Raw genomic sequence first — 144,179 nt, forward strand, 5'->3', positions numbered from 1 at the left:
ACGGTGTGAGAGTGTCAGAGTGACGGTGTGAGAGTGAGAGTGTGACAGTGTGAGAGTGAGAGTTTGACGGTGTGAGAGTGAGAGTGTGACAGTGTGCGAGTGAGAGTTTGACGGTGTGAGAGTGAGAGAGTGACGGTGTGAGAGTGAGAGTGTGACGGTATGAATGAAAATGAAATGAAATGAAATGAAAATCGCTTATTGTCACGAGTAGACATCAATGAAGTTACTGTGAAAAGTCCCTAGTCGCCACATTACGGCGCCTGTCCGGGGAGGCTGGTACGGGAATCGAACCGTGCTGCTGGCCTGCCTTGGTCTGCTTTAAAAGCCAGCGATTTAGCTGATTGAGCTAAACCAGCCCCTATGAGAGTAAGAGAGTGATGGTGTGAGAGTGAGAGAGTGACGGTGTGAGAGTGACGGTGTGAGAGTGAGAGTGTGACAGTGTGAGAGTGAGAGAGTGATGGTGTGAGAGTGACGGTGTGAGAGTGATGGTGTGAGAGTGAGAGAGTGGTGGTGTGAGAGTGAGAGAATGACGGTGTGAGAGTGAGAGAGTGACGGTGTGAGAGTGAGAGTTTGACGGTGTGAGAGTGTGAGAGTGACGGTGTGTGAGAGTGTGACAGTGTGAGAGTTTGATGGTGTGAGAGTGAGAGAGTGACAGTGTGAGAGTGAGAGTGACGGTGTGAGAGTGAGAGAGTGACGGTGCGAGAGTGAGAGAGTGACGGTGTGAGAGTGAGAGAGTGACGGTGTGAGAGTGAGAGATTGACGGTATGAGAGTGAGAGTGACAGTGTGAGAGTGAATGTGACGGTGTGAGAGTGAGAAACGGTGTGAGAGTGAGAGAGTGACGGTGTGAGAGTGAGAGAGTGATGGTGTGAGAGTGAGCGAGTGATGGTGTGAGAGTGAAAGAGTAACGGTGTGAGAGTGAGAGTGACGGTGTGAGAGTGAGAGAGTGACGGTGTGAGAGTGAGAGTTTGACGGTGTGAGAGTGAGAGATTGATGGTATGAGAGTGAGAGTGACAGTGTGAGAGTGAGTGTGACGGTGTGAGAGTGAGAAACGGTGTGAGAGTGAGAGAGTGACGGTGCGAGAGTGAGAGAGTGATGGTGTGAGAGTGAGAGAGTGGCAGTGTGAGAGAGTGATGGTGTGAGAGTGAGAGTGTGACGGTGTGAGAGTGAGAGAGTGACGGTGTGAGAGTGAGAGTGACGGTGTGAGAGTGAGAGAGTGTCAGTGTGAGAGTGAGAGTGACAGTGTGAGAGTGTGAGAGTGAGAGTGTGACAATGTGAGAGTGAGAGAGTGACGGTGTGAGAGTGAGAGAGTGACGGTGTGAGAGTGAGAGTGACAGTGTGAGAGTGAGAGTGTGACAGTGTGAGAGTGAGAGTGTGATGGTGTGAGAGAGTGACGGTGTGAGAGTGAGAGAGTAACGGTGTGAGAGAGTGACGGTGTGAGAGTGAGAGAGTGAAGGTGTGAGAGTGAGAGAGAGACGGTGTGAGAGTGAGAGTTTGACGGTGTGAGAGTATAAGAGTGACGGTGTGAGAGTGAGAGTGTGACTGTGTGAGAGTGAGAGTTTGACGGTGTGAGAGTGAGAGTGTGACAGTGTGAGAGTGAGAGTTTGACGGTGTGAGAGTGAGAGAGTGACGGTGTGAGAGTGAGAGTGTGACGGTATGAATGAAAATGAAATGAAATGAAATGAAAATCGCTTATTGTCACGAGTAGACTTCAATGAAGTTACTGTGAAAAGTCCCTAGTCGCCACATTACGGCGCCTGTCCGGGGAGGCTGGTACGGGAATCGAACCGTGCTGCTGGCCTGCCTTGGTCTGCTTTAAAAGCCAGCGATTTAGCTGATTGAGCTAAACCAGCCCCTATGAGAGTAAGAGAGTGATGGTGTGAGAGTGAGAGAGTGACGGTGTGAGAGTGAGAGAATGATGGTGTGAGAGAGTGACGGTGTGAGAGTGAGAGAGTGACGGTGTGAGAGAGTGACAGTGTGAGAGTGGGAGAGTGACGGTGTGAGAGTGATGGAGTGACGGTGTGAGAGTGACAGTGTGAGAGTGAGAGAGTGACGGTGTGAGAGTGAGAAAGTGACGGTGTGAGAGTGACAGAGTGACAGTGTGAGAGTGAGAGTGACAGTGTGAGAGTGAGAGAGTGACGGTGTGAGAGTGAGAGAGTGATGGTGTGAGAGTGAGAGAGTGACGGTGTGAGAGTGAGAGAGTGACGGTGTGAGAGAGTGACGGTGTGAGAGTGAGAGAGTGACGGTGTGAGAATGAGAGTGATGGTGTGAGAGTGAGAGAGTGACAGTGTGAGAGTGAGAGAGTGACGGTGTGAGAGTGAGAGAGTGACGGTGTGAGAGTGAGAGTGTGACAGTGTGAGAGTGAGAGTGACGGTGTGAGAGTGAGAGAGTGACGGTGTGAGAGAGTGACGGTGTGAGAGTGAGAGAGTGACGGTGTGAGAGTGAGAGAGTGATGGTGTGAGAGAGTGACGGTGTGAGAGAGTGACAGAGTGAGAGTGAGAGAGTGACGGTGTGAGAATGAGAGTGATGGTGTGAGAGTGAGAGAGTGACAGTGTGAGGGTGAGAGAGTGACGGTGTGAGAGTGAGAGATTGACGGTGTGAGAGTTGGAGAGTGACAATGTGAGAGTGAGAGAGTGACGGTGTGAGAGTGATGGAGTGACGGTGTGAGAGAGTGACAGTGTGAGAGTGAGAGAGTGTCTGTGTGAGAGTGATGGAGTGACGGTGTGAGAGAGTGACAGTGTGAGAGAGTGACGGTGTGAGAGTGAGAGAGTGACGGTGTGAGAGTGAGAGTGACGGTGTGAGAGTGAGAGAGTGACGGTGTGAGTGTGAGAGAGTGACGGTGTGAGAGTGAGAGAGTGACGGTGTGAGAGTGAGAGTGTGACGGTGTGAGAGAGTGTCAGTGTGAGAGTGTGACGGTGTGAGAGTGAGAGAGTGACGGTGTGAGAGAGTGACAGTGTGAGAGTGAGAGTGTGACGGTGTGAGAGAGTGAGAGAGTGACGGTGTGAGAGAGTGACAGTGTGAGAGTGAGAGTGTGACGGTGTGAGAGAGTGAGAGAGTGACGGTGTGAGAGAGTGACAGTGTGAGAGTGAGAGAGTGACGGTGTGAGAGTGAGAGAGTGACGGTGTGAGAGAGTGACGGTGTGAGAGTGAGAGAGTGACGGTGTGAGAGTAAGTGTGTGACGGTATGAGAGTAAGAGAGTGATGGTGTGAGAGTGAGAGAGTGACGGTGTGAGAGTGAGAGAGTGACAGTGTGAGAGTGAGAGAGTGTCAGTGTGAGAGTGGGAGAGTGACGGTGTGAGAGTGTGATGGAGTGACAGTGTGAGAGAGTGACAGTGTGAGAGTGAGAGTGTGACGGTGTGAGAGTGTGATGGAGTGACAGTGTGAGAGAGTGACAGTGTGAGAGTGAGAGTGTGACGGTGTGAGAGTGTGAGAGAGTGATGGTGTGAGAGTGAGAGAGTGACGGTGTGAGAGAGTGACAGTGTGAGAGTGGGAGAGTGACGGTGTGAGAGTGTGATGGAGTGACAGTGTGAGAGAGTGACAGTGTGAGAGAGTGACAGTGTGAGAGTGAGAGTGTGATGGTGTGAGAGTGAGAGAGTGATGGTGTGAGAGAGTGACAGTGTGAGAGTGAGAGAGTGACGGTGTGAGAATGAGAGTGACGGTGTGAGAGTGAGAGAGTGACAGTGTGAGAGTGAGAGAGTGACTGTGTGAGAGTGAGAGAGTGAGAGAGTGCGAGTGTGAGAGTGATGGAATGACGGTGTGAGAGAGTGACAGTGTGAGAGTGAGAGTGTGACGGTGTGAGAGTGATGGAGTGACAGTGTGAGAGAGTGACAGTGTGAGAGTGAGAGTGTGACCGAGTGAGAGTGTGAGAGAGTGACGGTGTGAGAGAGTGACGGTGTGAGAGTGAGAGAGTGACAGTGTGAGAGTGAGAGAGTGACGGTGTGAGAGTGAGAGAGTGATGGTGTGAGAGTGAGAGAGAGACGGTGTGAGAGTGAGAGTTTGATGGTGTGAGAGTGAGAGTGTGACAGTGTGAGAGTGAGAGTTTGACGGTGTGAGAGTGAGAGTGTGACACTGTGAGAGTGAGAGTTTGACGGTGTGAGAGTGAGAAAGTGACAGTGTGAGAGTGAGAGTGATGGTGTGAGAGTGAGAGAGTGACGGTGTGAGAGTGTGATGGAGTGACAGTGTGAGAGAGTGACAGTGTGAGAGTGAGAGTGTGACGGTGTGAGAGTGTGAGAGAGTGATGGTGTGAGAGTGAGAGAGTGACGGTGTGAGAGAGTGACAGTGTGAGAGTGGGAGAGTGACGGTGTGAGAGTGTGATGGAGTGACAGTGTGAGAGAGTGACAGTGTGAGAGAATGACAGTGTGAGAGTGAGAGTGTGATGGTGTGAGAGTGAGAGAGTGATGGTGTGAGAGAGTGACAGTGTGAGAGTGAGAGAGTGACGGTGTGAGAGTGAGAGAGTGACAGTGTGAGAGTGAGAGAGTGACTGTGTGAGAGTGAGAGAGTGAGAGTGCGAGTGTGAGAGTGATGGAGTGACGGTGTGAGAGAGTGACAGTGTGAGAGTGAGAGTGTGACGGTGTGAGAGTGATGGAGTGACAGTGTGAGAGAGTGACAGTGTGAGAGTGAGAGTGTGACCGTGTGAGAGTGTGAGAGAGTGACGGTGTGAGAGAGTGACGGTGTGAGAGTGAGAGAGTGACAGTGTGAGAGTGAGAGAGTGACAGTGTGAGAGTGAGAGAGTGATGGTGTGAGAGTGAGACAGAGACGGTGTGAGAGTGAGAGTTTGATGGTGTGAGAGTGTCAGAGTGACGGTGTGAGAGTGAGAGTGTGACAGTGTGAGAGTGAGAGTTTGACGGTGTGAGAGTGAGAGTGTGACACTGTGAGAGTGAGAGTTTGACGGTGTGAGAGTGAGAAAGTGACAGTGTGAGAGTGAGAGTGATGGTGTGAGAGTGAGAGAGTGATGGTGTGAGAGTGAGAGAGTGACGGTGTGAGAGCGAAAGTGTGACGGTATGAGAGAGTGACAGTTTGAGAGTGAGAGAGTGACGGTGTGAGAATGGGAGTGACGGTGTGAGAGTGAGAGAGTGACAGTGTGAGAGTGAGAGAGTGACGGGGTGAGAATAAGAGAGTGACGGTGTGAGAGTGAGAGAGTGACGGTGTGAGAGTGATGGAGTGACGGTGTGAGAGTGACAGTGTGAGAGTGGGAGAGTGATGGTGTGAGAGTGATGGAGTGACAGTGTGAGAGAGTGACAGTGTGAGAGTGAGAGTGTGACCGTGTGAGAGTGTGAGAGAGTGACGGTGTGAGAGAGTGACGGTGTGAGAGTGAGAGAGTGACAGTGTGAGAGTGAGAGTGTGACGGTGTGAGACTGTGAGAGAGTGACGGTGTGAGAGTGAGAGTGTGATGGTGTGAGAGTGAGAGAGTGACCGTGTGAGAAGAGTGACAGTGTGAGAGTGAGAGTGTGACGGTGTGAGAGTGTGAGAGAGTGATGGTGTGAGAGAGTGACGGAGTGAGAGTGAGAGTGTGACGGTGTGAGAGTGTGAGAGAGTGACGGTGTGAGAGAGTGACAGTGTGAGAGTGACAGTGTGACGGTGTGAGAGTGAGAGAGTGACGGTGTGAGAGTGAGAGTGTGACGGTGTGAGAGAGTGTCAGTGTGAGAGTGAGAGAGTGATGGTGTGAGTGTGAGAGAGTGACGTTGTGAGAGTGAGAGAGTGACGGTGTGAGAGTGAGAGTGTGACGGTGTGAGAGAGTGTCAGTGTGAGAGTGAGAGTGTGACGGTGTGAGAGAGTGAGAGAGTGACGGTGTGAGAGTGAGAGATTGACGGTATGAGAGTGAGAGTGACAGTGTGAGAGTGAATGTGACGGTGTGAGAGTGAGAAGCGGTGTGAGAGTGAGAGAGTGACGGTGTGAGAGTGAGAGAGTGATGGTGTGAGAGTGAGCGAGTGATGGTGTGAGAGTGAGAGAGTAACGGTGTGAGAGTGAGAGTGACGGTGTGAGAGTGAGAGAGTGACAGTGTGAGAGTGAGAGAGTGACAGTGTGAGAGTGAGAGAGTGACGGTGTGAGAGTGAGAGTTTGACGGTGTGAGAGTGAGAGATTGATGGTATGAGAGTGAGAGTGACAGTGTGAGAGTGAGTGTGACGGTGTGAGAGTGAGAAACGGTGTGAGAGTGAGAGAGTGACGGTGCGAGAGTGAGAGAGTGATGGCGTGAGAGTGAGAGAGTGGCAGTGTGAGAGAGTGATGGTGTGAGAGTGAGAGTGTGACGGTGTGAGAGTGAGAGAGTGACGGTGTGAGAGTGAGAGTGACGGTGTGAGAGTGAGAGAGTGTCGGTGTGAGAGTGACAGTGTGAGAGTGTGAGAGTGAGAGTGTGACAATGTGAGAGTGAGAGAGTGACGGTGTGAGAGTGAGAGAGTGACGGTGTGAGAGTGAGAGTGACAGTGTGAGAGTGAGAGTGTGACAGTGTGAGAGTGAGAGTGTGATGGTGTGAGAGAGTGACGGTGTGAGAGTGAGAGAGTAACGGTGTGAGAGAGTGACGGTGTGAGAGTGAGAGAGTGAAGGTGTGAGAGTGAGAGAGAGACGGTGTGAGAGTGAGAGTTTGACGGTGTGAGAGTGTCAGAGTGACGGTGTGAGAGTGAGAGTGTGACAGTGTGAGAGTGAGAGTTTGACGGTGTGAGAGTGAGAGTGTGACAGTGTGCGAGTGAGAGTTTGACGGTGTGAGAGTGAGAGAGTGACGGTGTGAGAGTGAGAGTGTGACGGTATGAATGAAAATGAAATGAAATGAAATGAAAATCGCTTATTGTCACGAGTAGACATCAATGAAGTTACTGTGAAAAGTCCCTAGTCGCCACATTACGGCGCCTGTCCGGGGAGGCTGGTACGGGAATCGAACCGTGCTGCTGGCCTGCCTTGGTCTGCTTTAAAAGCCAGCGATTTAGCTGATTGAGCTAAACCAGCCCCTATGAGAGTAAGAGAGTGATGGTGTGAGAGTGAGAGAGTGACGGTGTGAGAGTGACGGTGTGAGAGTGAGAGTGTGACAGTGTGAGAGTGAGAGAGTGATGGTGTGAGAGTGACGGTGTGAGAGTGATGGTGTGAGAGTGAGAGAGTGGTGGTGTGAGAGTGAGAGAATGACGGTGTGAGAGTGAGAGAGTGACGGTGTGAGAGTGAGAGTTTGACGGTGTGAGAGTGTGAGAGTGACGGTGTGTGAGAGTGTGACAGTGTGAGAGTTTGATGGTGTGAGAGTGAGAGAGTGACAGTGTGAGAGTGAGAGTGACGGTGTGAGAGTGAGAGAGTGACGGTGTGAGAGTGAGAGAGTGACGGTGTGAGAGTGAGAGAGTGACGGTGTGAGAGTGAGAGATTGACGGTATGAGAGTGAGAGTGACAGTGTGAGAGTGAATGTGACGGTGTGAGAGTGAGAAACGGTGTGAGAGTGAGAGAGTGACGGTGTGAGAGTGAGAGAGTGATGGTGTGAGAGTGAGCGAGTGATGGTGTGAGAGTGAAAGAGTAACGGTGTGAGAGTGAGAGTGACGGTGTGAGAGTGAGAGAGTGACGGTGTGAGAGTGAGAGTTTGACGGTGTGAGAGTGAGAGATTGATGGTATGAGAGTGAGAGTGACAGTGTGAGAGTGAGTGTGACGGTGTGAGAGTGAGAAACGGTGTGAGAGTGAGAGAGTGACGGTGCGAGAGTGAGAGAGTGATGGTGTGAGAGTGAGAGAGTGGCAGTGTGAGAGAGTGATGGTGTGAGAGTGAGAGTGTGACGGTGTGAGAGTGAGAGAGTGACGGTGTGAGAGTGAGAGTGACGGTGTGAGAGTGAGAGAGTGTCAGTGTGAGAGTGAGAGTGACAGTGTGAGAGTGTGAGAGTGAGAGTGTGACAATGTGAGAGTGAGAGAGTGACGGTGTGAGAGTGAGAGAGTGACGGTGTGAGAGTGAGAGTGACAGTGTGAGAGTGAGAGTGTGACAGTGTGAGAGTGAGAGTGTGATGGTGTGAGAGAGTGACGGTGTGAGAGTGAGAGAGTAACGGTGTGAGAGAGTGACGGTGTGAGAGTGAGAGAGTGAAGGTGTGAGAGTGAGAGAGAGACGGTGTGAGAGTGAGAGTTTGACGGTGTGAGAGTATAAGAGTGACGGTGTGAGAGTGAGAGTGTGACTGTGTGAGAGTGAGAGTTTGACGGTGTGAGAGTGAGAGTGTGACAGTGTGAGAGTGAGAGTTTGACGGTGTGAGAGTGAGAGAGTGACGGTGTGAGAGTGAGAGTGTGACGGTATGAATGAAAATGAAATGAAATGAAATGAAAATCGCTTATTGTCACGAGTAGACTTCAATGAAGTTACTGTGAAAAGTCCCTAGTCGCCACATTACGGCGCCTGTCCGGGGAGGCTGGTACGGGAATCGAACCGTGCTGCTGGCCTGCCTTGGTCTGCTTTAAAAGCCAGCGATTTAGCTGATTGAGCTAAACCAGCCCCTATGAGAGTAAGAGAGTGATGGTGTGAGAGTGAGAGAGTGACGGTGTGAGAGTGAGAGAATGATGGTGTGAGAGAGTGACGGTGTGAGAGTGAGAGAGTGACGGTGTGAGAGAGTGACAGTGTGAGAGTGGGAGAGTGACGGTGTGAGAGTGATGGAGTGACGGTGTGAGAGTGACAGTGTGAGAGTGAGAGAGTGACGGTGTGAGAGTGAGAAAGTGACGGTGTGAGAGTGACAGAGTGACAGTGTGAGAGTGAGAGTGACAGTGTGAGAGTGAGAGAGTGACGGTGTGAGAGTGAGAGAGTGATGGTGTGAGAGTGAGAGAGTGACGGTGTGAGAGTGAGAGAGTGACGGTGTGAGAGAGTGACGGTGTGAGAGTGAGAGAGTGACGGTGTGAGAATGAGAGTGATGGTGTGAGAGTGAGAGAGTGACAGTGTGAGAGTGAGAGAGTGACGGTGTGAGAGTGAGAGAGTGACGGTGTGAGAGTGAGAGTGTGACAGTGTGAGAGTGAGAGTGACGGTGTGAGAGTGAGAGAGTGACGGTGTGAGAGAGTGACGGTGTGAGAGTGAGAGAGTGACGGTGTGAGAGTGAGAGAGTGATGGTGTGAGAGAGTGACGGTGTGAGAGAGTGACAGAGTGAGAGTGAGAGAGTGACGGTGTGAGAATGAGAGTGATGGTGTGAGAGTGAGAGAGTGACAGTGTGAGGGTGAGAGAGTGACGGTGTGAGAGTGAGAGATTGACGGTGTGAGAGTTGGAGAGTGACAATGTGAGAGTGAGAGAGTGACGGTGTGAGAGTGATGGAGTGACGGTGTGAGAGAGTGACAGTGTGAGAGTGAGAGAGTGTCTGTGTGAGAGTGATGGAGTGACGGTGTGAGAGAGTGACAGTGTGAGAGAGTGACGGTGTGAGAGTGAGAGAGTGACGGTGTGAGAGTGAGAGTGACGGTGTGAGAGTGAGAGAGTGACGGTGTGAGTGTGAGAGAGTGACGGTGTGAGAGTGAGAGAGTGACGGTGTGAGAGTGAGAGTGTGACGGTGTGAGAGAGTGTCAGTGTGAGAGTGTGACGGTGTGAGAGTGAGAGAGTGACGGTGTGAGAGAGTGACAGTGTGAGAGTGAGAGTGTGACGGTGTGAGAGAGTGAGAGAGTGACGGTGTGAGAGAGTGACAGTGTAAGAGTGAGAGTGTGACGGTGTGAGAGAGTGAGAGAGTGACGGTGTGAGAGAGTGACAGTGTGAGAGTGAGAGAGTGACGGTGTGAGAGTGAGAGAGTGACGGTGTGAGAGAGTGACGGTGTGAGAGTGAGAGAGTGACGGTGTGAGAGTAAGTGTGTGACGGTATGAGAGTAAGAGAGTGATGGTGTGAGAGTGAGAGAGTGACGGTGTGAGAGTGAGAGAGTGACAGTGTGAGAGTGAGAGAGTGTCAGTGTGAGAGTGGGAGAGTGACGGTGTGAGAGTGTGATGGAGTGACAGTGTGAGAGAGTGACAGTGTGAGAGTGAGAGTGTGACGGTGTGAGAGTGTGATGGAGTGACAGTGTGAGAGAGTGACAGTGTGAGAGTGAGAGTGTGACGGTGTGAGAGTGTGAGAGAGTGATGGTGTGAGAGTGAGAGAGTGACGGTGTGAGAGAGTGACAGTGTGAGAGTGGGAGAGTGACGGTGTGAGAGTGTGATGGAGTGACAGTGTGAGAGAGTGACAGTGTGAGAGAGTGACAGTGTGAGAGTGAGAGTGTGATGGTGTGAGAGTGAGAGAGTGATGGTGTGAGAGAGTGACAGTGTGAGAGTGAGAGAGTGACGGTGTGAGAATGAGAGTGACGGTGTGAGAGTGAGAGAGTGACAGTGTGAGAGTGAGAGAGTGACTGTGTGAGAGTGAGAGAGTGAGAGAGTGCGAGTGTGAGAGTGATGGAATGACGGTGTGAGAGAGTGACAGTGTGAGAGTGAGAGTGTGACGGTGTGAGAGTGATGGAGTGACAGTGTGAGAGAGTGACAGTGTGAGAGTGAGAGTGTGACCGAGTGAGAGTGTGAGAGAGTGACGGTGTGAGAGAGTGACGGTGTGAGAGTGAGAGAGTGACAGTGTGAGAGTGAGAGAGTGACGGTGTGAGAGTGAGAGAGTGATGGTGTGAGAGTGAGAGAGAGACGGTGTGAGAGTGAGAGTTTGATGGTGTGAGAGTGAGAGTGTGACAGTGTGAGAGTGAGAGTTTGACGGTGTGAGAGTGAGAGTGTGACACTGTGAGAGTGAGAGTTTGACGGTGTGAGAGTGAGAAAGTGACAGTGTGAGAGTGAGAGTGATGGTGTGAGAGTGAGAGAGTGACGGTGTGAGAGTGTGATGGAGTGACAGTGTGAGAGAGTGACAGTGTGAGAGTGAGAGTGTGACGGTGTGAGAGTGTGAGAGAGTGATGGTGTGAGAGTGAGAGAGTGACGGTGTGAGAGAGTGACAGTGTGAGAGTGGGAGAGTGACGGTGTGAGAGTGTGATGGAGTGACAGTGTGAGAGAGTGACAGTGTGAGAGAATGACAGTGTGAGAGTGAGAGTGTGATGGTGTGAGAGTGAGAGAGTGATGGTGTGAGAGAGTGACAGTGTGAGAGTGAGAGAGTGACGGTGTGAGAGTGAGAGAGTGACAGTGTGAGAGTGAGAGAGTGACTGTGTGAGAGTGAGAGAGTGAGAGTGCGAGTGTGAGAGTGATGGAGTGACGGTGTGAGAGAGTGACAGTGTGAGAGTGAGAGTGTGACGGTGTGAGAGTGATGGAGTGACAGTGTGAGAGAGTGACAGTGTGAGAGTGAGAGTGTGACCGTGTGAGAGTGTGAGAGAGTGACGGTGTGAGAGAGTGACGGTGTGAGAGTGAGAGAGTGACAGTGTGAGAGTGAGAGAGTGACAGTGTGAGAGTGAGAGAGTGATGGTGTGAGAGTGAGACAGAGACGGTGTGAGAGTGAGAGTTTGATGGTGTGAGAGTGTCAGAGTGACGGTGTGAGAGTGAGAGTGTGACAGTGTGAGAGTGAGAGTTTGACGGTGTGAGAGTGAGAGTGTGACACTGTGAGAGTGAGAGTTTGACGGTGTGAGAGTGAGAAAGTGACAGTGTGAGAGTGAGAGTGATGGTGTGAGAGTGAGAGAGTGATGGTGTGAGAGTGAGAGAGTGACGGTGTGAGAGCGAAAGTGTGACGGTATGAGAGAGTGACAGTTTGAGAGTGAGAGAGTGACGGTGTGAGAATGGGAGTGACGGTGTGAGAGTGAGAGAGTGACAGTGTGAGAGTGAGAGAGTGACGGGGTGAGAATAAGAGAGTGACGGTGTGAGAGTGAGAGAGTGACGGTGTGAGAGTGATGGAGTGACGGTGTGAGAGTGACAGTGTGAGAGTGGGAGAGTGATGGTGTGAGAGTGATGGAGTGACAGTGTGAGAGAGTGACAGTGTGAGAGTGAGAGTGTGACCGTGTGAGAGTGTGAGAGAGTGACGGTGTGAGAGAGTGACGGTGTGAGAGTGAGAGAGTGACAGTGTGAGAGTGAGAGTGTGACGGTGTGAGACTGTGAGAGAGTGACGGTGTGAGAGTGAGAGTGTGATGGTGTGAGAGTGAGAGAGTGACCGTGTGAGAAGAGTGACAGTGTGAGAGTGAGAGTGTGACGGTGTGAGAGTGTGAGAGAGTGATGGTGTGAGAGAGTGACGGAGTGAGAGTGAGAGTGTGACGGTGTGAGAGTGTGAGAGAGTGACGGTGTGAGAGAGTGACAGTGTGAGAGTGACAGTGTGACGGTGTGAGAGTGAGAGAGTGACGGTGTGAGAGTGAGAGTGTGACGGTGTGAGAGAGTGTCAGTGTGAGAGTGAGAGAGTGATGGTGTGAGTGTGAGAGAGTGACGTTGTGAGAGTGAGAGAGTGACGGTGTGAGAGTGAGAGTGTGACGGTGTGAGAGAGTGTCAGTGTGAGAGTGAGAGTGTGACGGTGTGAGAGAGTGAGAGAGTGACGGTGTGAAAGAGTGTCAGTGTGAGAGTGAGAGTGACGGTGTGAGAGAGTGGCGTTGTGAGAGTGAGAGAGTGACGGTGTGAGAGTGAGAGTGTGACGGTGTGAGAGAGTGTCAGTGTGAGAGTGAGAGTGTGACGGTGTGAGAGTGTGAGAGAGTGATGGTGTGAGAGAGTGACAGTGTGAGAGTGAGAGTGTGACAGTGTGAGAGTGTGATGGAGTGACAGTGTGAGAGAGTGAAAGTGTGAGAGTGAGAGTGTGACGGTGTGAGAGTGAGAGTGTGAGAGTGAGAGTGTGAGAGTGTGAGAGAGTGACGGTGTGAGAGAGTCTATGCAGACTGAAACATATTGTGCTGAACATTTGCAGCATTGCTTTCTGCTGTGTGCCGACTGATGTGAGGTCGCTGGAGAGGTTATTACAGCGGGAACAAGCTGAAACTGAGCTGAGGAGGTGGGAAGAGGTCAGGAAATAGGCTAAGGATTCCTGCAGGGAATGGCTGCAGGAGAAAGAGTTCTCACTCTCAGCAGTAAAGGGGATGCATACCCCAGTGTGTTGCTATTTCTTGCTCAGGAAATAGAACTCATTTGGCAGAAATTGCCATGACTTGCTTTTTGTTACCTTAAAAGCTAATGAAATGAATCACCTGAATGTAAATGGGCTGGCTGGGTTCAAAACGTGGAGATACAGATATTGAACAAACGCCACTTAAAATGACACAAAGTTGGTTTAATATCAGTGGGATTGCTTTAGTGTTTATTTAGAAATCCTGTTCTTGTGTTGATAAGTCTGTGCCCGCTTCACTGTTATTGAACAGGAAATAGACTGGAATTGTTGCCTTGACACAGTTTGGTGGACCCGGGGTGGGGGAGTGAGGCTGCAGAACAGTCATTACTCCCTTATCCTGATCACCCCCCCCACCCCCCAAAAAAATCAATGCACACTAAATCCAAAATATGGCACAATCTGGGGATGCCTTAAAAAAACCCCACACACATCTCACGTTAAAAAGCTTTCCCAGCCCAGCTCCGCAATTCACTTCATTTGATAAACCGGACAATTATTCAGCACCTCAAGCCGGATAATCTGGCCGCGCGCGGGAAGCGCTTCCGGTTGCTTGCGGTGTGTTCGCTGGGTGCAAGCTGCCTGTGCCTGGTTGCTGCCTTTGTTACGGCGAGGTTGTCACAGGCATTTACTTGCGCAGGTAAGTAACAGCCTCCCCGAACAGGCGCCGGAATGTGGCGACTAGGGGCTTTTCGCAGTAACTTCACTGAAGCCTACTCGTGACAATAAGCCATTTTCATTTCATTTCATTCAAGTGCAACGCAGCTGGAAATGCGTCGCTGACGACTTCCTAATGTTCACAGCTCTCAACGCCCACTCGAGGTCAGCGAGACTCAATGACTGAAGGAACGGCCGATATATTTCCCAGTCAGGGTGGTGAGTGACTTGGAGGGGAACCTCCAGGTGGCGGGGTTCCCAGGTATCTGCTGACCTTGTCCTTCTAGATGGTAGGGGTCGTGGGTTTGGAAGGTGCTGCCTAAGGAACCTTGGTGAGTTCCTGAAGGGCATCTTGTAGATGGTACACACGGCTGCCACTGTGTGTTGATGGTGGAGGGTTTGAATGTTTGTGGAAGGGGGAGCAATCAAGCGGGGCTGCTTTGTCCTGGATGCTTTGTTCTTCTTGAGTGTTGTTGGAGCTGCACTCATCCAGGCAATTGAAAAGTTGTGGCGCTAACAATTATACTCAAAGCCGAGAGACTAGTACAATAGAGGCTTTATTGCTGTACGATGTTGTCCCTCCATCCGCAACTGTAGACTGAGGGTCTGAGCAGCTCTCATACATATTTATACACAAGCTCCCTGTGGGCGGAGCTAGCCGGCAGGGGCTGACCGGAGGAACCTGTATTACAGGTACAGGCATACATCCCCCTACTGCAGTACACATAACTACAGTGGTTATCTCACCACAAAAGTATTCCATCACACTCCTGACTTGTGCCTTGCAGATGGTGGACAGGCTTTGGGGGGGAGTCAGGAGGTAAGTTACTCGCTGCAGGATTCTTAGCCTCCGACCTGTTCTGTAGCCACAGTATTAATGTGGATAGTCCAGTTCAGTTTCTGATCAATGGTAACCCCCAAGATGTTGATTGTGGGGGATTCAGTGATGGCAATGTCATTGAATGTCAAGGGGCAATGGTTAGATCCTCTCTTGTCGGGGATGATGCACCAACGACGAACAGTGGCAGCCGTGTGTACCATATAGAAGATGCACTGCAGTAACTCACCAAGGGTACTTAGATAGCACCTTCCAAACAGATGACCACTGCCATCTAGAAGGACAAGAGCAGCAGATACCTGGGAACTCCACCACCTGGAGGCTCCCCTCCAAGTCACTCACCACCCCGACTTGGAAATATATTGGCCATTCGTTCATTGTTGCTGGGCCAACATCCTAGATCTCACTAACAGAACTGTGGATGTACCTGCCATACTCGATCAAATGCTACCTTGATGTGAAGGGCAGTCACTTTCACCTCACTTTTGGATCTCAGTTCGTTTGTCCTGGTTTGAACCAAGGCTGTAATGAGGTCAGAAGCTGAGTGACCCTGGCGGAATGGTGAAGGGGTTAGAATACAAAAAAAGGGGGTTTTGCTTCAGTCGTACTGGACACTGGTGGGGCCACACCTGGAGTATCGTGAACAGTATTGGTCTCCTAACTCAAGGAAAGATGTAAATGGTTTAGAAACAGTTGGAGATCAGGGTGGCATGGTGACACAGTGGTTAGCACTGCTGCCTATGGCGCTGAGGTCCCAGGTTCGATCCTGGCTCTGGGTCACTGTCCGTGTGGAGTTGGTACATTCTCCCCGTGTCTGCGTGGGTTTCGCCCCCACAACCCAAAGATGTGCCGGGTAGGTGGATTAGCCGTGCTAAATTACCCCTTAATTGGAAAAAATAATAATTGGTTACTCTAAATTTATTAAAGAGAAGAAACAGTTGGAGATCAAGGGGAAATTGGTGCACACGCCTTGACGCCGATTAACTTTATGGGTCAAGTTTTTTTTTTCTATTTCTGCTAAACTGCATGCATTTTTATTTTATTTTGGAAAGACACTTTATCTTATTGGTTTTGAGTCTCTGATCTCTGTCGCTCGCAATAACCTCACGGGATAAAAGGGTACAGCTGCACATGCAAAGTGTTGGCAGCAATCGCAGACTTGTGATCGAGCCCATGTAACTGGTCTCACTCCCTTTGCTCTTTGCCCACGGCCCTGCAAACTTTACCCCTTCGAATATTTGTCCAATTGCCTTTGGAAAGTTACTACTGAAATTACCACTTCCTTTCAGACGGCGTATTCCACGTCGTGACAACTGCATGAGAAACATTTTCCTCAAACTCCCCCTCTGGTTCTTTTACCTATTCCATTAAATGCACACCTAACTAATCAGTCAGTAGCTTCATAGAACGTAGAACATAGAACATAGAACAGTACAGAACAGGCCCTTCGGCCCTCGATGTTGTGCCGAGCTTTGTCCGAAACCAAGATCAAGCTATCCCACTCCCTGTCATTCTGGTGTGCTCCATGTGCCTACTTTCCAACTTTTTCCAACTTCTTCCATCGGGCAGGAGATACAGAAGTCTGAGAACACGCACGAACAGACTCAAAAACAGCTTCTTCCCCACTGTCACCAGACTCCTAAATGACCCTCTTATTGGCTGACCTCATTAACACTACACCCCTGTATGCTTCACCCGAGGCCGGTGCTTATGTAGTTACATTGTATATCTTGTGTTGCCCTATTATATATTTTCTTGTATTTTCTTGAATTTTGTTTAATTCCCTTTTCTTCCATGTACTGAATGATCTGTTGAGCTGCTTGCAGAAAAATACTTTTCACTGTACCTCGGTACACGTGACAATAAACAAATCCAATCCAATCCAATTCTATCTAATAACCGCTTGAAAGTTCCTAAAGTGTCCGACTCCACTATCACAGCAGGCAGTCCATTCCACACCCTAACCACTCTCTGAGTAAAGAACCTACCTTGGATATCCCTCCTATATCTCCCACCCCGAATCTTATAGTTATGCCCCCTTGTAACAGCTACATCCACCCGAGGAAATAGTCTCTGAACAGCCACTCTATCTATCCCCCTCATCATCTTATAAACCTCTATTAAGTCACCTCTCATCCTCCTTGGCTCTAATGAGAAAAGCCCTAGCTCCCTCAACCTTTCCTCATGAGACCTATCCTGCAAACCAGGCAGCATCCTGGTAAATCTCCTTTGCACCCTTCCCAATGCTTCCACATCCTTCCGATAATGAGGTGACTAGAACTGCACACAATGTTGAGATCGATGCCAAGAAGATGCTTCCATTTGCGAGAGGGATCGGAACTCGGGGCCATAAATGTCAAATAGTCCCTGAGAACAGGAAATTCAGGAGAATCGTTGAATCTTAGAATCACCACAGTGCAGAAGGAGGCCATTCGGCCCATTCAGAGAAGCTACTTTATCCAGAGTGGTGAGAATGTGGAACTCGCCACCACTTGGAACGGTTGAGACAATTAGCCTAACTCACAGATTGGGCAACTCGATAGGTGGAAGTGTGAGGAAGCAGTAGAAAGACATGTTGGTGGGCTTGGATGAATCATTTGGGCCGAATTGCCTGTTACTCTACACTAAATTATATGAGAAAACCTTTGGCACCTATGAAAATGATACTCAACAACATCTAGCAATTTTAACATCGAAAAACGTCCCAAACTGTTTCACAGGTTCATTTATCAAACATTATTTGATACTCAGCCATATTAGGACATACTGGGACATGGGCCCAAACATTTGGTCAAGAGATCCCGTCAAAGGTGGTGGGACAGGCAGAAAGGTTGAGAAAGATCATTTCACAGCTCCTGTCCTAGAGAGCCAGCATGACATGTATCAAAGAATTTGAGTTGGATAATTTCCTAATTGTTTAATGGAGCGTCAAGGAATCAGTTCTCTGATTTTATGCTCACAGCAGAGGATTTGGCTCAATAGTACTCCTTATTTATTTAAATTCATTCACGGGATGTGGGGTATGGGTGATAAAGTCAGCACTTATTGCCTGTCTAACTGGGGCTGGTTTAGCTCACTGGGCTAAATCGCTGGCTTTTAAAGCAGACCAAGGCAGGCCAGCAGCACGTTTCGATTCCTGTACCAGCCTCCCCGAACAGGCGCTGGAATGTGGCGACTAGGGGCTTTTCACAGTAACTTCATTGAAGCCTACTCGTGACAATAAGTGATTTTCATTTCATTTCCTATTGTGCTTGAGAAGATAGTGCCTGAAACCGCTGCAGCGTGTGAGGTGTAGGTGCACCCACTGCGCTGTTAGAGAGGGAGTTCCAGGGTGTTGCCCCAGCGACAGTGAAGGAACGGCCGATATATTCCCAGGCCAGGATGGTGAGTGACTTGGAGGGGAACCTCCAGTTGGTGAGGTTCCCAGGTATCTGCTGCCCTTGTTCTTCTAGATGGTAGTGGTTGTGGAAGGTACTGTCGAAGGAACCTTGGTGAGATACTGCAGTGCAAATTGTAGACGGTACACACGGCTGCCACTGTTCTTCAGTGGTGGAGGGTTTGAATATTGAAAGTGGTGGATGAATAATTATGAATAATTGCATGTAATTAATAGATCATTTGGTTTTTCTGGAGATTATTATTGGAAGCATTATATTGTGAAAGCCTTGAACTGATCAAGGTGCTCGAAACCCCTGAGAAGTCTAGTTAGAGTAGATAAATAAACCGGTTCCATTGGCAGAAGGGTCACGAACCAGAGACACCGATTAACGGTGGCTGACAGAGAAACCAATGGCGTCATGAGGAAAAACGTTTTCTCGCAGCGAGTGTTTAGGATCTGGAATGTGCTGCCTGAGAGCAGGATGGACAAAGATTCAATCATGTCTTTCAAGAGGGAATGGGATAGGTGATGAGACCATCAATTCACGCGACACGTGGTTAGAAGTGAACAGTGGTTTTAATCGTCTTACAACAGAGCCTGCCTGTGACGAGATGAACTCCAGATGAACTGGCAGGCAGGCTCTCAGCATCAACCTTTATACTTCCGGTTAGGGGGAGGAGCCATGGGCGGAGACATGGGCGGAGCCAAGGGTGGAGCCCAGTACAAGCTCCTCATCTCCCCCTATGGGTAGAGCCGCGCAACTACACGTGATCTAAAACGAGGTACAGGCTCAATACATGTTGTACAATACAGTGTGGATTATTAGTATTTATAATTCACCACAATAGGCACCTGAAGGGTGCCTGACTACAGGGAGAGGGAGGGAGAATGGAACTAGCTGAGTAATGCAAGGAGCTGGTATGGGCTTGATAAGCCAATGGCCCCCTTGTGTGCTTTAACCGTTCTATAATTCAATCATTCTAAGCTTGGTGTTGTAACCTCTGCGCAGTTGTAATGTCTGCTTTGTCATTCCATCATGTTATAATGTCCCCCCCCCCCCCCCCCCCCCCCCCCCCCCCGCGGAATGCAGGCTTCCCAGATAGGGGGCAGAGGCCTCCCGGCTGGAGCTCGTTACTGTGAAGCACTGCGGCTTCACAGCGCCAGGGTCCTGGGTTCGATTCCCGGCTTGGGTCACTGTCTGTGCGGAGTTTGCACGTTCTCCCCGTGGCTGCGTGGGTTTCCTCCGGGTCCTCCGGTTTCCTCCCACAGTCCAAAGACGTGCAGGTTAGGTGGATTGGCCGTGATAAATTGCCCTTAGTGACCAAAAAAGGTTAGGAGGGGTTATTGGGTTACAGGGATTGGGTGGAAGTGAGGGTTTAAGGGGGTCGGTGCAGACTCGATGGGCCGAATGGCCTCCTTCTGCACTGTATGTTCTATGTTCCAGACTCACATAAAAACCAGCCCAAAGCAGGGTCTGGTGTTAGTTCTCCCAGCAGGGAGTGGAGTAGGAGCGGGTTGCTGTCTTGAGCAGAATATTGTGTATCACATGAAGCTATGATGAGCAAACTGATACTTTTGATCATGGTTGGTTGTACATACAAGATGGCTGCAGCAATGTAGACAAGAAACCTGCTCTATGGAGCCACCTAGTGGCAAAGCTCAGAACTAGACTGTGACGTCTGACATTGTGAAATTGAATGGCAAATGTTGACAGAAAAGCTGTGGCGTTTGCAAGGGAGATATGGAACTGTTAAATCATGAGCAGGCCTGTACTGAGTTCTGGAGGCAATCTATTATCGATTCCCTCAGGAAGCTCAGCTCATAACAGCCTCATTTATCGTGAACATCGAGATTATCTGGTCTCTCGGTGCAGCTCGGTCCCTTCATCCCAGGAATTATTCCGATGAGCTGTCGCAGAGAGAACTTCCATCTCTCTCTCGCGCCTGCCCCAATCTTCGGGCACCCCCAAGCGCTTTGCAGCCAATGAAGTTCTATTGATCTGTGAATGGCTGTTGTGTTGCAGCGCAGGCCCCAGCTCATTTGTGCACAGCAAGATCCCACAAACAGCAATGTGATAATGTCCAGGCCATCCGTTTTTGTGACGCTGGGTTGAGGGGTAAAACAAGATTGCCTGCTTTTTATCCGAAATAGCGTTCTTTGTACACTCACCTGGGTGGACAGGTGGAGACTCGGTTTAACTTCTTACCTCTGACGATGCAGCATTCCTTCATGCTCCAGTGTCCGCTTGGCCCTCCGTCCCTCTGCTTTTTTCCCCCCGTGTGGCCCGCAACCTTTTCCTTCTCGGGTATCCCTCCATTCCCCCTTTGAAGCTGAGTCCATCACCCTATCAGGCAGCATGGTCCAGGTCACAAGGCCGCGTCCTTTCAAAAGGAATCAGCTCACTCCTTTCTCTCTCTCAGCTTGAATCGTAGAATCGCTACAGAGCAGAAGGAGGCCATTCGGCCCATCGAGTCGGACCGTACCTCTGAAAGGGCACCCTACCTAGGTCCGCTTCCCTCCCAGTAACCCCACTTAACCTTTGAACACTAAGGGGCAATGGTCATAGTCAATCCACCAAATGTCATGGCCAATCCACCTAATCTGCACATCTTTCGGACCATGGGAGGAAACCAGAGCACCTGACGGAACCCTGGAGAAAGTGCAAACTCCACACAGTGACCCAAGGCCAGAATTGATTCAGAAAGTGATTCAGGGCAAGAGGAAGCAGCTGATTGGGTGTCTAAGGTCGAGTTACACAGATTTGGCAAGTAAGGAATTATCACTATGGACTGTCTCTTAATATTCGTGAATTAGAGAAGTGTAATATTAGTAAAAGTAAAGTCATCATAGTCCCAAATACCATAGGCTGCTTTCCCTTTGAGGGGGGAGAGCTGACTGGGGGTGATTTAACCTGAGGATCACCACATCTCAGGCGAGGGGCGAGGTTGAGAAGAATAACCTCAGCTGGTACGGGAATTGAACCCACGCTGTGGGTCTCATTCTGCATCACAAACCAGCTGTCAACCCCATGAGCTAAACCGGCCCCCGTAATACTGAGGGATTAACTGAGAAGAACCAGGGGTCAGTAAAAGTCAGAACCAGCATAATAAAGTGATCAGTAATCAAAATAAGTAATACAAGCATAAGTAAGTCGAAGTGAATTGGACAAGGAGTCTTAACTAAAAGGAGCATCCTTTAAAACTAAGTAATTAGAAAAGTTAGCAAGTAAGACAAAGCATGTTTAAGTTTAAGACATGACAGGTGAGGTCAGCCAAGTGGAATGTGTGACCTGTCGTATGTGGGAAGTCATGGACCTCACCGCCATCCTTGATTACCATGTGTGCAGGAAGTGCTCCCAACTGCAGAAACTTAGGGCGCGATTCTCCCAAAACGGGAGAAATCGTAAGGCTGGCGTCAAACCCGGGCGGGTTTGACGCCAGCGCGCCCCTTCCCGACCGGGAACCGATTCTGGTCCCCGGTCGGGGCTAGCAGCCCGACGCCGCAAGCTCCGGCATCACAGGCTTAACAAATTTCGTTAAGCCCGCTTGCCGGAGTTAGCGCCGGCTGACGCGTCATATGACGTCAGCCGCGCATGCGCGGATTGGAAGACTCCAACCCGCGCATGCGCGGATGACGTCATCGCGTATTTGCGCGAAACCCGCGCATGCGCGGGCCGGGATGCCCCTCAGCCGCCCCGCGAATGGATACTGCGGGGCGGCGGAAGGACAAGTAGTGCGCGGGCGCCCACCGATCGCGGGCCCATGGCACCCTTGGTCGGTGCCATGGTTATAAAAAGCGAGTTGTTCCCGCCGTTTTTACGAACGGCCAGACCAGGTGTGTTTGCCGTTCGTAAAAACAGCGTAAAGGGCTGGGACTTCGGCCCATCGAACAGCTGTGAATCGCTGCCGGCCGTAAAAAAACGGCGGCAGCGATTCGTGTCGGGAGTTGGGCGAGGGGGGGGGGAGAATAGCGGGAGGGCGGGAAAAATGTCGGGAAGGCCCTCCCGCTATTCTCCGACCCGTAGTGGGGGTCGGAGAATTTCGCCCTTAAACTCCGGGTTTCGGAACTCAAGCTGTGGCTCATCCACGAGGCTGAGAGCTACGGGGGGTGGGGGTAGCACACTTAGAGAGGTGGTCACACTACAGCTCAATTGACCTGTGCAAAGAAAGGTGACTACCAGGTAGTCCAAGAGGCAGGTAGTGCAGGGGTCCACTGGCGTCTCACTCTCAAATCGGTTTTCCACCTTGGAAGCGGATGAAGGTGCTGGTTCATCAGAGCCGAGCTTCTGGCTCCACAAGCGGCCTGGCTATACAGGAGGGGAGGAAGAAGGAAGGAAGAGTGACAATGATGGGGGATTTATTAGTTTGGGGAACATTCAGGCATTTCCATGGCTGCAGACGTGACTCCAGGTGTACTGCCTCCCTGGCGGCTAGGGTCAAGGATGTCATTGAGCAGCTGCAGGGCATACTGAAGGTGGAAGGTGATAGGTCAGAGGTTGTGGTGCATGTTGATAGCAACGATATAGGTAGAATGAGGGATGAGGTCTTGCGTCAAAAATTCAGGGAGCGAGGCAGCAGATTAAAAAGCAGGACCTCAAAGGTTGTTTTTTTTTTATTCGTTCAAGAATATGGGCCAGCATTTATTGCCCAACCCTGAGGTCATTAAAGAGTCAACGTCATGTTGTAATCTCTGGATAACCCTTAGTGCCACATGCTAGTGAGTACAAAAATAGGAAAGTAGAGCAGATTAATGTGTGGCTCAAGAGTTGGTGGCAGAGGGAAGGGTTTGGGCCCCTGGATCACTGGCACCCTTTCTGGGGAAGGTGAGACAAGTGGGACAGTCGACCCCGAACCAGAGTGGGACCAGCATCCTTGCGGCTGGGTTTGCGAGTGCCGTAGGGAGGAGTTTCCAACTACTTCGGCAAGGGGAGGGGACACAGAGCATTAACACAATAGGTACACTATAGAATAGGAACCAAGGCAGAGGGAGTTCAACCATGTTGAGTTCCAAGGGAGTAGGACGATGCTGGATGGCCTCTACTTTAATGCTAGGAGTATTATAGGTGAGACGGATGAGTTAAGGGCGTGGATTGACACATGGAATTAAGACATTGTTGCCATCACAAATATGCGGTTGAGGGAGGGCAGGACTGGCAATTTAACATTACGGTGTATAGGATCTTTTGGCAAGGAGGGTGTGTGTAAAAGTGACATTGTACTAATAATTAAGGAGTCTGTTACTGCAGTAAAGTGGGACAATATCTTGGAAGGTCTTCAAATGAGCCTTTGTGGATAGCGTTTAGTCACATTGTTGGGAGTGTATTATAGGCCCCCAAATAGTCAGCAGGCAATAGAGGAGCAGATGTGCAGAAAATGCACTGAGGTGTGTAAAAATAATAAGTGTAATTATATTAGGGGATTCAACTTCCCCAACATTAAAAGGGATATAACTGAAGAAAGTAATTAGGAGAGCATAGAGGGAGCATGAAAAAAAAACACTGGCAGGTAAAAATAAGGAGAATCCCAAGATATTTCATTAGTATATTAATGGGAAGAGGATAACCAGGAAAAGAGTGGGGCCCATTAGGGACAGAGAGAGCAATCTGTGCCTGGAACCGGAGGAGATTGGCAAGGTGTTAAACAAATACTTCACGTATTGTCTTCACTCGGGAGAAGGAGGATATCAGTACAGAATTCGGAGAGAGGTTCTTGGACAGTTTTCGTAGGGAGTGGGGACGTATTGGAGGTTTGGCAAGCTTTAAAAAGTGGACAAATCTCCAGGTCCAAACATGTTACATCCCTAGCTTCTGCAGGAGGCAAGAGAGGAGATTGCAGGGGCTCGGACCCTAATTCCTCTGGCTGCAGAGAAGGTACCAGAGAACTGGAGGATAGCTATTGTGGTTCCACTATTATATAAAAACAGATAGTCAAAGTTCCTCCAGGTATTTCAAAAGGAAAAGAGGAAATGAAGTGAGCCTGGTCCCTGAAATTCTCCGCTGGCTGGAGTCATACCTGGCACAAAGGAAGGTGGTTGTGGTAATTGGCTGGGTTGGATGTGTCCTGCTTTTTGTGTACAGGACACACCTGGGTATTTTCCACATTGCCGGGTAGTTGTCATTGTTGTAGCTATACTGGAACAGCTTGGCTAGGGGTGCGGCAAGTTCTGGAGCACAAATCTTCAGCACTATTGCCGGGATATTGTTAGGTTTCATAGCCTTTGCCGTATCCAGTGCCTTCAGCCGTTTCTTGGTATCACAGAATCGTAGAATTTACAGTGCAGAAAAATTAATTAAAATTTTTTTTTAAAGGAGGCCATTCGGCCTATCGAGTCTGCACCAGCCCTTGGAATGAGTACCCTAACTAAGCTCATATCTCCGCCCCATCCCCACACCTCCGCCCTATCCCCGTAACCCCACCTAACCTTTTTTTGGATACTAAGGGCAATTTAGCACAGCCAATCCATCTAATCTGCACATCTCGACAACAAGGACTCCTACATCAGACTCCTATTTATTGCCTACAGCTCCGCCTTCAACACCATAATCCCAGCCAAGCTCATATCAAAGCTCCAGAACCTAGGACTTGGTCCTCTCTCTGCAACTGGATCCTCGACTTTCTAACCCACAGACCACAATCAGTAAGAATAAACAACAACACCTCCTCCACGATAGTCCTCAATACTGGGGCCCCACAAGGCTGCGTACTTAGCCCTCTACTCTACTCCCTGTACACACACGACTGCGTGGCAAAATTTGGTTCCAACTCTATCTACAAGTTTGCTGATGATACGATCATAGCGGGTTGGATCTCGAACAACGACGAGTCAGACCATAAGACCATAAGACCATAAGACCATAAGACATAGGAGTGGAAGTAAGGCCATTCGGCCCATCGAGTCCACTCCGCCATTCAATCATGGCTGATGGGCATTTCAACTCCACCTCCCAGCATTCTCCCCATAGCCCTTAATTCCTCGCGACATCAAGAATTTATCTATCTCTGCCTTGAAGCCATTTAGCGTCCCGGCCTCCACTGCACTCTGCGGCAATGAATTCCACAGGCCCACCACTCTCTGGCTGAAGAAATGTCTCCGCATTTCTGTTTTGAATTTACCCCCTCTAATTCTAAGGCTGTGCCCACGGGTCCTCGACTCCTCGCCTAACGGAAACAGTTTCTTTGCGTCCATCCTTTCTAAGCCATGTATTATCTTGTAAGTTTCTATTAGATCTCCCCTTAACCTTCTGAACTCCAATGAATACAATCCCAGGAACGCCAGCCGTTCCTCATATGCTAGACCCGCCATTCCAGGGATCATCCGTGTGAATCTCCGCTGGACACGCTCCAGTGCCAGTATGTCCTTCCTGAGATGTGGGGCCCAAAACTGGACACAGTACTCCAAATGGGGCCTAACCAGAGCCTTATAAAGGCTCAGTAGCACATCGCTGCTTTTATATTCCAACCCTCTTGAGATAAATGACAACATAGCATTCGCTTTCTTAATCACGGATTCAACCTGCATGTTTACCTTTAGGGAATCCTCGACTAGCACTCCCAGATTCCTTTGTACTTTGGCATTATGAATTTTCTCACCGTTTAGAAAGTAGTCTATGCTTGGATTCTTTTTTCCAAAGTGCAAGACCTCACATTTTCTCACGTTGAAATGCATCAGCCATTTCATGCACCACTCTCCCAAACTGTCTAGATCCTTCTGCAGAATACAGGAAGTAGATAGAGAATCTAGTGGAGTGGTGCAGCGACAACAATCTATCCCTCAATGCCAGCAAAACTAAAGAGCTGGTCATTGACCTCAGGAAGCAAAGTACTGTACACACCCCTGTCAGCATCAATGGGGCCGAGGTGGAGATAGAACATAGAACATAGAACATAGAACAGTACAGCACAGAACAGGCCCTTCGGCCCTCGATGTTGTGCCGAGCAATGATCACCCTACTTAAACCCACGTAACCCGTATACCCGTAACCCAACAATCCCCCCATTAACCTTACACTACGGGCAATTTAACATGGCCAATCCACCTAACCCGCACATCTTTGGACTGTGGGAGGAAACCGGAGCACCCGGAGGAAACCCACGCACACACGGGGAGGACGTGCAGACTCCACACAGACAGTGACCCAGCCGGGAATCGAACCTGGGACCCTGGAGCTGTGAAGCATTGATGCTAACCACCATGCTACCGTGAGGCCCCAAAGTGGTTAGCAGTTTCAAATTCCTAGGCACGCACATCACCAAAAATCTGTCCTGGTCCACCCACGTCGACGCTACCACCAAGAAAGCACAACAGCGCCTATACTTCCTCAGGAAACTAAGGAAATTCGGCATGTCCACATTAACTCTTATCAGCTTTTACAGATGCACCATAGAAAGCATCCTATCTGGCTGCATCACAGCCTGGTATGGCAACTGCTCGGCCCAGGACCACGAGAAACTTCAGGGAGTCGTGAACACCGCCCAGTCCATCACACAAACCTGCCTCCCATCCATTGACTCCATCTACACCTCCCGCTGCGTGGGGAAAGTGGGCAGCATAATCAAAGACCCCTCCCACCCGGCTAACTCACTCTTCCAACTTCTTCCATCGGGCAGGAGATACAGAAGTCTGAGAACACGCACGGACAGACTCAAAAACAGCTACTTCCCCACTGTCACCAGACTCCTAAATGACCCTCTTATTGACTGACCTCATTAACACTACACCCTGTATGCTTCACCCAATGCCGGTGCTTATGTAGTTACATTGTATACCCTGTGTTGCCCTAACATGTATTTTCTTTTGTTTCCTTTTCTTTTCATGTACCTAATGATCTGTTGAGCTGATCGCAGAAAAATGCTTTTCACTGTACCTCGGTACACGTGACAATAAACAATTCCAATCCAATCTTTGGACTGTGGGAGGAAACCGGAGCACCTGGAGGAAAGCCACGCAAACGTGGGGACAACGTGCAGGCTCCGCACAGACGGTGACCCAAGCCGGGAATCGAACCTGGGACCCTGGAACTGTGAAGCAACTGTGCTAACCACTGTGCTACCATGCTGCCCACATGCTATCACGTAGAGTGAATCAGTGGGCAGCACAGTAGCATGGTGGTTAGCATAAATGCTTCACAGCTCCAGGGTCCCAGGTTCGATTCCCGGCTGGGTCACTGTCTGTGCGGAGTCTGCACGTCCTCCCCGTGTGTGCGTGGGTTTCCTCCGGGTGCTCCGGTTTCCTCCCACAGTCCAAAGATGTGCGGGTTAGGTGGATTGGCCATGATAAATTGCCCGTAGCTGTGGAATCGCTCAGCTCTGTCTATTACTTGCTGCTTATGCTGTTTGGCACACAAGTAGCCCTGTGTTGTAGCTTCACCATTTTTCGGGAGGCTTGGTGTTGCTCCTGGCATGCTCTGCTGCAGTCCTCATTGACGCTTATTCCTAACACACACAATACAAATAATAAAAGCAAATTACTGCGGATGCTGGAATCTGAAACGAAAGGGAAAATGCTGGAAAATCTCAGCAAGTCTGGCAGCATCGGTAGGGAGAGAAAAGAGCAAACGTTTCGAGTCCGATGACTCTTTGTCAAAGCTTTGGAAAGCCCTGACCGAAGCATTAACTAAGTTCATCACAGTCACACATTGATGATGAGGAGATTGTGGTTGAACAGAGCCTGTGCTCTGTGCACTTTATTACTGTCGGGCCCACTATTGAGCGGGAATTGTCGATGGGATTGTTTCCAGCTTAATAAAGGTGAAGAATAGAGGGAGCAGTTTAATAGATGGTGAAGGTGTGAGAATATATCTTAATGCAGATTAATCAAACTCTCGGGACAGCAACTATAATATTTGCTTATTAGGACCAGAGTGATTGATATGTGAGAAGGAGACTGGCATCAATAGGGTGAAAAACTCTTAATGTTTCACTGGAGGGAATAGTGTAATAAACCACTTGAAGAGTCCTCCGCTGAGTGCCTTGCTTATTATTTTCATTTTATTAATAAAGGGAGCACATTTTGGCTGTAATTCATTCCTTCCCAGGAAGCAACAAGCTATCCGCTGCTTTTGAAAGACAATCACATTTGAGGTAAGAACACAATGTGAAGGTTAATGCAGCTTGGAGGGAGTCAATTGGATAGGCAGGATATCAGAGAGAGAGAGCGGCGTGTGGACCCCCTGTTCTAACCTGGTGCTCTGACCTAACTTAGCAATGTTAAAATAACATAACCTGGTTTATATTCTGTGTCAGTGTCAGCTACCCGGCTGGTAGCACTCTCACCTCCTGTGTCACGGACTAGTGGGTTCATAATCCCACTCCAGAGCTTTGAGCCTACAGAATTATAGTTTGGTATTAGCAGACCATTCAGCCCATCGCACCGGTGTCAACTCCCGGCAAGAGCAATTAAGCCAGTCCCACGCCCCCCCCTGCAAAATGTATCCCTTTGGCGGCTTTCTTTCTGAAAACCCCACCATGGCTTTCCCGGCGAGTGGGGGGGCTTCACTGGGAAATCCCATTGCCGAGTGGCGGGAGCAGGGAACCGCGCCACCAGCCTTCCAACACCCTGATGAGTTGCTGCATTAAAAAAGACCCGAACATCAATGAGACATTTCCCTCTATCTGCTGTATCTCGACCCCTTCAGTACCAGTACTGAGGGAGCGCCGCACTGTCAGAGGGTCAGTACTGAGGGAGTGCCGCACTGTCAGAGGGTCAGTACTGAGGGAGTGCCGCACTGTCAGAGGGTCAGTACTGAGGGAATGCTGCACTGTCAGAGGGTCAGTACTGAGGAAATGCTGCACTGTCAGAGGGTCAGTACTGAGGGAGTGCTGCACTGTCAGAGGGTCAGTACTGAGGGAGTGCTGCACTGTTAAAGGGTCAGTACTGAGGGAGTGCCGCACTGTCAGAGGGTCAGTACTGAGGGAGTGCTGCACTGTCAGAGGGTCAGTACTGAGGGAGTGCTGCACTGTCAGAGGGTCAGTACTGAGGGAGTGCCGCACTGTCAGAGGGTCAGTACTGAGGGAGTGCTGCACTGTCAGAGGGTCAGTACTGAGGGAGTGCTGCACTGTCAGAGGGTCAGTACTGAGGGAGGGCTGCACTGTCAGAGGGTCAGTACTGAGGGAGTGCTGCACTGTCAGAGGGTCAGTACTGAGGGAGTGCTGCACTGTCAGAGGGTCAGTACTGAGGGAGTGCTGCACTGTTAAAGGGTCAGTACTGAGGGAGTGCCGCACTGTCAGAGGGTCAGTACTGAGGGAGTGCCGCACTGTCAGAGGGTCAGTACTGAGGGAGTGCCGCACTGTCAGAGGGTCAGTACTGAGGGAGTGCCGCACTGTCAGAGGGTCAGTACTGAGGGAATGCCGCACTGTCAGAGGGTCAGTACTGAGGGAGTGCTGCACTGTCAGAGGGTCAGTACTGAGGGAGTGCCGCACTGTCAGAGGGTCAGTACTGAGGGAATGCTGCACTGTCAGAGAGTCAGTACTGAGGGAGAGCCGCACTGTCAGAGGGTCAGTACTGAGGGAGTGCCGCACTGTCAGAGGGTCAGTACTGAGGGAGTGCCGCACTGTCAGAGGGTCAGTACTGAGGGAGTGCTGCACTGTCAGAGGGTCAGTACTGAGGGAGTGCCGCACTGTCAGAGGGTCAGTACTGAGGGAGTGCTGCACTGTCAGAGGGTCAGTACTGAGGGAGTGCCGCACTGTCAGAGGGTCAGTACTGAGGGGGTGCAGCACTGTCAGAGAGACAGTACTGAGGGAGTGCCGCACTGTCAGAGGGTCAGTACTGAGGGAGTGCTGCACTGTCAGAGGGTCAGTACTGAGGGAGTGCCGCACTGTCAGAGGGTCAGTACTGAGGGGGTGCAGCACTGTCAGAGAGACAGTACTGAGGGAGTGCCGCACTGTCAGAGTGTCAGTACTGAGGGAATGCTGCACTGTCAGAGGGTCAGTACTGAGGGAGTGCTGCACTGTCAGATGGTCAGTACTGAGGGAGTGCCGCACTGTCAGAGGCTCAGTACTGAGGGAGTGCCGCACTGTCAGAGGGTTAGCACTGAGGGAGTGCCGCACTGTCAGAGGGTCAGTGCTGAGGGAGTGCGGCACTGTCAGAGGGTCAGTACTGAGGGAGTGCGGCACTGTCAGAGGGTCAGTACTGAGGGAGTGCTGCACTGTCAGAGGGTCAGTATTGAGGGAGTGCCACACTGTCAGAGGGTCAGTACTGAGGGAGTGCCGCACTGTCAGAGGGTCAGTACTGAGGGAGTGCTGCACTGTCAGAGGGTCAGTACTGAGGCAGTGCTGCACTGTCAGTGGGTCAGTACTGAGGGAGTGCCGCACTGTCAGAGGGTCAGTACTGAGGGAGTGCTGCACTGTCAGAGGGTCAGTACTGAGGGAGTGCCGCACTGTCAGAGGGTCAGTACTGAGGGAGTGCTGCACTGTCAGAGGGTCAGTACTGAGGGAGTGCTGCACTGTCAGAGGGTCAGTACTGAGGGAGTGCCGCACTGTCAGAGGGTCAGTACTGAGGGAGTGCCGCACTGTCAGAGGGTCAGTACTGAGGGAGTGCTGCACTGTCAGAGGGTCAGTACTGAGGGGGTGCCGCACTGTCAGAGGGTCAGTACTGAGGGGGTGCAGCACTGTCAGAGAGACAGTACTGAGGGAGTGCCGCACTGTCAGAGGGTCAGTACTGAGGGAGTGCTGCACTGTCAGAGGGTCAGTACTGAGGGAGTGCTGCACTGTCAGAGGGTCAATACTGAGGGAGTGCTGCACTGTCAGAGGGTCAGTACTGAGGGAGTGCTGCACTGTCAGAGAGTCTGTACTGAGGGAGTGTTGCACTGTCAGAGGGTCAGTACTGAGGGAGTGCTGCACTGTCAGAGGGTCAGTACTGAAGGAGTGCCGCACTGTCAGAGGGTCAGTACTGAGGGGGTGCAGCACTGTCAGAGAGACACTACTGAGTGAGTGCCGCACTGTAAGAGGGTCAGTACTGAGGGAATGCTGCACTGTCAGAGGGTCAGTACTGAGGGAGTGCTGCACTGTCAGATGGTCAGTACTGAGGGAGTGCCGCACTGTCAGAGGGTCAGTACTGAGGGAGTGCTGCACTGTCAGAGGGTCAGTACTGAGGGAGTGCCGCACTGTCAGTGACTCAGTACTGAGGGAGTGCTGCACTGTCAGAGGGTCAGTACTGAGGGAGTGCCGCACTGTCAGAGGGTCATTACTGAGGGAGTGCTGCACTGTCAGAGGGTCAGTACTGAAGGAGCGCAGGACTGTCAGAGGGTCAGTACTGAGGGAGTGCCGCACTGTCAGAGGGTCAGTACTGAGGGAGCGCCGCACTGTCAGAGGGTCAGTACTGAGGAGAGCCGCACTGTCAGAGGGTCAGTACTGAGGGAGCGCCGCACTGTCAGAGGGTCAGTACTGAGGGAGTGCCGCACTGTCAGAGGGTCAGTACTGAGGGAGTCCCGCACTGTCAGAGAGTCAGTACTGAGGGAGTGCCGCACTGTCAGAGGGTCAGTACTGAGGGAGTGCCACACTGTCAGAGGGTCAGTACTGAGGGAGTGCCGCACTGTCAGAGCCACTGTCATCTGGATGAGATGTTATCTGAGATAATGATAATCACACATTCATGGTGAGATTGTGGTTAAACAGAGCTGTGCACCGTGCACACCTGTATTTTATCAATAAAGGCCCTCTCAGGTGGATGTGAACAACCTTGTAGAATCATAGAATCACGACAGTGTAAAAGGAGGCCATTCAGCCCATCGTGTCTCTGCCAGCTCTCTGAAAGAGCACCCTATTAAGGCCCAAGCCCCTGCCCTATTCCCGCAACCCCACCTAACCGTTTGGACACTAAGGGCAATTTAGCAAGGGCAATCCACCTAACAGCACGTCTTTGGACTGTGGGAGGAAACCGGAGCACCCAGAGGAAACCCACGCAGACACGGGGAGAACGTGCAGACTCCGCACAGACAGTGACAGTAATCGTCTTCAGCTGCACAGCCAGAGGCCTCAGGAGTCGGTGGGGGTTATGAGTAGTTGGTGGGGCTGACGACAGGGACAAGGGTTGCCCCCGGAACGGGTACACACGATCCAGGGGTTGGCATGGTGGAGCGGCGTGGCGTTACCCCCGCCCACCCCCAGCGGGTCCCCCCTCCACTTCCCATGGCGGCTCACACCATCGGAGAGTAGGGTGCCCCTCACTCCCTCCACCAGCCCATGGTTCCCCCACCCCCAGCCATGGGTCCCCCACCCCCCACCGAGCACGAGGTCAGCAAGCCCAGTGCCCCCCGGGCTCATTGCCTGTGAGCAAAGATGGCTATTCACCTCCCCCCGGCTCCACACAGAACCCCTTCCGCCAGGTTCAGGTTTTTCAAAAGGAGTACTGATCAATGCCAGCGTGACCACTTCCTGGGAGGCTGCTGAATGACGGGAGGCCAGTGGATAAGGGGTCGTTTGCGTTAATTGTGTGGAATTGGGGCTTAAGTGGTGATGATGGGTTTATCGGTTCGCAAAGGCGAGGTCCCGATATCACCTACGGGAATGGCCGGTTTCATCACAAACTGTTTGGCGCCTGGCGAGGTTCCCGTTTTTGGCTTGTCCCAATAAACGCCGGCCTCGTTACACCTGAGGCAGAGAGCCAATGAGGCCGGAGAGTCACGGCCTGTCTGATTTGTCAGGGTCAAGTGTGTATTATTGTCTTCTGAACCCAATAATTTCAAACGCATCACACGTTTAGACTCAAAATGCTGGAACTTCGCTGAGGCCAGGAATTTACTTTGCCGTGCTCTTTCAGAGGGTCAGTGCAGATTCGATGGGCTGAATGACCTCCTTCTGCACTGTCGGGATTCTATGACAGGCGCTGCCAGTATACACGAGGCTAATGTGGCGCCTCCTTCCCACCTCCACTACGGCCTGTTGGGCAGCCGGCTCCCCACCCTCAGCTCCGGCTCCCCACCCTCAGCTCCGGCTCCCCACCCTCCCGGCTCCCCACCCTCCCGGCTCTCCACCCTCAGCCCCGGCTCCCCACCCTCAGCTCCGGCTCCCCACCCTCAGCTCCGGCTCCCCACCCTCAGCTCCGGCTCCCCACCCTCAGCTCCGGCTCCCCACCCTCAGCTCCGGCTCCCCACCCTCAGCGCCGGCTCCCCACCCTCCCGGCTCTCCACCCTCAGCTCCGGCTCCCCACCCTCAGCTCCGGCTCCCCACCCTCAGCTCTGGCTCCCCACCCTCAGCTCCGGCTCCCCACCCTCAGCTCCGGCTCCCCACCCTCAGCTCCGGCTCCCCACCCTCAGCTCCGGCTCCCCACCCTCAGCGCCGGCTCCCCACCCTCCCGGCTCTCCACCCTCAGCTCCGGCTCCCCACCCTCAGCTCCGGCTCCCCACCCTCAGCTCCGGCTCCCCACCCTCAGCTCCGGCTCCCCACCCTCAGCTCCGGCTCTCCACCCTCAGCTCCGGCTCCCCACCCTCAGCGCCGGCTCCCCACCCTCCCGGCTCTCCACCCTCAGCTCCGGCTCCCCACCCTCAGCTCCGGCTCCCCACCCTCAGCTCCGGCTCCCCACCCTCAGCTCCGACTCCCCACCCTCAGCTCCGGCTCCCCACCCTCAGCTCCGGCTCCCCACCCTCAGCTCCGACTCCCCACCCTCAGCTCCGGCTCCCCACCCTCAGCTCCGGCTCTCCACCCTCAGCTCCGGCTCCCCACCCTCAGCTCCGGCTCCCCACCCTCCCGGCTCCCCACCCTCAGCTCCGGCTCCCCACCCTCAGCTCCGGCTCCCCACCCTCAGCTCTGGCTCCCCACCCTCAGCTCCGGCTCCCCACCCTCAGCTCCGGCCCCCCACCCTCCCGGCTCCCCACCCTCAGCTCCGGCTCCCCACCCTCAGCTCCGGCTCCCCACCCTCAGCTCCGGCTCTCCACCCTCCCGGCTCCCCACCCTCCCGGCTCCCCACCCTCAGCTCCGGCTCTCCACCCTCCCGGCTCCCCACCCTCCCGGCTCCCCACCCTCCCGGCTCCCCACCCTCAGCTCCGGCTCCCCACCCTCAGCTCCGGCTCCCCACCCTCCCGCCTCCCCACCCTCAGCTCCGGCCCCCCACCCTCCCGGCTCCCCACCCTCAGCTCCGGCTCCCCACCCTCCCGGCTCCCCACCCTCAGCTCCGGCTCCCCACCCTCCCGGCTCCCCACCCTCCCGGCTCTCCACCCTCAGCCCCGGCTCCCCACCCTCCCGGCTCTCCACCCTCAGCTCCGGCTCTCCACCCTCAGCTCCGGCTCCCCACCCTCCCGGCTCCCACCCTCCCGGCTCCCCACCCTCCCGGCTCCCCACCCTCAGCCCCGGCTCCCCACCCTCAGCTCCGGCTCCCCACCCTCCCGGCTCCCCACCCTCCCGGCTCCCCACCCTCCCGGCTCCCCACCCTCAGCTCCGCCTCCCCACCCTGAGCTCCGGCTCCCCACCCTCAGCTCCGGCTCCCCACCCTCAGCAGCTGCTCTCCACCCTCCCGGCTCCCCACCCTCAGCTCCGGCTCCCCACCCTCAGCTCCGACTCCCCACCCTCAGCTCCGGCTCCCCACCCTCCCGGCTCCCCACCCTCAGCCCCGGCTCCCCACCCTCAGCTCCGGCTCTCCACCCTCAGCTCCGGCTCCCCACCCTCAGCAGCTGCTCTCCACCCTCCCGGCTCCCCACCCTCAGCTCCGGCTCCCCACCTCAGCTCCGGCTCCCCACCCTCAGCTCCGCTCCCCACCCTCCCGGCTCCCCACCCTCCCGGCTCCCCACCCTCAGCTCCGGCTCCCCACCCTCAGCTCCGACTCCCCACCCTCAGCTCCGGCTCCCCACCCTCCCGGCTCCCCACCCTCAGCTCCGGCTCCCCACCCTCCCGGCTCTCCACCCTCAGCTCCGGCTCCCCACCCTCCCGGCTCTCCACCCTCAGCTCCGGCTCCCCACCCTCCCGGCTCCCCACCCTCAGCTCCGGCTCCCCACCCTCCCGGCTCCCCACCCTCAGCTCCGGCTCCCCACCCTCCCGGCTCCCCACCCTCAGCTCCGACTCCCCACCCTCAGCTACGGCTCTCCACCCTCCCGGCTCCCCACCCTCAGCTCCGACTCCCCACCCTCAGCTCCGGCTCCCCACCCTCCCGGCTCCCCACCCTCAGCTCCGACTCCCCACCCTCAGCTCCGGCTCCCCACCCTCAGCTCCGGCTCCCCACCCTCAGCTCCGGCTCCCCACCCTCAGCTCCGGCTCCCCACCCTCCCGGCTCCCCACCCTCCCGGCTCCCCACCCTCAGCTCCGGCTCCCCACCCTCAGCTCCGGCTCCCCACCCTCCCGGCTCCCCACCCTCAGCTCCGCCTCCCCACCCTCCCGGCTCCCCACCCTCAGCTCCGGCTCCCCACCCTCAGCTCCGGCTCCCCACCCTCAGCTCCGGCTCCCCACCCTCCCGGCTCCCCACCCTCCCGGCTCCCCACCCTCCCGGCTCTCCGCCCTCAGCTCCGGCTCCCCACCCTCCCGGCTCTCCACCCTCCCGGCTCCCCACCCTCAACTCCGGCTCTCCACCCTCAGCTCCGGCTCTCCACCCTCAGCTCCGGCTCCCCACCCTCAGCTCCGGCTCCCCACCCTCAGCTCCGGCTCCCCACCCTCCCGGCTCCCCACCCTCAGCTCCGGCTCCCCACCCTCCGGCTGCCTCCTGTTCCTCTGCAGCAGACTCCGCTGCTGCAGGTTCCTCCCCTAGAAGCTCCAGCTCGTGCGTCCCCCAGGACGGCGGCGGCTAGCATGAAGGCCATTCCTGATTGGATTCCGATAGCCAATGTCTGCAGGGGGTGAAAGGCAGACATGTTACCATGGTGCGTACCCCCGTGGCCAACCAGGTCCAACGGGCAGCACGGCGGCCCCAGCCTGCAATGCAGCCCCTGCCCCCCCCTCTCACCGCCATGTCCCTCTCCCCTCTCCTCCCTCCTCGCTACACCGTCCCCGGCCCTGGAAGACGCCCCGCCTCCCCCAGCCAGCCATGCCAGCTGCAGGGCCGGCTGCCTAAGTCCTACCTCCTCCCTCTCCCTCAGCAGGCACGGCATCTGGTTCCCCGTTCTGGGAACCACAAGTGAAACTCGCCGTCGGTAATTCCTCCTGGCGGAGACGGATAATCCCGGAGGCCCCGAAGGATACCGGGTCCAGCTCGTTAGTCATATGCAGAGTAGAATGCATTGTCGCCGCTGTTGAGGCACCGGAGCATTGCATTCCGGAGCATTGCATTCCGGAGCATTGCATTCTGGAGCATGGCATTCCGGAACATTGCATTCCGGAGCATTGCATTCCGGAGCATGGCATTCCGGAGCATTTCATTCCGGAGCATGGCATTCCGGAGCATTGCATTCCGGAGCATGGCATTCCGGAGCATTTCATTCCGGAGCATGGCATTCCGGAGCATTGCATTCTGGAGCATGGCATTCCGGAGCATTGCATTCCGGAGCATTGCATTCCGGAGCATTGCATTCCGGAGCATTGCATTCTGGAGCATGGCATTCCGGAACATTGCATTCCGGAGCATTGCATTCCGGAGCATGGCATTCCGGAGCATTTCATTCCGGAGCATGGCATTCCGGAGCATTGCATTCCGGAGCATGGCATTCCGGAGCCCCGATGCCGGCCACGATTCTCGGCTCATGGTGATTCTCCGCCCAATCTCATTCCGCTACCCCAGCGTCGCTGGAAAGTGGATCCCGCCTGAGGGGTTTCTCTTATGAAGAGTGGCCTATACTATCCCCAGTTTAGAAGAATGAGGGGAGATCTAATTGAGGTGTACAAGATGCTAAAAGGGCTGGATAACATAGACGTGGAGTTGATGGTTTCCTCTTGTGGCGTATTCTAGAACAAGAGGTCATGATCTCAGGATAAAGGGGAGCAGATTTAAAACAGAGATGAGGAGACATTACTTCTCTCAAAAGCTCGTGAATCGGTGGAATTCACTACCCAAGAGTGCGGTGGATGCTGGGACATTGAGTAAATTTAAGGAGGAGTTGGACATATTTTTAATTGGTAATGGGTTGAAGGGTTATGGAGAACGGGCAGGAAAGTGGAGTTGAGAGATCAGCTAGGACCATATTGAATGATCCTAGTTCCTATGTTCTTCTGGTGAGTCAGGAGGCAAAGCTGTGTATGCTGCCCCTGGTGTTTTGGGAATCGTGCTTGAAGTCCTGAGTGTTGTGCCACTTGCTGCTGTTGGGTTGGCTTGATGGTGATGTTGGGGATGCCATCTCACTGGTTGATGGTGTTGTGGGGGATGCCATCTCGCCGGTTGATGGTGATGTTGGGGATGCCATCTCATTGGTTGATGGTGATGTTGGGGATGCCATCTCACTGGTTGATGGTGATATTGGGGATGCCATCTCACTGGTTGATGGTGATGTTGGGGATGCCATCTCGCTGGTTGATGGTGATGTTGGGGATGCCATCTCGCTGGTTGATGGTGATGTTGGGGATGCCATCTCGCTGGTTGATGGTGATGTTGGGGATGCCATCTCGCTGGTTGATAGTGATGTGGGGGATACCATCTCACTGGTTGATGGTGATGTTGGGGATGCCATCTCGCTGGTTGATGGTGATGTGGGGGATGCCATCTTGCTGGTTGATGGTGATGTGGGGGATGCCATCTTGCTGGTTGATGGTGATCCCGGGAATACCATCTCGCTGATTGATGGTGATGTTGGGGACGCCATCTCGCTGGTTGATGGTGATGTTGGGGATGCCATCTCGCTGATTGATGGTGATGTTGGGGATACCATCTAGCTGGTTGATGGTGATGTTGGGGATACCATCTTGCTGGTTGATGGTGATGTGGGGGATGCCATCTCGCTGGTTGATGGTGATGTTGGGGATGCCATCTAGCTGGTTGATGGTGATGTTGGGGACGCCATCTCGCTGGTTGATGGTGATGTTGGGGATACCATCTCGCTGGTTGATGGTGATGTTGGGGATGGCATCTCGCCGGTTGATGGTGATGTTGGGGATACTATCTCGCCGGTTGATGGTGATGTTGGGGATGCCATCTCGCTGATTGATGGTGATGTTGAGGATACCATCTCGCTGGTTGATGGTGATGTTGGGGATGCCATCTCGCTGATTGATGGTGATGTTGGGGATGCCATCGCACTGGTTGATGGTGATGTGGGGGATGCCATCTCGCCGGTTGATGGTGATGTTGGGGATGCCATCTCGCTGATTGATGGTGATGTTGGGGACGCCATCTCGCTGGTTGATGGTGATGTTGGGGATGCCATCTCGCTGGTTGATGGTGATGTTGGGGATGCCATCTCGCTGGTTGATAGTGATGTGGGGGATACCATCTCACTGGTTGATGGTGATGTTGGGGATGCCATCTCGCTGATTGATGGTGATGTTGGGGACGCCATCTCGCTGGTTGATGGTGATGTTGGGGATGCCATCTCGCTGGTTGATGGTGATGTTGGGGATGCCATCTCGCTGGTTGATAGTGATGTGGGGGATACCATCTCACTGGTTGATGGTGATGTTGGGGATGCCATCTCGCTGGTTCATGGTGATGTTGGGGATGCCATCTCGCTGGTTGATGGTGATGTTGGGGATGCCATCTCGCTGGTTGATAGTGATGTGGGGGATACCATCTCACTGGTTGATGGTGATGTTGGGGATGCCATCTCGCTGGTTGATGGTGATGTGGGGGATGCCATCTTGCTGGTTGATGGTGATCCCGGGAATACCATCTCGCTGGTTGATGGTGATGTTGGGGATGCCATCTCGCTGATTGATGGTGATGTTGGGGATGCCATCTCGCTGGTTGATGGTGATGTTGGGGATGCCATCTCACTGGTTGATGGTGATATTGGGGATGCCATCTCACTGGTTGATGGTGATGTTGGGGATGCCATCTCGCTGGTTGATGGTGATGTTGGGGATACTATCTCGCTGGTTGATGGTGATGTTGGGGACGCCATCTCGCTGGTTGATGGTGATGTTGGGGATACCATCTCGCTGGTTGATGGTGATGTTGGGGATACTATCTCGCCGGTTGATGGTGATGTTGGGGATACCATCTCGGTGGTTGATGGTGATGTTGGGGATGCCATCTCGCTGGTTGATGGTGATGTTGGGGATACTATCTTGCTGGTTGATGGTGATGTTGGGGACGCCATCTCGCTGGTTGATGGTGATGTTGGGGATACCATCTCGCTGGTTGATGGTGATGTTGGGGATGGCATCTCGCTGGTTCATGGTGATGTTGGGGATACCATCTCACCGGTTGATGGTGATGTTGGGGATGCCATCTCGCTGATTGATGGTGATGTTGGGGATACCATCTCGCTGGTTGATGGTGATGTTGGGGATGCCATCTCACCGGTTGATGGTGATGTGGGGGATGCCATCTCGCTGGTTGATGGTGATGTTGGGGATACCCTCTCACTGGTTGATGGTGATGTGGGGGATGCCATCTCGCTGATTGATGGTGATGTTGGGGATGCCATCTCGCTGGTTAATGGTGATATTGGGGATGCCCGCTCGCTGGTTGATGGTGATGTTGGGGATGCCATCTCACTGGTTGATGGTGATGTGGGGGATACCATCTCACTGGTTGATGGTGATGTTGGGGATGCCATCTCGCTGGTTGATGGTGATGTGGGGGATGCCATCTTGCTGGTTGATGGTGATCCCGGGAATACCATCTCGCTGGTTGATGGTGATGTTGGGGATGCCATCTCGCTGATTGATGGTGATGTTGGGGATGCCATCTCGCTGGTTGATGGTGATGTTGGGGATGCCATCTCACTGGTTGATGGTGATATTGGGGATGCCATCTCACTGGTTGATGGTGATGTTGGGGATGCCATCTCGCTGGTTGATGGTGATGTTGGGGATACTATCTCGCTGGTTGATGGTGATGTTGGGGACGCCATCTCGCTGGTTGATGGTGATGTTGGGGATACCATCTCGCTGGTTGATGGTGATGTTGGGGATACTATCTCGCCGGTTGATGGTGATGTTGGGGATACCATCTCGGTGGTTGATGGTGATGTTGGGGATGCCATCTCGCTGGTTGATGGTGATGTTGGGGATACTATCTTGCTGGTTGATGGTGATGTTGGGGACGCCATCTCGCTGGTTGATGGTGATGTTGGGGATACCATCTCGCTGGTTGATGGTGATGTTGGGGATGGCATCTCGCTGGTTCATGGTGATGTTGGGGATACCATCTCACCGGTTGATGGTGATGTTGGGGATGCCATCTCGCTGATTGATGGTGATGTTGGGGATACCATCTCGCTGGTTGATGGTGATGTTGGGGATGCCATCTCACCGGTTGATGGTGATGTGGGGGATGCCATCTCGCTGGTTGATGGTGATGTTGGGGATACCCTCTCACTGGTTGATGGTGATGTGGGGGATGCCATCTCGCTGATTGATGGTGATGTTGGGGATGCCATCTCGCTGGTTAATGGTGATATTGGGGATGCCCGCTCGCTGGTTGATGGTGATGTTGGGGATGCCATCTCACTGGTTGATGGTGATGTGGGGGATACCATCTCGCTGGTTGATGGTGATGTTGGGGATGCCATCTCACCGGTTGATGGTGATGTTGGGGATACCATCTCGCTGGTTGATGGTGATGTGGGGGATACCATCTCACCGGTTGATGGTGATGTTGGGAATGCCATCTCGCTGGCTGATGGTGATATTGGGGACGCCATCTCACCGGTTGATGGTGATGTTGGGGATACCATCTCACTGGTTGATGGTGATGTGGGGGATGCCATCTTGCTGGTTGATGGTGATGTGGGGGATGCTATCTCGCTGGTTGATGGTGATGTGGGGGATGCCATCTTGCTGGTTGATGGTGATGTGGGGGATGCCATCTCGCTGGTTGATGGTGATGTGGGGGATGCCATCTTGCTGGTTGATGGTGATGTGGGGGATGCCATCTTGCTGGTTGATGGTGATGTGGGGGATACCATCTGAAATGAAATGAAATGAAAATCGCTTATTGTACCATCTCGCTGGTTGATGGTGATGTTGGGGATGCCATCTCACCGGTTGATGGTGATGTTGGGGATACCATCTCGCTGGTTGATGGTGATGTGGGGGATACCATCTCACCGGTTGATGGTGATGTTGGGAATGCCATCTCGCTGGCTGATGGTGATATTGGGGACGCCATCTCACCGGTTGATGGTGATGTTGGGGATACCATCTCACTGGTTGATGGTGATGTGGAGGATGCCATCTTGCTGGTTGATGGTGATGTGGGGGATGCCATCTCGCTGGTTGATGGTGATGTGGGGGATGCCATCTTGCTGGTTGATGGTGATGTGGGGGATGCCATCTTGCTGGTTGATGGTGATGTGGGGGATACCATCTGAAATGAAATGAAATGAAAATCGCTTATTGTCACGAGTAGGCTTCAAATGAAGTTACTGTGAAAGCCCCTAGTCGCCACATTCCGGCACCTGTTCAGGGAGGCTGTTACGGGAATCGAACCGTGCTGCTGGCCTGCTTGGTCTGCTTTCAAAGCCAGCGATTTAGCCCAGTGTGCTAAACAGCCCCTTCGCTGGTTGATAGTGATGTTGGGGATGGCATCTCGCTGGTTCATGGTGATGTTGGGGATACCATCTCGCCGGTTGATAGTGATGTTGGCGATGCCATCTCGCTGGTTGATGGTGATGTTGGGGATACCATCTCGCTGGTTGATAGTGATGTTGGGAATACCATCTCGCTGGTTGATGGTGATGTTGGGGACGCCATCTCACCGGTTGATGGTGATGTGGGGGATGCCATCTCGCTGGTTGATGGTGATGTTGGGGATACCATCTCACTGGTTGATGGTGATGTGGGGGATGCCATCTCGCTGATTGATGGTGATGTTGGGGATGCCATCTCGCTGGTTAATGGTGATGTTGGGGATGCCATCTCACTGGTTGATGGTGATGGGGGGGATACCATCTCGCTGGTTGATGGTGATGTTGGGGATGCCATCTCACCGGTTGATGGTGATGTTGGGGATACCATCTCGCTGGTTGATGGTGATGTGGGGGATACCATCTCACCGGTTGATGGTGATGTTGGGAATGCCATCTCGCTGGCTGATGGTGATATTGGGGACGCCATCTCACCGGTTGATGGTGATGTTGGGGATACCATCTCACTGGTTGATGGTGATGTTGGGGATACCATCTCGCTGGTTGATGGTGATGTGGGGGATACCATCTCACCGGTTGATGGTGATGTTGGGAATGCCATCTCGCTGGCTGATGGTGATATTGGGGACGCCATCTCACCGGTTGATGGTGATGTTGGGGATACCATCTCACTGGTTGATGGTGATGTGGGGGATGCCATCTTGCTGGTTGATGGTGATGTGGGGGATGCCATCTCGCTATTTGATGGTGATGTGGGGGATGCCATCTTGCTGGTTGATGGTGATGTGGGGGATGCCATCTTGCTGGTTGATGGTGATGTGGGGGATACCATCTGAAATGAAATGAAATGAAAATCGCTTATTGTCACGAGTAGGCTTCAAATGAAGTTACTGTGAAAGCCCCTAGTCGCCACATTCCGGCACCTGTTCGGGGAGGCTGTTACGGGAATCGAACCGTGCTGCTGGCCTGCTTGGTCTGCTTTCAAAGCCAGCGATTTAGCCCAGTGTGCTAAACAGCCCCTTCGCTGGTTGATAGTGATGTTGGGGATGGCATCTCGCTGGTTCATGGTGATGTTGGGGATACCATCTCGCCGGTTGATAGTGATGTTGGCGATGCCATCTCGCTGGTTGATGGTGATGTTGGGGATACCATCTCGCTGGTTGATAGTGATGTTGGGGATACCATCTCGCTGGTTGATGGTGATGTTGGGGATACCATCTCACCGGTTGATGGTGATCCCGGGAATACCATCTCGCTGGTTGATGGTGATGTTGGGGACGCCATCTCACCGGTTGATGGTGATGTGGGGGATGCCATCTCGCTGGTTGATGGTGATGTTGGGGATGCCATCTCGCTGGTTGATGGTGATGTGGGGGATACCATCTCGCTGGTTGATGGTGATGTGGGGGATACCATCTCACTGGTTGATGGTGATCCCGGGAATACCATCTCGCTGGTTGATGGTGATGTTGGGGATGCCATCTCGCTGGTTGATGGTGATGTTGGGGATACCATCTCGCTGGTTGATGGTGATGTTGGGGACGCCATCTCACCGGTTGATGGTGATGTGGGGGATGCCATCTCGCTGGTTGATGGTGATGTTGGGGATGCCATCTCACCGGTTGATGGTGATGTGGGGGATGCCATCTCGCTGGTTGATGGTGATGTTGGGGATACCATCTCACTGGTTGATGGTGATGTGGGGGATGCCATCTCGCTGATTGATGGTGATGTTGGGGATACCATCTCACTGGTTGATGGTGATGTGGGGGATGCCATCTCGCTGATTGATGGTGATGTTGGGGATACCATCTCGCTGGTTAATGGTGATATTGGGGATGCCCGCTCGCTGGTTCATGGTGATGTTGGGGATGCCATCTCGCCGGTTGATAGTGATGTTGGCGATGCCATCTCGCTGGTTGATGGTGATGTTGGGGATACCATCTCGCTGGTTGATAGTGATGTTGGGGATGCCATCTCGCTGGTTGATGGTGATGTTGGGGATGCCATCTCGCTGGTTAATGGTGATGTTGGGGATGCCATCTCGCTGGTTGATGGTGATGTTGGGGATGCCATCTCGCTGGTTAATGGTGATATTGGGAATGCCATCTCGCTGGTTAATGGTGATGTTGGGAATGCCATCTCGCTGGTTGATGGTAATGTGGGGGATGCCATCTCGCTGGTTAATGGTGATATTGGGAATGCCATCTCACTGGTTAATGGTGATTGTTTAAATATAAAAGCTAAATAAATAGTATAGGCGACTTTGGATATAATCTGATTCAAAATATCTCTTGAAGGTTTAATTTCAGAAGTTTACTTTAATGGGTTAGGTCATGACAGGACAGCTCCAAGCCGTGGTCTGTTCCTCTTGCTCCATTTGGCAGGCTGGGGACAGTTCCAGTCCCCAGGGTCAGCATGTGTACAGGAAGTGTCTCCAGGTACAGCTCCTGGAAGCTCGAGTTTCAGAGCTGGAGCGGCGGCTGGAGACACTGTGGAGCATCCGCGGGTCGGAGAGCATCGTGGATAGCACATATAGAGAGAGGTGGTCACACCGCAGGCTCAGACTCTGCAGGCGGGAAGGGAATAAGTGACCACCAGACAGAGCAAGAGAGCGAGGCAGGTAGTGCAGGAATCTCTGTGGCCATTCCCCTGCAGAACAGATCTACCGTTTTGGATACTGTTGAGGGGAATGGCCTCTCAGGGGAAAACAGCAACAGCCAAACTTGTGGCACCAAGGTTGGTTCTGCTGCAGAGGGGAGGAGTAATAAGTGTGACAGTGCAATAGTTATAGGGGATTCAATTGTAAGGGGAATAGACAGGCGTTCCTGTGGCCGCAAATGAGATGCCAGGATGGTATGTTGCCTCCCTGGTGCTATGGTCAAGGATGTCTTGGAGTGGGTACAGGACATTCTGGAGGGGGAGGGTTAACAGCCAATGGTTGTGGTACACATCGGTACAAACAACATCGGTAAAAAAAAGAGGTCCTAAAAGCAGAATACAGGGAGCTAGGAAGGAAGTTAAGAAATTATACTTCAACGGTAACGATCTCAGGATTACTACCAGTGGCACGTGCTAGTCAGGGTAGAAATGACAGGATATACAGGATGAATACATGGCTGAAGAGATTGTGTCAGGGTGATGGTTTCCGATTCCTGGGGCATTGGGACCGGTTCTGGGGGAGGTGGGACCTGTACAAACTGGACGTGTTACACCTGGGCAGGACTGGAACTGATGTCCGAGGGGGGCTATTTGCTAGAGCGGTTGGGGAGAGTTTCAACTAAAATGCCAGGGGGGTGGGAACCTACGCAAGGATTCAGAGAAAGAGGGAGCAACGACAAAAACAAAAGTTAGAAAAGTGAACAAGTGAACTGTGCGGAGTCTGCACGTTCTCCCCGTGTCTGTGTGGGTTTCCTCCGGGTGCTCCGGTTTCCTCCCACAGTCCAAAGACGTGCAGGTTAGGTGGATTGGCCATGGTAAACTGCCCTTAGTGACCATAAAGGTTAGGAGGGGTCATTGGGCGATGGGGATAAGGTGGAAGTGAGGGCTTAAGTGGGTCAGTGCGGACTCGATGGGCCAAATGGCCTCCATCTGCACTGTATGTTCTATGAATCTATGAATCTAAAAGTGATAGGTGGAGAAACCAAGGGCAAAATTCAAACAGGGCAGTAGAGAAAAATATTGGGAGCAAGACAAGCATTGTGTAAAAGACAAACTTGTCGGCTCTGTGCCTTAATGCACGGAGCATTTGCAATAAAGTGGATGAACTAATCGCACAGATAGATATAAATGGGTATGATATAATTGGGATTACGGAGACATGGCTGCAGGGTGACCAGGGATGGGAACTGAATGTCCCAGGTTTCTCAGTATTTAGGAAGGACAGGCAGAAAAGAAAAGGTGGTGGTGTGGCACTGCTGGTTAAAGAGGAAATTAACACAATAGTGAGAAGGGATATTGGCTCTGACAATGTGGAATCTGTAGGGTAGGGTTGAGAAATACCAAGGGGCAAAAAACATTAGTGGGTGTCACATATCGACCCCCAAACTGCACTGGTGAGGCTGGGAATGGTATTAAACAAGAAATTGGAGATGCATGTAATAAGGGAATATCGGTGATCATGGGTGATTTTAATCTTCACATAGATTGGGCAAATCAAATTAGCCACAATGCCGTAGAGGAGGAATTCCTGGAGTGTTTACGGGATGGTTTTCTTGACCAATATGTGGAGGAACCAATCAGAGAGCAGGCCATCTTAGACTGCGTACTGTGTAATGAGAAGGGAATTATTGCCAATCTGGCTGTACGGGACCCCTTGGGGATGAGCGACCATAACATTAGAGAATTGTTTATCAAGATGAAGAGTGAAGTAGTTGATTCGGAGACGAGGGTGCTGAATCTTAATAAAGGGAACTATGAAGATATGAGGCGTGAGTTGGCCTTGATAGATTGGGTAGTGTTACTTAAAGGGATGTCAGTAGACAGGCAATGGCAAACATTCAAGGAACGCATGGAGGGAACTACAGCAACTGCTCATTCCTGTTTGGCACAAAGCAAAGGGGGTAAGAGGGCCAATCCATGGCTTACAAAGGAAATTAGAAATAGTAACCGATCCAAGGAAGAAGCAGACAGATTGGCCAAGAAAAATAATAGGTCTGTGGATTGGGAGGTTTAGTGAGAGGGAAGAATTGGGGAAGATCAACATTTGTACAGAAATGGTGCTGGGAAAACTGATGGGATTGAAGGCGGATGAATCTCCAGGGCCTGAGAATCTGCATCCCAGAGTGCTTAAGAAGGCGGCTCTGGAAATAGTGGATGCATTGGTGGTCATCTTCCGGGATTCTATAGACTCTGAACTGTCCCTGCAGATTGGAGGGAAGCTAATGTCAGTCCAATATTAAAAAAGGGAGCCAATTCACCAACCCTGTACATCTTTTTGGGTTGTGGGGGTGAATCCTATGACTCTGGGGTGAGAATGCGGCTGGGACCGAAAATCAAAGTTACCGCGGGGTTTTCAAAGGACAGCCTTACTGAGCGGGAACGTGAGTCGAAACAATTGGTCAGCTCTGTCAGGAGGGGATGTTCTCGACATTGGGAAAAAATGGTGCATCTTCTAAAGCAATAAGCAGCCAGCTATGCGGCAATAGGTCATAGGAAGGACATGACGGTAAGGCGAAACCAAAGTGGTTGACTGGTCACGGGCAAGGACAAATCAACTTAGACGTAAATGCTTTTATAGAATAAAGAAAAATAATTATCAGGAGGATAGGGATAAGTATCAAGTAAAATGGAAGGCAACAAAAGCTCCTATTAGAGCAGTTAAAAGGTCAATGGAGAAGGAGATGTCTGAGGTAGGATTGATAAAAGCTTTTCAAGCTGTCAGAGGCCCATTAAAGATTGCAAAGGGCCATTAAACGATTCCTCGGGACAGAATTATATGGACTCCCGTGGTATATTGCAGAAACCTTGAATGATTACTTTGCATCAATCTTCATTCCTGTGAACGGTGTTCAGTTACCAGTAATCGGATGCACTTTTCCGATGCTCTGCCTCTAACCCTTCCACCTTCACAACCTTGAGCTCATCCAAAACTCCCTGGGTCCTAAACCCCATCAAAGCCCCTTTTCACCCAGCAGCCCCTGGGGCTCGGTGACCGACATCGATTCCAGGTCTGGCGACACCTCGATTTATAAACCCTCACCCTTGTTTTCAGATTTCCCCGTGCTTTGCCCCCTCCTATCTCTGTGGCTTCCTCCAGCCCCACAACCCTCCGAAAAACCTGCACTCCTTCCATTCGGGCCTCCTGAGCATAACTAATTTTAATTCCTCCTCCATTGCAGGCCATGCCTTCAGCTGCCTGGGTCGTGAGTTCTGGAATTCCCCCCCACTCCCCCCACCATAACAACCCCCAGTTCTCTCTCACACTCTCTCCCCCTTTGAGACACTCATGAAAACACTTTTTGACCAATCTTTAGATACTTGTCTGCAATCTGCTGATGCAGCTTGGTATGTCGTTTTCTTCAATTAAAGTCCTGTGGAGCGCCTAATAACATTACAGGGCAGCACGGTAGCACAGTGCTCCATGGTCCCAGGTTCGATTCCCGGCTTGGATCACTGTCTGTGCGGAGTCTGCACGTTCTCCCCGTGGCTGCGTGGACTTCCTCCGGGTGCTCCGGTTTCCTCCCACAGTCCAAAGATGTGCGGGTTGGGTGGATTGGCCATGATAAATTGCCCTTAGTGTCCAAAAAAAAAAGGTTATGCGGGGTTTACGGGAATAGGGTGGAAGTGTAGGGATAGGGTGGAGATGTGGGCTTAGGTAGGGTGCTCTTTCCAAGGGCCGGTGCAGACTCGATGGGCCGAATGGCCTCCTGTATGAAAATGCTGTGATTCTATGATATCGAAGGCATCGTCAATGTAGGTCATTGTATTTTGATGCAAAATTAGTTTTAAAAAATTAAGTCAATGAGGATATCACCATATAAATAATTAAGAATCTTAAAATACTAAACCTGAGGTTGTGACTATGTTTCAAGAACACTGAATCAGCTGTGATGCATGCTGGGGTATCTTGATGTTGTGAAAGGTGCTATGGCAATGTAATTCTTTCGTTCTTTAGCCTCGTCCATGAAGCCACAGAGAGAGAGTTGTGCACAAAGCGATTTCCCATAGCTTACAATGATGGGAGAAAAATCTAATTCATACTGCGACCATGAAAATTCAGTTCCCAATGTGTGAAGACCTGGCTGGTGCTTGAACGCCCATTTGAAATAGGTAAAGATTACCGAGTTGTAGGTTGCCCTTGTTCAGGATTAACAGAGGCTGCTGGAGGCAAGGCTGTTGGTCAACTTTAGCTTTTATTACACAGTCTTCTATCTTTATACGGGACAAGGCTGAGCACGAGGCTTCACATAGAACTGTCCCTCAGTGTTCTCTGTTATCATGTGATCTTACATCACTGATGACGCAGGCTGTCTATTTAGAGGTTTACCATTAACCCTTTATACCACTGTGTTCAATGATGGAAATCTTCGAGCTCCCCTCTCCTGGGCCATTGCCCTTCACTTTTTTTGTGAATTGATAGAGAGATGCCTGCTTTCCTTGTGATAGAAGCTGAATCCCCCAGGTGGAGCTGCTCGCACCGTACGCCCTAATTTAATGCTGCCCCGTTTAAGGTTATTTTGATTTCATGGCAGTAAAGTCAATGGGGTCTGAAATGACGTTGAGCGCTGTGAGATCCATTTCAATGTTGATGACCCGATTGGTGCCATTTTGAAGCACACTCGGTCCACTCCCAAACTTCCAAGTTGTCAACTCAAAACGAGACCGATCAAAATCAGGGAGGTTGATCAAGGCACAGCAGAGTTTAACCCTATGAAGTCAGGGCTTAGAAACTCCAAAGTGTATTCTGAAGCTGACCTGACCTACAACCGTTATGTTGAATTTGGCTAGGGTGAGTGCAAAAGCCTTTGCCGCAGGTGTGATTCATCAGACTTCCTAAGCGCTTTAATCTAAACAAAGTTTATACTAAGAATGTAGTTTTATATATATATAAATACAGCCATAATTTTTATCAATTACAAACATAAAGACACCACAAAGCTACAGTAATCTCTGTATAACACTTAATGAATTCCCCTTAACTGTTCCAATTCAATAACAAAATCCAATAAACCAAAACCCCTTTTCAAGCGTGTGGCCCAGCACACTGTATTCTCACTTGAGTGGGACTGCTCTTTTTCTTGAAATTCTGATCCAGTTCCAAATCGCAGTTTCAAAGTCCTGCCAGAAAGCAACTATATCTTTAAAGTTAACAAGGCCGTTAACCACACCCAATGTGCTTTTAACTGGAACTACGTTTGAAATGAAAACAGAGAGAAACAGGCAAAACACTTCTCTTCTCTTTCTGTAGTCCACAGCAGTCAAACTGAAACTGAAACCCCCCTCTCACCTCACAGCCACAGCCCAGCTCCACCCACAAAATGACATCACTGAAGCCATGTGATAAGACAAAAACCTTTCTTAAAGGGACACTCATGACAAGTCTGAGCTACGTGGGAAGAGGTAGGAGGATGGAAATAGGATAGGGGGCAGATGTAAGGAGAGACCAGGGTTAACATCAGAAGCAGACAAGATGCTGATGAAATAACAATGTCAGTTCACATGACGGAGAAGCGAGAGCGATCTGGAAGGAGGAGGTTCTCCAACCTCGTGTGGAGCTCCAAACATGTAAATAATTGCTGGACATAAATAGTTCTGTTTGAACCGCAGCATACGTTTGGTAGATGAGACAACCCCCAAACTCAGTCTTATCCCCACTACAACAAAACAGTTATAGAGTCATAGTGTCATAGATGCTTACAGCATGGAAACAGGCCCTTTGGCCCAGCTTGTCCATGCCACCCAGTTTCTATCACTAAGCTAGTCCACTTCTGCCCCCAAGACCTGCCAACCAATGAGGAGCCATGCCAACTGTTGGTACAGCAATGAGGCAGCTGAAGAACCAATGAAGGAGGTCACTGGAGTGGGTCACTCTCACCGGGGTCACCCATGCAGGCCGGAAAGGGCAGGGTTAGATTTTTCATGAGGGGTCGGCAATTTGCTGTGTGGGGAGGCCATCAGGTACGCCCTGGCAGACGCCCTGCAGATTCTTAGTTGGGGTGGGTGGCTCCTGATCAGGTGCCTATGGCCCACACAGGGCCTTTCTACCCCAAAATAAAGGGCTGCTCCATTGGACAGGCCTTTCCCACAGCGCTGCTGAGATTGACCCACTTATCATCATTCATTGGAGTGTTAAAAACAATCATTATTTGCGATTTCACTCTGTTCGTTGACAAAAACCTGAGGAATATCATTACAGATTTGTGCTGCATAATTAGTTTTGAAACCTTCCATTATCACAGAGGGGTGTCTTCAATTTCACGGGTCTATTGACAGGTACAAGTGGTTATAGACTCTTGGAAGTGGGATTATTCATTTCAATGCTTGCTTTAATAATGATTGTTTTTATAACTTTTACCATTTTTGTAAGTGCTTGGATAAAATATTTGTTCTTATAAGGGATTATGAAATTGAAGCAATGTAAATATAATAAGTGGGATTATATGAATGAGTGGGATTTTAAAAAATAACGTCTGCAATAGACACTGGAGATGGTCACTTATTGTTACTTCTGAATAAAACGGAATTTGGAAACCCATTGGAAACTGGAAATAACTGTGGAATACAAAGAACAATACAGCACAGGAAGAGGCCCTTTGGCCCTCCAAGCCTGTACCGGTCAGGATATCAACCTTAGCCAAAACCCTCAGCACTTCCTTGTGCCGTATCCCTCTATACCCATCCTATCCATGTGTTTGTCAAGATGCCTTTCGAACGCCGTTAATGTATCTGCTTCCGCAGCCTCTCCTGGCAGCGCGTTCCAGGCACTCACCACCCTCTGCGTAAAAAGCCTGCCTTGCACATCTCCTCTAAACAATGCCCCACAGACCTTAAACCTATGCCCCCTAGTGACTGATCCCTCCACCCTGGGAAAGAGTGCCTGCCCATCCACTCTATCCATATCCCTGATAATCTTGTAGACCTCTATCAGGTCACCCCTCAACCTCCATAGTTGTAATGAAAACAGTTTGAGTCTATTCAGCCTCTCTGCATAGCTAACACCCTCCAGACCTGGTAAACCTCATCTGCACCCTCTCCAAAGCCTCCACATCCTGCTGGTAGTGTGGCGACCAGAATTGTGCGCAGTATTCCTAGTGCGGCCAAGGTTTTTTTAAAAATAATTTTTATTGGAATTTTTTGAAAAATATATAGCAACAGAACAATAATAATAATAACAATAATAAACACCCCCCGGCACCCGTAACAACGCATGTAACAAACCCCCCCCACCCCCCAAACCCAATAAACAACAAAATAAATTAACAATAAGCAAATTAACTTAAACAATACCCCCTGAGACCCCCCCCCCCTTCCCCACCGGGTTGCTGCTGCTGCTGACCTAGTACCTTATCGTTGAGCCAGAAAGTCGAGGAAAGGCTGCCACCTCCCAAAGAACCCTTGTACCGACACCCTCAGGGCGAATTTGACCCTCTCCAGCTTAATGAATCCCGCCATGTCATTGATCCAGGTCTCTACGCTCGGAGGTCTCGCATCTTTCCATTGCAGCAAGATCCTCCGCCGGGCTACTATGTACGCAAAGGCCAGAACACCGGCCCCTGCCAGAATTCCCCCAGTGCCGGGCTTGCCCAAAACATATGGGCATGGTTCTCTGGGCTCCCCGAACACCTAATGCACCTGTCCTCACCCCCAAAAAACCTGCTCATCCTTGTCCCGGACATATGAGCCCTGTGCAGTACCTTGAACTGGATGAGGCTAAGCTTCACACAAGAAGAGGAGGAGTTCACCCTCTCTAGGGCGTCCGCCCATGTCCCCTCCTCACCCAGCTCCACTTCCCACTTAGCCTTCAGCTCCTCTACCGACGCCTCCTCCACCTCCTGCATCACCTGATAGATGTCAGACACCTTCCCATCCCCGACCCACACCCCCGAAAGCACCCTATCCCTTACCCCCCGCGGGGGCAACAAAGGGAACCCCTCCACCTGCCGCCTAGCAAACGCCTTGACCTGAAGGTACCTGAACATATTCCCCGGGGGGAGCTCAAACTTCTCCTCCAGCTCACCCAGGCTCGCAAACCTCCCGTCAATGAACAGGTCTCCCAACTTCCTAATGCCCGCTCTGTGCCACCCCAGGAACCCGCCATCAATGTTCCCTGGGTCAAACCGGTGGTTCCCCCGCAGCGGGGCCTCCACCGATCCCCCCACCTCCCCACTGTGTCGCCTCCACTGCCCCCAGATTTTGAGGGTAGCCGCCACCACCGGGCTCGTAGTGTACCTCATTGGAGGGAGCGGCAACGGCGCCGTTACCAGTGCCTTCAGGCTCGTGCCTCCACAGGACGCCATCTCCATCCGTTTCCATGCTGCCCCCTCCCCATCCATTACCCACTTGCGTACCATCGAGACGTTAGCCGCCCAATAGTACCCAGAGAGGTTGGGCAGCGCCAGCCCCCCTCTATCCCTGCCCCGCTCAAAAAAGACCCTCCTCACCCTCGGAGTCCCGTGCGCCCAAACAAATCCCAGAATGCTGCTGTTCACCCTCCTAAAAAAGGCTCTCGGAACAAAAATGGGGAGGCACTGAAACAAAAACAAAAACCTCGGGAGCACCATCACTTTAACGGACTGTACTCTACCCGCCAACGACAGCGGCAGCATGTCCCACCTTTTAAACTCCTCCTCCATCTGCTCCACCTACCTAGTAAAATTAAGCTTGTGCAGAGTCCCCCAGCTCCTAGCCACCTGAGCCCCCAGGTACCTAAAACTCCTCACTGCCCTCTTTAGCGGGAGCCTACCAATCCCCTCCTCCTGATCTCCCGGGTGTACGACAAACAGCTCGCTCTTGCCCAGGTTCAATTTATATCCCGAGAAACTCCCAAACTCAGCAAGAATCTCCATCACCTCCGGCATTCCCCCCACCGGGTCTGTTACATACAGCAGCAAGTCATCTGCAAAAGCGACACTCGGTGCTCCTCCCCACCTCGCACCAAACCCCTCCACCCCCTCGACTCCCTGAGAGCCATGGCAAGAGGCTCTATTGCCAACGCAAAAAGCAAGGGGGACAGGGGGCACCCCTGCCTCGTCCCACGGTGGAGCCTGAAGTACTCAGACCTCCTCCCATTTGTCGCTACACTCACCATTGGAGCCTCGTACAGCAACCTCACGCATTTAATAAACCCCTCCCCAAACCCGAACCTCTCCAACACCTCCCACAAGTACCCCCACTCAACCCTATCAAAGGCCTTCTCCGCATCCAATGCCACCACAATCTCCGCCTCTCCTTCTGCTGCTGGCATCATTATCACATTTAGCAGCCTTCGCACGTTAGTGTTCAGCTGCCTCCCCTTCACAAAACCCGTCTGATCTTCATGTATCACCCCCGGCACACAGTCCTCTATTCTAGTGGCCAAGATCTTCGCCAGCAACTTGGCGTCCACATTCAGCAGTGAAATTGGCCTATATGAACCGCACTGCAAGGGGTCCTTATCTCGCTTCAGGATCAGGGAAATCAGCGCCCGTGACATCGTCGGGGGCAAAACACCCCCCTCCCATGTCTCGTTAAAGGTCCAAACCAACAGGGGGCCCAACAGGTCCGCGCATTTCTTATAAAATTCACCCGGGAACCCATCCGGTCCCGGCGCCTTCCCCGACTGCATGTGGCCAATCCCACTGACCAGCTCCTCCAACTCGATCCGTGCCCCCAGTCCCTCCACCTGCTCCTGCTGCATCCTTGGAAATCGCAGCCTGTCCAAAAAGCTCTCTATTCCCCCTCCCACCGCCGGAGGCTCCGACCGGTACAGTTCCCTGTAGAAGTCCCTCAAGACCCCATTGACCTCTGCCCCCTGCCGCACCACATTCCCACCCCTATCCTTCACTCCACCAATCTCCCTAGCCGCGTCCCGCTTGCGAAGCTGATGCGACAGCATCCTGCTCGCCTTCTCTCCATACTCATAGACCGCTCCCTGCGCCTTCCTCCACTGTGTCTCCGCCTTTCTGGTGGTCAATAAATCAAACTTGGCCAGCAAGCTACGCCGCTCCCCCAGCAATCCCTCCTCCGGGGCCTCCGCATACCTCCTATCTACACTCAACAGCTCCCCCACCAGTCTCTCCCTCTCCCTCCTCTCCCCCCTTTACCTATGGGCTTGGATGGAGGTCAGCTCCCCCCTAATCACTGCCTTCAGAGCCTCCCACACCATCCCCACCCGGACCTCCCCAGTATCATTGACCTCGAGGTACCTCTCGATACATCCCCGGACCCACCTGCACACCTCCTCATCAGCCAACAACCCCACGTCCAGACGCCAAAGCGGGCGCTGGTCCCGCACCTCCCCCATCTCCAGATCCACCCAATGCGGAGCATGGTCCGAAATCGCTATAGCCGAATATTCGGCCTCCTCCACCCTCGGGACCAGTCCCCTACTCAGGACAAAGAAATAAATACGGGAATAAACCCTGGGCACGTGGGAGAAAAAAGAGTACTCCCGAGCCCTCGGCCTCCCAAACCTCCAGGGATCCACCCCTCCCATCTGGTCCATAAATCCCCTCAACACCTTGGCCGCCGCTGGTCTCCTGCCTGTCCTTGAACTAGAACTGTCCAGTGGAGGATCCAGCACCGTATTGAAGTCCCCCCCCCCCCATGATCAGGCCCCCCCGCCTCCAGGTCAGGAATGCGGCCCAACATACGCCTCATGAAACCAGCATCATCCCAATTTGGGGCGTACACATTAACCAACACCACCCTCTCCCCCTGCAGCTTACCGCTCACCATCATATATCTGCCGCCACTATCAGCCACCACCTCAGCCGCCTCAAACGCCACCTTCTTCCCCACCAGGATCGCCACCCCCCGGTTCTTTGCGTCGAGCCCTGAATGGAAAACCTGTCCCACCCACCCCTTCCTCAGAGGAACCTTGTCCGCCACCTTCAGGTGAGTCTCCTGGAGCATGGCCACGTCCGCCTTCAGCCCCTTCAAATGCGAAAACACCCGGGCCCGCTTAACCGGCCCATTCAACCCCCTCGCGTTCCACGTAATCAGCCGGATCAGCGGGCACCCCGCCCCCCTCCCCCGTCGACTAGCCATAGCCCATCGACTGCTCGCCCCCGGCCAGCACCCATTCGGCCCGTTTCCCACGGCGATAGAACCTCACCCCGACCCCCCCGACCCGCACCAACTCCTCCCTGGCTAATCCAGCAGCAACCCGGTATCCCCCCCCCCCCCCCCCCCCCCCAGGCTAGGACCCCTCCTAGCCGCGACGCTCCCTCCATAGTACTCCCGTGAGCCAGCTGACTTCTGCTGACCCCGGCAGCTCCCGCCCTAACTCCAACCCCTCCCGATATGGGGTAACCCCTCCCCCCCTGCAGCAGCTCCTTGGCACCGCTCCAGAGCGGGAAAACAGATCTGATATCCACGGCCCTTGCCTCCAGCTCCACCCCCCTCGTCCCGCAGCGCGGGAAACCAGAGGAAAGCCCGCGCTTTCCCACTGCCCCACCCAACCCCCTCAACGCAGCTCCCAAATAGCAGTCCATCCACCAACCCCGTACAAACAAAAACAGATCAACCATAAACCCCAACACCTCCCTTAAGACACAAAACCATAACCAACATCATCCGAAAGCGAGAGAAAAGAAAACCAAACAGAATAACCAGCAACAGCATAAACAGTGATACAAAAAACCCCCACAGTCCCCAATCCCTAGTTCGAGTCCAGCTTTTCAGCCTGCACAAAAGCCCACGCCTCCTCCTGGGACTCAAAGTAGTGATGCCGGTCCTTGTAGATGACCCACAGGCGGCAGGCGGCAGCATGCCGAACTTCACCTGCTTGCCGTGGAGCACCGCCTTTGTCCGGTTGAACCCGGCCCTCCGCTTAGCCACCTCCGCACTCCAGTCCTGGTAGATACGCACTACCGAATTCTCCCACTTGCTGCTCCTCACCTTCTTGGCCCATCGCAGCACACACTCCCGGTCACTGAACCGATGGAACCGCACCAGCACCGCCCGCGGGGGTTCATTCGCCTTAGGCCGCCTGGCCAGTACTCTGTGGGCCCCCTCCAGTTCCAGGGGCAGATGGAAGGATCCTGCCCCCACCAGCGAGTTCAGCATCACGGCCACATAGGCCGGCAGGTCCGACCCCTCCAGCCCCTCCTCGAGACCCAGGATCCGCAAGTTCTTCCTCCTTGATTGAAACTCCATCTTCTCGAACCGATCTTGCCACTTTTTGTGGAGCGCCTCGTGCATCTCCACCTTCCCCACGAGGTCCGAGACCTCATCGTCGCGCTCAGAGGCCTGCTGCTGCAACTCAAGTATCGCTGCACCCTGAGTTGTCTGGGTCTCCAGCAGCTTACTTGTCGTTACCTTCAGGGATTCCAGCAACTCCCCTTTCAGCTCCGTGAAATAGCGCAGAAGGGCCGCCTGCTGCTCCTCGGCCCACTGCCTCCACTCCTCAGGGGCTCCACCGGCCGCCATTTTGTCCACCTTCCCCCGCTTTTCCAGGGGAGCTGCTGCTGTTTTTCTCCTCGCCCCGCTCCTGGTCCGCACCATAAATCACGGGGGGTTTTGCTCCCGACCCCTTTATCCACCGGGAATCGTCGAATCAGCGCCGTTTGGGGCCCTTAAAAGAGCCCACAAGTCTTATTAAAGCGGGAGCTGCCGAACGTGCGGCTTAGCTCCGCATAGCCGCAACCGGAAGTCCCCTTACCAAGGTTTTATACTACTGTAGCATGACTTGCCAGTTTTTATACTCGATGCCCCGTCCAATGAAGGCAAGAATTCCGTAAGCTTTCTTTGAGGAATTGAACAAACGAATGTGATATAAAATGGGATAATTAGAATAATGTAGAGGATAGAGCCGGTCTGATGGTAGTGAGTTAGCATGGCAATGAACAAAGGAATTAAGCAAAGCATGGCCAGGAAGGGGGGAGGGGAGCCTCGTGCAGAGGATGGTGAAAAGGATGCTGGGTAACAAGAGGCCCAGGGTTGAGGAATGCGAAGTGAGCCAATCAGGATATATGACCAGGTCAGGAGGTGTATAGGATGACCTATGGGAATCTTGTATGTGAAACTTGATGCCATTTGAATGATATGTATAGAAGATCTCTTTGTCTCCGACCTCAATTGGTTCTGGGAGCTTCAGGAGACTGTATGTGTTCTGAATCTCTATAGAGCGGGTCAGCCTTGCAATTGTTTAAAAATAAATAATACCATACCTACAGATCCCTCTCGAGTTTTATTGAGACCAGACTGACGGGTAAAGAATATAATTAGTCATCTTGACTACCTTGTCCACTTGTGTTGCCACCTTCAAAGATCTGTGGACCTGCACGCCCAGATCTCTCTGACTTTCTATATTCCAAAGAGTTTTACCATTTACGTTATATTTCCCCTCTATGTTAGACCTACCAAAATGCATCACCTCACATTTGTAATGTTTGCTAAAATAGACTGTATTCTGTGGAGAGTGAAAAAAATGTGGGGCAGTGGGGTAGTGGTAAGGTCACTGGATTAGTAATCCAGATGCCCAGACTAATACTCTGCACTATTGGTGGAATTTAAATTCAGTTAATAAAATTTGGAATTGAAAGCTAGTCTCAGAATTGCTGGCCATGAGACTATCATCGATTGTCATAGTTTACTAATCCCCGTTAAGGAAGGAAATCTTCTCTCATTACCTGGTCTGGCTTACATGTGACTACAGACCCACTAACAATGTGGTCAACACTTAACTGCCCTCTGAAATGGCCGAGCAAGTCACTCGGTTCAAGGGCTATTAGGGATGAGCAACCAATGCTGGCTTTGCCAGCGACACACACATCCCAAAATGAATACATTTAAACAAGTAGAAAAGGGGCTATATCGCTTTCTGTGGATTAAAATATCAGTTGCCCACCAAATTAAAACTGTGTTTGGGCGCGGGTGCTTTTAGTCATTTGTTACAGAGCAAGTTTTAAAACGCGAATCCTTGCCCATCACTCATCCAGACAGTAACTGGAAGTTTAAATCTCTTTTTGAAAGTTATCGGTCTCTGTGGAGATTCTCACAGACTGTGTAATCAAAGTATACAATAGCTGCACAAAATGGGCGTCAAGGTGCAGGCCTTTAGAAGTTTAATAAATAAACTGCCAATTTTGGATTAATTAGGACACGTCAAAGAGATAACTCAGTTTGTGGCAGAATTTATGGTGAATATTTGCAATTCTTTAATGAAGTGGGAGCTTCTTCTTTTCAATGCGTTGTTTCCCCTCTTGTGTGATGTTTATTGGAGCAGTTTACTTAAATATATTGATGTATAGACCTATGGGAGTAAATAGTAGCTATCTGGATTACACGGAACACCATGCAATAGAGTAAACCAAAAATAGAACAAAACAAAAGATAATTTCTCAATCTGGTGTCAGGTTTTATTAGATTACACAAAGTGCAGCAGATTGTTGGTTTACTTTGGACTATAAATGAAGACATCCATTTCTTTACCTCTGGTGTTTGATCAAACCCTCATTCAAAGCACATCAATAGAAGCAGAGCTACCATTTGGGGGAATTCTGACTACAAACTAACCCGCATGAAGTATAGGGCAATTACTGTAGCAAACGTGTTGAGGATCTGCTCATCCATTTGTTCTGCATTTATTCACCATATTTCGGGAAAGAAAGAACAGAGGGGCCTTTATTTATTTTTTATTGTTTCTGCCTCGTGCGCGGACGTTCAATTACCTGCCAATGTTTTGCACTCACTTAGTTGCACGTTTTAGTGGCCATTAGATCGTCATGGTAGGTGACCATCAAAACGTGACCTGGGTTGCTGCTCGCCATGCTGAGATCTGTCAGGACGTTACAGTGTGAGAGAAGGTGACTATTCCCCTTTGGCCACACAAAAAAAGCTGGAAAATATAATTGGTTTGATCTTAGTCGGAGTAACGGATCCATTTCTTTGGAGAAGGTGCAGAGGAGACTTTGCCAGAACTGGGATGAGGGATGTCATTTGTGAGGACTAACTGGAGGGGCCGGCATTATTCTCCTTTGACAGAAGGCATGGGTTAAGGGGACATCATCGACTTGAAATATTAACCCTGCTTCTCTCTCCACAGATGCTGCTTGACCTGCAGAGAATTTTCAGAGCTTTCTATCTTTAGTTTAGATTTAGATTTCTTTCTTTCTTTATTTTTAAATTTAAAGAACCCAATTCATTTCTTCCAATTAAGGGGCAATTTAGCGCGGCCAATCAGCCAACCCTGCACATCTTTAGGTTGTGGGGGCGAAACCCACGCAGACACGTGGAGAATGTGCAAACTCCACACGGACAGTGACCCAGAGCCGGGATCGAACCTGGGACCTCGGTTCTGTGAGGCAGCTATGCTAACCACTAGGCCACCGTGCTGCCCCTAGGTTTAGATTTATAATTTACAGAGTATTTTGCTCTTTGCATTCAGGTAAGAGGGAGGGTTGGGGCTTCAGGACTAAAGAACAAAGAAAAGTACAGCACAGGAACAGGCCCTTTGGCCCTCCAAGCCTGCGCCAACCATGATGCCCGTCTAAACTAAAGTCTTCTACACTTCCAGGGTCCATATCCCTCTATTCCCATCCTATTCATGTATTTGTCAAGACGACCCATAAACGTCACTATCGTCCCTGCTTCCACCACCTCCTTCGGCAGCGAGTTCCAGGCACCCACTACCCTCTGTAAAAATCTTGCCTCGTACATCTCCTTGAAACCTTGCCCTTTGCACCTTAAAAGTATGCCCCCTAGTAATTGACCCCTCTACCCTGGGAAAAAGTCTCTGACTAACCACCCTGTCTATGCTCCTCATAATTTTGTAGACCACTATCAGGTCGCCCCTCAACCTCCGTCGTTCCAGTGAGAACAAACCGAGTTTATTCAACCTCTCCTCATAGCTAATGCCCTCCATACCAGACAACATCCTGGTAAATCTCTTCTGCATCCTCTCTAAAGCCTCCATATCCTTCTGGTAGTGTGGCGACCAGAATTGAACACTATACTCCAAGTGTGGCCTAACTATGGTTCTATACCGTTGCAATGTGACTTGTGTTATGGGCCAGGGTTTAGAGAATCCCAAAGTGTATCGGGGAGTTCACCTGACCCACAACTTTTAATAGATTGTGGTATGGGCAGCACACGGCCCATTCTACAGGTGTGGTCCAGCAGAAATGGAAAAGTATTTTTTAAAGCAAAACAATGTTTATTCTATGAACTCAAGTTAATCTTTTGAAAACATACTGTGAACATCTTAGCAACCATCAATCAAATACAACCCTCAAAGAATACAACACTGCAAAATCCCTAAGCTGTCCTTTTAACATCCATAAGACTTTTAAAAAAACTTTAAAACACAAAGATCAGGTTTAAATTCACTATTGAGAGCAGTTATTAGTTTTAAATCACCAAAGGATCGATTTACAGTTTTTAGATGACAGAGAGAGAGCCTTTTGGCTGTGACTGCAGCTACCCAGATCTGAAAACAAAACTAAAACACACCCTGCCGCAAACACCCTAAAATGAAAGTAAAAAGCTGACAGACAGCCCAGCTCCACCCACTCTCTGACATCACTGCAGTAGTAAACACCCATTTCACTATCCTTTAAGAAATGCAGACAGTAAATATACATTTTTATTCAAAAAGCAACACATGCAAACAGGTGTAATAACATAGTCCATTTTTGTTCTTCCTCCAACTGAAATCCTTCTCGATTGACAGTCTCTTTGAACAAGAAGGTCTTTGCACGATCCGTCCATTTCTCTATGCCTCGGTATTTCTCTTCAAAGTCAGATACTTTAGTTCAATCTGATCACAGAGATCCTTGTAATTCTCCAACACAGGAGCATTGGTTATCACAGCTGTCAGACAGTCAAATGCCTGTTGAAACTCCGCTGTCCACTGAAATTTTCAATGTTTCTTCAGCAAAACAATCAGTAGAGCAACCACGCTACAAAACATTTTCACAAATGTTCGATCAAATCCACTCCTGCCAAAAAATCACATTATTTCCTTGCCTTGAGGATATCGGAAACTCCGCAATAACGGTTGCTTCCACATCCCGTGTGACCATTCGACCCTGTCCGATTGTATGGCCAAGGAAAGTGACATGGGCTTTTCCAAATTCATTTTTGGCTAGATTTATCTTCAAACCCGCCTCCTGAAGTTGATCGAATAACTCCATCAGATGTTCCAAATGTTCTTTCCATGTCTGGCTGAAGATTACCAGATCTTCGGTGCATACCGCACAATTGGGTAATCCTGAAACAACTTTGTTAGTTAACCGTTGAAATGTGGCTGGGGCGTTTGTCATGCCAAATGACATAACTTTGAATTGGTATATACCATCTGGAGTCACAAAAGCTGAAATCTCCTTCGCCCTTTCGGATAAAGGTACCTGCCAGTAACCTATAAGTAAATCCAATTTGGAAATAAAAGCTGATTGTCCCATTTTCTCAATGCAATCCTCCAAACGTGGGCTAGGAAAAGAGTCCGTTCTTGTAACTGCATTAACCTTTCTATAGTCCACAAACAACCGTTGGGTACCATCTGGTTTAGGTACCATCACTATGGGTGAGCTCCATTGGCTGCAACCCACTTCAATTATGCCATTTTAAAGCATACTCTCAATCTCTTTGTTAACCTGTGCCAATTTTAAAGGGTTACGTCTATATGGATGTTGTTTGATTGGAACAGTATTTCCCACATCTACATCATGTATAGCCATTTTAGTACTTCCCAATTTATATCTACAAACTTGCCCACGTGATATCAATAACTCTTTCAGGTCAGTTTGTTTTTCCTCTGGAAGGTAACTCAACAATTTATCCCAATTTTTAAGAACATCCTCGTTTTCCAATTTAATTTAAGGTATGTCAAATTCATAGTCAAATGAACTAAATTTGGTTCATCACTTGGAGTTAGAATCATTACAACCTCCTCTTTTTTCTCTCTTTCCCTTTCAAGGTACCTTTTAAGCGTATTCACATGACACACTCGGTGAGTTTTCCTTCTATCTGGCGTTTTAACCACATAATTCACCTCACATAATTTATTTTCAATCTGATAAGGTCCACAAAACCTAGCTTTTAAAGGCTCACCTACCACTGGTAACAACACTAAAACTTTATCTCCACTGGCAAAACTACGAACTTTGGATTTCTTGTCTGCTACCCGTTTCATCACATTTTGTGCACCTTTTAAATGTTGTCCAGCCAATTAATTTGCTCTATTTAACCGTTCCCTAAAATTTGACACGTAATCCAATAATGCAAGTCCTGATTTCTCACTCACCAATTTTTCCTTAATCAATTTAAGTGGTCCTCTTACATCATGACCAAAAATTAGTTGAAAAGGACTAAATTTGGTTGATTCATTAGGTGCATCCCTAATTGCAAACCGTACGAATGGAATTCCTTTATCCCAATCCTCTGGATAATCTTGACAATAAGCCCTCAACAATGTCTTTAATGTCTGATGCCACCTTTATAACGCTCCCTGCAATTCTGGATGGTACGCAGTTGATTTAAATTGTTTTATTTCTGAGCTATCCATAACTTCTTTGAATGGCCTCGAGGTAACATTTGATCCTTGATCCGATTGTATTTCTGTGGGTAGTCCATATCTAGTAAAGAATCTAAGTAATTCCTCCACAATCTTTTTAGCTGTAATATTACATACTGGAATGGCCTCTGGAAACCTAGTAGACACATCCATTATCGTCAAAGGATATTGATTCCCACATTTCATTTTAGGAAGCGGTCCTACGCAATCAGTTACGATCCGTGTAAAAGTTTCCTTAAATGCTGGAATGGGTAATAAGGGCGCTGGTTTTATCATTGCTTGAGGTTTCCCAATCACTTGTCATGTGTGACATGATCGACAAAAGTTTACATCTTTATGTACTCCAGGCCAATAAAAATGTTTTTGTATTTTAGCTTGATTTTTCCTTATTCCCAAATGACCTCCCACTGGACCTCATGTGCAGCTGACAACACCTCCCTTCTATACCCTACCGGCAATACTACTTGATGAACTTCTGCCCACTTTTCATCCGCCTCCATATGTAAAGGTCTCCATTTTCTCATTAAGATATTACTGTTATGGTAATATCACTCTGGTATACACTCAGATTCCTCTTCTGTGTATGCTTTCTGATACATCCGTTTTATTTCTACATCTTTCTGTTGTAACTCCGCCAATTTTCCTGAACTAAAAATATTCGCCTCATCCTCTACCTGTTCTTTTCCAACCATCTGATCAAAAATCGTTTCTGATAATTGCATTTCACCTTTATCTTCACTCTCTGATTTCTCCTCTTGTCCTAACCTGTGACTTTGCAACCTTGTTACTACACAATCCGGAAAAATCCCAGATATTCGTCCTTCAACACTTCAGTTGTCTGATTTTCCACTGGTTTATCAACCACAGTAGGCATCACTCCCACCTGCGATCCAGCTATATTAATACCCAAGATAAACTGTATTCCTGGACAAGATAGTTTCTCTATTACTCCTACTACCACTTCACCACTCTTCACTGGACTTTCCAACCTTACGTTATATAATGGAACTCCTCGCGCCCTGAATTCCACATACCACCACCTTTTCTGGCAACATTCTTGCCAAACTACATAACTCCTCATCTCTTACCATTAAAGGTTGACTAGCTCCCGTATCTCTTAAAATTGTGACTTCTTTACCTGCTCCTCCTGATACACATGAGTAAACTTTACCCACACAAGTAAATTCTTTAAAGAGATCTGGCACCTTCTTATCAATCATCTCTTGATCAGGCTGTACAATCTTTTGCACCTCCTTCGCTTCACTTGGGCTTTCCTTTACCACTCTAACAAACCCCACTGTCTTACCCTGTTTTACCACATCAGCCTTCCCAGTGCTTTTCTTCAACCACCAACACTGTTTACATGGCCTAGTTTATTACAGTGAAAACTTTTTTTGAAACTTTTCATGTCTCTTCCACCCTCCTGGATTTATTTTTTAATTGTAGGTACAATCTCCTTATTATCTCCCATCAGATCACCTTTACCTTTACCACTTGAATATTCCTCATGTCCCCAGTTTCTATCCCTCACCGGCTGAAACTGATGTTGGAAACCAATCTTTGATTTATGAACTAATTCATAATCATCTGCCATTTCTGCTGCTAATCTCACAGTTTTAACCCTCTGTTCTTCCACATTCATTCTCACTACATCAGGAATTGAATTTTTAAACTTCTCTGGAAGTATAATTTCTCTGAGAGCTTCATACGTTTAGTCTATTTTCAAAGCCCTTATCCACCTATCAAAATTACTCTGTTTGATCGTTTCAAACTCCATGTATGTTTGACAAAATTATTTCCTTAAATTTCTAAACCTTTGTCTATAGGCTTCAGGCACTAGTTCATATGCAGCTAAGAAGGATTTTTTTCACCTCCTCCGGTAGTGATGCAAACATTTCACTAACTCTACCTACCAGCTTTGTTTGAATCAGTAATACCCACGTGTCCTGTGGCCATTTCATTTGTTTAGCCACCTTCTCAAATGAAATGAAAAAGGCTTCTACCTCCTTCTCGTCAAACCTTGGCAATGCTTGGACATATTTAAATAGATTGCCACCAAGCCTTCGACTTTGACACTCTTTCTCACTATCCTCGTCACTATCAACCAACTGTACGCTTCCCTTTATGTCTGCCAATTTTAACTGACTGTCATGTTTCATGGTCATTTTCTGAAGTTCAAACTCTCTCTCTTTATCTTTTTCCCTGAACTGTATCTCCCTTTCTATTTCTTTTTGTTCTGCTAGGGCTATTCTTTCTGTTTTCCTTTCTTCTCTCTCTTTTTCCTCTCTCTAGCTTTCTCTTTCTTTTTCCTCTCCCTCTTTCATATTCAAGCTGCTTTAATGCTATCTCATGTTCCATTTGTTTAATTTGTAACTGAAGTTTTGCCATTTGCAATGAGTCAAACTGTATCTCAGGCAACTTTAAATGCTTAGCCACCGCCACAATTACCTCAACTTTTCGCATTTTGTCAGGTAATGTTAACTGCAATGTTTTTGCCAAATCTAACAGTCTGCTTTTAGTCTCTGTCTGTAAGGTACTGCGTGTGACCGTCTCCACCCTCAAAAAGTTCAGAGCCTCTGAAAGAGCCATTGTTCACAATACACTCCCTAATTAAACTAAATTACCACACCTGAAAAGCAACCACAATATGCTCACCCCTCACTGTCTTTAAGTTCACTATGCCAATCCAATAGATAAACTTTTATCCCCCTCAAGCCCCCAATTTGTTACGGGCCAGAGTTTAGAGAACCTCAAAGTGTACCATGGAGTTCACCTGACCCACAACTTTTAATAGATTGTGGTATGGGGAGCACACGGCCCACTCTACAGGTGTGGTACAGCTGAAATGGAAAATGTTTTAAAGCAAAACAATATTTATTCTATGAACTCAAGATAACCTTTTTAAAACAAACAGTGAACATCTTAGCAACCATCAATTCAAATGCAATCCCCAAAGAATACAACACTAAGTAATCCTTAATAACTTCCCAAACAACATCCAGAAAACAAAAGAAACACCTTTTAACAGAAGCACATCAGGTTTACATTCACTACTGTAAAAATTTACAATTCTGAATTCACCAAATGATCAAGAGATAGTCTTTTCATGGCAGAGAGAACAGTAGTACACCTGCTTGGTCTGGCTTCAGCTCCAAACTGAAAACAAAACTAAAACAGACCCTGCAGCAAACAGCCTAAAACGAAAGTAAAAAGCTGACAGACAGCCCAGCTCCATCCACACTCTGACATCACTGATAGACACCCATTTCTTAAAGGCACATTTCTGAAACACCCATTTCTTAAAGGTACATTTCATAAACACCCATTTCTTAAAGGTACTCTCACATGACAACCTGCTGTGACAATTTTAAATACTTTCTAGCCAATTCACCAGCCCCAGTTAATCTCTCCCTAAAGTTCAACAATGTAGTCTCGAACAGTGACTCACCAATTTCTCTTTGATCAACTTAAGTGGGCCTCTTACCACATGACCAAAAATCAATTCAAATGGACTGAATTTAATTGATTCATTAGGTGCATCCCCAGTTGTGAATAGTATAAATGGAATTCCTTTATCCCAAACCTCTGGATAATCCTAACTGTATGCGCACACCATGGTCATTAATGTTTGATGCCATCTTTCCAACACTTTGTTGATGGTACACAGTTGAGTTAAATTGTTTTCTTCCTAAATTATCAATGAACCTCTTTGAATAACTTCAACATAAAATTGGATGCCTGATCTGATTGGACTTCTCCTTTAATCCATTTTTTGTAAAAAAAAAAGTTAACCCCTCTATAATCCTCTTAGCTTTAATATTTTTTAATGGAATGATCTCTGGAAATCTAGTAGACACATCCATTATGATCAACAAATACTGATTTCCACTTTGCATTTTAGACAGGGGCCCCTGTCGTGTGAGAGTACCTTGAAGAAATTGATGTTTAAGCAATGTACCTTTAAGAAATAAAGCAGCTCATATTACTGAAGTGATGTCAGAGGGTGGGGGGGGGGGGGGGGGGGTAACTGAGTTGAGCTCACTTCTGCTTTTTGGGAGTTTTAGTTTCAGTTTTGAGGAAAAGAGCTTTGGGTGTGTCTGTGTTTGCAGTGAGCTGGATCTGCTGTGATCTCTGCCATGAAAGACTATCTGTGAATCATTTGGGTGATTTAAACTCATAATAGTAATGTCTTTAACCTGATGTGTTTCTGTTTAAAGGTGTTAAGTCTTTTGGAGATTTGAAGGAACATTTTGAGGGATTATTTAGTGTTGTATTATTTTCGGGGTTATCTTTGAAGTAAGGGGTGGTAAGAGACCCAATGTTTATTTAAAAAGGTTAAGTTGAATTCATGGAATAAACATTGTTTTGTGTTTAAAACCCCACGTGTCCATAATTGTAATACCACACCTGGAGACCAAGCCGTGTGCTTCAAAAGCAACAACACATTAAAGGGAGAGGTTTGTTGAACTCCATGATACATTTTGGGGTTCTGAAAACACCTCTCCCATAACAACCCCATACAATCAGTTATAACCCTACTAAAAGCTTCCTCAAATGCTGGAATGGTTTTAAGGGGCTAGTTTGATTAACGCTTTAGGTTTTCCTATTCCCTGACGTATGTAACATGTACGGCAAAATTCTGCTAAATCCTTATGCAGTCCAGGCCAATAAAAATATTTTGTATTTTTGCTTGAGTTTTCCTTACTCCTAAATGACCCCCTACTGGAACTTTATGCGCTATCTGCAAAACCTCCTTTCCAAAGCTCACCAGTAGTTCCACTTGATTAACTTTTGCCCATTTCCCATCTGCCTGAATATGTAAAGGTCTCCACTTTCTTATTGATACATTATTTCTAATGTAATAACACTGGTATACACTCAGATTCTATTTCTGTATATACTTTCTGTTATAACTGCCTTACCTCTTTCTGCTGTAATTCTACTCACGTCCTTGAACTAAAGATATCCGCTGCATCCGTCACCTGCTCTTGTTCTTTATCAACAATCTCATCACAGATTGTTTCTCATAACTGAACCTCGGCCTCCCCATCTGTACTCCTTGAGTTCTCTTCCTCTCGCCGCAACCTGTGGCTTTGTGACTTTGTCACCATACAGACAGTCCAAAGATGTACAGGTTAGGTGGATTGGCCAGGCTAAATTTCCCCTAGTGCCCAAAAAGATGAGGTGGGGTCACTGGATTAAGGGGATAGGGTGGAGGTGTAGTCTTAATAGGGTGCTCTTTCCAAGGGCCAGTGCAGACTCGATGGGCCGAATGGCCTCCTTATGCACTGTAAATTCCATGATCTATGACTGAGACACAAAACAACCCAGGATATGCTTCTTGCAACATCTCAGTTGCCTGACTTACCACCGACCAAAATCGCGGCAGGCACTGATTTGATGGCAAATCGCGATTCTCCATCACCTCTTAAATGGCATCAATGCATTTCACTCCGCACGTACAGTGGTCACCGTTTGCATACCATTAGCGCGCCCGACCCGGTACTCTCCAAGGCTTCCACGATTCTCTGCCTCCGATGGGTTGCGTTTAAAAATCATGAAACCGGCTGGCGGTTGGTGAGGGAGAGAGAGGGGATATGGATGGTGACCAACATCGCCATAGTTTGCTGACATTTGTGCCACACTGGCCGGGGGGCGTCTGCCAGAGCTGGGGGCAGTAGGGGGGGGGGGGTTACCAGGAGGTGGGCTGCGGGGTCACCGTGGATGGGCGCGGAACACCATTGCCGCAGCCGGGAAGGCCGCCATGCAGCTGCGCACAATGCTAGCAGCACACTTTGAACCCGGTGCCACGGGTCGCGTAGATGTCCCACAGGGCAACCCCTGGGTGCCCCCTGGCTCCAGCCGAACCATCAGCCGTACGGGCGTGCTCCAGCACAACCACTGCCAGCATGTTGGCTCGGATTAGTGTACGGGGGGAGTGTAATGTGTATATGCGGCTGCAGCTTGTCAGCCTCCTGAGTGTCAAGCACGGACCCGGCGAATCCTGCTACGTTTCTCATTGGAATCGATTGTGTTCCGTGCGGTACCGGTGCTAGACCCTCACCGGTAGCAGAATCGGTCCAGGTGCGGCGCCGGTTTTCCTGTCGTAAAGGTCCACGGATTCTGCGTTACATTGACTTGCTCCTGTATCTCTTTAAGGTCTGAATCCCCTTACCTACTCCACCCCGTACACACGAGTAACCCACACAAATAAAATCTTTCAGAAGATCTGACACCTTTTCCGCTAAGCAGGCAAACTTTACCAGGGGATCAAATCATTTTGATTGGGCCGTGTGGAAGTGGTCACTGTTAATGGGCAATCATCAAATCCAACACAACTGAATTCTGGAGCCCTTCATGAAAGTGCCTCCGATCCCCCCTCATTTGTGGCTTATATTCATTACATTGATGGCCAGATTCAGTATAGTCCAGTTTTGAAATGTACGGAGGATATTAAAATAATCCAGGGCTCTCGAACACAGTTCCCGAGAGTGAACTTGCTACTATGGTGCAGTGGTCATTCATGTGGCCAAGTGTTCTGTTTTTCATTTTGGCCACAATAATCCTAATTCACAGTACCATATCGAAGGCCAGCCTTTAGCACATTGTGGTGAATGTGATTCACACCGGATTATAATCTGTATGTGTCTATATTGTAAGTGCAGTTGCACTACCTGACCAACAGGGGGAGTGGCTCTGGGAATGCTCGAGAATTGTACTGGGCTTCTCCCTTGGTTCCGCCCAGGACTCCTCCCCCTGGAGCTGCTGTATAAAGATCAGTGCCACATGGTCAGCCGGCCAGTTCACCGAAAGTTCAATGGCTAACCGGCTGGCTCTGTTGTGAGTATATTAAAACCGCTATTCTAATCCTACAAGCACGTGTCCGTAGAATTGTTGGTTCCAACACACATCCAACCATGATGTGCTAAACATGGTGTCATTTTGCTGTCAGGGGCTGGTTTAGCTGAGTTGACTGGACGGCTGGTTGATGATGAGGGGCGAGACCAGCAGCATGGGTTCAATCTCCCGTACCAGCTGAGGTTCCACTTGTGGGACATTCTAAAACAAGAGGTCATAATCTTAGAATAAGAGGTAGCAAATTCAAAACAGATTTGAGGTGAAATTACTTCTCCCAAAGGGTGGTGACTGTGTGGAATTCGCTACCCCAGAGTGCGGTGCATGCTGGGACAGTGAGGCGTTGGACAGATTTTGAATTGGTAACGGGTGGAAGGGTTATGGAGAACGGGCTGGACGGTGGAGTTGAGGCTCAGGGAGGCTAAATTGCCGACTCCCGCTCATTGGTCATGAAGGAGATGTTCTGGCTGATTTTGCAATCCAGCTCTTGGCCTGTAACATTGTACAGCAAGAAGTCTTACAACACCAGATTAAAGTCCAACAGGTTTGTTTCGAATCCGGCTCTGAGGATCTGGGGGCAGTGGAGGAGATATTAGAGAGTGGAGGGAGCATTGATTTGGACCCCGATTTATAATAACCACAGGTTTGTACCGGGTAGGCTGGATGGTGGGTCCCGGAGTTGGCAGAGGGCTGGAATTGGAAGGATGGGGAATCTATTTATAGGTGGGAGCTTTCCCAGCTTGAAAGCTTTGGAGGATAAATTTGAATTGCCAGCAGGGAACGGGTTTAGGTATTTGCAGGTGTAAGACTTCCTGAGAAAACAGGTTCCGGCCTTTCCGCTGCTGCCGCCACGGGGGATACAGGATAGAGTCGTCTCTTCTACCTGGGTGGGAGAGGGGAAGGTATCAGATATTTACCAGGAGCTTTCGGAGGCAGAGGAAACTCCAGTGGAGTAGCTCAAGGGCAAGTGGGAGGACGAGGTAGGAGGAGAGATAGAGGCGGGTCTATGGGCAGATGCCCTAAGCAGGGTTAATCCTCCTCATTGATGTGTTGGGTGCTCTGGATCCGTGGAACACATGCAGACCACCAACACTTAAAATAGTACAACACTATTTTATTAAACTATAAACTGTTGAACATACTCTTACTGTGGGTTAACACGATGTTAGATTAACTAAAGACCTGTGCCTGTCCTAACCAGTCTAATCACTCAGCACATGGTGAGGATCTGGGCTGTAAGCTGTAAGCTCTGTACTTCTTAGAGGCTGCATCCGGAATGAGCGGGAAAACTGATGCCCTCTGTCTTTATAGTGAGTGTGCTCTAACTGGTGATTGGCTGCGGTGTTATGCATGTTGATTGTCCTACTGTATGTCCATCAGTGTGTGTGTCTGCACCATGATATACTGGTGTATATTATGACACTCTTCATGAGTCAGGCTTAGCCTGATACAATTTAAGGTAGCCCATCAGGCACATATGACAGCGGCTAGGATGAGTACGTTATTCGGGGTGAGGATAGGTGTGCGAGGTGCGCGGGGAGCCCAGGAACTTATGTCTACATATTCTGGGCATGCCCGAAGCTCAGAGGGTTTTGGCAGGATATTGCTCAGGCAATGTCCACGGTACTAAAAACACGGGTGGTGCGGAGTCCGGAGGTAGCGATCTTTGGAGTGTCGGAAGATCCGGGGGTTCAGGGGGCGAAAGAGGCCGACGTCTTGGCCTTTGCCTCCCTGGTAGCCCGGAGACGGATTTTGTTAATGTGGAGGGACACGAAGCCCCCCTGAGTGTAGTGACCTGGGTCAGTGACATGGCTGGGTTTCTCAGCCTGGATTGAATAAAGTTTGCCTGAAGAGGGTCGACCCTAGGGTGCACCCGGAGGTGGCAGCCGTTCGTCGACTTACTCGGGGGAAATTAAAATGTCAGCAGATGCAGTATTCCAAAGGCAGGCGGGGAGGGAGGGGGCGGATTGTTGTTGTGTGGTTGAGGTGCGTGAAGATTGGGCTGTGGGGGGGGGGGGGGGGGGGGGGGGGGGGGGAGATGTTTATTTTACCATGTTAATGTTATTGTTTATGTTACTGTTATAAAAATGTTCAAATACCTTAATAAAATATTATTTAAAAAATAGGTGTGTTTCGAATCACTAGCTTTCGGAGCACTGCTCCTTCCTCGGGGGAGGACATTGTAACATTGTAACCTCTGTAACATTGTAGGGAGCAGGTGGGGAACATACCAGCCATGATAGAATGGCAGAGCAGATTCAATGGGCCGAATGGCCTAATTCAGCTCCTGTATCTGATGAATTTAAGAACATATAGTGAATGTGAACAACCTGGCCTCAACCTGGCCTCTCGCCTGAGATGTGGTGACCCTCAAGTCAAACCGCCACCTGTCAGGTACCCCCTCAAAGGGGAAATCAGCCTGTGGCGACTTTCACCTTCGCTCATATCTTGTTGATGTTCTTGTTTTTAATACCGTGCCTCTGCGCTTCGCCCTGTACGGCAATAAAGATGAATTTTTAAAAAACAACTGTTGATCAACATTGCAGTCAACACAAATGATAGAGATTCACTGGTGACCTGGAAAGAAATACATCTGGACAGCTGAGGTCTCATTTCACTTAATTTCTCTGCACAAGCTGCACGATTATCCTCACCATTTTTACCTGGATGGATTATTTGTTGCAGATTAATGCCAAAACAAGTAAAGTTAGCAGAATTCCCAATCTTATATTTTAGAAAGTTTATTGACAATTTTGTAAATCCAAGAGCAGTTCGTACAATGGCGGGTGATGGTAAGAAACGGAAGTGAACGCTGTCAGTGGCTCTCGGTGTCTCAAACGAGTGCAGTGGAATTGTTCACATTCACTATTAAAAGCAGACAGAGCCCCAGTTTAGCTCTCATCCAAGAGGGGTCACCTCTTGCACTATACTGTCCATCCAACAGGTCAGTGCTCGATGACCAGCAATACGGAGTGTCTGACAGTGCGGCACTCCCTCAGTACTGACCATCTGACAGTGCAGCACTCCCTCAGTACTGACCCTCTGACAGAGCGGCACTCCCTCAGTACTGACCCTCTGACAGAGCGGCACTCCCTCAGTACTGACCCTCTGACAGAGCGGCACTCCCTCAGTACTGACCCTCTGACAGTGCGGCACTCCCTCAGTACTGACCATCTGACAGTGCAGCTCTCCCTCAGTACTGACCCTCTGACAGTGCAGCACTCCCTCAATACTGACCCTCTGACAGTGCAGAGCTCCCTCAGTACTGACCCTCTGACAGTGCGGCACTCCCTCAGTACTGTCCCTCTGACAGTGCAGTACTCTATCAGTACTGACCCTCTGACAGTGCGGCACTCCCTCAGTACTGACCCTCTGACAGTGCAGCACTCCCTCAGTACTGACCCTCTGACAGTGCAGCACTCCCTCAGTACTGACTCTCTGACAGTGCGGCACTCCCTCAGTACTGACCCTCTGACAGTGCAGCACTCCCTCAGTACTGACCCTCTGACAGTGCAGCACTCCCTCAGTACTGACCCTCTGACAGTGCTGAGCTCCCTCAGTACTGACCCTCTGACAGTGCGGCACTCCCTCAGTACTGACCCTCTGACAGTGCAGTGCTCCCTCAGTACTGACCCTCTGACAGTGCGGCACTCCCTCAGTACTGACCATCTGACAGTGCAGCTCTCCCTCAGTACTGACCCTCTGACAGTGCAGCACTCCCTCAATACTGACCCTCTGACAGTGCAGAGCTCCCTCAGTACTGACCCACTGACAGTGCGGCACTCCCTCAGTACTGACCCTCTGACAGTGCAGTACTCTATCAGTACTGACCCTCTGACAGTGCGGCACTCCCTCAGTACTGACCCTCTGACAGTGCAGCACTCCCTCAGTACTGACCCTCTGACAGTGCAGCACTCCCTCAGTACTGACCCTCTGACAGAGCAGCACTCCCTCAGTACTGACTCTCTGACAGTGCGGCACTCCCTCAGTACTGACCCTCTGACAGTGCAGCACTCCCTCAGTACTGACCCTCTGACAGTGCAGCACTCCCTCAGTACTGACCCTCTGACAGTGCAGAGCTCCCTCAGTACTGACCCTCTGACAGTGCGGCACTCCCTCAGTACTGACCCTCTGACAGTGCAGTGCTCCCTCAGTACTGACCCTCTGACAGTGCAGCTCTCCCTCAGTACTGACCCTCTGACAGTGCGGCACTCCCTCAGTACTGACGCTCTGACAGTGCAGCACTCCCTCAATACTGACCCTCTGACAGTGCAGAGCTCCCTCAGTACTGACCCTCTGACAGTGCGGCACTCCCTCAGTACTGACCCTCTGACAGTGCAGTACTCTATCAGTACTGACCCTCTGACAGTGCGGCACTCCCTCAGTACTGACCCTCTGACAGTGCAGCACTCCCTCAGTACTGACCCTCTGACAGTGCAGCACTCCCTCAGTACTGACTCTCTGACAGTGCGGCACTCCCTCAGTACTGACCCTCTGACAGTGCAGCACTCCCTCAGTACTGACCCTCTGACAGTGCAGCACTCCCTCAGTACTGACCCTCTGACAGTGCAGCACTCCCTCAGTACTGACCCTCTGACAGTGCAGCACTCCCTCAGTACTGACCCTCTGACAGTGCAGCACTCCCTCAGTACTGACCCTCTGACAGTACAGCACTCCCTCAGTACTGACCCTCTGACAGTCCAGTGCTCCCTCAGTACTGACCGGCTGACAGTGCAGCACTCCCTCAGTACTGACCGGCTGACAGTGCAGCACTCCCTCAGTACTGACCCTCTGACAGTGCAGCACTCCCTCAGTACTGACCCTCTGACAGTGCAGCACTCCCTCAGTACTGACCGGCTGACAGTGCAGTACTCTATCAGTACTGACCCTCTGACAGTGCGGCACTCCCTCAGTACTGACCCTCTGACAGTGCAGCACTCCCTCAGTACTGACCCTCTGACAGTGCAGCACTCCCTCAGTACTGACCCTCTGACAGTGCAGCACTCCCTCAGTACTGACTCTCTGACAGTGCGGCACTCCCTCAGTACTGACCCTCTGACAGTGCAGCACTCCCTCAGTACTGACCCTCTGACAGTGCAGCACTCCCTCAGTACTGACCCTCTGGCAGTGCAGCACTCCCTCAGTACTGACCCTCTGACAGTGCAGCACTCCCTCAGTACTGACCCTCTGACAGTGCAGCACTCCCTCAGTACTGACCCTCTGACAGTACAGCACTCCCTCAGTACTGACCCTCTGACAGTCCAGTGCTCCCTCAGTACTGACCGGCTGACAGTGCAGCACTCCCTCAGTACTGACCCTCTGACAGTGCGGCACTCCCTCAGTACTGACCCTCTGACAGTGCAGCACTCCCTCAGTACTGACCCTCTGACAGTACAGCACTTCCTCAGTACTGACCCTCTGACAGTGCAGCACTCCCTCAGTACTGACCCTCTGACAGTGCAGCACTCCCTCAGTACTGACCCTCTGACAGTGCGGCACTCCCTCAGTACTGACCGGCTGACAGTGCAGCACTCCCTCAGTACTGACCCTCTGACAGTGCCGCACTCCCTCAGTACTGATCCTCTGACAGTGCGGCACTCCCTCAGTACTGACCCTCTGACAGTGCGGCACTCCCTCAGTACTGACCCTCTGACAGTGCAATATGTAAAATGGTACAGGCCGGGGCAATTACAAATGGGTTGTAAAGGCTTTATAAATGGTTTCAAAATAGCCCAGGGAGCCCAGACAGGGGGGCCCAGCAGGAATTGGCAGAGACAGGGCAGTACAGCACAGAGGGAGGCCATTCGATCCATCACTTCTGTGCCTTTGAGAGAGTTATCCAATTAGTACCACCTCCTCCTCACAGCCCTGCATTACGGTTCCCTTCTCTGTTATACATTAGATTTCATCTTCCTCTACGACACTTCAAACAACCTCTAAATATAGTGCTGGAATTGTTTCATTATTCATGAAGTTTGCATGAAGTGAGTAAAGGTACACCCGCCCTCACAAATCCCCACATTATGCCGGAAGCTGAATTTCGCTTCCATGACCACTGACTGTAAATGGAGAAATCAATGGAATTCGTTTGCCTCCAGGATATTCCATTCCGTTCTCAGTTTTTCATCCTTTGCAAAGGGCGATTTTGCCTGCGGTTAATTAAATTCCAGGGACTGAATAGCAGCGATCGTGAGGCTCTGAAGTCGGGTCCGGGGAGAATCTCTCTCGCACTCCAGGGCACACACACCAGGAACTCAGTGGGAGATGGAGACATTGGCTGAGAGTTATCAAGGATGGGTTCGCAAAGGGCCAACTTGAAGAGAAGACAGACTTCCATTGGTATAGCAGCTTATTGACCACTGGACAACTTCACAGTGGCACAGTGGTTAGCACCGTTGCTTCACAGCTCCAGGGCCCCAGCTTGGGACCCAAATCGATTCCCGGCTTGGGTCACTGTCTGTGCGGAGTCTGCACGTTCTCCCCGTGTCTGCGTGGGTTCCCTCCGGGCGCTCCGGCTTCCTCCCACAAGTCCCGAAAGACGTGCTGTTAGGTGAATTGGACATTCTGAATTCTCCCTCTGTGTACCCGAACAGGCGCCGGAGTGTGGCGACTAGGGGCTTTTCACAGTAACTTCATTGCAGTGTTAATGTAAGCCTACTTGTGACAACAATAAAATGTTAAATTTGAATTTAAAAAATGCATCACAGCCAAAAAAATACCTTTGAAGTGCAGTCACTGTTGGAATATAATGGGCTGGAATCTCCGATATTGAGACTGTGTCCTGATGCTGGCGTGGGAATGGTGATGGTTTGGCTGGCGGGGGCTGGCAGGATGGCAGCGTAGAGCACCCTGCTCCAGCTGCCAATACGGCCTGGAGAATTGCCGGGTCCGTGACTGCGGCATGCGCACGGTGGTGGCCTGCAGGAGCCGGGCTTTGCAATATGGCATCGGCCGCGTGCAGACCCGGCCTGCAAAATACTGCCCTGCCACCCCCGCTTTGGCCAGCTCGCGCGCCCCGGACCACCCCCACCCCCCTCCCGCACGGTGCCCCCAGCCCCTGCCCGCGGATCACCCCCACCCCCCTCCCGCACGGTGCCCCCAGCCCCTGCCCACGGACCACCCCCACCCCCCTCCCGCACGATGCCCCCAGCCCCTGCCCCGGATCACCCCCACCCCCCTCCCGCACGGTGCCCCCAGCCCCTGCCCAAGGATCACCCCCACCCCCCTCCCGCACGGTGCCCCCAGCCCCTGCCCACGGATCACCCCCACCCCCCTCCCGCACGGTGCCCCCAGCCCCTGCCCGCGGATCACCCCCACCCCCCTCCCGCACGGTACCCCCAGCCTCTGCCCGCGGATCACCCCCACCCCCCTCCCGCACGGTGCCCCCAGCCCCTGCCCGCGGATCACCCCCACCCCCCTCCCGCACGGTACCCCCAGCCTCTGCCCGCGGATCACCCCCACCCCCCTCCCGCACGGTGCTCCCAGCCCCTGCCCGCGGATCACCCCCAGCCCCCTCCCGCACGGTGCCCCCAGCCCCTGCCCGCGGATCAGCCCCACCCCCCTCCCGCACGGTGCCCCCAGCCCCTGCCCGCGGATCACCCCCACCCCCCTCCCGCACGGTGCCCCCAGCCCCTGCCCGCGGATCACCCCCACCCCCCTCCCGCACGGTGCTCCCAGCCCCTGCCCGCGGATCACCCCCACCCCCCTCCCGCACGGTGCCCCCAGCCCCTGCCCGCGGATCACCCCCACCCCCCTCCCGCACGGTGCCCCCAGCCCCTGCCCGCGGATCACCCCCACCCCCCTCCCGCACGGTGCCCCCAGCCCCTGCCCGCGGATCAGCCCCACCCCCCTCCCGCACGGTGCCCCCAGCCCCTGCCCGCGGATCAGCCCCACCCCCCTCCCGCACGGTGCCCCCAGCCCCTGCCCGCGGATCAGCCCTCCCCCGACTGTGGTGGCGCTGGGCTGAGTCCGCAGCTGCCATGCCGAGTCCCCGGCACATGATGCCACACGCGACATGCGCCGCTTTGGATTGGGCGGAGCATTGTGAAAAGGTGCCGCCCCCCCCGCCCCCCCAATTACGCCGCAAATCCCAGAGAATCCCGCCGAATATCTCCTCCTGCGGTCTCTCATAACATTGATGTCAGCTTGTATCTAGAACTCCCAGGGTGAGGTAAGAACGACTGCCTTTTTTTTTTGTCTTTTTAAAAAATTAATTTTAGAGTAGCCATTTCATTTTATCCAATTAAGGGGCAATTTAGCGTGGCCAATCCACCTAGCCTGCACATCTTTGGGTTGTGGGGGTGAAACCCACGCAGACACTGGGAGAATGTGCAAACTCCACACGGACAGTGACCCAGGGTCATTTCGAACATGCAAATTAGGAGCAGGACTGGGGCCCTCGGCTCCTCAAGCCTACCCCAATAACCTTTCACCCTGATCAAGAGTCTATCTACCTTCAAAATATTCAAAGCCTACGCTCCGCCGCCTTTTCGTAGAATCATAGAATCCCTAGAGCGCAGAAGGAGGCCGTTCGGCCATCAAATCTGCACCGACCCTCTGAAAGAGCACCCTAACTAGGCCCAATCCTCCACCCTTTCCCCGTAACCCCACCTAGGGGCAATTAATCATGGCCAATCCACCGAACCTGCACATCTTTGGACTGTGGGAGGAAACCGGAGCACCCGGAGGAAACCCACGCAGACACGGGGAGAACGTGCAGACTCCGCACAGACAGTGACCCGAGGCCGGAATTGAGTGCCTGGCACTGTGAGGCATTAGTGCTAACCAATGTGCCACCTTGCCACCTTGAAGAATGACTGCCTTTGACATCAAGGCTGCCATCTGACCAGGTATGGCATCAAGGAGCCCGAGCTAAACTGGAGTCAATGGGAATCAGGGGGAAAACTCTCCGCCGGTCGTTCTGTCAGTGACGAGGGGTCACAATTTCAAGATGGTCAGCGAGGGAGCTCGGAGTGAGATGAGGAGAAACCTCTTCACTCAGAGAGTTGTTGGGGTTTGGAATGCGCTGCCCGGGAGAGTGCTGGAGCTGGATTCCATTCAAGGTTTCAAAAGAGAGCTAGATATATATTTGAAAGTGATGAAATTAGAGGGCTACAGATATAGGGCTGGGAAGTGGGACGAGCTTGGGGGCTCTTTCGGGAGCCAGTGCAGACACAATGGGCCGAATGGCCTCCTTCTGTGCTGTAAATAACAATAAGGACAGAAATGGGGCTGTTTGTGGATTATTGCACAATTTTATCTTCCCTTGCAGGTTTGAAGATCCTCCGAGTCCGTGGAGACCTTTTGACCCGACCCGGAGAGGCCCTGCCCAGCGACCCGACCCAGAGAGGCTCCTCCCAGCGACCTGACCCATGACAGACTCCGCCCAGTGACCCGACCCCGAGAGGCCCTGCCCAGCTACCCGACCCGGCGAGGCCCCTCCCAGCGACCCGACCCAGACAGACTCCGTCCAGCGACCCGACCCAGAGAGGCCCCGCCCAGCTACCCGACCCGGAGAGACCCCGCCCAGCAACCCGACCCAGAGAGGCCCCGCCCAGCAACCCGACCCAGAGAGGCCCCGCCCAGCTACTCGACCCCGATAGGCCCCGGCCAGTGACCCGGAGAGGCCCCGCCCAGAAACCCGACCCAGAGAGGCCCCGCCCAGCGACTCGACCCCGAGAGGCCCCGCCCAGTGACCCGGAGAGGCCCCGCCCAGAAACCCGACCCAGAGAGGCCCCGCCCAGCTACTCGACCCCGATAGGCCCCGGCCAGTGACCCGGAGAGGCCCCGCCCAGCAACCCGACCCAGAGAGGCCCCGCCCAGCGACTCAACCCCGAGAGGCCCCGCCCAGCGGCCCGACCTGGAGAGGCCCCGCCCAGCGACTCGACCCCGAGAGGCCCCGCCCAGCGGCCCGACCTGGAGAGGCCCCGCCCAGTGACCCGGAGACGCCCCACCCAGAGACCCGTAGAGGCCCCGCCCAGCAACCCGACCCCGAGAGGCCCCGCCGAGCGACCCGACCCAGAGAGGCCCCGCCCAGCGACCCAACCCAGAGAGGCCCCTCCCAGCGACCCTACCCAGAGAGGCCACGCCCAGCGACTCGACCCAGAGAGGCCCCTCCCAGTGACCCGACCCAGAGAGGCCCCGCCCAGTGACCTGACCCAGAGAGGCCCCGCCCAGTGACCTGACCCAGAGAGGCCCCGTCCAGCGACTCGACCCCGAGAGGCCCCGCCCAGCGACCTGACCCAGAGAGGCCCCCCAGTGACCCGACCTGGAGAGGCCCCGCCCAGCGACCCGACCCCGAGAGGCCCCGCCCAGCGACCCGATCCAGAGAGGCCCCGCCCAGCGACTCGACCCCGAGAAGCCCCGCCCAGCGACCTGACCCAGAGAGGCCCCGCCCAGTGACCCGACCCGGAGAGGCCCCGCCCAGTGACTTGACCCGCAGAGGCCCCGCCCAGAAACCCTACCCAGAGAGGCCCCCCCAGTGACCCGACCTGGAGAGGCCCCGCCCAGCGACCCGACCCCGAGAGGCCCCGCCCAGCGACCCGACCCAGAGAGGCCCCGCCCAGCGACCCGACCCAGAGAGGCCCCGCCCAGTGACCCGACCCAGAGAGGCCCCGCCCAGCGACCCGACCCAGAGAGGCCCCGCCCAGCGACCCGGCCCAGAGAGGCCCCTCCCAGTGACCCGACCCGGAGAGGCCCCGCCCAGCAACCTGACCCGGAGAGGCCCCGCCCAGCGACCCGACCCAGAGAGGCCCCGCCCAGCGACCCGGCCCAGAGAGGCCCCGCCCAGCGACCCGGAGACGCCCCACCCAGTGACCCGTAGATGCCCCGCCCAGCAACCCGACCCGGAGAGGCCCCGCCCAGCGACCCGGAGACGCCCCACCCAGAGACCCGTAGAGGCCCCGCCCAGCAGCCCGACCCAGAGAGGCCCCGCCGAGTGACCAGACCCAGAGAGGCTCCTCCCAGCGACCCTACCCAGAGAGGCCACGCCCAGCGACCCGACCCAGAGGGGCCCCGCCCAGCGACCCGGCCCAGAGAGGCCACGCCCAGCGACTCGACCCAGAGAGGTCCCTCCCAGTGACCCAACCCGGAAAGGCCCCGCCCAGTGACCTGACCCAGAGAGACCCCGCCCAGTGACCCGACCCGGAGAGGCCCCGCCCAGCGACTCGACCCACAGAGGCCCCGCCCAGCGACCCTACCCAGAGAGGCCCACCCCAGTGACCCGACCTGGAGAGGCCCCGCCCAGCAAACCGACCCAGAGAGGCACCGCCCAGCGACCCGACCCGGAGAGGCCCCGCCCAGTGACCCGACCCAGAGAGGCCCCGCCCAGCGACCCGACCCCGAGAAGCCCCGCCCAGCGACCCGACCCAGAGAGGCCCCGCCCAGTGACCCGACCCAGAGTGGCCCCGCCCAGCGACCCGACCCAGAGAGGCCCCTCCCAGTGACCCGGAGAGGCCCCGCCCAGTGACCCGGAGAGGCCCCGCCCAGCGACTCGACCCCGAGAGGCCCCTCCCAGTGACCCTACCCAGAGAGGTTTCTTTACAAAAGTAAAACAGGTTTGGATGAACTTAACGCTGGACCTACCTCTCAGAGGGAAGTTAGAGACTGCCGTGTGCTCTGTTTCACAGAGACATGGCTCACCCCCGCCTCACCGGACTGTGCCATACAACCTGAAGGCTTCTCTATTCACCGGGCGGACCGCACGGCATCTTCAGGCAAAGCGAAGGGTGGAGGGGTTTGCCTCCTCATCAACTCCTTTGGTGCTTGGATCTGGCGATCCTGGCGACCTACTGCTCCCCAGACCTGGAATACCTTCTTTTTTGAAAAGTAATTTTTATTGAAATGTTCACATTTTCACAAAAAAGAAAACAATAACAGACAATTCTAAGAACAAAAAAAAACAGAACCCCCCCCCCCCGCCCCGCCGTAAATACAAAAGAGAAACAATAAATTAACGCCCGTCATTGGCAAAAAACAGATATTCAACCCAAAACAAGAACAAAGAGACAACCCCTCCCCCCCCCCACCCCCCCACCCCCATCCCCACCCCCGGGTTGCTGCTGCTGCTGACCTTTTGTTTTTACCGTTCTGCCAGGAGATCTAGTGGTTGCCATCTCCTGAAAAACCCCTGCACTGACCCCCTTAGGGCAAATTTCACCCTCTCCAATTTAATAAACCCCGCCATATCGTTGACCCAGGCCTCCACGCTTGGGGGCCTCGCATCCTTCCACTGAAGAAGAATCCTCCGCCGGGCTACGAGGGACGCAAAGGCCAGAACACCGGCCTCTTTCGCCTCCTGCACTCCCGGCTCCACTGCAACCCCAAATATTGCGAGTCCCCAGCCTGGATTGACCCTGGATCCTACCACTCTCGATACTGTCCTTGCTACACCCTTCCAATATTCCCCCAGCGCTGGGCATGCCCAGAACATGTGGACATGGTTTGCTGGGCTCCCTGAGCAATTAATACACCTGTCTCAGTCCCAAAAAACCGGCTCATCCTTGTCCCAGTCATATGAGCCCTATGCAGTACCTTAAACTGTATGAGGCTAAGCCTCGCACACGAAGAGGAGGAGTTCACCCTTTCTAGGGCATCTGCCCATGTCCCCTCCTCAATCTCCTCACCCAGCTCCTCCTCCCATTTATCTTTCAGCTACTCCACCGAGGCCTCGTCTACCTCCTGCATCACCTGGTACACTTCCGAGATCCTCCCCTCTCCAACCCATACCCCCGAGAGCACCCTGTCCTGGACCCCACGCGGCAGCAGCAGGGGGAACCCCGCCACCTGCCGTCTGACAAACGCCCTTACTTGCATGTACCTAAAGGTGTTCCCCGGGGGGAGCCTGAACTTCCCTTCCAGCTCACCCAGGCTCACAAACTTCCTGTCTATGAACAGGTCCCCCAGCCTCCTGACACCTGCCCTGTGCCAACTCAGGAACCCGCCATCAATTCTCTCCGGAACAAACCGGTGGCTCCCCTGTATCGGGGACCCCATCGAGGTCCCCACCTCCCCACTGTGCCGCCTCCATTGCCCCCAAATCTTGAGGGTAGCTGCCACCACCGGGCTCGTGGTATACCTCGTCGGAGGGAGTGGCAGCGGCGCCGTTGCAAGCGCTTCCAGGCTCGTACCCACACAGGATGCCATCTCCAGCCTCTTCCATGCCGCCCCCTCCCCGTCCATTACCCACTTACGCACCATCGCTGCGTTGGCAGCCCAGTAATACCCACAGAGGTTGGGCAACGCCAGCCCCCCATCCCTGCCCCGCTCCAAGAACACCCGTCTCACCCTTGGAGTCCCGTGTGCCCACACAAACCCCGTAATGCTCCTGTTAACCCGCCTGAAAAAGTCCTTCGGGATAAGGATGGGGAGGCACTGGAACAGGAACAGAAACCTCGTGAGCACCGTCACGGACCTGGAATATCTGACCGTGAAGTGCCGCCCATACTATCTTCCACGTGAGTTCACTTCAGCCATTATCACAGCGTTCTACATCCCACCCCAGGCAGAGGTGAGGAAGGCGCTGGATGAACTGTACACAGTCATAAACAACTACGAACACCCGGAGGCCTTGTTCATCGTGGCCGGAGACTTCAACAAGGCCAACCTAGGGCAGCACGGTGGCCTAGTGGTTAGCACAACCGCCTCACGGCGCTGAGGTCCCAGGTTCGAATCCCGGCTCTGGGTCACTGTCCGTGTGGAGTTTGCACATTCTCACCGTGTCTCGTGGGTTTCGCCCCCACAACCCAAAAATGTGCAGAGTAGGTGGATTGGCCACACTAAATTGCCCCTTAATAATAAAAAAAAAACAAGGCCAACCTCAAGAGTGTACTGCCAAAATTCCACCAGCACATCTCCTGTCCTGCCAGGGGGGACAACACTCTTGACCACTGCTACTCAAAAATCAAGGGAGCCTACCGTTCCATCCCCCGACCGCACTTTGGGAAATCAGACCATAAGATGGTGCTCCTCCCGGCTTACAAGCAGAAACTCAAGCGGGAGAATCCAGCTAAGAAGGTTGTGCAGTGCTGGTCCGAGGAGACAGAAGAGCTCTTACGTGACTGCATGGAGACAGTGGACTGGTCCATATTTAAGAACTCAGTGACCAACTTAAATGAGTATGCCACCACCGTCACAGACTTCATCAGCAAATGTGTGGATGACTGCGTGCCAAAGAAAGCAGTACGTACGTTCCCCAACCCCAATCGCGAGATTGACTCCCTACTGAAGGACAGTTCTGAGGCGTTCAAGTCAGACGACCCTGATCTATACAAGAAATCCAGGTACGATCACCGCAAAGCCATCCGAGATGCCAAGAGAGAATATCAGACCAAGTTCGAGTCGCAGACTAGCGTTACAGACTCTCCGGTTGTAACATAACGGGCTACAAAGCGAAGCCGAGCAGTATCTCTGGCAGCAGCGCACCCCTCCCCGATGAACTCAATGCTTTCTATGCTCGGTTCGAGCAGGTAACCAACAATCCGCTGTCGAGTGCCCCAGCAGCCCATAACTCACCCATACCTACCACCACAGGTGCAAAGTCAGATCGGCCTTCCTGAAAGTGAACCCTTGGAAGGCGATGGGCCCGGACGGGATCCCTGGTTGTGCACCCAGAGCATGCGCGGACGAGCTGGTAAATGTGTTGACGGACATCTTTAACCTGTCCCTACTCCACTCCGAGGTCCCCACCTGCTTCACCAAGACCACCATCATACCGGTGCCAAAGAAGAACCAGGCAATGTGCCTCAATGACTACCGTCCAGTGGCCCTGAGTCCAATCGTAATGAAGTGCTTCGAGGGGTTGGTCATGAAGCGCATCACCTCCATACTCCCAGGATGCCGAGATCCACTGCAGTTCACACTCCGCCGCAACCGGTCCACAGCAGACGGCATCTCCCTGGCCCTACACTCATCCCCAAAGCATCACGACAAGGAATCGTACATCAGACTCCTATTTATTGACTACAGCTCCGTCTTCAGCAGCATAATCTCAGCCAAGCTCATATCAAAGCTCCAAAACCTAGGACTTGGCTCCTCCCTCTGCAACTGGATCCTCGACTTTCTGACCCACAGACCACAATCAGTAAGGATAAATAACAAACCTCCTCCAAGATAGTCCTCAACACCGGGGCCCCGCAAGGCTGCGTACTTAGCCCCCTACTATACTCCCCGTACGCTGTGGTGAATGTATTGCTGTAACAATTCACCATGTGCTTATCTGTATTACGCTGTTGCCCATGTGGGCTCCACCTATGGACCATTGTATGGTATTACCTATAATGTAGCATGTTGGGGCCTGTGTGGGCTCCGCCCCTGACTCCACCCCTTGAGGGGAGGTATAAAGAGCAGTCGCCCTGTAGGCGGCTCCCACTAACAGGTCAGTCGCAGGCAGGCACTGTTCTAGTTGATCGCAGCCACAGTTTACTTCTACTCCTGGTTTTGTGTGAATTGATGGTCACATCAATTTAATCAACTACAATGCCACTCTGGAATCGGCCCTCAAACCTGACTGACTGGAACTCGATCCGCAGGCCGCTGAGTCGAAAGAGATTTTTTCGCACTGGCTCCGCAGTTTCAAGGCGTACCTCGCCGCCTCCTCCTCGCCTTCCACCTCCGACGAACAGAAGCTGAGTCTCCTCCACGCACGGGTGAGCCATCGAATCTCTGTTCAACTTGAGGAAGCCTCACCTATGCAGACGCCCTCGCGATGCTAGACCGCCTCTACGTAAGGCCCGTGAACGAGGTATATGTGCGGCATCTCCTCACCACTCGCCGCCAGCGTCCCGGGGAATTGCTGGAAGAGTACCTACACGACCTCAAAGTCCTTGCACGAAGCTGCAATTACCAGGCCGTTACGGCCACTCAACATATGGGCCTCGCCATCCGGGACACCTACGTGGCTGAAGTCAGGTCCAACTATGTGAATCAGCGCCTACTCAAAAAGGTGCCCTAGACCTGGAAGAGACGGTATAGTTAGCCTCCCCTCTGGAAGCAGCGTTCCAAAGCCTTAACGCACTCCCGTCCGATCATGCAACCCCCTCGTGGACCCCCTACCAAAGAATACCCCAGGCCTGTGCCACGCCCACCTTGGGGGGGGGGCTACCCTGTTATTTCTGCGGCCAGCCTCAACACCCCAGGCGACGCTGCCCGGCCCAGAACGCGAACTGCAGTGACTGCGGGAGAAAAGGACACTTTGCTAAAGTTTGCCTGGCCAGGTCCAAAAAGTCTAAATCGCAGGCCCGACCCTCGGACTCACAGGCCCGCAGATCCCGCAGTGCGGCAGCGTGTCTGCCGGCTCCAACCCTCCCAGATGCGTCATCGGCCTCGTGCTGTCCGTGGGGGCAGCCATCTCCAAGCCCGCACAATATGTGCGACTCACGGGGGCTGCCAGCTTGGCCATCCTAGCCCACGCGGCCCGCCACGGGCGATTCATGGGGGCCGCCATCTTGGACGCCATCTTCCTCACCGCCCGACACGTGCGACCGACGGGGGGCTGCTATCTTGGGACCTTCACCGCACCTTCGATCACGCCGGCTACCCGCAAGTCAGCGCGGTCACCCTTGATCAGTCGTGACGCAAACACCTCCGGAGCTCTGTGATGACCGTCCGGGTGAACGGACATGAGACGCTCTGCCTCTTTGACTTCGGGAGCACAGAGAGCTTCATTCTTCTGGACATGCTAGGACGCTTTTCGTTCCCAACCTTCCCGGCGCATCAAACCATCTCCTTCGCCTCCGAGTCGCACTCGGTACAGGTCCCAGGGTGCACTACCGCAACCCTCACAATACAGGTCTCCGAGTTCGCCAATTTTAAATTATATGTGCTCCCCGACCTCTGCGCTCCTCTTCTATTGGGACTGGATTTCCAATGTAACCTCAGGAGCCTTCGGCGTGCCCTACCCCCATTCACCATATATAGCCTCGCGACCCTAAAGGTCGACCCTCCCCCGCTCTTCACAAACCTCACTGCCGACTGCAAACCAGTCGCCACCAGAAGCAGGCGGTACAGCATCCAGGACAGGACTTTTATCAGGTCCGAGGATCAGGTCTGAGGTCCAGCGACTCTTGCGGGAGGGGGTCATCGAGGCCAGCAATAGCCCCTGGAGAGCCCAGGTGGTGATCGTCAGGACCGGGGAAAAGAACTGGATGGTTGTAGATTACAGCCAAACCATAAACCGGTACATGCAACTCGATGCGTAGCCCCTTCCCCGGATTGCAGACATGGTTAATCAGATTGCACACTACTGGGTGTTCTCCACGGTGTATCTGAAATCTGCATACCACCAGCTCCCAATCCGCCCGGAGGACTGCCACTACACCGCTTTTGAGGCAGACGGCTGCCTCTTCCACTTCCTCCGGGTCCCCTTTGGCGTCACGAACGGGGTCTCGGTGTTCCAACGAACAATGGACCGAATGGTGGACCAGTACGGGCTGCGGGCCACATTTCCGTACTTGGACAACGTTACCATCTGCAGCCATGATCAGCAGGACCACGACGCCAACCTCCAGAGATTTCCCCAAACTGCCCGAACCCTTAACCTCACTTGCAACAAGGAGAAATGCGTTTTCCGCACAACCAGACTAGCCATCCTCGGCTACGTCGTGGAAAACGGGGTTCCAGGAGCCGATCCCGACCGTATGCAACTCCCCCTTCCCCACTGCCCCAAGGCCCTGAAGAGATGCCTGGGGTTCTTTTCATATTACGCCCAGTGACCTTCACTGCATGTCCAACACGGAATGGGCCTCTTCACTGGCTGCTTTTCCATGTGATTGTGTTATGGGGTTGAACATCCGGCACAACTGGGGTTGGAACCTGTAAGTCGTCACACACATGATAATGTTTGAAGTGTAGAAAGTTCTGCCCTTAATAACGGCATCGACTGTCTTTACGTCATCCAATTCATTTATAAATATAGGTGGCTGTGTGGCACCACTGGAGACATCTTACCCAATTAAGTCCATACCCATTAGTCCGACAACCCGTCTCCTGCCTGCTAACTATCCAAACAAATAGGTTGTGTCCAATTCCTTGTGTTACCGTTGTTGTTGGCATCTTCCAGAATGTTACACACTATCTTTGCATAAGCAATGGCTGCTCTCTTGAAAGTGGGTGTGTACAATAATAACACCACCAGCTTGTATTAACACATCGCCCTCTTCACCTAGTTGAACAGCCCATGTGCTTAATGGGAACGATTATAAATAATAATAATCTTTATTGTCGCAAGTAGGCTTCAAATGAAGTTACTGTGAAAAGCCCCTCGTCGCCACGTTCCGGCGCCTGTTTGGGTACACAGAATTCAGAAAGTCCAATTCACCTAACAAGCACGTCTTTCGGGACTTATGGGAGGAAACCGGAGCACCCGGAGGAAACCCACGCATGTCATAATATACACCAATATATCATGGTGCAGACACACACTGATGGACACACACAGGGACCAATCAACATGTAGAAACACCACAGCCAATCACCAGTTAGAATACACACACTATAAAGGCAGAGGGCACCACGGTTCCCGCTCATTCTGGGTGCTGCCTCTCAGTGTAACAAGAACTCATCCAGCCCAGCACAGACTCACACCACGTGCTGAGAGAATCAACTGGTTCGGACAAGGCTTAGGTCTCTAGTTTAAGTTAGCATCACTTAGACCCACAGTCACCGTGTGTTAGTTAGTTAGTTAGAAGCTAGTTAATAAAATTGAGTTGAACCTTCATCAGTGTCTGTTCATCTCTCAAGCCTACACCAGCCAACACATCAACGCAGACACGGGGAGAACATGCAGGCTCCGCACAGACAGTGACCCAAGCCAGGAATTGAACCCGGGCCCTGTGAAGCAACTGTGCCAACCACTGTGCGAGCGTGCCGCCCAAAAGCATAATTTGTCACCAAAGCACATAAGGAGACATTAAGGCAGTGACCACAGGTTTGGTTAAAGGGAAGTGACTTAAAAGGAGGGGAGGGCGGAAGCAGAGAGTTTGGGGAGTGAGTTCCAGAGCTTGGGGGCTCAGTCAGCTGAAGGCACGGCTGTTCGCTCGGGGAGTGATGAGAATTGGGGATGCACAGGAGACCGGGATTTGAGGAGCGCAGAGATCCCGGAGGATCTGCAGGGAATGGGGGAGCGATTTCCAGAGATGGGGAGGGCACGAGGCCAGGGAGGGATGTGAAAACACGGATGAGAATTTTACAAATGGCGGCACAGGCAGACCCAATGTCAGTGAGCACGGCGGCGGCCGGCGGGGGGGGGGGGGGGGGGGGGGGGGGGTGGAGAGAGGATGGTGACGAATACAGCGATTGTCTACAATCCTGCGAATGATGCAAACAAGACTAAGATTCATACGATTAAAAACAAAACCCGCACTAAATCTTATGAAGAACTGGGAAGTACAACCTACCCAACAGGGAGCTGCAAAGAGAACAGTTTTATCTGTCGAGCTTCTCTTAACAATAATTACAAGAAGATACATTTCCCTTTTCTTGACAATTGGAGCAGAGCTGTAATAAACATGTTTCACAGTGACGGCAATTGGCAGCACCATCTGTGGTAAATGTCACAATGTAATCTACTCCAGGGTTTGATTGTAACAGCACAAAATAACTCAATAACTTGCTAAGTCGTGTGTGCAGTGATCTCCTGTAAGAAATATAAAATATATAATAATACAATAATATAAATGAGAAATTTTCGTCAAGGCAAGAGACATGAATCTATCATAACGATAGTCCTTTGTCTCTCTCTCCCTCTCTGGGTACATCAGCATCGCTGATGCTGATACAAGTCCAATAGCAAAGTTCAATAACGATAAAACAGGTCCCAACGGGGCTGCTGAACATCTTCCTCCTGGTTTAACCTATACATGTGGGAGAGTGGAGCCAGCACAGGCAGGATGGATGGGCCGAACAGCCTCCACTGTGCTGTGACCATCCTCTGGTTCTCGATCAACACGAATGAGACACATAGCCTGGATCAGCACGGTAGCATTGTGGATAGCACAAATGCTTCACAGCTCCAGGGTCCCAGGTTCGATTCCCGGCTGGGTCACTGTCTGTGCGGAGTCTGCACATCCTCCCCGTGTGTGTGTGGGTTTCCTCCGGGTGCTCCAGTTTCCTCCCACAGTCCAAAGATGGGCAGGTTAGGTGGATTGGCCATGATAAATTGCCCTTAGTGTCCAAAATTGCCCTTAGTGTTGGGTGGCGTTACTGGGTTATGGGGATAGGGTGGAGGTGTTGACCTTGGGTAGGGTGCTCTTTCCAAGAGCCGGTGCAGACTCGATGGGCCGAATGGCCTCCTTCTGCACTGTAAATTGTGTGTGTGTGACATCAGCTGCTCTCACGCTGACCCTGTGTAAGGCTGAATGTTTCGGCCGTGCATTTCCCACTGGAGTAGTAATGTGCAGGTCCACAGGTCACTGGAAGTGGCGATGCAGGTGGAGCCCGTCGTCGAGAAGGCAAACGGCAGGCTTGCCTTCATCAGCCGGGATGTTGAGTTTCAAAACTGGCGAGTCATGTCGCAGCTGGATAGAACCCTCACTTGGAGTATCGTGTTCAATTCTGGTCGCCGCACTACTGACAAATTAAGTTCTTTACCCGTCAGTCTGGTCTCAATAAAACTCGAGAGGGATCTGTAGGCTGACCCGCTCTATAGAGACTCAGGACACATACAGTCTCCTGAAACTTCCAGAGTGAGACCGAGGACAAAGAGATCTTCTATACATATCATTCAAATGGCATCAAGTTTCACATACAAGATTCCCGTAGGTCATCCGATACGCCTCCTGACTTGGCCATATATCCTGATTGGCTCACTTCGCATTCCTCAACCCTGGGGCTCTTGTTACCCAGCATCCTTTTCACCATCCTCTGCACGAGGCTCCCCTCCCCCCTTCCTGGCCATGCTTTGCTCAATTCCTTTGTTCATTGCCATGCTAACACACTACCATCAGACCGGCTCTATCCTCTACATTATTCTAACTAATTATCCCATTTAATATCACATTCGTTTGTTCAATTCCTCACTACCAGAAGGATGTGGAGGCTTTGGAGAGGTTACAGAAGAGGTTTATCAGGATGTTGCCTGGTATGGAGGGCATTAGCTATGAGGAGAGGTTGAATAAACTCAGTTTGTTCTCACTGGAACGACGGACGTTGAGGGGCCACTTGATAGAGGTCTACAAGATTATGAGGGGCGTGGACAGAGTGGATGGTCAGAAGCTTTCTCCCAGGGTGGAAAAGTCAATTACTAAATACACCGGTATTCAACTCCCCAGTCCAGCCCACACTTACACGCCCCACCTCCCCTACCTTTCAAACCCCCTCCACCCGCTTTCTAGACCCCTCCCCACCTTCGCCCCCCCCCTCCAAACTTCTCGAGCCCCCAGAAAACCCCCGCCTTTGACCACTTCACTGGGCAAGGCCCCCCCTACCTTTGATGTGGCTGATGTTTGTAAACATTGTAGTTCCAGCATTTAGAATGAAACAGATGGATGGAGCAAGGCTCACAGCTGTTTTGTGGAAGCTGTCAATCACAGCCCACTGCCGGAGAGGATTGAATGTCTCGCAGCTAATGTACCTGAGGGGTTGAAACACAAGTCACAGCTGTTCTCCATCCAGGAATGGGCATGTGGAGCTCCCAGGTCAGTGTTACAACTTTCATTGTTTTCACTGCCCTGTTTGGACTGAACAAAAAGAACAAAGAGCAAAAGAAAATTACAGCACAGGAACAGGCCCTTCGGCCCTCCCAGCCTGCGCCGATCCAGATCCTCTATCTAAAATGTCGCCTATTTTCTATGATCTTGCCAAGGTCATCCCCACACCCCCATTACTTGCCTTCAAACAACCGCGCAACCTCAAACAAACCGTTGTTTGCAGCAAACTACCCAGCCTTCAGAACAGCGACCACAACACCACACAACCCTGCCATGGCAATCTCTGCAAGACGTGCCAGATCATCGACATGGATATCACCATTACACGTGAGAACACCACCCACCAGGTACGCGTCACATACTCGTGCGACTCGGCCAACGTTGTCTAGGCATCGTGCGACAATCGCCAGGCAGGAATGTTCCCTTCCAGTCAGGGAATACTTCAGCAGTCAAGGGCATTCAGCCTCTGATCTCCGGGTAAGCGTTCTCCAAGGCGGCCTTCGGGACGCGCGACAGCGCAGAATCGCCGAGCAGAAACTTATAGCCAAGTTCCGCACGCATGAGTACGGCCTCAACCGGGACCTGGGATTCATGTCGCATTACATTCACCCCCCACCATCTGGCCTGGGCTTGCGAAATCCTACCAACTGTCCTGGCTTGAGACAATTCACACCTCTTTAACCTGGGGTTACCCCTATCTCTGGATCTGTAAAGATTCAATTACCTGCAAATGCTCGCATTCTGCGCATTGTCTGGCATCTTTGACTTTGTCTATATATATGTTTCTGGAACAGACCTCTTCATTCACCTGAGGAAGGAGCAGTGCTCCGAAAGCTAGTGTTTGAAACAAACATGTTGGACTTTAACCTGGTGTTGTAAGACTTCTTACTGTGCCTATTTTCTAAGGATCTGTATCCCTCTGCTCCCCGCCCATTCATGTATCTGTCTAGATACATCTTAAATAACGCTATCGTGCCCGCCCCTACCACCTGCGTCGGCAATGCGTTCCAGGCACCCACCACCCTCTGCGTAAAGAACTTTCCACGCATGTCTCCCTTAAACTTTTCCCCTCTCACCTTGAACTTGTGACCCCTAGTAATTGAGTCCCCCACTCTGGGGGAAAAAATCTTCTTGTTATCCACCCTGTCTGTACCTCTCATGATTTTGTAGACCTCAATGAGGTCCCCCCTCAACCTCCGTCTTTCTAATGAAAATAATCCTCATCTACTCAACCTCTCTTCATAGCTAGCACCCTCCATACCAGGCAACATCCTGGTGAACCTCCTCTGCACCCTCTCTAAAGCATCCACATCCTTCTGGTAATGTGGCGACCAGAACTGCACGCAGTATTCCAAATGTGGCCTAACCAAAGTCCTATACAACTGTAACATGACCTGCCAACTCTTGTACTCAATACCCCTTCCGATGAAGGAAAGCATACTGTATGCCTTCTTGACCACTCTATCGACCCGCGCAGGGTACAATGGACCTGAACCCCGAGATCTCTCTGTACATCAGTTTTCCCCAGGGCTTTTCCATTGAGTGTATAGTTCGCTCTTGACCTTTCAGACAGGGGTCTCTTTTCTGGGGGTGGGTGGGAGTGGGGGCTGACGTTCTGAGGGGTCTCTTTTCTGGCGGGGGGGGGTGCAGTGTTGGAGCCTTTAGTTAGGGGGGTTTTTGAAGGGGTCAGATATCTTCATTCCTTATCAGCTATCTTAGCGAGCAGGTGAACCCCCCCCCCCTGAGTACCGTTCATCAAAATCCCCAAATACCAACCAGCCCCCCCCCCCCCCCCACCCAAAACCAAAGGATAGAGAGAGAAAAAAACACAGTAAGAATCAGGAAGAAGAATTAACAGCCCCCCCCCTCTAACTGCCCACAATAACATTCCCCGTGAAGAAACCCCCCCCCCCCCAATAAACACCCCATCAGAAACCAGCAATCACCCGCCCATCTCAATCAATACAAAAAGAAACATTTATCTCCAACCCCAGTCCAGGGGCTGGATTCTCCCATTTGGAGACTAAGTCCCCACGCGGGAGTGAAAATGGTGGCGTTTCACACCAGGAAAACGGGTGGAAAACGGCCACTGATTCCCCGTTGTACTGGGGGCTAACAGGGAGGCAGCGTAGAGCACACGGCTCCCGTTGCCGATACGGCCCTGAGCATTTCTGTGTCCGTGGCTGCGCATGCGCATGGCGGCCTGCAGCGGTCACGCCATGCTTCATGGTGAATGCAGTCCGCGGACCTGGCCCGCGTAATGGTTCCCCCCTCCCCCTGTGCACGGTGGCACAGTGGTTAGCACTGCTGACTCATGGCGCTGACGTGCCAGGTTCGATCGCGGCTCTGGGTCACTGTCCGTGTGGAGTTTGCACATTCTCCCCGTGTCTGCGTGGGTTTCACCCCCACGTCCCAAAGATGTGCAGGGTAGGTGGATTGGCCACACTAAATTGCCCCTTAATTGGAAAAATGAATTGGGTACTCTAAATTTATTTTTTAAAAGTAATAATCTCCCCCCTTCGGCCGGCTCGCTCCGGACCGCCCCACCACTGTGCCCACAACACGGAATAATGCCCCCCCCCACCCCCCCCGCCCGCGGATCGGCCCTCCCCCGACTGTGTCAGCGCTGGACTGAGTCCGCAGCCGCCACCCCGAGTTCCCGACAGGTGAGACCACACGCGACCCACGCCGTCGGGAACTCGGCCGGTCGGGGTCGGAGCATGGCAGGGCCGGGCCTCAGCCAACGTACGGAGGCCGCGGACACGGTGCGCGCCGCCCCCAATTTCGGCTGCGTCGGTTATTCTCCGCCTCGTCGGCGAACGCGATTTGGGCGTCGGGGATTGGGGAACCCAACCCCAGGTCTCCCCACAAACGCTTCCGCCTCCTCTGGAGTCAAAAGGTAATCGGTCCGGATTCTCCGTTTCCGAGATCCTGCACTGGGACTGAATCGGCTGATGGTCCGCCAGCCCGAAAGCGGCGCTGGTCCCAGAGCAATTCCTAAGCCGTAAATGGCACTGGCGCCACGTGGAACCCGATCAATTCCAATGAAAGATAATGCCTGATTCGCCAGCGTCGGGATTGCCTCTCGAGAGGCTGACAAGCTGCAGCCGCATATCAGCACCAAACTCCCCACTGAGTTTGGCAGGTATATTGCTCAGATGAGTGTTAAAATAACCTGCCTCTGTCTGGACTACTCTCTCGCTTCCAGACAGATCTCTCCTCTGGGGGGCTTCCTGACAGGGGTCTTTTCCTTGGGGAGGCGGTGTTGGTTTGTCGGGGTGTCTCTTTATTTAGGGGGTCTCTGTGGGGTCTCTTTATCTAGGGGTCAGCACGGTAGCACAGTGGTTAACACAGTTGCTTCACAGCGCCAGGGTTCCTGGTTCGATTCCCGGCTTGGGTCACTGTCTGTGCGGAGTCTGCACGTTCTCCCCGTGTGTGCGTGGGTTTCCTCTGGGTGCTCCGGTTTCCTCCCACAGTCCAAAGATGTGCAGGTTCGGTGGATTGGCCGTGATAAATTGCCCAAAAAAGGGGTTACGGGGATAGGGTGGAGACCTGGGCTTAAGTGGGGTGCTCTTTCCAAGGGCTGGTGCAGACTCGATGGGCCAAATGGCCTCCTTCTGCACTGTAAATTCTATGAGTCTCCGGGGGGGGGGGGGGGGGGTGGGGTCTCTTTATTTTGGGGGTTTCTGGTCGGGGTGCTGGGGGTCTGTTGGGGGAGTGGTTGGCAAGTTTGACATTATGGACAGGGGACGGTGCCCTCTCCTCCGATGGGCTTTGGGGCAATTCACTTAAAGAATTTTGTTTTTAAATTTAGAGTACCCACTTATTTTTTTTTTCTCCAATTAAGGGGCAATTTAGCGTGACCAATCCACCTACCCTGCACATCTTTGGGTTGTGGGGGCGAAACCCACGCAGACACGGGGAGAATGTGCAAACTCTGCACGGACCGTGACCCGGGGGCGGGATTCAAACCCGGGTCCTCAGCGCCGCAGCCCCAGTGCTAACCAATGTGCCACATGCCTCCCTCCTCCCTTAAAGAGTTACCCTCTTGGCCCACCGCGAGGTGAACCGCGTCAAGGCCGCGCTTGCCAGGTGATTCTCACCCAAGTGATTCACCGTCCGGAGTATATGGCACCCGGCCCGTTAAGTTGATGACCCGTTCGCGCTTTCCTGAGGGCACGGGGTGCAAACCTCGATCCCGACGCCTGCCCCGATCCCCTTTTCGCCCCGTCGCTGGATTCTCCGCTTCATCCGTCCGCCCGCTGCCGGCAACATGAGGCGTAGAATTTAGCTTTGTTTTGAAATCCCTCCTCCCTCCCTATCTCCGTCATCCCCCTCCATCCACAATCCTCCGAGATCTCTACGCTTCTCTGATTCCGACCTTTTGAGTATTCCTGATTCTAATCGGCCCAGCATTAGTGGCCTTCAGCTGCATGGGACCCAAACTCTGGAACTGCCCCTCCGCCCTGCTACCTCTCTAGTTGCCATTTAAGACGCCCCTTGGAATCTGTCACGATCTACACGTCTCCAACACCTCCTGCTGGGGCTCAATGGCAAACTTTGTTTAATGAGTGTGATGTATCGGGTAACTGTGAGAAAGAAAGCTCAAATTGGCCAGCTCACAAACTGCTTATTATGTTATTACATCATCACATAATTATATCGTTAGCAGAATATGCGAATACATTTCACTGCTTCTGCGTTTTAATGTAAAAATATTGTGGGTATGATTATTTTTCAACTTGAATTATATTTACAAATCAGGTTTCCTAATTGGTTCACAGAGAGAGTCTGCCTGATTTCCTGATGGGCTGAGTCGGGGTTTGGAGTGTTTGATTTTGCTCCTGTGTTTCTCAGGCGTTCACACGTTAGGGAATGAAGTCTGGACTGGCTGCCTTGTGAGGTGGGGGGGTGGGGGGTGGGGGTGGGGGGGGGGGGCAGCCGGGTGTGTTGGGGGCTGTCCATTCTCCCGAGGTGTGGTGCTCGAGTGTGGGCTTTCTCAAACAACCATGACCCTTCATTTACAGCGGGTATTTGCACGTTTGGTCCTCTGCACGAGGCCAGAAGGTCACTTCCTCCCACGTCGCCCTCGTTTCTCTCCGCGCGTGACCTGACATCATCTTTACGTCATTGGCCGCTGGCGGGATTCTCAGACCCTGCTGGCAGCGCCCGTGGGTGTCCTGGTAGGGTGGGGTGGCTTCAATTGGAACACGTGCCTGGAAGGCCAGAGAATCCCGCCCGGTAGCATTGTGGATAGCACAATTGCTCCACAGCTCCAGGGTCCCAGGTTCGATTCTGGCTTGGGTCACTGTCTGTGCGGAGTCTGCACTTTCTCCCCGCGTGTGCGTGGGTTTTCTCCGGGTGCTCCGGTTTCCTCCCACCGTCCAAAGATGTGCAGGTTAGGTAGATTGGCCATGCTAAATTGCCCTTAGTGTCCAAAATTGCCCTTAGTGTTGGGTGGGGTTACTGGGTTATTGGGATAGGGGGAGGTGTTGACCTTGGGTAGGGTGCTCTTTCCAGGAGCCGGTGCAGACTCGATGGGCCGAATGGCCTCCTTCTGCATTGTAAATTCTATTCTATGACATCAGCATTGTGGCCGTTTCTGCTGTAACACCTTTGACTCGGCCATTCAAACTCGGCATGAGCTCGGGATCAAGTTGATCACTGCTGTGATTTGGTTCACCCCCTCGCCAGGTTCGCGTGATCTACGTGTACATTTCTCACCTCTCTGTTAATGCCTTTGGGTTCGATAAACTTTTATGCCCCACCCCCACTTGCGTTGCTTAAAACTGCTCACTCGTGTTTGGGTCCGGCTGATGTGTTTTGACAGAACTTGAGCTGTCTGGGCGAGATTCTCCGTCGCCCGACGCTGATATCAGAATTGGTGACCGGGCGGAGAATCCATTCCGACGCCCAAACTGGGGGCAGCGCCAGTTTCTGAGTCTCCGCCCCCTCCAAAATGGCACCATCGCGTCACGCGCCGCATGCCGTTGCAACGGCGTTGGCAGGCCCTCCCGCGATGCTCCGCCCCCGATTGGCCGAGTTCCCAAGCGCACGGTTGACGTGTGGTCTGAGCGATCGGGAACCCGCCGCTGCCGGCCGCGGTCTATGCCCAGCGCCGCGTACCGTGCCACTGGCCTGTGGGGCTTCCGCGAGGCGGTGGCCAGGGGGTGGGCTATGGGTCGGGTTCACGCACGGCCGGCGCCATGTTGTACGGCGCAACCGCTGAAGGTCATCACCGTGCGCATGCACGGCCACGAAGCCGGCCATTCTCTGGAGATTTACCCGATGCTGCTGCTAGCCCCTCAGCCAGCCCCGAAATTGGTGAGTGTTCGCCGCCGATTTTGGCATCGCAAAACGCCCGGGAATTCTCCGTTTCAGCCAGTGCTTAGCTGCTGAAACAGTGAATCCAGCCCAGGGTTTATCGGAACACACTGAAACATGACCTTAATCACCTCTTCATCCAGCGTGAGGTCGTTCTAAACTTCAGCCAGAGGTGATCTCGCTCCTGTTCCATGGCAACATTGGAACACCCACTGTTTCGTTAACTATCCTCACAGATCTGTTAGCTGCTGCCTATCTGGATGGTGAGGAGGAGTCAGGGTATGTTTGATGCCAATTTGCTTCATGAAATTTTGTAATGGAGCAGAACAATATTGAGTCCCATTATCTGAGACCCGCTCCTCTGGTAAACCGTGAAAATAGACCTCGTAAAGAAAAAAAATGTATTGAGTATTAGTGCTTTATTTCAATCACTTTGAATGACTATAGTGGTTAGCATTGCTGCCTCACAGCGCCAGGGTCCCAGGTTCGATTCCCGGCTTGGGTCACTGTCTGTGCGGAGTCTGCACGTTCTCCCCGTGTGTGCGTGGGTTTCCTCCGGGTGCTCCGATTTCCTCCCATGGTCCAAAGATGTGCAGGTTGGGTGGATTGGCCATGATAAATTGCCCCTTAGTGTCCAAAGGTTAGGTGAGATTACGGGGATAAGGTGGGGGAGTGGGCCTAAATTGGTGTGAACTCGATGGGCTGAATGGCCTCCTTGTGCCCTGTAACTAATGGAATTCTCCCAAGAAGTTGTCATTTCTCCCAGAAGCCCAAATTAACTCTTTGAAATGATTGAGTAGTTAATGCAGAATACGGTTCAACTGGAAGTTGTCAAGTGGAACATAAACCATAGAATCCCTACGGAGCCTTTCAGCCCATCGAGTCTGCACTGTCCCTTTCAAAGAGCACCTTACTTAGGGCCACGCCCCCACTCCAACCCAGCAATCCCACCTAATCTGCATATCCCTGGATACTAAATCTATCTACCTTCAAAATATTCGCGGAATTTCATGCCTCAATGACTACCGTTCAGGTGGCCTTGACTTCAGTCATAATGAAGTGCTTCGAGAGGTTGATCATGAAGCACATCACCTCCATACTCCCAGAACAACTTGATCCACTGCAATTCACATACCTCACAACCAGTCCACAGCAGACGCTATCTCCCTAGCCCTACACTCATCCCTCGAGCATCTCGACAATAAGGACTCCTACATCAGACTCCTATTTATTGACGACAGCTCCGCCTTCAACACCATAATCCCAGCCAAACTCTGAGCAAAGCTCCAAAACCTAGGACTTGGCTCCCCACTCTGCAACTGAATCCTTGACTTTCTGACCCACAGACCACAATCAGTAAGAATGAACAACAACACCTCCTCCACAATAGTCCTCAATACCGGGGCCCACAAGGCTGCGTACTTAGCCCCCTACTCTACTCCCTGTACACACATGACTGCGTGGCAAAATTTAGTTCCAACTGATCTACACGTTTTCTGAGGATGTGACCATAGTGGATCTTGAATAACGACGAGTCAGAGTACAGGAGGGAGATAGAGAACCTGGTGGAGTGGTGCAGCGACAACAATCTCTCCCTCAATGCCAGCAAAACTAAAGAGCTGGTCATTGACTTTAGGAAGCAAAGTACTGTACACACCCCTGTCAGCATCAACGGGACCGAGGTGGAGATGGTTAGCAGTTTCAAATTCCGAGGGGTGCACATCTCCAAAAATCTGTCCTGGTCCACCCACGTCGACGCTGCCACCAAGAAAGCACAACAGCGCCTATTCTTCCTCAGGAAACTAAGGAAATTCAGCATGTCCACATTAACCCTTACCAACTTTTACAGATGCATCATAGAAAGCATCCTATCGGGCTGCATCACAGCCTGGTATGGCAACTGCTCGGCCCAGGACCGCAAGAAACTTCAGAGAGTCGTGAACACCGCCCAGTCCATCACACGAACCTGCTTCCCATCCATTGACTCCATCTACACCTCCCGCTGCCGGGGGAAAGTGGGCATCATAATCAAAGACCCCTCCTCATGGGTTACTCATTCTTCCAACTTCTCCCATTGGGCAGGAGATACAGAAGTCTGAGAAGACGCACAAACAGACTCAAAAACAGCTTCTTCCCCACTGTCACCAGACTCCTAAATGACCCTCCAATGGACTGACCTCATTAACACTACACCCTGTATGCTTCATCCGATGCTGATGCTTATGTAGTTACATTGTATATCTGTGTTGCCCTATTATGTATTTTCTTTTATTCCCTTTTCTTCCCAAGTACTTAATGATCTGTTGAGTTACTCACAGAAAAATACTTTTCACTGGATCTCGGTACACGTGACAATAAACAAATCCAATCCAATTATTCAAAGCCTCCGCACCTCCGCCTTTTCATCAAATCATAGAATCCGTACAGTGCAGAAGGAAGCCATTCGGCCCATCGAGTCTGCACCGGCCTTCTGAACGAGCACCCTACCTAGGCCCACACCCCCACCCTATCCCCGTAACCCTACCCAGGGGCAATTTAGCATGGCCAATCCACCTAACCTGCACATCTTTTGGACTGTGGGAGGAAACCGGAGCACCCGGAGGAAACCCACGCAGACACTGGGAGAACGTGCAGACTCCGCACAGACAGTGACCCAAGCCGAGAATTGAACCTGAGACCCTGGCGCTGTGATGCAGCAGTGCCAACCACTGTGCCACCGTGTCATTGCCTTTTGAGGAAGAGAGTTCCAGAGACTGACAATCCGGTGTAGAAAATAATTTCTAACCATCTCTGCCTCAAATAAGCGACACCTTATTTTTAAACAATGACTCTAGATTCTCCCACAAGAGGAAACATCTTCTCCACATCCACCCTGTCAATACCCCTCAGGATCTTATATTGGAACATGGGTGCAGGAATAGGCCATTCAGCCCATCTGGCCTGCTCCTCTTTTCAATGTTATCAGGGCTGATTATCCACTTCAACGTCTTTTTCCGCCACATTATCCCCATATTAATTTACATCACTGTTTAGAAATCTTTCAATCTCTGCCTTAAACAACTTTAAATGATCGAGCCCCCCACAGCCCTCTGGGGTAGCGTTATAACCCTCCTGGAGGTCGCTGCATCTGGACTATCAGATTCCCTGTGACCTCCACTGAATACGAGCTCCCCCCCCCGGTAACGAGGGGGCGGGGCTTCCCCTTAAGGGGTTAGATCACTAGTATAAGAAGCCCGACCTGCAAGTCTGAGAGAGAGACACTTCGGAGGGTGGGGGAGGGGAGAATCCTGGATATCGTAAATAAAACCTAACATTTCTATCTGCTTCGTCATTGCGTGCTACTTTAGCAGGTTCGACACTGGCGATGAGGGTGGGATTGGCTGGGCCGTCCTTGGTCCCGCCCCCATATAGAGTTTGCGGGACCGTTCCTCAGAGCAATGTTCCTCATCATCGTAGACGCAAAAAGAGAAGGGAGGTCCATAAAATGCAAAGTACGACAGCTGGGGCCACCATCGACAGGCCGCGACTATATATCAGCGCACACGGGATACTGGAGGTGCTGGGCTGGGACAATGGGACAGCTTTTCACAAGTGCAGTCAGTGTTTGGGGCGTTCATGACTAGAAAAGGCACCTGACGCATACATACCCACCCTGTACCAACCAATGGGTTAGCGGAGCGTGCACTCCAGAGGTCAGTTATGATAACGATATCTACACTACCCAGCAGATCCCTACCGGGTCTCCTCCTGGCTGGAGCCGTACTGGCCCGGCCTTTTAGACGATGCTAATTGGAATTCCCCCTCTCCCCCTCAGTGGGGGAGTTCGTACTGCGCGAGAACCACGGGGAAGATCATCATTCCCACCGGGTACGTGCCGTGAGGGATATTGCACTAACCACTTCGCTTCTTGGCAATTTCTCTATTCCACATTGTAAATAAACAAAGAACAAAGAAAAGTACAGCACAGGAACAGGCCCTTCGGCCCTCCAAGCCTGCGCCGACCATGCTGCCTGCCTAAACTACAATCTTCTACACTTCCTGGGTCCGTATCCCTCTATTCCCATCCTATTCACGTATTTGTCAAGATGCCCCTTGAATGTCACTATCGTCCCTGCTTCCACCACCTCCTCCGGCAGCGAGTTCCAGGCACCCACTACCCTCTGTGTAAAAAACTTGCCTCGTACATCTCCTCTAAACCTTGTCCCTCGCACCTTAGACCTGTGCCCCCTAGTAATTGACACCTCTACCCTGGGGAAAAGCCTCTGACTATCCACTCTGTCTATGCCCCTCATAATTTGGTAGACAAAAAGAAAATAATCACTTATTGTCACGAGTAGGCTTCAATGAAGTTACTGTGAAAAGCGCCTAGTCGCCACATTCCGGCGCCTGACCGGGGAGGCTGGTACGGGAATCGAACCGCGCTGCTGGCCTGCCTTGGTCTGCTTTCAAAGCCAGCGATTTAGCCCAGTGTGCTAAACAGTGATGGACAACAGGGTGGTATTTTCCAGCCCCTTTGCAGCCTCTTTTCCAGCGGTGGAGCGTGGGCTGTCGGTGGGATAATCCACTCCCGTCGATGTCTACAGCATTTTGCGTGGCTCTCCCCTCCCACCACCAAGGAGATTGCCGTGGGGGTGGCCCTCGTCGGGAGCGGGAGGACCTGCAGGCGGGACATCCCATCCCCAACGCTTTGGTCACGTCACCGCTCACTCTTCTAAATTCCAGCTGGTACATGTCTAAACCGTCTAATACTCCTCATAAAACAACCCTCCCATTCCGGGAATCAGTCTGGTAAACCTTCTCTGAACTGCTACCAACACGGTAGCGCAGTGGTTGACACAGTTGCACCAGGGTCCCAGGTTCGATTCCCCGCCGAAAATCGGATAATGTCACCCGTGGTCTGAAGACTAACAAAGGGCAAAGTTTAGCCAGAAGCCCAACTTGGTTTTAAAGTCTCCAGAAATTGTGCAGCTATTTGATGTTTGAATTGGAATTCCACATCGGTAATCCGGCAGTGGGAATGGATTACAGACAATGAGGTTAAGTCAAGCATGCATTGTTTGCGATCATTAATATTTTATATTTGGGTGCAAATTTAAACCTTCTTGAGCCCCAGTATTACTTTCTGTTTTGAAAACAGCCAACCAGAACAGCCGGGGATTTAGCGCAGATCTTTCGTTATTCACTGCTAATTTAATATTTACACATTCACCCAAACGTGGGGTTCTGTCACATCTGTGCATCACTGCCTCAGCAGCAACAGCTTTAGATAACGCCTTCACGGTAGCAGAGGATTCCAGGGCACTCCACTGGACCGCTAGCAAACCAAGTTTGATGCTGCGCTACAAAAGGAGGGAGAGGCACTGAGAAACGCTCTGAGCGCTAAATTAAAGGAAGAAAGAGACAGAGGTGGAGGGGTTTGGGGGAATTCCGGAGTTTGGGGTCCAGGTAGTTGAAGGCACGGCAATGATTAAAATCGATTGAAATCAAGGATGCTCAAGAGGTGAAAATTCAAGGGTGTCTCAGAAGGGGTGCAGGACGAGGTTACAGAGATAGGGAAGAGCAAAGCAATTGGAAGTGGAAATTGGAACGGCGCGAGGGCCGTTTACCTTTTGAATAAGACATTAAACCGAGACTCGATCAGTCCTCTCAGGAAATATAAAAGATCCTGGGCCCACTAAATTTTTAAAACCTTTTCTAATTAAGGGGCAATTTAGCGTGGCCAATCCACCTACCCTGCACATCTTTGGGTTCTGGGGGTGAGACCCACGCAGACACAGGGAGAATGTGCAAACTCCACACGGACAGTGACCCGGGGGCGGATCGAACCCGGGTCCTCAGTGCCGTGAGGCAGCAGTGCTAACCACTGCGCCACCGTGCTGCCCCTAGGCCGACTAATTTGAAGAATTTTGCAAAGTTTGCAGAACAGAAGGAGGCCTTTTCGCCCATCGAGTCCACCTGTTAACAAGCATCTGACTGCACTAATCCCATTTCCCAGCACTTGGCCAACAGCCATGGAGGTTATGGCAGCGCAAGTGAATATCTAAATACTTCTTAAATGTTACGAGAGTTTCTGACTCGACCACCCTTTCTGACAGAGAGTTCCAGACTCCCACCCACTTCTGGGTGACAACGTTTCTCCTCAACTCCCCTCTTAGCCGTCTTCCCTTAGCTTAAATCTGAGGTTATTGACCCCTCTACTTGTGGTGAATGTGATTCACACCGGATTATAATCTGTATATACATGTGTCTATATTGTAAGTGCAGTTGCACTATCTGACCACCAGGGGGAGTAGCTCTGGGAATGCTCGAGAATTGTGCTGGGCTTCTCCCTTGATTCCGCCCAGGACTCCTCCCCCCTGGAGCTGCTGTATAAAGATCAGTGCCACATGGTCAGCCGGCCAGTTCGCCGAAAGTTCAATGGCTAACCGGCTGGCTCTGCTGTGAGTATATTAAAACCGCTATTCTAATCCTACAAGCACGTGTCTGTAGAATTGTTGGTTCCAACACTACTAATGGAAACAGTGTCTTCCTATCCATCCTATCTGTGCCCCTCGCAATCTTGTGCATCTCTATCAGGTCTCCTCTCAACCCTCGCTGCTCATAGGAAAGCAGCCCCCAGTCTAACAAATTGTTCCTTCTCGTCCAGCCCTCCAGCCCAAGGTGAGGTCCTGGGCTAATATTCCCTCCTCCCCCCCCCCCCCCCCCCCATCCACATCATTAAAAAAGCTGACCTGGCCAATATTGGCTTGCGGGATCTTGCTATGTGTACATTGGCTGTTGCATTTCCCACATTACAATCCTGCCTGCACTTTAAAATGTACTTCACCTGCGGCAAAGTGTACTAGGGCTTGAATCATACAAAGACGAGGAGGGCACGGATTTACGGTTTTGGGGCACGGGATGAAGTGGGGGGTGGGTTTGAGGAAGAAGGTTGATTACGCACCAAATTGTGCTCAAGGCCTGAAGCCTGCTGTGTATGAGGCTGGTGGAGGGAAAGACAATGGATGATTTCAAAAGGAAGTTGGCCGGGGACTTGAGGCGAGTGAACTTGCAGAGTTTTCAGAGGGATAGAAGCCGGAGGTTGGGACTGATTTAATCGCAGACAGAGTGCCAGGATGGACTCGGTGGCCCGGATGCCCTCCCTCTGTGCTGCTGTGACGTCTTGAGGTCATGAAAGGCGCTATAGCAATGCAATACCTTTTTGACTACCCCTCTCTCAGGTACTGGGGGGCCGAAAACATCAAACATTAACATGCCCCCTCACAGTTAGTGATTTTTCTCAGGGGTGACCTGTAGAGGTTTGAGGAAGGTCTTCATTGGGAAATGGGGCAGGTCGCCCAGTGCCACCCACGCCACTGGTAAAACTGCGGCAGAGGTGGGCAGGTAGTTGGCAGGCAGGTCGCCCACTGGATTTTACATCCCCCCCCCCCCCCCTCCGCCATCACCGCCACCTTCAAACCCACTGGCAGAGGAGTGGAAAATCCACCCCACAGAATTGTGCAACAGTCCCTACTGAACGTTGACGCCAAATTGCTGGCCAAGGTTTTGGCCTCGAGAATAGAGGACCATGTGCCAAGGGTGATAGGGGAGGACCAGACGGGATTTCTCAAAGGTGGAGGACAGGTATGTGAGGTATGCAGGAGGGCCGGAAAATCATCTCCACATGTGTTGGGCATGTCCGAAGCTCAGGGAATTCTCGGGGGAATTTTATTTTTTTTAATATTTTTTTATTCTCCTCCTTTTTCACATTTTCTCCCGAATTTACACCCACCAACAATAAACAATAATCAGTAACAAATATGTCAATCCCCATATCAATAACAACGATCCCATCCTCCCACCAAACCCCCAAACGTTAGCCCACATGTTCACACAAACAAATGACAAAAAGGAATTAGGGATCACCCATAGTCACCATTAACACACACAGCCCCCCCTCCCCCCACCCACCTGCCCCAACTAATGTTCGATGTTATCCAGTTCTTGAAACTGCATGATGAATAATGCCCATGAATCGTAGAACCCCTCCATCCTTCCCCTCAGTTCAAACTTAACCTTCCCAAGGGTCAAGAATTCTAACAGGTCCCCCCGCCACGCCAGGGCACAGGGTGGAGAGGTTGCTCTCCATCCCAACAGGATCCACCATCAGGCGATCAACGAGGCGAAGGCTACAACATCTGCCTCCGCACCGTTTCCAACCCCGGCTGGTCCGACACCCTGAATATTGCCTCCCGGGGGCCCGGGTCCAGTTCCACGTGCACCACTTTAGAAATTACCCTAAACACCTCCTTCCAGTAATCCTCTAGCTTTGGCAGGACCAAAGCATATGAACATAATTAGGCCCCTCCCCCCGCAATGTTGTGGTGAGATAACCACTGTAGTTATGTGTACTGCAGTAGGGGGATGTATGCCTGTACCTGTAATACAGGTTCCTCCGGTCAGCCCCTGCCGGCTAGCTCCGCCCACAGGGAGCTTGTGTATAAATGTATAAGAGCTGCTCAGATCCTTAGTCTACTGTTGCAGATGGAGGGACAACATCGTACAGCAATAAAGCCTCTATTGTACTAGTCTCTCGGCTTTGAGTATAATTGTTAGCGCCACAAACGTTCACACACATCTTCTACTCCTTCAAAGAATCGGCTCATCCTCGCCCTTGTGAGGTGTGCTCTGTATACCACCTTCAGCTGTATCAGCCCCAACCTCACGCACGAGGTGGAGGCATTCACTCTCAGGAGCACCTCACACCAGACCCCCTCCTCCATATCCTCTCCCAACTCTTCCTCCCAGTTTGCTTTGATCCCTTCCAGTGGTGACTTCTCCTCTTCCAAAACAGCTCCGTAAACCGCTGACATTAACCCCTTCTCCAGCCCCCGTGTCGTCAGCACCTCCTCCAACAACATGGAGGCCGGCTCCTCCGGGAAGTTCTGTATCTCCTTTCTGGCAAAACCTTGAACCTGCATGTATCTGAACATTTCCCCCTGCTCCAACCCATACTTCACTTCCAGCTCCTTCAATCCTGCAAACCGACCCCTAAGAAACAAATCTTTTAGTGTTTCAATCCCCTTCTCTTCCCATTTCCGAAAATTTCCATCCCAATTCCCTGGCTCAAATCTGTGGTTCCCCCAAATCGGCATTTCCCTTGAATTCTGGGAGGAATTTGCAGATGTCATGTCCATGGTACTAAAAATGAAGGTGGTGCTTCTTGGGGTATCAGAAGACCCCGGGAGGTGAGAGAGGCTGATGTTTTGCCCTTTGCCTCCTTGGTAGCCCGGAGATGGATCTTATTATTGTGGAGGGACTCGGAGACCCCGAAATCGGGGGTATGGGTTAGCGACATGGCTGGGTTTCTCAGGCTTGAGAAAATTAAGTTCGCCCTGAGAGGATCAACGTTGGGGTTCGTTCGGAGGTGGCAGCCGTTTATCGACTTCTCCGGGGAAAGCTAAACTGTTAGCAGATTCAATAAGGGGAGGGGGTTAGGGATTAAGGGGGGCTGGGGGAGTTAGGTTAGTTTAGTTTAGGCTGGAACAGTGAGAAGAGGTAGAAGGGGGTGTTATGCTGAATTATGTTTACATTTGTTGTATCTTTAGTTGTTATAAAGCCATAAATGTTTGCTAAAAAAGAATTGTGCAACAGAGAAAGGAGTCCATTTGGCCCATCGAGCCCGTGCCAGCTCTTTGAAAGAGCCAATCCAATTAGTCACTCTCCTCCTGCGCTTTCCGCACAGCCCTGTAAATCCCTCCCCTCCCAGTGTTTATCCAATTGCCTTTTAAAAGTTACGATGAAATCTGTGTCGCTGAGTGAAATTGGGGTCAGGACTCTCCGATTTGGAGGCTAAGTGCCGACACCGGCATGGGAACAGTGATATTTTACGACGGCAAAACGGCGCCAAACCCTCACCGATCCTGGGGCCGGTGAGGGGCCAGCAGCCGCAACAGGTAAAACTCCCGGCTCCCATGATTAAACCGGCCGGAGAGTGGCCGGGTCTGTGGCTGCGCATGCACAGGGCGCCGACCTGCAGTGGTCACGCCATAAAACATGACGCCGGCCGTGTGCAGACCTGGCCTGCTAAATACGACCCTATCGGATAACCCCTGGCCACCCCCTACCAGTTACCCAGCCCCCCTGGAAGCCCCCCTGGACAGCAGCATGGCTCCCGGCACTGTACACAGTCCGCAGCCACAACGCCCGGGTTCCCACCGCTCAGACCACACGTCAACCGCGCAATCGGGAACTCGGCCCATCGGGGGCGGAGCATCAGGGCGGGGCCTTCAGCTGACGCGCCAGCGCTGTTCCAGCGGCTAGCGGCGCACAACGCGATGACACCATTTCGTCGGGAGCGGAGAATAGAAAACCTGCATCGAACCGGCGCCGTCCTCGATTTGGGCAGCGGAAGGAATTCCCCGCCCGATCGCTGAATACTATATCGCCGTCGGAAAACGGAGAATCCCGCTGATTAATCCTTGTAGCGGATGCTGAAAATAACAGTTGCTTACTCCACTGAAAGGAAGAGGAATGATGACCCTTTTAGGCTAAAATGCACAGATAGGGTTGGATTTATATCCATAAACCCAGCCCCTACCTCTCCAGGCAGATTGTCCTCATCATTCCTTCCTCCCGGTCTCCACATGTAGCTCTGTCAGTGAATATATCCCTTTGTTTGCAGTTACAGCAAAGAATTGTTCGTCTGACAATTATTTTTTTTTTAATAAATTTTAGATTACCCAATTATTTTTTCCAATTAAGGGGCAATTGAGCATGGCTAATCCACCTACTCTGCACATTTTTGGGTTGTGGGGGCAAAACCCACGCAGACACGGGGAGAATGTGCAAACTCCACACGGACAGTGACCCAGAGCCGGGATCGAACCTGGGACCTCAGCGCCGTGAGGCGGTTGTGCTAACCACTAGGCCACCGTGCTGCCCTGGCAATGATAAACGTCTCGTCAGATTCAGTCCTGAGAGGTTTCTATTTGAACAAACTGATGCACGATCAATTGGACAAAGACGAGAGTTGGATACAACTGAGGCTTTATTGCTCTAAGATTTGTGGCCTCCCACAGCAGCTGGTGAAATGGCTGCTGCACGGAGGACACACATATTTATACACCGCCTACTGGGTGGAGCCAGTAGGCAGGGACTACCACTGTACCTGTAGTACAGGGTCTTACCATACATCACCTAATATATGTGGTTTACCACATTCACCCCCTGTTAAAATTGAATCCGGCGGGGGTGGGCGGAGAACCATATACAGTAAGATTTGAATTTAAATGTACAGAATTTGCAAAAAAAAATTTCTTTTGAAGTTCAGTGAACCAGTTATAGGTTTAACCGGTCCAGGGCCTTGATGTGCCGCTGGGAGCGATGCAGTGGTAGCGGCGATGCCGATGCTGGTCTGATCTTCGGTGACTCCGGGAGCGTGCCGAAATCCTCTTCATCCTCGGGCGTGGGCAGGATGGATGGTCCTGGGGGGGTTGCTGCTGGGTGCACCGGGGTGGGGAGGGTGGCGTCGGGCCGGACGGGTGTGTATGTGTGGAACCTGCTGGTGCCAGGTCCCTGAGGGAGACAGTATCCTGGCGGCCGTCGGGGTACGCCACGTAGGCATACTGGGGGTTGGCATGGAGCAACTGCACCCTCTCCACCAACGGGTCCGCCTTGTGGAGTCGGACGTGCCTACGGAGCAGGACCGGTCCTGGAGCTGCGAGCCAGTCGGGAGCGACAACCCGGATGTGGACTTCCTGGGGAAGGCAAAGAGACGTTCATGTGGTGTGCTGTTCGTGGCGGTGCACAGTAGTGACTGAATGGAGTGGAGCGCATCAGGGAGGACCTCCTGCCAGCGGGAGGCCAGGAGGTTCCTGGACCATATGGCCAGTTGGACGGCCCTCCAGACCATCCCGTTCTCCCTCTCTACCTGTCCGTTTCCCCGGGGGTTATAGCTCATCGTCCTGTTGGAAGCGATGTCCCTGATGAGCAGGAACTGACGCAGCTCATCGCTACAGGGTGCCAGTCTCGCACAGTCGCCGCTATCACCCCTACGCCCCTCGCTTACACACAATGGGCGCCGCCATCTTCACCCCCCCCCCCCCGGACCACGTGCGGCCAGTGGGCGCCGCCATCTTCTCCCCCTCAGACCACGCGCGGCCAGTGGGCCCCGCCATCTTCTCCCCCTCAGACCACGCGCGGCCAGTGGGCCCCGCCATCTTCCCCTCCGCGGAACACATGCGGCCCGTGGGTGCCGCCGTTTTGTCCTCCCCACGATCTGCAGGCACCGCCACGTACGCGTCAAGCTGCATGTGCCGATTGATGGTCTGGCTGTAGTCCACAACCACTCTGTGTTTCTCCCCAGTTTTAACTGCTACCACTTGGGCTCTCCAGGGGCTGTTGCTGGCCTCAATGATGCCTTCCCAAAGCAGCCGCTGGACCTCGGGCCTGATGTAGGTCCTGTCCTGGGTGATGTACCGTCTGCTCCTGGTGGCGACGGGTGTGCAATCCGGGGTTAGATTTGCGAAAAGGGAAGGTGGATCGACCTTTAGGGTCGCGAGGCCGCACACAGTAAGGGGTGGTAGGGGCCTGCCGAATTTCAGTGTTAGGCTCTGGAGGTTACATTGGAAGTCCAGGCCGAGTAGCAGGGCAGCGCAGAGGTTAGGGAGGACATAGAAGCGGAAGCCGCTGAATTATACGCCCTGGACCGTGATTGTGACTATTCAGAACCCCCGGATCGCCACGGAATGGGATCCGGAGGCCAGGGAGATTCTGATTGGCGGGGTGTACCGCAAGGGAACAGCGCCTTACCGTATCCGGGTGGATGAAGATTTCGGTTCTCCCGGAGTCCTGTAGGCAAGATGTCACGTGTCCATCGATTTTAATGCTGGTCGATGCGGTGGGCAGGTTGTGCGGGCGAGACTGGTCGATGGCCACCGAGGCGAGTCATCGCTGGTGTCGGATGATGGGGTGCCGGGGGCACGGGTCCTGGAACAATGGTGGTGCCCATGGGCCGCACGTGACGGGGGTTGACCAAGATGGTGGCGCCCATGGGCCACACGTGTTCCGCGGAGGGGAAGATGGCAGCGCCCACTGGCCGTGCTTGGTCTGAGGGGGTGAAGATGGCGGCGCCCATTGTGCGTAAGCGAGAGGGGTGGGGGCGATAGTGGTGAATGCGAGGGCCTGGCACACTGCGGCAAAGTGCCCTTTTTTACCACAAGCCTTACATAGGGCAGCGCGGGCCGGACAGTGTTGACGGGGGTGTTTTTGTTGGCCGCAAAAATAACATCGGGTCCCCCGGGGTTCGCTGGCTGGCGCGTGGCGCAGGCGTATTGGCTGGGTAAGGCCCCCACTGGGGCAGCCGTCTGTGGGGTCCACGATGCGTAGGAGGGGTGGGCCGCGTGGCTGGGGGTGTCGGGCTGAATATTGCGCAAGGCGACTGTCATAGAGAGCGCTAGCTTCTTTGTCTCTGCGAGATCGGGCGTGACCCCTTCTAAAAGTCGCTAGTGTATGAGGTCCGACCCAATCCCCGTAACAAAAGCGTCCCGCATAAGGAGGGTAGAATGTTCCGTGGCCGTAACGGCCTGACAGTCACAGTCCCGGACTAGTGGGATTAGGCCCCGCCAGAAGTCTTCTATGGACTCACCAGGGAGCTGACAGCGAGTGGCGAGTACGTGCCTGGCGAAAAGTCTTCTGGGCGTAATTTTCTTTAAGTAGCGCCATGGCTTCGTCGTAGTTTGGCGCATCCTGGATCAGAGAAAAGACGTTGGAGCTCAACCTCGAGTACAGTATCTGTATTTTCTGAGCCTCCGAGATGGGGCCTGGTGCCGAGTTGATGTACGCCTCGAAACAAGCTAGCCAGTGCTGAACGTCCTTTTTGATGTCGCTTGATTGCAGATCCAGCTGCAGGCGATCCAGCTTGATACGGAGGTCCATCTTCTGAAAATCTTAGAGTAATAAATTGATGCACGATCAATTGCACAAAGACGAGAGTTGCATACAACTGAGGCTTTATTGCTCTAAGATGTGTGGCCTCCCACAGCAGCTGGCGAAATGGCTGCTGCACAGAGGACACACATATTTATACTCCGCCTACTGGGTGGAGCCAGCAGGCAGGGACTACCGCTGTGCCTGTAGTACAGGGTCCTACCATACATCACCTAATATAGGTACAACAGTGTTTTACCACACAATCCTAATATGCCTTATACTGCAGCATGGTGGTGCAGTGGTTAGCAATGCAGTCTCACGGCGCCGAGGTCCCAGGTTCAATCCCAGCACTGGGTCACTGTCCATATGGAGTTTGTACATTCTCCGTGTGGGTTTCGCCCCCACAATCCAAAAGATATGCTGGGTAGGTGGATTGGACACACTAAATTGCCCCTTAATTGGAAAACAAATATGAATTGGGACCTTTGCTGTTCGTAGTATATATAAATGATTTGGAGGAAAATGTAACTGGTCTGATTAGTAAGTTTGCGGACGACACAAAGATTGGTGGAATTGCGGATAGCGATGAGGGCTGTCAGAGGATACAGCAGGATTTAGATCGTTTGGAGACTTGGGCGGAGAGATGGCAGATGGAGTTTAATCCGGACAAATGTGAGGTAATGCATTTTGGAAGGTCTAATGCAGGTAGGGAATATACAGTGAATGGTAGAACCCTCAAGAATATTGACAGTCAGAGAGATCTAGGTGTACAGGTCCACAGGTCACTGAAAGGGGCAACACAGGTGGAGAAGATAGTCAAGAAGGCATACGGCATGCTTGCCTTCATTGGCCGGGGCATTGAATGTAAAAATTGGCAAGTCATGTTGCAGCTGTACAGAACCTTAGTTAGGTCACACTTGGAGTATAGTGTTCAATTCTGGTCGCCACACTACCAGAAGGATGTGGAGCCTTTAGAGAGGGTGAAGAAGAGATTTACCAGGATGTTGCCTGGTATGGAGGGCATTAGCTATGAGGAGCGGTTGAATAAACTTGGTTTGTTCGCACTGAAACGACGGAGGTTGAGGGGCGACCTGAGAGAGGTCTACAAAATTATGAGGGGCATAGACAGAGTGGATCGTCAGAGGCTTTTTCCCAGGGTGGAGGGGTCAATTACTAGGGGGCATAGGTTTAAGGTGCGAGGGGCAAGGTTTAAAGGAGATGTGCGAGGGAGGGTTTTTACACAGAGGGTAGTGAGTGCCTGGAACTCGCTGCCGGAGGAGGTGGTGGAAGCAGGGACGATAGTAACATTTAAGGGGCATCTTGACAAATACATGAATAGGATGGGAATAGAGGGATACGGACCCTGGAAGTGTAGAAGATTTTAGTTTAGATGGGCAGCATGGTCAGCGCAGGCTTGGAGGGCCGAAGGGCCTGTTCCTGTGCTGTACTTTTTCATCATTCTTTGGTCTTTGCTCTGGTTTCCTCCCACAGTCCAAAGATGTGCAGCAGATTAGGTGGATTGGCCATGGTAAATTGCCCCTTAGTGTCCTAAAATGTGCAGGTTCGGGGGGTTTGGGGTTTCGGGGGTAGGGTGGGGGGATAGCCTGGGTGGTGTGCCCTTTCAGAGGATCGGTGCAGACCCAATGGGCTGAATGGTCTTCTTCTGCACTGTAGAAATGCTATGACAATAGCAGCCATGTGTACCATCTACAAGATGCACTGCAGCAACTCACCAAGGGTCCTTGGCAGCACCTTCCAAACCCACGACCTCTACCATCTAGAAGGACAAGAGCAGCAGATACTTGGGAACCCCACCACCTGGAGGTTCCCCTCCAAGTCACACACCACCCTGACTTGGAAATATATCGGCCGTTCCTTCACTGTCGCTGGGTCAAAATCCTGGAACTCCCACCCTAACAGCACAGTGGATGTGCCTACACCACGTGGACTGCAGCAGTTCAAGAAGGCAACTCACCACCACCTTCTCAAGGGCAATTAGGGATGGGCAATAAATGTTGGCCGAGCCAGCGAAGACCACATGCCATGAAAAAAACGGAGATTCACCAGTAACAGCATTGTAATAAATGATGAGCAATTGTCCTTGGCCCAAATTCTCTTAAGGGAGACTAGCTTCTATTCTTACGCTATGAACCTACCTACCTGTGTACAATATAATGCATTGTTACATGTGGCTGATGCCATGAATTGAGCAGCTAACACCTTTCTCTCTGCTTGTCCAGCCTTGTGCATTGTGAATGGCCAAGCCTACCTTTATTTTAGACCATGTCTGGGTCCTGGCAGTTAGTCTCTGTAAGGACATGGGCCATTTATTATTCTAAATTTGCTTTTCCAAACTGAAAATCCTTAGGACTTTTCCCTCCATCAAGTGTACCATGTCAAAACGAGTTATTGATGTTTTTATTGCCGATGTCTTTCCGGTCGTGCGATATTACAAAATGCAAATATTTTGCCCTCATGAATTGTTACCCAAGAAAACAGAATATAAACCCTTCCTGGAGTCCAGCTCCTGGAATAAGCATTCAAACCACATCCAATTCAGACTGGGAGCTCCCTCCAAAAGATTTGGCCAGGTCGGTCTGTTCCAAAAAAATATGTTTCGTTCAGGCATCTTGTTCCAAGTGAATTCTGGGTGGGTTTGCTGAAGAGATGGAAAGTCTTTGGGGCATCTTAACTTCTGTTATTGGATAGGCGCTGGACTACAAACATTATCATTGTTGAATAATTTACTGGGCACCATTGAGATGAACTTTCTGAAGACAAGCACATGTTTCTTTAAGCGTAGACGTTTTGTTAATCTCGAATAACGATGAATCAGATTACAGGAGGGAGATAGAGAACCTAGTGGAGTGGTGCAGCGACAACATTCTATCCCTAAATGCCAGCAAAACTAAAGAGCTGGTCATTGACTTCAGGAAGCAAAGTACTGTACACACCCCTGTCAGCATCAACGGGGCCGAGGTGGAGATGGTTAGCAGTTTCAAATTCCTAGGGGTGCACATCTCCAAAAATCTGTCCTGGTCCACTCACGTCGACGCTATCACCAAGAAAGCACAACAGCGCCTATACTTCCTCAGGAAACTAAGGAAATTCGGCATTAACTCTTAACAACTTCTACAGATGCATCATAGAAAGCATCCTATCTGGCTGCATCACAGCCTGGTATGGCAACTGCTCAGCCCAGGACAGCAAGAAATTTCAGAGAGTTGTAAACACAGCCCAGTCCATCACACGAACCTGCCTCCGATCCATTGACTCCATCTACACCTCCCGCTGTCTGGGGAAAGCGGGCAGCATAATCAAAGATCCCTCCCACCCGGCTTACTCACTCTTCCAACTTCTTCCATCGGGCAGGAGATACAGAAGTCTGAGAACACGCACGAACAGACTCAAAAACAGCTTCTTCCCCACTGTCACCAGACTCCTAAATTACCCTCTTATGGACTGACCTCATTAACACTACACCCCTGTATGCTTCATCCGATGCCAGTGTCCACGGGCGGAATTCTCTGACTCCCCTGCTGGGTCGGAGAATCCCCAGGGGGGGCAGGGCAAATCCCAACCCGCCGCCCTGAGGCTGGCTGCCGTATTCTACAACACCGTTTTTTGGACGGGGTGGGATTCACGCCATGACAGTCAGGAGCCATTGGCAGTGGATCCCCCGCCGAGCGGCCGTCCATTTTTGGCCAGTCCTGTTGGCGTGGGTTACGCATGGTCCCACACGGGACCTGGCAGGTAAGTCGGAGGGGGCGGTCCTTGGGGGGGGGCCCCATGGTGGCCTGGCCCACGATCGTGGCTCACCAATCTGCGGCCGAGCTTGTTCCATGGGGGCACTCCTTTCTTCCGCGCCGGCCCCTGTAGGGTTCCTCCATGGCCGCGCGGAGAAGAGAAGCCCGCATGCATGCGCCAAAATACGTAGGCCGGTCTGCGCATGCGCAAAGCCACACCGGCGGTTCCGCACTTTCGGGGGCTGTTGTCGCCGGAGTGGTTGGCACCAGTTCTCCCGCCGGTGTGGGGACTTCGTCCCCCAGAAGGGAGACTCCCACTGCACGTAGTTACATTGTAAACCTTGTGTTGCCCTATTATGTATTTTCTTTTATGTCCTTTTCTTTTCATGCACTGAATGATCTGTTGAGCTGCTTGCAGAAAAATACTTTTCACTGTACCTCGGTACACGTGACAATAAACAAAATCCAAATCAACAAAATCAAATCAAATCAGACAGGATACGGAGACCCAGTTAAGGAAGAATCCAAATTGGGAGGTTACAAGTCAGACTGAGGACTGTGACAAAATAACCACAGGTGTTGGGGGAGACGGCAATGTCGTGCAAATGTCACTAGGTTCATAACAGGCTAATGTTCCAGGGACACACGTTCAAAACCCACCACGACAGCTGGTGGAATTTAAATTCGCTTGAAAAGCTAGTCTGACCTAATGGTGACTATGAATCGATGGTCATCAAAACCCATCTGGTTCACTCGTGTACCTGAGGGAAGGAAATCTGCCGTCCTTACCCGGTCTGGCCTACTTGTGACTCCAGGTCCACCGCAATGTGGGTGACTCTTAACTGCCCCCTCTGGAATGACCGAGCGAGACACTCGATCCAAGGGCAATTAGGGATGGGCAACAAATGCCGACTTTGCCAGAGCTGCCCACATCCCGTGAAAAATAAATTTACGGAATGGGATTGGGATTGGCAATTAAAGAGCAATATTGACAAGTGCGAAGAGGTGCATTTTTGGAAGACGAATAAGAATGCTGCATAATCCTTGGAAAATAAGGGTCTGCACGTGATAGAGGGGCGGCACGGTGGTGCAGTGGTTGGCACTGTTGCCTCATGGCACCGAGGACCCGGGTTCGACCCCGGCCCCGGGTCACTGTCTGTCTGGAGTTGCCACATTCTCCCCGTGCCTACATGAGTCTCACCCCCACAACTCAAAAAGATGTGCAGGGTCGGTGGATTTGCCACGCTAAAAATGGCCCCTTAATTGGAAAAAAATTATTGGGTACTCTAAAGTAAAGAAAAGAAATAAATGGGATAGAGGAGCAATCAATGATGTCTCAGGGGAGCCAGTCACAAATCATTAAAAAATCAATTACGAGGTGATGAAAATCAATATATGATATTGGGGGTTCATTGCTAGAGGAATAGTATTGACAATCAGGATAGTTATGTTAAACTTGTTCAGAGTCTTGGCTCAACCACATTTAGTGCACTAAAAATAGTTTGGATCTTCATATTATAAAAAGGACAAGAAGAAGTGCAAAAAAGATTTACATTTTTTGATCCATGGATGATTAATGGACATGTGTCTTTAAGGCAAGCAGCCTGCATCTTTAATTCAAGCAGAAGTTTCCAGTCGTTACAGAGGAGAACATTTTGCTAGTCTGGGCTGGTTTGAAAAGAGCTGCAGTGAGAGAGATGGTGCTGGGGACACGGTTCAATTGATTGGCTGGTGGCCAATGAATTGGTCCAAACGGCTGTGCTCTGCCTGGTAAAAGGTGGTGATTGGCTCCTATCCCAGTGGAATGATTTTCAGGGTCCCAACGAGTTTCAGTCTTGATTCTGGCAGAACGGAGGCAGGTGCATACCAGAGAACCTGAATGAATGAATCTACAGAGAAGACCGGTAATGGCTGCAAACAGAGACTTTAACCTGCAAGTTTGCTGTAAAGAAAGGTGTGCTGAAAAACCTACCTCTGAAGCAAAGATTATTTTTCCATTTGTGTGTGTGTGAGTAGAGGGTGAGGGCAAGTTAAGATGGGGAGTTAGGAGTTGGATAATAGTTAACCAGTTGTATTTGCTGCATATTTGGGTATGTTGTGTTGTGACTCTGGGCCAAGTGGGACTGGAATTGACCGTGCACTAGCCCAGGGGATCGTAACAAAGAGTGATACTAGAACTGACATCCCACTCCCATTCCATCAATTTATTTTTTACATTTAAAAAATAATCTTTATTGTCACAAGGCTTACGTTAACACTGCAATGAAGTTACTGTGAAAAGCCCCTAGTTGCCACATTGCAGCACCTGTTCGGGTACACAGAGGGAGAATTCAGAATGTCCAATTCAGCCTTTCGGGACTTGTGGGAGGAAAGCGGAGCACCCGGAGGAAACCCACGCAGACACGGGGAGAGCGTGCAGACTCCGTACAGACAGTGACCCAAGCCGGGAATCGAACCCGGGTCCCTGGCTCTGTGAAGCAACAGCGCTAACCACTGTGCTACCGTGCCGCCCTGAGATGTGGACGTCGCCGACAAGGGCAGCATTTGTTGCCCATCTCATCCCTAATTGCCCTTGAACCTAGGGGCTCGCTGGGCCATTTCAGAGACACATTAACCATCAACCACATTGCTGCGGGTCTGGAGTCTCGTGTAGGCCAGACCAGGAAAGACTGAACGGCTGGAAGCTCTTTTCCCCCAGAAAAGAGGAGACTTGAGCGCAAAGACTTCAAATTACGAAGGGATTACGAAGGGGTGGAGGTAGGGAAGACATTTCCATCTGAGTGGGAGTCACAAATGTAGCTAATGAACCTGGAGCCCAGGAGAAACTATTTTACCCAGAAAGCGACGAGAATGTGGAAGTCGCCACCACCGGAGGTAGTTGAGGAGAATCGTATTGATGCGGCGAAGAGGAAAGTAGATAAACACATGTGGGAAGAAGGAATGAAAGGGTACGGTCGAAAGGTTCGAATAAAACAGGGTCGGGAAGAAGCTCGTGTGGAATGTGTGAAAAAAGACAGATGGAGAAAGATTGCCTTTTGAATGATTTTATTGGGCTTTCTCGTTTGGAAAGGCAGCATTATTTGAGTAGCTTTGTTCGTAGCTTCACCCAGCAATATCCATTTGAAGCCTTGCTCCTTATCCGCAAGGTATTTTGGGACCGCTGCTGATTCACGCCCCTGGGGAATAAATAGCTAACTAGATAGTCGAGAGATGGCAGAGAGTGCTGAAGCCTCTGGTGGGAATTATGTAAACCTTTAACGGACTAGGGAAAGACTCCACTTAAGGGAAATGGAAGCACAGCTAAGGAAAGGAGCTGGGAAGGGTAAGATTGATGCTTCTGGAGAGAGCTGACGCAGGCAAATGGACAGAAATGTGAAGGACAGATGATGCAGCTAGACATGGGGCAGGTCGATGATCTCTGCCATTGGTGGCACTGTATAAGGAGCTGGTCAGTGAGGAGGGCTGGAGCAGGCTTTGGGAGGAGATGGACAAGTCGGTGAAATGAACAGATACCTGGCAGATGGAATTGAGCACAGCGGCGTGCAAAGCGATTCATTTTGACAGCAAGGCTGGGGAGAGGCAATGTAAACTAAATGGTATCATTTTCGATGGGCTGCAGGAACAGACCGAGCAGATCTGTGGACAAGTCTATAAGGTGGCAGCACTGCTTGTAGACTGATGATTGACTAACAAGGGATTCAAGGGCAAACGGGGAAGGTGGGAATGTGAGGTTACAATCAGATCTGCCATGGTCTTACAGAATGGCAACGGAACATTCTCTCCTGCTCCCATTTCATATGTCTGTGTGTTCATACGCCATCCAGGCAAGGAAGTGATGCTGCACCTCTGCAAATGATTGGCCAGACCATATTTGGAATGTTGTGTTCAGTTCTGGGCACCTTACTTAAGCAAGGATGTTAAAGCCCTGGGGCGAGTGCGGACGAGATTTGAAAAAATGAAAAAAAATGAAAATCGCTTATTGTCACGAGTAGGCTTCAAATGAAGTTACTGTGAAAAGCCCCTAGTCGCCACATTCCGGCGCCTGTTCGGGGAGGCTGTTACGGGAATCGAACCGTGCTGCTGGCTTGCCTTGGTCTGCTTTCAAAGCCAGCGATGAGCCCTGTGATTTACTAGAATGATACCCGGAATGAGGAATTTTAGATACAAGGAAAGATCGGAGAAATTGGACTCGTTCTCCTCAGAACAGAGAAGATTAAGAGGCGGCCTCATTGAGTGTTCAAATTATAGACAATTTTGACAGGGTAAAGAAGGATATTCTGTTTCCACTAGTTGGTCAGTCAGGACTAGGGGTCACAATTTTAAGATGGTCAGCAAGGGGACTAGGAGTGAGGAGAAATGTCCTGACTCAGAGAGTTATTGGGGTTTGGAATGCGCTGCCTGGGAGAGCGGTGGAGGTGGATTCCATCGGTGGTTTCAAAGGAAAGCGGGATATATATTTGAAAGTGAATTTAGAGGGCTACGGAGATAGGGCTGGGGAATGGGACTGGCTAGGTAGCTCTTTTGGGAGCCGGTGCTGAGAGAATGGGCCAAATGCCTCCTTCCGTACTGTAAAGGTCTCTGATTCTGTAAGTGTTCCTTGCCTTTATAAACACAGACAAAAGGCGCGATTCTCCGGCCTCATTTCCCTCTCGCTCAACGTATCGAATAGCGGGTGAGGCAAAAAATGAGATCCACAGCGGACGCCAAACAGTCTGTGATGCAACCGGCCCGCTCCCATTGTCGAAATTGGATCTCGCTATAGCATGGCGAGAAACCAATTATCACCACTTAAGTCCCATTTACACACAATTAATGAGAGCCACCCCATATCCAATGGCCTCCCGTGATCCAGCGGCCTCCCCAGCAAGTGTTCACGCTGGTGCCGATTAGTACCCCTTTTGAAAAACATGAACCTGGCGGAAGGGCTTCTGTGGGGGTCCAAGAGGTGAGCAGCCATCTTTGCTCACAGGCAAAGACCCCGGGGCGCAGTGCCAGGTTGGGGGGGACACCTTGGGGGGTGGGGGACCCCCCCCGTAGGGGTGGGTCTCCATGGGGAGGGGGGGGGGGCACTGGGGGACGGGGGAAAATGCTCACGGCACCACCATGCCAACCCTGGATCGTGTGTTCCCATTCCGGGGGCAACCCTTGTTCCGGCCCGTCTGCCCCGACGACCACCCAGAACCCCCATTGGCTGCTGAGGCCTCTGGCCGTGCAGCTGAAGGCTATTGCTGATAGAGGATTGGCAATCGTGGTTAAATGAGCACTTCGCAGATGCCAAGTGGATTCCCGTGGGTGGGTGGGCCATGTAACATGTGGGCGTCATTGCCGAGCATCCCAATCACACCTTGATGCATGGATACCGTGCCTGAACACTGCAGGAGACAACACCACATCCGCAACATCGGAACACCCAGGGGATGGGACACAGCTCCGGGGCCATGTCCATGGCCGGAGGGTGGCTGCTACGGGGCGGGGGTGGGGAGTGGGAGGGGGGTGATGCCTGGAGAGATGGGCAAGAGGTCCGGGGGTCAGCCCGCACTGCGGTAGAAGGCGACAGACGCTTCATAATGGTTGCGCAAAAAGGAGGTGTTTTTTCTGTATGTTTAATCCAAGACAGCATGGTAGCACAGTGGTTAGCACTGTTGCTTCACAGTGCCTGGATCCTAGGTTCCTATCCTGCCTTGGGTCACTGTCTGTGTGGAGTCTGTACATTCTTCCCGTGTCTGCGTGGGTTTCCTCCGGGTGCTCCGGTTTCCTCCCACAAGTCCCGAAAGACGTGCTGTTAGGTGAATTGGACATTCTGAATTCCCCCTCTGTGTACCCGAACAGGTGCCGGAATGTGGCGACTAGGGGCTTTTCACAGTAACTTCATTGCAGTGTTAATGTAAGCCTACTTGTGACACTAATTAAGATTATTTTAAATAAGTGGTATGGCTTTAATAGGCATGACAATGTCAACGGTAACATTCCTTCACACTCCCTGGGATTCCCATAATTTAGCAAGTAACTCCTGTTGTTGCTCTTACTGACGAAACAGTGAAAGTTCATCTGTGACCACCTCTATCTGTATTTAGAGGAGTTTATAATAATCTTTATTATTGTCCCCCACAACCTCATCAAGGTCAGCCAGGTACTGGGTGACATTCCCCCAACGAGGCGGACATTCTGTCGAGACCCTCAGCCATGGCCGTCACCAACTGCGCAACGTCTAGTACACTCACAGTGCCGATGTCGTGCACCAGGCTCTTCACTGCGGTCGCCACCCGAGCAGTGTTGGCCGGCACCGTCTCCTGCGCCCGCAGCCTCTGGGACTCCTCCAAGCGCCCAAGCGTGGGTTTCCTCCAGGTGCTCCGGTTTCCTCCCACAAGTCCCGAAAGACGTGCTGTTAGGTGAATTGGACATCCTGAATTCTCCGTCTGTGTACCCGAACAGGCGCCGGAGTGTGGCAACTAGGGGCTGGAGTGACGCTGCCATCTCTCTCTGAATGTCCCGGCCGCTCCCGAAGATCTCCATCAGCTGCGGGTAACCCACTTCCAGAGGCTCAGGGTCAAGCTGGGTCCCAGCTGGGTCCAGGGATACAGCCAACCCAACAGCTGTCTGGCCTGGGGTTCCTGCCTCCAAGAGATGTGCATCAGCAGCTGTGTGGTGCTCACCAGATTAAGCCCCAGATGCCTGTCCACTAACATTTCTCTCCGAGGTGGGTGTATCTGCGCTGGTGGAGGATGGAGATGACAGCTGTGCCGCGACAATAACAGTTGCATCCTCGGAGCTCTCCTCCGTGATTTTCTCCTCAGAGTCAGGGGATGGGCCTCCCGGGATGGGCCGCCCGGGATGGGCCGGCGGGATGGGCCGGCGGGATGGGCCGGCGGGATGGGCCGGCGGGATGGGCCGGCGGGATGGGTCGCCCGGGATGGGCCGGCGGGATGGGTCGGTCAGTAAGGCAATCACTACTCACGTCTGACAGGTCCTCCGCGGGGGGCCCGGTGGTTCCTTGCCTTTGCGGCGTCCGCCAGCCTCCGGATTGGTGACCGCCCTGTCCTCGGCCAATCACCTCCAGTGCCTGCTCCTCGAAGAAGGTGAGGATTCTGATGTCCGGCACCCCACCGTCAGTCTGGGCCCTTTCCCGCCAATTGTGGGAGAGCTTTTCCTGAGGACACACAGAGAGGACATCGTTAGTCACACGCATGGTTCACAGTGGTTGGGGGGGGGGGGGGGGGGGGAGTGGTGAAGGAGGGGTTGTTGGGGTTGAAGAGGGGAGGGGGAAGGACGCCCCCACGAGGCGGGGTGGAGAGGTCTCGGGAATTGGAAGGGAGGAGGGTGGGGGGCATTGGTGTCTACTCATTGGTGCTACGCGGTGTAGGTCGTTGACCTTCTCCCAGCACTAGGCCAAAACTCCTGGTCAAACTGCCTGAGCTCATTACCGCCACATCATCCCTGGCTGCCTTGCAGCTCACCCTCCGGGACGCTCGGGGGAACAGGACATCTCTCCTGGCCTCCACCACGTCCAGGAGCCTTCCCAGGTCAGCATCCCCGAATCTTGGGACTGGTCTCCTTCGGCGCTATTACTCTGAGTGGCTGGGGTTGGCTGAGCAAATGCAGCTCAAGTGCTGCTCGACCTGGTTAGCGGGGGGCTGGTGAACGCGGTGCTGGTGAATCAGCGGTGAGCCTTGTTAAGTGGACCAATTAACTGTTGAATAGTGTGTTGTGTTCTGCTGCTTCGGATCACACAGGCTGCTTCCTTGTTGTAGTCTCTATGAAAGGATGCTCCAGACTATGAAATTAGTTCAACGTGTTTATTGAATTAATGACACTGTTCTCAAATGAGTTCGACTCCCTGCCAATCTACCTCTCTATTAACTCAGTCTAACTGTACCAGCTTGTTCTAAGCCACATGCTGGGGTGTGATGCTGCTGATCAACCCTGTCTAACTCTCTAGATGTCTGTCTGTGGAAAGAGGCAGAGCCTGTGTGCCCTGTCCTTTTATATGGGTTGTGCAGTGCCCCCTTGTGGTACTGCCACCTCTGGGTGTCCTGATTACCCATTGGTTGTGTCCTGTTCTAATGACCCGTTGGTTCTATGTCTACATGTCATGATAGCTCTAGTGTTCCCTCTAGTGGTTACTTAGTTGTAGTGTATTTACATTAACCCCTTGTGTATATACAGTGATGCACATCACTACATAGTGTTGCTGGCTTCGTTGAGCTAAGTACCGGGAAGCTTGCCACAATTCCCGCTCTCTACCACACTTTGAAATCTTTCCGGAGAATCGCGGCCAACGTTCAAAAAGCACGGGGTTATGCTGAATCTTTATAATTCCCTGGTGGAGCCCCGGTGGAGTATTGAGTCCAATTCTGGGCACCACACTTTAACAAAGATGTCAATGCCTTTGAGAAAGGGGTGTAGCAGAGATTGGCTCGGGTGGTCCCACAGGGACGAGGGGTTTCAGTTAGAGGGAGATGTTGGGATTGTTCTCCTTCGAGCAGAGAAGATCAAGGAGGAGATTTAGTAGTGGAATTCAAAGTGGAAAAAATGATGAGTAAATAAAGAGAAACTCTCCCCATTGGCAGGAGAATAAGTCATCGGAGGACACAGACTTCAGGGGAGATGAGGAGAATTTGGGCGGGATTCTCCGATAATGGGGCTACGTGTTTACGCCGTCGTAAACACTAGGAGCAGAGCGTCCTGCGCTGCACAGTGGGCCAGCACGACACTGGAGCGCTTCACGCAGCCCCAGCTGCCGATGGGGGCGCCAACATGGCCGGCGCGGGTCAGCGCATGCGCGTGGGTTTCCGTCTCCGCGCCGGCCCCCGGGCAACATGACGGAGCTCTACAGGGGCCCGGCACGGAGGAATTAGCCCGCCCGCTGATCGGTAGGCCCCGATCGCGGGCCTGGCCACCGTGGAGGGCCCCCCCCCCCCCCCCCACCAGAGTCAGATCCCCCCTCCCCCCCCCCCACCAGGGCGGCCCCCGCAGCCAGAACGCCGGGGTCCAGCCGGGTAGGACCACACGCGAACGACACCAGGGAGACTCGGCCGAACTCAGCCGGCATTCGGCCTATCGAGCGCAGAGAATCGCCGGGGGGGGGGCGGGGGGGGGGCGCGCTCCGGCGCAGCGGCGACCGGGCCGGTGCCATTGGCGCCGATTTTCTGGCAACTGGAGAATCGGCAGCCCAGCGTCAGAACGGCGTCGCTGGATTCGCGCTCCCCCCAGCCGATTCTCCGCCCCGGCACGGGATCAGAGAATCCCGCCCTTTATTTTCCACGGCGAGTTGCTGGGACCTGGAAGGCTTTGCCTGAAAGAGCGGAGGAAGCAGATTCAACAGGAACTTTCAGAGCGGATTGTACAAATACTTGAAATGGAAATAAATTTGCAAGGTGCGTGGAAATAGCAGGGGGAGTGCGGCGAATTTGACAGCACTCTCAAAGCACCAGCACTGGGGTGAGGGGCTGAATGGCCTGCGTCTACGGTTTGGGATTCTATTGTTCTATGATTTGGTGACTTATAAATCACTTCTCATAAATAGGACATAAGTGTACAGTCAACCAGGTCTCACGCTAGCAGTGACAATCAATCATTTAGGTCTAAGACTATAACCCATTTAGCTGACTGTCACTATTAAAAATAAATACAGTGGTATCTTTAAATAGGTTTGCAATCTATGCCACTCAACACCATCGCTGAAGTGGAGAGATGGGAGGCTGCTTTCGTTGGTGGTAATTTTCAAGGGGGAAAAAAAAATTCTTTACAGAGACGGTACATTAGGCACTCCAACAGTCATTAACATCAGAGGGTTCTGGCTTTACATTGTGCAACGTGACAAAGGTAATTCGAACCTTCGAAGCTGAATGGTGTTCCAACACGTTCTGTTGTGAACACTCCTATGATCCATGGATCTTTCTGATCAGTGTTATTTTTAACATGAGGGGATCTCCGATGCTGTGGTCACGCCAATTTGAAAATACAGAATTACGTGTCAAAGGAATTTCAGTCTGGCTGAGTCTGGGGCGCTGATAGCATAGGTAATTGGGCTAGTAATTCATGCCCGGACTAATGAGCTGGCAGTATGGGTTCAAGTCCCACAGCAGCTGGTGCATTTAAATTCATTTGCTTCAATAAATCTGGAATAAAACCGTCTCGGAAACGGTGACCATGTAAACTCCAGGATTGTTTTCAAATAAAAATTCTCTGATTTACCGGAATCTTCAGCGAGGGAAATCGGCCGCCCTTATCATGTCTGGCCTTCGGAATCCAGACCCACAGCATAGAATCATAGAATTTACAGTGCAGAATGAGGCCATTCAGCCCATTGAGTCTGCACTAACCCTTGGAAAGAGCGCCCGACCTAAGCCCACACCTCCACCCTACGCCCCGAGCCCAGTAACCCCACCTAACCTTTTTTGGAAACTAGGGGAAATTTAGCATGGCCTAACCGATACATCTTTGGACTGTGGGTGGAAACCAGAGGCACCCGGAGGAAACCCACGCTGACGCGGGGTGTAGCCACCTGGGGTGGCCACGTCCCGATTACAAAATGGACACTTGCAGAGAATGAAGGGAAAATTGGACAATGCTAAGAAAGCAAGCAGGAGCAAGGTTTGTCTGTTGAGTGGAGTTGTAGCCCCCAGACAAGACCGATACTGCAAATCCATTAACATACTAATGAGCCATCTCCGGGGACAAAAGAGAAATATTTAAGTAAACGATACTAAAGCAGACACCCCGTCACCAGAGGAGACCAGAACAAAGCCGGCCAACGGCCACCTAGGACCCGCCCAGCAATCAGGGCAGCCACCCCTTTATTGGAGAAAATCAATACCGATGATTAGGATATTTAGGTGGATCGGCCATGATAAATTGCCCTTAGTGTCCAAAATTGCCCTTAGTGTTGGGTGGGGTTACTGAGTTATGGGGATAGGGTGGAGGTGTTGACCTTGGGTAGGGTGCTCTTTCCAAGAGCCGGTGCAGACTCGATAGGCCAAATGGCCTCCTTCTGCACTGTAAATTCTATGTATATGGTCCAATTAATATGGGCCAAGTTCAAGGACCGCTCAAAAGCGTGCGAAGCCCCCTTTGGGTATAAGAAGAAGCCCCCAAGAGAGAATCGTTCTTCTTGGCCTTGGCTCTCAGCGATGAGAAGCCTGCCGAGCAGCTGCACTGGAACAAGTAAGTCCAAAGTCAACGCACGCTACGAGACAGACGCTCCTAGCTACTATTCCGTACCAGCTCGACCCCAGCAGCCTCAGAACCGGCAAACGGCCATTGTTCCTCTGACTGAGTGGGCGCCCGAAGCTAAGTATAGGCTTTTAGTAGAAGTGCTAGTTTAGTTGGTAGAGTTTGTGCATGAGTATAATTGACTGTATGTAAATAAATGAGTATTGGTTTTGAACTTACTAACTGGCGTATCGAGCCTTTGATCAGCATTTGGTTTTGAACCTTGTGGCGGTATTGACCTGGCGACTCTTGAGCAAACGTAATTAGAATTAAGGACGGCGACCATATTAACCATCATAAACAGAGCCAATTAAGGAGAGAGCATAACGGGCAACAGGGGAGAACGTGCAGACTCCACACAGACAGTGACCCAAGCCGGGAATCCAACCTTGGACCCTGGAGCTGTGAAGCAACAGTGCTAACCACTGTGTTACCGTGCCGCCCTCTGAAACGGGCCCAGCGAGGCACTCCGTGTAAGGACGGTTCGGGCAGTAAATGCTCGCCTGGCCAGCAACACTCACATCGAATGAGAAGCAAACTTGCAGAGTGGGATGGGCAATTATAGATCAATGTAGACAAAGGTGAGGAGGGGCATTTTTGTCGGAGGAGTGAGAGGGTTGGTTAATGTTTGGAAAACGGGGGTGTAAGTGGGATTGAGGAGCAATGGAATGCCGGGGGATCCAGCCGCAAATCGTTAAGATTCGATTAACGTGGCCATAAAAATCCAAATATACAACCGGAGTTCATTTTGAATAGAACTGACAATCGGAAAACAAAATGTTACGGCACGTGCAGAACCTTGTTTGGACTCACAGCAGTGTGATTGACTAGCCTCTGAAATGTTCTAGAAAGCTACCCACCACCACTGCCTCAGGGGCAATTAGGGAGGTGCAAGAATAATAATAATCTTTCTTATTGTCACAAGTAGGCTTACATTAATGCTGCAATGAAGTTACTGTGAAAATCCCCTAGTCGCCACACTCCGGCGCCTGCTCGGGTACACAGAGGGAGAATTCAGAATGTCCAAATTACCTAACAAGCACGTCTTTCGGGACATGTGGGAGGAAACCGGAGCACCCGGAGGAAACCCACGCAGACACGGGGAGAACGTGCAGACTCCGCACAGACAGTGACCCAAGCCGGGAATCGAACCTGGGACCCTGGCGCTGTGAAGCAATAGTGCTAACCACTGTTCTGTGAAATGCTGGTCTCACCAGCGACGCCCTCACCCCATGAATGAATAAGTTAAAAACAGCGTCAGTGTGCAGGCCACACAAGGCAAGAGTCAGATAACTGCCAAGCACGAGAGGGAGAGCGCCCAGAACATTCTGTGGTAAGATTTAAGGCTCCAAAGGGATCTTTTTAAAACACCTCTTAATTCCTCAGGCTTGGTACAACTTGCTGGTACAAAGGGGAAGTGCTGCCAGTTTATGAAATCTCTTTTCAAAGGTGTTTAGCAGAACATATTCTTGCATGCCAAGAATAGTTGGCATCTCGTGTGACTGTGTAAAAGCGGAATAGGAAATTTTAGCTCTGAGTAGGGTAAGGTAGGAATCACGAGTAGCTCCATTTCTTCCACCATTTGTTCAAGAAGCAAAAGATCACCATGTGACCACCAATAGTCCCATCACATGCCTGGTACATGATGTCACTCTGCAGGAAGCTTCTTTCTGAACGAGCTGCTGCAATGTTAGTGCCTCAGGGTCCTTGCTGCTGTCCAAATCACCCGGTTAATGTTTGGAGACAGATCCCACATCAGCAAACGCATCAAAACACAAAAACCTCCACACAAACATCTCCGAGCTGCCAATCCACCAGGGCCGCCCTGGAGTCCCGGGGAGCCAAGCTTAATTTCCGGGACACTGCGAGGAGCTAATCCCAGGAGAAATATCACTGGGATATAATTTTTAATGTTTTTGTTTAAAAATTGCCTTGGAGAATTTTTGTCCAATCGTTATTAAAACAACATTGAAAAGCCAATGTTGTTCCTTTGTTTAAGAAGGGTAGCAAGGATAATCCAGGGAACCACAGGCCGGTGAGCCTTACTCCAGCAGTTGGGAAATTACTGGAGCGAATTTTTCGAGACAGGATCTACTCCCATTTGGAAGCAAATGGACATATTAGCGAGAGATGCAGGGTTTTAGAACATAGAACATAGAACAGTACAGCACAGAACAGGCCCTTCGGCCCTCGATGTTGTGCCGAGCAATGATCACCCTACTCAAACCCACATATTCACCCTATACCCGTAACCCAACAACCCCCCCCTTAACCTTACTTTTTTTTAGGACACTACGGGGCAATTTAGCATGGCCTCTTTGGACTGTGGGAGGAAACCGGAGCACCTGGAGGAAACCCACGCACACACGGGGAGGATGTACAGACTCCGCACAGACAGTGCCCCAGCCGGGAACCGAATCTGGGACCTGGAGCTGTGAAGCATTTACGCTAACCACTATGCCACCGTGCTGCCCTGTGTTTTGATGCGTTTGCTGATGTGGGATCTGTCTCCAAACATTTTGTGAAGGGGAGGTCGTGCCTCGAGGTCACAAAGATGATTGATGCAGGTAGGGCAGTGGACGTTGTCTATATGGACTTCAGTAAGGCCTTTGACAAGATCCCTCATGGCAGACTGGTACAAAAGGTGAAGTCACACGGGATCAGGGGTGAGCTGGCAAGATGGATACAGAACTGGCTAGGTCATAGAAGGCAGAGAGTAGCAATGGAAGGGTGCTTTTCTGATTGGAGGGCAGTGACTAGTGGTGTTCCGCAGGGATCAGTGCTGGGACCTTTGCTGTTTGTAGTATATATAACTGATTTGGAGGAAAATGTAACTGGTCTGATTGGTAAGTTTGCGGATGACACAAAGGTTGGTGGAATTGTGGATAGCGATGAGGACTCTCAGAGGATACAACAGGATTTAGATCGTTTGGAGACTTGGGTGGAGAGATGGCAGATGGAGTTTAATCCAGGCAAATGTGAGATAATGCATTTTGGAAGGTCTAATGCAGGTAGGGAATATACAGTGAATGGTAGAACCCTCAAGAGTATTGACAGACAGAGAGATATAGGTGTACAGGTCCACAGGTCACTGAAAGGGGCAACACAGGTGGATAAAGTAGTCAAGAAAGCATACGGCATGCTTGCCTTCATTGACCGGGGCATTGAGTATAAAAATTGGCAAGTCATGTTGCAGCTGTATAGAACCTTAGTTGGCCACACTTGGAGTATAGTGTTCAATTCTGGTCGCCACACTACCAGAAGGATGTGGAGGCTTTAGTGAGGGTGCAGAAGAGATTTACCAGGATGTTGCCTGGTATGGAGGGCATTAGCTATGAGGAGCGGTTGAATAAACTCAGTTTGTTCTCACTGGAACAATGGAGGTTGGGGGGCGACCTGATAGAGGTCTACAAAATTATGAGGAGCATAGACAGAGTGGATAGTCAGAGGCTTTTTCCCAGGGTAGAGGGGTCAATTACTAGGGGGCATAGGTTTAAGGTGCGAGAGGCAAGGTACAGAGGAGATGTACGAGGTAGGTTTTTTACACAGAGGGTAGTGGGTGCCTGGAACTCGCTGCCGGAGGAGGTGGTGGAAGCAGGGATGATGGTGATGTTTTTTTAAAAATAATTTTTATTGGAATTTTTTGAAAAATATATAACAACAGAACAATAATTTTTTTAAAAATAAATTTAGATTACCCAATTATTTTTTCCAATTAAGGGGCAATTTAGCACGGCCAATCCACCTACTCTGCACATTTTTGGGTTGTGGGGGTGAGACCCACGCATACACGGGGAGAATGTGCAAACTCCACACGGACAGTGACCCAGAGCCGGGATCGAACCTGGGACCTCAGCGCCGTGAGGTGGTTGTGCTAACCACTAGGCCACCGTGCTGCCCCAACAGAACAATAATAATAATAACAATAATAAACACCACCCGACACCCGTAACAACGCATGTAACGAACCCCCCCACCCCCCCAAACCCAATAAACAACAAAATAAATTAACAATAAGCAAATTAACTTAAACAATACCCCCCTGAGACCCAATCAGGAAACAAGGGATCTACTCACCTTCTGGTTGTTATGGGGGCGAGGTAGGGTGCCACGACGAACAGGGGCGTGTTGGACTGCTAAATCAGAGAATTTACAGTGCAGAAGGAGACCATTCGGCCCAATGGGTCTGCACCGGTCCTTGGAAAGAGCACCCTACTAAGGTGGAGCACACCTCCACCCTATCCCCGTAACCCAGTAACCCCACCTCACCTTTTGGACACGAAGGACAATTTAGCATGGCCAATCCACCTAACCTGCACATCTTTGGACAATGGCGCTGGTGTGGGAGCAGGGCAGTTAGAGATGGGAGGTGACATGATGAGATCTCCTGGAGTGTGTCCCATCACAGTTAATAACGCAATGCAAGATGGCCACCGAGGTTACATAACAACAACAGCTACTTGTGTTTACATAGCCCGAATTAAGCAATAAAATATCCTAAACAGGCCCTTCACAGGAGCGTCAATGAACGCAATTTGTCAACGCGTCACAGGAGCAGAGGTTTGGTCAAAGAGGTAGGTTTTAAGGAGCATCTTGATCGAGGAGATGGGGGTAGGAATGCAGAGAGGTTTAGTGAGCGAGTTCCAGAGGTTAAGGCCCCAGTTTCATTCTAATCTTTAGTTTCTGTGCCACTAACAAAGAGTGGCCTCCGAGAGGAGTAACTATTCAAACATCCCCCAGACACAGCTGGTGGATTCTAGGTCCTAATGGATGGAAAGTTGAGGCTTGCAACATTTTCCGATTCTGTCCCCAGTGATTGTAGCGGACATGTTGGTTTCAGGATGACGTTTTACTTTCCCTGGTGTCCATTGGCGAGTGCCAAAGGGAAACCTTGTTATGTTCCTCCTCCAACTCGACATTCCTCAAATCCTGGCCTCTTGCCCATCCCCATGAACGGTAGAAGATTGTGAAGAGGGTGGGTGAGGGAGAAGGGTCATGGGAACAGGGTGATTGAGGTAGAAGAGTAACGGGAGAGGGAGGGTGGTGTGTAGGAGGGAGGGGGAGGAGATGATAAGGTGGGAAGGGGTGGTGGGAGTGGGTTGGGACCAAATGTAACATTTCCAAGTTCGCGGATGACACAAAGCTAGGCGGGAATGTGTGTTGTGAGGAAGATGCAAAGCAGATTAGTGAGTGGTCAGGAACATGGCAGATGTTCGGGGGGCAGCCTGTGGGGGGGGTGGGGGGTTTCTTCACCGGGGGGGGCCTCCGATGGGGTCTGGCCTGCGATCGGGGCCCACCGATCGGCGGGCTGGCCTCTCCTCCCCACCCACCACCGGGCATACTTTCTGGTGCGGCCGACCCCTGAACACCGACTTCATGTTGATCGGGGCCGGCGCGCTAAAGACGTCCCCCGCGCACACGCAGTTTGGCGCATGAGGATTTGAGTACAGGAGTAGTGAAGTCTGGCTTCAGGTGTACAGAAACTTGGATAGGCCGCACCTGGAGCACTGTGTGCAGTTTTGGTCCATTTACTTTTGGAATAATATTATTGCCATAGTGGGAGCGGTAGAAAGGGTCAACAGACTCGTTCCGGGGAAGGCAGAACTGTCTTGGGAAGGGAGATTGGGGAGACTGGGCCTGTATTCTTTAGAGTTTCGAAGAATGAGCGATGATCTCATTGACCCCTGCAAAATACTTACCTACCAATAGGCAGGGTGTATGCAGGTAAGATGTTTCCCTTGGTTGGGGAGTACAGAACCAGGGGGCACAATTTGAAAATAGGGGGAAAGCCATTTAGGATTGAGATGAGGAGAAACACTTTTACACAGAGGATTGCGAATCTTTGTAATTCCCCACCCAAGAGGGATGTGGAAGCTCAGATTTCGAAATGCCGATGACATAAAGGGATAGTCTGGGAAGATGGCAGTGAAGTGGATGATCGGCCATGATCATATTGAATGGCGCAGCAGGCTTGATGGGCTGAATGGCCTACCACAACTCCTATGTTCCTATTTCAATCAAACAAACTCCCTGGATTAGCAGCAGCTGATGTTTTACACAGAATGTCGTAGTACCACTTTATGTTGACGATTAAGCTTCACGTGAATTTCCTCTCGCCCCTCCTCATCTCATCCCATCAACGTTCCTTCAATTCCTATTCCCACCTGGATTATTTTAAATGTATCTGGACTGTTCGCCGAAGCCACTTGGTGCGGTAGTGTGATCCACATTCTCACCGCCCTCTGGTACAGGTTTCTGTACCAGAGGGTCATTCTACATTCATCAATATGGCGAACATCTCAACCTCCTGAAATTTGCTGATCATATTCAATCTCAGTCTGGATTTCTTTCAGTTCTGTACAATTTTGTTCGATATTTCGAATCTGGATTAAACTACCTCTGGTAACTCTTTGACATGTTCTCACGGTGTGGTCATTGATGGGCCAGCATTTGTTACCCAACTCTCTTGGCGGCACAGCGGCACAGTGGTCAGCACTGCTGCCTCACAGCATCAGGGTCCCAGGTTCGATTCCCGACTGGGTCACTGTCTGCACGTTCTCCCCGTGTCTGCGTGGGTTTCCTCCGGGTGCTCCGGTTTCCTCCCACAGTCCAAAGATTTGCCATTTAATCTCTCCCATTTCTAACCTTCTCTTTTGTTGTTTCCTCTCCTTCCCGCATTCCCAGCCTCTGTACTTGCTTGTTTAGGTGTAACATGTGACTGTGGTACCGTGGTAATGTCACTAACCGAGTTACCCAGAGGCCCTACCCAATTCTCTGGCACTGCTGGTTCAAATCCCACCACAGCAGCTGGTGGGATTTAAATTTAATTAATAAAACCTAGAATGTAAAGCTAGTCTCAGTGATGGTGATAATATTGTTATTATTATTTATAAATTTAGAGTACCCAATTCATTCTTTAAAATTGAGGGGCAATTTAGCATGGCTAATCCACCTACCCGGCACATCTTTGGGATGTGGGGGCGCAACCCACGCAGACACGGGGAGAATGTGCAAACTCCACACGGACAGTGACCCAGGGCCGGGATTGAACCTGGGAGGTCGGTACCATGAGGCAGCAGGGCTAACCACTCTGCCACCGTGCCATCATTTTAACAGAAAGCAAAGAACAAAAAAAATACAGCACAGGAACAGGCCCTTCGGCCCTCCAAGCCTGCACCAACCATGCTGCCCCTCTGAACTAAAACCCCCGACCTTTCCGGGGTCCGTATCCCTCTATTCCCATCCTATTCATGTATTTGTCAAGATGCCCCTTAAACATCACTATTGTCCCTGCTTCCACCACCTCCTCCGGCAGCGAGTTCCAGGCACCCACTACCCTCTGTGTAAAAAACTTGCCTCGTACATCTCCTCTAAACCTTGCCCCTCGCAGCTTAAACCTATGTCCCCTAGTAATTGACTCCTCTACCCTGGGGAAAAGCCTCTGACTATCCACCCTGTCTATGCCCTTCCTGATTTTTTAGACCTCTATCAGGTCGCCCCTCAACCTCTGTTGTTACAGTGAGAACAAACCCAAACAATCTGCTTCACTAATGCCCTACAGGGAAGGAAATCTGCCATCCATACCTTACCCTGGGAGACCATTGCCTTAGACCAGACCAGATAGTGTCAGGGTCTGTGGAAAGTGTCCATGCATTTTGAGACGGTGAGGAACAGCGAAAGCTATAAGAAGAATCCCAGGCCATCCGAACTGGTCACTCACGGCCAGACATCCGTTCACAGCTGGAGTACTGTGTGCAGTTCTGGTCACCACCCTATAGGAAGGATGTGATTGTGCTGGAGAGGGAGCGGAGGAGATTCATAGGGGTTGGTTTAGCACAGTGGGCTAAGCTTGTAATGCAGAACAAGACCAGCAGCGCAGGTTCAGTTCCCGTTCTAGCCTCCCCGAACAGGTGCTGGAATGTGGCAACTAGGGGCTTTTCACAGTAACTTCAGTGAAGCCTACTTGTGACAATAAGCGATTAGTATTATTCACCAGGATGTTGCCTGGACTGGAGCGTTTCAGCTATGAAGAGGGGCCGATTAGACTGGGATTGTTTATCTTGGAGCTGAGACGGAGGGGCCTGATTGAAATGTACAAAATGATGAGGAACATAGTTAGGGTGGATAGGAAGGAACCTTTCCCTTTAGTGGAGGGGTCAATAACCAGGGGCATAGATTTAAGGTAAGGGGCAGGAGATTTAGAGGGGGTTTGAGGAGAAATCGTTTCACCCAGAGGATGGTGGGATTCAGGAACTCGCTGCCTGAAAGGGTGGTGGAGGCGGGAACCCTCACAACATTTAAGAAGCATTTAGATGAGCACCTGGGATGCCCTAGGATACAGAGCTACGGACCAAGTGGTGGCAAAAGGGATTGGAATAGATAGGTGCTTGATGTCCGGCACAGACATGATGGGCAGAAGGGCCTCTTTATGTAAAACCCTACCACTCTATAACAACCAATGCCCCACAGGCCATGAACTCTGCAGATGCCCTATCAGCTTCACCAGCCATCTCCAGATCACGGACGTCAATCACCCTCGCTAGTGAGGGATAGTCAATAATAATAACATGAGACTCCAGACACGCAGCAATGTGGTTGGCTCGAACTGATCTCAATTAGGGATGGGCAACAAATGCTGGCCTTGCCAGTCACACCCACACACCGTGACTGATTATTTAAAAAAACCTTGAGCTCTTTCCATCTCTGGTTGAAGATCATCAACCTGAAATGTTTCTCTCTCCACAGATGCTGCCTGATCTGCTGAGCATTTCCACCAATTATTTCTATGCCACCGATGCCTGTGACCTTCCCAGTGCTGACGGTCAAGGAGATAAATGGTTCTGACAGTGAGTTTTGTCATGTCCTGCAGACTGGCCAAAGCGAATGACCAACTACAGAATATGTAGTTTAAAATAATTTATTGCAAAGCGGTGTGGTAAGATAACTAGGATAAACAAAATAACAGACAACTAATACTAGACAACTATTGTAGAACTACTGCAAATGCGTCTATCTCCCAGCACAGCCTTCTCCCAACTCCAGATCACATGGTGACGTGGTGGGTTTACAGTGCCACCTAATGGCCGGAGGTCGTGCCCAACATCACTTACATGATGCGCATCATCACAAGTGTTTCCAGTGGAACGTGTAGACCGTCCACGCAACATACCTTTCCAATGACGGTGAACAGTTTAAACGTGTGCATTGTACTCTGAACGTTATCATATTTTACATCTTCCTGACAGTATGATGCCCCCATCACTGAATCCTTCCCAAACCTGAAGCAGATGTATCACATTTCCATTGTTTGTGATGTTGGGACTGCACTCCACATGTTCCAGAAGAACCCAGTCGCAGCAGGTTGATGATATGTTGCTGTCAAATCTGTATTAAATGCACCTCATTTATTTGAAGCTTTGTACTGTGTGTTTTTTTTAAAAACTACTTCATCACTGTGACATAACTAGTTTAATTTTCCAGCAATATGACTTGTTTGCTCTATATTTGTAAAAAGGCAATAAAAGTTAAAGGTTGCTTCATAAGTAGACTATCCTCTGGGACACACCTCTTATTGGAAGCTCTATTAAAGGGGGGATAATGTATTATGCAGTCCCTGTAACACAGCTTTTGACTGATTCGCGGCCATCGCTGCTGTCGAGTGCCGAAACCCTCGGTTTCACCTCTGCGCTCTTGAAAGAAAAATCCCTGAGCAAATAATCCCCAGTGCAAGACACGACGTTCAAATTTATCAGACAAGGAGAAAGTGCTCAAAATCATGAAGGTTTTCAATGGAATAAATAAAGAAGAACTATGCACCAGGAAGATCGATAACCAAGGGGACACGGATTGAAGATAATTGGCGGAAGAATCAGAGTGGCGCTGAGGAGAATTTTTTAATGCAGGGAATTGTTCCGATGTTATGCGGGCAGTGGAAGTCGATTTGCTTATTTGATCAGTTTTAATGAGCTCCATTTGGGTGTACAGGGCACAGTTTCAAAACTTGCTGAAGACGCAAATCTTGGAAGTGTTGTAGCCCGTGAGGAGGTTAGTGGAATACTTCAAGAGGACATAGAGCAGCTGGTGGACTATGTTAATGTTGCGACCATGTCGTAATGAAGTCCAGGCGCTGGTCGTAGGTGGGAGCTATTAAGATTTGGGCATTATTCTTTTTTTTTAATTAACATTTTATCGAGGTATTTTTGGTATGGTAACAACAACAAAATAAACAATATACATGAAACCATAAACATTGTGCAAAAGCCATTTACCTTTCGTACAGGTCCCACCCTTATCAGATGAAAAAATGAAAATCGCTTATTGTCACAAGTAGGCTTCAAATGAAGTTACTGTGAAAAGCCCCTAGTCGCCACATTCCGGCACCTGTTCGGGGAGGCCGGTACGGGAATTGAACCCGCGCTGCTGGCCTGCCTTTGTATGCTTTAAAAGCCAGTGATTTAGCCCAGTGTGCTAAACCAGCTCCTACTATTGACCCCCTACTCTAATCTAAACTACTCCCCCCACCCCGTCTGCTGGTGATTAATTTTCTGCGAAGAAGTCGGCGAACGGTTGCCACCTCAGGGTGAACCCTAACATTGACCCTCTCAAGGCGAACTTGATTTTCTCCAGACAGAGAAAGCTAGCCATGTCCGATAGCCAGGTCTCCGACTTCGGGGGCTTTGAGTCCCTCCAAGCTAATAGTATCCCTCTCCGGGATACCAGGGAAGCAAAGGCCAGAACGCCTGCCTCTTTCTCCTCCTGGATTCCCGGATCTTCCAACACCCTGAAAATCACCATCTCTGGACTCGGTGCCACCCTTGTTTTTAACACCGTGGACATGACGTCCGCAAACCCCTCCCAGAATCCCCTGAGCTTTGGACATGTCCATAACATGTGGACATGGTTCCCTGGTCCTCCCGCACATTTTGCACACCTGTCTTCCACCCCAAAGAATCTGCTCATCCGGGCCACTGTCATGTGAGCCCGGTGAACAACCTTGAATTGTATCAGGCTGAGCCTGGCACATGTTGTGGACGCGTTGACTCTACTCAACGCATCCGCCCAGAGACCATCCTCTATCTCTCCTCCCAGCTCCTCCTCCCACTTGCGCTTCAGCTCCTCGGTCCTCTGACCCCATAAGTTCCTTGTAAATGTCCGAGACGCTCCCCTCTCCTACCCACCCTCTGGAAATTACCCTGTCCTGAATGCCCCTCAGCGGTAGGAGCAGGAAAGTTGACACTTGTTCACAAAGGAAGTCCCGCACCTGCAGATACCCAAATTTGTTTCCCCTCGCAAACCCAAACTTTTTTGGGCATTATTCTTAAGTAAATATAAGAACTGGTTTCCTCCTGGCTGGGGGAAGAATGTGCTCTCACTTACGCTCCTGGTTGTATCTGTGCTCTCCTTCGCGCTCACATTCGCTCTCATGCTCATGTTCTCTGGGTTTTGTGAATAAACTTATGTTAAAGAAAGACCTTCAGGTTCCTCCTTTACTCCTTTAGGGGCTGGTTTAGCACAGTGGGCTAAACAGCTGGCATGTAAGGCAGAACAAGGCCAGCAGCGCGGGTTCAATTCCCCGTACCAGCCTCCCCGAACAGTCGCCGGAATGTGACTAAGGGCCGGCTGAAATGGAGAATTCCCGGGCGTTTTACGACGCCAAAATCGCCGCTGAACCCTCACTGATTCCGGGACCGGTGAGGGGCTCGGAGCTGAGCCGGGTAAAACCCCCGGCTCCCGCCCCAGAAATGACCGGAGAATGGCTGGATCCGTGGCAGTCGCGCCTGTAGCAGTCCCGCCGTATAACATGACGCCGGCCATGCGCGGGCCGACCTGCCAAATACGGCCTCACAGGCCACCCCCTGCCCACCCCAGACCAGTCCCCCCAGCCCTCGTTGAAACTTACAGGATACTGTGAGGCCTGGATAGAGTGGACAGGGAGAGGATGTTTCCACTTGTAGGAAAAACTAGAACCAGAGAAAACCATCGCAGACTAAAGGGACGATCCTTTAAAACTGAGATGAGGAGGAATTTCACCAGCCAGAGGGTGGTGAATCTGCGGAACTCTTTGCCGCAGAAGGCTGTGGAGGCTAAATCACTGAGTGTCTTTAAGACAGCGATAGATAGGTTCTTGATTAATGAGAGGATCAGGGATTATGGGGAGAAGGCAGGAGAATGGGGATGAGAAAATATCAGCCATGATTGAATGGCGGAGCAGACTCGATGGACTGAGTGGCCTAATTCTGCTCCTATGTCTTATGGTCTTATGATTGGATCTTGGCAGGTGGCACAGTAGTGCAGTGGTTAGCACTGCTGCCTCACGGCGCCGAGGACCCGGGTTTGATTCCGACCCTGGGTCACTGACCGTGTGGAGTTTTCACATTCTCCCTGTGTCTGCGTGGGTCTCAACCCCACAACCCAAAGATGTGCAGGGTAGCTGGATTGGCCATGCTAAGTTGCCCCTTAATAGGAAAAAATGTGAAAGGATCTTGGCATAGCAATTCTTAAATTCCGCCAGTGTGCAGAAACTTCCAAGAGACATGCTGCCCAATTCGCCATGGTGACAGCGTGGTCGTTATCATTAAGTCTCATCCTGTTATCTCCCACGGCTTTTCTGGAAGTTTCTGCTTTGAGGGCCCCACTGTACACCACCCCTCACCTCTCCTCACTCCTTACTGTCACCACACACTAATTGAGAAGCCTCCTCTTTTCTCTTCTCTCAGCGCCCATGCAATTAATCAATCCTCACCCTTGGTGATTTCAATCTTCAGATCTCCTATTTCATCTGTAGTAATCCACGGGAGGCAGGAGTTCCGTCACCACACCAATATTTATTTACAATAACGATATTACAGGAGCAGCTACAAACAGTGCTGCTAGCAGTCCAGTCAACTTAAGACTGGCTCACAAAGCCGACACAGGTGCTTATATGGGCCCCCTCAATGAGCTATCATTGAGGGAGCTCATACTCCAATTGGCCAACCAATAAAGCCAATTGGAGTTCATTACACCCCTCTCCCCCAAGGTCCGAGGAATTCCTGCCAGCTGGCATTCCTCTGAGCTTCTTCCTGCTCCTCATGTCTGGGTCTGTCACCTCTGTGTCGTCCGCCGGGTCGTTCTCCGACGTGGGCAGGGTGTACCTTATAGGTGCCCGTCTTTTCCTTGACGACCTCCTTGGAAGTTGTTCTTCCTCCTCCTTGGGGAGAGGTGTCGCGGCGGCCTCGTCGAGCGTGTCCATCTCCGACTCTGACGACTGGATGACGGGGTCTGGAGAAATTGCTCGGGGCTGGGATGTGGGTATCCTTTCCGTCTGGGCTATCCCAGCTTGAGGCGGTCCTGCTTCGCCTGCCTCCAGGTGTGGTTCCGCTGCCCTTATTTGGTCTAGGTGTTTCTTCAGCACCTTACCTCCTATTGCAACCTCATAGGATATGGGCCCTGTTTGGGACTCTACCGTGCCTTTGACCCATGTTGGTCCATTCCCATAATTCTTAGTTTATCTTGTCGCCACTGTAGTAATCCACGGGAGGCAGGAGTTCCGTCACCACACCAATATTTATTTACAATAACGATATTACAGGAGCAGCTACAAACAGTGCTGCTAGCAGTCCAGTCAACTTAAGACTGGCTCACAAAGCCTACACAGGTGATTATATGGGCCCCCCTCAATGAGCTATCATTGAGGGAGCTCATACTCCAATTGGCCAACCAATCAAGCCAATTGGAGATCATTACACCATCTAAGCACAGAAACAGGCCCTTCAGCCCTCCAAGTCTGCGCCGACCATGCTGCCCGTCTAAACTAAAATCTTCTACACTTCCGTGGTCCGTATCCCTCTATTCCCATCCTATTCATGTATTTGTCAAGATGCCTCTTAAACGTCACTATTGTCCCTGCTTCCACCACCTCCTCCAACAGCGAGTTCCAGGCACCCACTACCCTCTGTGTAAAAAATTTACCTCGTACATCTCCTCTAAACCTTGCCCCTCACACCTTAAACCTATGCCCCCTAGTAATTGACCCCTCTACCCTGGGAAAAAGCCTCTGACTATCCACTCTGTCTATGCCCCTCGTAATTTTGTAGACCTCTATCAGGTCGCCCCTCAACCTCCATCATTGTCCTCTGGTCATCCCTCTTCCTCTTCCCTTCATTTAAACGTCTCCACCCATCACCGCAGTCACCCTCGTTCAGCTTCCCATCTCACGCAGCCTCTCCACTACAGTGACCCAGGTTCGATTCCGGCTTGGGTCACTGTCTGTGCGGAGTCTGCACGTTCTCCCCGTGTCTGCGTGGGTTTCCTCCGGGTGCTCCAGTTTCCTCCCACAAGTCCCGAAAGACGTGCTGTTGGGTGAATTGGACATTCTGAATTCTCCCTCTGTGTACCCGAACAGGCTCTGGAATGTGGCGACTAGGGGATTTTCACAGTAACTTCATTGCGGTGTTAATGTAAGCCTACTTGTGACACTAATTAAGATTGTTCTTATTATCATCACCTGATTACAGAAAGGTCCTCTCACCTTCGCTTTCTCACACTCACACCCACTTTCTAAGGCTGCTCAAGCCACTTACAATAGTTCTTTCAAACTATTAGCTGAGGTGTTGCCATGGGGAAAGCTCCCCAAGTTCAAATTCAAAAATATTGGTGCTGTCTTGCCGACACCAATCAGCACCTGTATTTCCTGTGGTATAAATTGTTGTGATCGTTTGCAAATTTGGTATTCTTGTGTTTGTCCTGAAGGGTGTAGGATGAAAAATGTTGACAACACATCTCTCTTTTCAGTAAATATTCAGGTTTTGCAATACCAGGCAACATCATGTAGATAGGGGCAGCAGGGTAGCATGGTGGTTAGCATAAATGCTTCACAGCTCCAGGGTCCCAGGTTCGATTCCCGGCTGGGTCACTGTCTGTGTGGAGTCTGCACGTCTTCCCCGTGTGTGCGTGGGTTTCCTCCGGGTGCTCCGGTTTCCTCCCACAGTCCAAAGATGTGCGGGTTAGGTGGATTGGCCATGCTAAATTGCCCGTAGTGTCCTAATAAAAGTAAGGTTAGGGGGGGTTGTTGGTTACGGGTATAGGGTGGATACGTGGGTTTGAGTAGGGTGATCATGGCTCGGCACAACATTGAGGGCCGAAGGGCCTGTTCTGTGCTGTACTGTTCTATGTTCTAATGAACCTGTCTCTACAAGCCATCAAGTCACTGTGATCACAGGGCAGCACGGTAGCATTGTGGATAGCACAATTGCTTCACAGCTCCAGGGTCCCAGGTTCGATTCCGGCTTGGGTCACTGTCTGTGCGGAGTCTGCACATCCTCCCCGTGTCTGCGTGGGTTTCCTCCGGGTGCTCCGGTTTCCTCCCACAGTCCAAAGATGTGCAGGTTAGGTGGATTGGCCATGATAAATTGCCCTTAGTGTTGGGTGGGGTTACTGGGTTATGGGGATAGGGTGAAGGTGTGAACCTTGGGTAGGGTGCTCTTTCCAAGAGCCGGTGCAGACTCGATGGGCCGAATGGCCTCCTTCTGCACTGTAAATTCTATCTATCCTTCGAAAGACAAATCTGTCATTGATCCCCGTGAGTTGAGCTTGTAGGGAGGCTGGCACTGAATGATGTTAGAAAGGTGTCACCTGGCAGCACGGTGGCGCAGTGGATTAGCCTTGTTGCCTCACGGCGCTGAGGTCCCAGGTTCGATCCCGGCTCTGGGTCACTGTCCGTGTGGAGTTATTGCCCCCTGATTGGAAACAAAAATGAATTGGGTACTCTAAATTTTAAAAAAGAAATGAAAGAAAGGTGTCAGTCAAGGGCGGCACGCGGCACAGTGGTCAGCACTGGGACTACGGCCCTGAAGACCTGGGTTCGAATCCCGGCCCTGGGTCACTGTCCGCGTGGAGTTTGCACATTCTCCCCGTGTCTGCGTGGGTTTCGGCCCCACAACCCAAAAGATGTGCAGGTTAGGTGGATTGGCCACGCTAAAATTGCCCCTTAATTGGAAAAAGAAATAATTGGATACTCTAAATTTATATTAAAAAAAGAAAGGTATCACCGTGTGTCGGAGGGGACATTGATGGTCTGCAAAAAGATCCAGGAAAACAAAATTAAAACAAAATACTGCGCTTGCTGTAAATCTAAGATTAAAGCAGAAAAACGCAGCAGATCTGCTGGCATCTGTGGAGAGAGAAACACTTGAACAATAGTCATATTGGATTCGCAGCCTTGAGTCCGTTTCGCTCTTCCTCAAAATGAAAATGAAAAATGAAAATGAAATGAAAATCGTTTATTGTCACAAGCAAGCTTCGAATGAAAAGCCCCCAGTCGCCACATTCCGGCGCCTGTTCGGGATCAATTTTGTTCAGAAGTTTCTTCGATGTAAAAGCCCGCTTGAGGAAGATTAAAGCAGCAAGCTTATTACTGATGTCATCTATCTGCAAGGACCAGAGTCTCCAGTGGATTCTGCTCATGTGCCGAGTAAATTCGAAAGCTGCCGATCCCAAAGGAACTCAATTGGACCCAGGTGTGGATGGTACTGAGCGGGATTGGAACTCTGATTCCTTGTTACCTGAATCCTGTGAGTCAAAAGACAACTGGGTCGTTTTCCTGAGGGAGGAAAAATCAGAAGGAAATGTCAGCAGTATGAGGTTAACAGAACAAACATCAACAAGGTGGAAAAGACAAAAGGCTCACGGACCCAGGGCAAGTTTGAAAGGCAGAGCGATAAATCATTCATCATTCAACTCAGAGGGCATTTTATTTTTCTATTTACGAAGTTGGGGTGGGGGGTGCAGTGGAGGTTCGCCAGATTAATCCTGGGGTGGGGGGGGGGGGGGGGGGGGGGGGGTGGGGGGGGGGGGAATATTTTGTTTGAGGAGATATTGAGGGGACTGGTTGGTGAGTCGAGAACCAGGCGCGCAGTCTCAGAGTAAGGGGTAGGCCATTTGAGAGGGAGATGAGGAGAAATCTGTTCACTCACTGGGTGGTGAATCTTTGGAATTCCCTATCTCAGAGGCCGCGGAAGCTCAGTCATTGAGCATGTTCCAGACAGAAATTGATAGATTTCGGGAGGCTAATGACGTCAGGAGATGTGGAAACTACGCAGGAAAGCGGCATTGAGGGAAATGATCAGTCATGATCAAATTGAATGGCGGAGCAGACTCGATGGGCTGAATGGCCTGCTCCTGGTCCTATGTTCCGCTGAGCCAAGGGTAAATTTCCAGTTAGTTTATGAGTAGACTCAGATTTGCTGGAGGGTGATGGAATACTCACCACTTGCCTGGATGAGTGAAGCTCCAACAACACTCAAGAAGCTCAACACCATCCAGGACAAAGCAGCCCCGCTTGATTGCTCCCCCTTCCACTAACATGAAATGAAATGAAAATCGCTTATTGTCACAAGTGGGCTTCAAATGAAGTTACTGTGAAAAGCCCCTAGTCACCACATTCCGGCACCTGTTTGGGGAGGCTGTTACGGGAATTGAACCGTGCTGCTGGCCTGCTTGGTCTGCTTTCAAAGCCAGCGATTTAGCCCTGTGCTAAACAGCCCCTCCACTCCATTCAAACCCTCCACCACCGTGTACCATCTACAAGCTGCACTGCAGTAACTCACCAAGGCTCCTTAGGCAGCACCTTCCAAACCCACAACCACAGCCATCTAGAAGGACAAGAGCAGCAGATACCTGGGAACCCCACCACCTGGAAGTGCACCTTCAAGTCACTCACCATCCTGACTTGGAAATATAGCGACTGTTCCTTCACTGTCACTGGGTCAAAATCCTGGAACTCCCCGCCCCCACCCCTAACAGCACAGTGGGTGTTGTGGTGAATTCATACTGTATTGTAATTCACACTGTATTGTAATGTATAGCATTATGTCCTTGTGGGCTCCGTCTGTGAGCCGTTGCGCGGCTCTGCCCATAGGGGGCGATGAGGAGCTTGTACATGGCTCCACCCTTGGCTCCGCCCATGGCTCCGC

This window comes from Scyliorhinus canicula, chromosome 10 (assembly GCF_902713615.1).
Source record: "Scyliorhinus canicula chromosome 10, sScyCan1.1, whole genome shotgun sequence".
NCBI classification, from domain to species: domain Eukaryota; kingdom Metazoa; phylum Chordata; class Chondrichthyes; order Carcharhiniformes; family Scyliorhinidae; genus Scyliorhinus; species Scyliorhinus canicula.